The 144,179-nt window shown below is 36.6% G+C and overlaps 4 protein-coding genes and 2 long non-coding RNA genes across 12 annotated transcripts in view; 4 read left to right on the top strand and 2 right to left on the bottom strand.

The window, feature by feature from the left end:
* The first annotated feature begins 15,901 nt into the window (after positions 1–15,901).
* ASMTL (acetylserotonin O-methyltransferase like) lies at positions 15,902–34,221 on the top strand. Of its 2 annotated transcripts, none has more exons than XM_060686659.2 (13): positions 15,902–16,230; positions 19,329–19,460; positions 21,207–21,254; positions 22,892–22,956; positions 24,275–24,336; positions 25,159–25,267; positions 25,839–26,253; positions 26,370–26,532; positions 27,272–27,456; positions 28,818–28,950; positions 29,651–29,794; positions 31,222–31,347; positions 33,781–34,221. In XM_060686659.2, exons 1-13 carry the CDS (start codon positions 16,138–16,140, stop codon positions 34,002–34,004), a joined length of 1,899 nt encoding a protein of 632 aa, XP_060542642.1. In that variant the 5' UTR covers positions 15,902–16,137; the 3' UTR covers positions 34,005–34,221. The 2 variants fall into 2 exon arrangements, with proteins under 2 accessions (XP_060542642.1, XP_034287312.1); XM_034431421.3 differs by having other exon boundaries at positions 31,225–31,347.
* On the bottom strand, positions 32,900–41,229 carry LOC117673794 (uncharacterized). Of its 2 annotated transcripts, none has more exons than XR_015734520.1 (2): positions 41,095–41,229; positions 32,900–33,300 (listed from the first exon to the last, which is right to left on the bottom strand). It is a non-coding gene; the product is annotated as an uncharacterized LOC117673794 (long non-coding RNA). The 2 variants fall into 2 exon arrangements; XR_015734521.1 differs by having other exon boundaries at positions 41,064–41,187.
* On the top strand, positions 37,023–46,640 carry SLC25A6 (solute carrier family 25 member 6). Of its 4 annotated transcripts, none has more exons than XM_087895305.1 (5): positions 37,023–37,143; positions 40,357–41,636; positions 43,384–43,870; positions 44,892–45,032; positions 46,010–46,640. In XM_087895305.1, the coding sequence occupies exons 2-5, from the start codon at positions 41,013–41,015 to the stop codon at positions 46,165–46,167; spliced, it is 1,410 nt and encodes a 469-aa protein (XP_087751431.1). In that variant the 5' UTR covers positions 37,023–37,143; positions 40,357–41,012; the 3' UTR covers positions 46,168–46,640. The 4 variants fall into 4 exon arrangements, with proteins under 4 accessions (XP_087751431.1, XP_087751432.1, XP_087751430.1 ...); XM_087895306.1 differs by having other exon boundaries at positions 37,042–37,133; XM_087895304.1 differs by lacking the exon at positions 37,023–37,143 and adding an exon at positions 39,001–39,960 and having other exon boundaries at positions 40,015–41,636.
* Positions 46,641–49,940: 3,300 nt separating this feature from the next.
* LOC117673789 (granulocyte-macrophage colony-stimulating factor receptor subunit alpha-like) lies at positions 49,941–64,716 on the bottom strand. Of its 2 annotated transcripts, none has more exons than XM_034431420.3 (10): positions 64,628–64,716; positions 62,757–62,849; positions 60,691–60,832; positions 60,423–60,595; positions 59,793–59,917; positions 58,175–58,201; positions 56,565–56,691; positions 51,701–51,794; positions 50,770–50,845; positions 49,941–50,071 (listed from the first exon to the last, which is right to left on the bottom strand). In XM_034431420.3, the coding sequence occupies exons 2-10, from the start codon at positions 62,839–62,841 to the stop codon at positions 49,991–49,993; spliced, it is 930 nt and encodes a 309-aa protein (XP_034287311.2). In that variant the 5' UTR covers positions 62,842–62,849; positions 64,628–64,716; the 3' UTR covers positions 49,941–49,990. The 2 variants fall into 2 exon arrangements, with proteins under 2 accessions (XP_034287311.2, XP_034287310.2); XM_034431419.3 differs by having other exon boundaries at positions 60,423–60,598.
* Positions 64,717–71,102: 6,386 nt separating this feature from the next.
* On the top strand, positions 71,103–114,769 carry CRLF2 (cytokine receptor like factor 2). Its single transcript, XM_034431418.3, has 11 exons — positions 71,103–71,203; positions 86,927–87,016; positions 88,151–88,204; positions 91,902–92,028; positions 95,318–95,484; positions 96,969–97,102; positions 97,925–98,078; positions 99,086–99,203; positions 100,510–100,594; positions 103,398–103,515; positions 113,975–114,769. Exons 2-10 carry the CDS (start codon positions 86,941–86,943, stop codon positions 103,491–103,493), a joined length of 1,011 nt encoding a protein of 336 aa, XP_034287309.2. The 5' UTR covers positions 71,103–71,203; positions 86,927–86,940; the 3' UTR covers positions 103,494–103,515; positions 113,975–114,769.
* Positions 114,770–138,342: 23,573 nt separating this feature from the next.
* LOC117673717 (uncharacterized) overlaps positions 138,343–144,179 on the top strand; it is a 14,933-nt gene continuing 9,096 nt past the window's right edge. The window contains exon 1 of the long non-coding RNA XR_004593551.3: positions 138,343–138,683. This is a non-coding gene — a long non-coding RNA (uncharacterized LOC117673717). The remainder of the gene's footprint in view (positions 138,684–144,179) is intronic.

The following is a 144,179-nucleotide window of genomic DNA, read 5'->3' on the forward strand; positions in this document are numbered from 1 at the left end:
GGCATTTTGCAGAACAAACACGTTTTGCAATGTAAACACTGCAAGGAGATTTCTCTCCATATTCAGAATAATGAAGGGGAATGTTAGGTCGTAATAATGAGATATGCTGTGGCTATGCAGATATTTCTAAACATTATCAACTTTAGAGAAGAAGGAAAAACAGTCAAAGAGAATACATAAATTTGTTGCTTTTATTTCTATAACTGTAGAAACTGTTGTGCTGCTCTTTGCCCGATGGCTTTCGGTGTTTCCAGAAATGTCCCTGATATCCCTCCAGCATCTTTGGAAATCCTGTCAAAGTGAAGAACTATACTAGAGATAATGCACAGAGACATAAGTACAGAGACATACATTCAGCACACTTTCTGCATTATAACACAAGCAACATATAGAATAGTCTGATTTCATCATATTTCATCAGCAGAGCCTGATTTCATCAGCAGAGCCTGATTTCATCAGCTGAATTTGCAAAATTTCCACTGCCGCTAGCTTCACAGAAACAAGAAAGGAACTCACATTCATATATGGCACCCATAACATCATTTAAGCTTCCAACACATAATGGAATGGAAGGACAATCATACATACTGCATTCCCACAGCTCTCCAACAAGCTTGCCTATGGAAAATATACACATAACCCTTTTCTGGTGATTAATTGCTGCTACTCTTGCTCCTTGGGTTGACAGATAACTAGTTCTAGGTTGCTTCTCTCCTTGATTACTTTCCATCCATTGCTTCTTGTCTTGCCTTCAGGTGCTTTGGAGAATAGCTTGACTCCCTCTTTGTGGCAACCCTTCAGATATTGGAACCCTGCTATCATGTCACTAGGTCTTTTGGACAAGAATGCTTTTAATATTTCTGCCTTCTTTTCCTTTTCTTACGCAATGATTATTAACTTCCAAATTTCAAATTTCTCTGTAAGATCTCAAATTTCCTGGCAGAATTACTGAAATCTTGCATAATCTGACAAACTTGTGAAATTCTGGGTGAAAGTGTTCACAGTACTACACTAAATTGTGCAATGGCATCTGGGACCAGAAAATATTGCAAACCTATACACAAAGAAAAACGTGATTCTATACATTTTAGTGACTGACTGCTGTATCATTAAATCATACAATTCAATCATTGTCCTACAATTGTTGTTTTTAACTGTTTGAGTTGAAGTTTCCTCTTCTGTAAAAACTGATGTTTTGAAACGTGGAACATAAATTTTAAAAAGCCCTAAAATATCTGAAGGGCAGCTTTACAGAAGGAGTTTCTGACTTAGACATATTAGAAGGGTACTCTTCCTTGAGTAACCAACCTTTATATAGAAAACTTTAATCAAATCAAAAGGGTTTATGCCTGCATCGCAATACTATTGTTATTAGTAAGAAATTCTGAATAGGTGAAACTACACAATTACAAGGGTCTATATGTGAAGGGAGGGGATGGAAAGAAACAAGAAATACACTAAAACCACCAGTTAACCCGTGATTCAAATTAGGCCAACTCTTCCAAGAGCCAGGCAATAATATATTAATAACAGTGCAGAAATCCAGAGAATGATCCAAATATGGGAAATTCCCTCTTTCTCATCCTGCCTTGTACCTCCGCTAAGGAACACCAAAATATGCCATTGCAAAAATGTAGGTTACAAGGCCATAGGGAAACATTGTACAAAACACAACTCCTTGTTCCCTACTTCCATTAACACATTCGACCCATTGTGCATGATGGGTCCTCATGAATAGTCTTTATTGTTTTCTGGATTTCAAAAAGCAATTAAGTTAAAAAGCACTTAAAATAATGTAACTGTCTGTTAGAAGTTTAACTTTGAATTGTATTGAATTCCCAAATTAGATTGACTTATTTTTTTAAAAAAAAGTTTTTTATTTTTTAAACAAAAACCACATAAAAATATCATCCTTCCAAACAATTACAGTGTTTCGATTGGTTAAAATCATTTTGTGTTCTCAAAATTTTCAAAATCTAAATATATGACAAATGTTCTTTCCCCTAACAAAAAACAAGTGTTTACATATTTTATCCAAATTTCATTTCATATATAATATGTCATCTCCACGCTTTATTATCTATCCATTGATAAAATAGCTCCCATGTCCCATATTGTTTATCTTCCTGTTCTCTTATTTCAAATGTCCATATTAGATTGACTTCTTGTGGGCACTTCAGTTTGAACTTCAAAATTTGATATTTTAAAACAAGAAGCACTGATCAATTTTAGATCTGAGATGTGAAATCACTGAACATCTCTGAAGTCAGTTTGAGATAGGTCATTTGAAATCTATGTTTCTCTCAGGCTGTTTTGATATTGCCTTTGGTTTAGTGTGAACCTGGGAAGTACTCAAGATAGGCAGATGTGCATCTCAATCTGATCAATATTTACTTAGTAGAAATTAATCTGAGATTTAAAATAAAAAAATGTTTTATACATCAAACATACTGTCAAATTATTAAATTATGGTAGAAATAAAGATAGTCCTCAACTTACAACCACAATTGAACCCCATTTTTCTGCTGCTAAGTGAGACATTTATTAAGTGAATTTTGCCCCATTTTATGACCTTTTTTGTCACATTTGTTAAGTGAATAATTGAAGTCGGTAAATTGGTAACAGGGTTGCTAAGGCTTCCCCATTGACTTGCTTGTAAGAAGGTCACCAAAAGTGATCATCTGACCCCGGGACACTGCAACCATCATAAATTGCCAGGCGTCAGTTGCCAAGTGTCTGAATTTTATCATGTGACTATGGGATACCTCAATGGTCATAAGCAGTGGTAGGATTCAAATAATTTAACAACCGGTTCTCTGCCCTAATGACCAGATGGGTAGTTGTGGCTCAGTGGTCATGTGACCGTGTGGGCGTGGCCAATTCAACATTACTCACGTCTATGGGCGAAGCGCCTTAGCTGTTACAATGTAATAAGGGTTAACCAGAGAGGCAGTTTCTGTAAGCAGGGCAATAAAGATCAGGCTAGAAACACTGCCTGAATGTTTCCTTCCTGCCTTCCTTACAGGATTAGCTCTGTTAAGTGGGGAAAAAACCAAAATAAGATTTCTTCTAACAACCGGTTCTCTCGAATAGGTGCGAACTGGCTGAATCCCACCACTGGTCATAAGTGTGAAAAATGGTCATGTCACTTTTTTTCAGTGCCATTGTAACTTTAAACTGTCACTAAATGAACTGTTGTAAGTCAAGGACTACCTGTATTTTTATATAAACTTGAACAAAAGGGATATAGTATGCTTATTATTAGAAATGTTATGAGAAGGTTGACTCCATTAATTAGTAAAATTATCTATATATGGGTAACCTGTAATATGGTTATGCTTATTCATTACTGCATGATGTCTTTTTGACGTGGCAAGCAGTAAATAAGTGGATTAAATAATTATAAATATATTCTGTAATGACATTGGGAATGGCATCTATAATTCTCAGATTACTACAGAATGGAAATGACCAGAAAAGCACAATGGGCAATTATAAGGGCCAATAAATTCAGTCAGATGATATGACTGAAAAATACTTTAACGCCAATTGGTGAAATTGACTTACAATAAATTTAATACAAACTAATAATATGTCTTCATTGTATAAAATTTGTTATAAAAATGACAGTCTTTTTAAAAATTAAGACAAAGTGGAAACATTTCCCCAATGCTATTTTTTTTTCATATTAGAGGAATTTGAAGCTCAATCATCTTTAATCCATCAACAGAAGCAGAACACCACAGGGTGGTCATTGCTCCCTCTAGTGGACCAATAGAAAAATGCAAAATATCACATAATCAATGTGATCAACATAATCACTGAATTGCTGCTGCTGCTGCTCTTGATATATTAAAACTCTCCTGATCTACAGTTAAAGCATAAGAGAATGAAAATAAGTTGCTAGAAACAATCTCTATCCAGTGTTTTGTCCTTCTATATTTTTGTCAATTTGGAAAAAAATGCATAGAAATCTGCAGGGGAACAGGTAGGAAGCCAAGGAAATTACACATCATAAGTTACAATTATATACAGACAGTCCCCTGACTTACAACTATAGTTGGGACCAAAATTACTAAGCAAGGTGGCCATTAAATGAGTCACATCCAATTTTACAAGGTGTTGTTTTGTTTTGTTTTTTTGCCATGATTGTTAAATGAATCACAAAGTCTTTAGGCAAATCCAGCTTCCCCCATTGGCTTGTTGGGATTTGGCTGGAAAGCTCACAAATGGTGATCAGATTATTCTGGGATGCTGCCACAGTGATAAATGTATGTTGGTTGCCAAGTATCTGAATTTTGATTATGTGACTGTGGGGATGGCTACAACAGTTGTAAATTGTGAGGGCTGATTGTAAATCACTTTTTTCATTGCCATTATAACTTTTAACAGTTGCTTAACAAATGGTTATAAGTTGAAGACTACCTGTATTGCACATCATTTGCACAATTGACTTGTACTGGTCAGCTTTGTTTGAACAGTTGTCATATTACAAACCTTCTCAACTGCAAAGCACAGTTCTCTCTTTCTCTGTTTAAAAGCCAACCTAACCTGCAAGAGGCTGTCACATTGTTGCAATGACATGCCTTTTACAATAGCTCTAAGTGTATGTTGTTGTGTGTAAAATGTAGACAGAATTGTTCAGGACTGTTTTGGTTGCTTATAGATTCTTGCAAGTTATGGGCATTCATGGGGGAATGTGATGTAAATTCCTTCCCTTCTGTATGCATAACATGGACAATGCATGCAAGTTTGCAGGGATTGGTGATTGCTTTGTAATGACAGGACATATATTTTCTGATGCCTCTGTTGCAACTCCTCCTGGGTCACAATAACCCAGACTAAGCTATCAGGAGTAGCTGATTGAAAAGCCTATTGTAAATACCAAGCAGCTGCCCAGGTTTTTTTTTTTTTTTTGTCATTTGTTTTGTCAAATGACTCCTTTTGAAATACAACTTCTTCAGAAATATGTTTCAAACCACGGGTGTCAAACTCGCCGCGTCATGTTGCTGTTAGGTGATATTTTGAGGTGTTTTTCCCATTTGTGGAGCTGGGGCAGGGGTGAAATGCTCCCGGTTCGGACCAAATCGCCCAATCCGGTAGCAATGGCGGCGGGTGGTTCGGAGAACCAGTAGCAAAAATCCCTGTGCCCCCTCCCCTCACCATGTCCAGCTGAGTCACATGATCATCAGAGGCTTATTTTTTTTTTACTTTTAAAAGCATTTTTTCTACAACCTCTCCTGGCAAAAAAATACTTTTAAAAGAAAAAAAAAAGCCTCTGATGATCGCGCGGCTCAGCTGGGATCATCAGAGGCTTCTCAAAGCATTTTTCTCTGCAACCTCTTGGCAGAAGAGGTGGTAAAAAAATGCTTTGAAAAGTCTCTGACGATCCCGGCTGAGTTGCCTGATCGGCAGAGGTTTTTTAAAGCATTAGAAAAAAAATGCTTTGAAAAGTTAAAAAAAAAAAAGTTGGCCACGCCCACCCAGTCACATTACCCCCAAGCCACGCCCACAGAAGTGGTAGTAACAAATTTTACATTTCACTCCTGAGCTGGGGTGGGCGTGGCCTGCACATGACACATCTGGCCTGAGGGCCGCCAGTTTGACACCCCTGTTTTAAACTATAGCTTTGGAATGGAGATAGGATTAATAGTTGCTTTTTGTTCAGGAATTGCTAAAAGAGGAAGCCAGGAGTTCATACCAAACAGGAGGGAAAAACAGACCATTTCTGAGCTTATGTTTAAAAGTATTGCCAAAGAAAACACTAGCTTTACTGCAATTTCAAACACATGAGGTTAAAAACAAATACAGACAGTTCTTGAACATTATTGACACTGTAGAAGATCTGCAGCCACATTCAAATCATTATGATGGTTAATAGAAAACTAGGAGGGTCAATAGGAGCTTTCCTCTAATAATTAATGCAGAGCAAATAGCACAATGTAACTCATGTACTTCCTCAAAGCTTCTTACTGACCACTATTGGAAATAAAAACTGAATTAGATGGATCCTGGGTCTGATGTGCTCCATGTGAATACTGGAAAATACGTGGAAAATCAAGTTCCGCTTACCAAGTTTGTACTGAGGTGTCCTTTGTGAAAAAGCAACCAAAGATATCAATCACTCTAGGCCCAAATGATGGAAAGTTCTGTTATTGTCTGGACACAATATTTTCATATTTCGGTGTTCCTTGAACCTTTAGCTCAAATGCAATTTCTAGAAGAATGGACAACTTTCTTCTGCTTTATAGCCTAAAGTTCTGATTTAAAGGATTCAAGATTTTATTGGAAAGCTGCCTCTTCCTTATTCCAAGAATTTTGATTTGGCCATAGGATTTCTGAAACTTCTGAAAATTACTTTAATGGACACAGGACATTCTAAGTTTCCCATAGAATGCTGACTGTGGAATTCTGAGAGTTGAAGTCTACATACCTTAAGGTTGGCAGGTTTGAAAAACACTTCCCTAAAAAATATAACGGAAACAGGAAGTTGTTAGTATTAATGTTGGTAATTTCATTTTACATTCTATTTTTTGTAGAAACTAACTTAAATAATGCTGGAAAACTTGAAACATCTTATTGTCTAGAAGTAACTAAACTAAGTGTCATGCTGGCTGAAAGTTGCAAAGTTGCAGTTCCAACATATTGGAGATCACCAAGCTGGGGAAAGCCAGCATAGTATTTCAAAGACATTTATTATCACATGTACATGATCACATTATTTGGGCTTCACCCTTATTGCACTGTATAACAAATGTATAGGCTTCACCTGTTTGATACATGACTGTAATACAATGGGTTACAAGATTTTATAAACCTGAAAAAATACATAGTGCTTGTAGTTGAAGATCTGTGAGATTAATTTGCTGTTTAATTGTGCCAGAGTTCATTTTAAGTCTTTTTCATGAAATAATACAATGTGGGTATTTCCCCTAATCTACAATGTAGAAAAAAGTACACAGTACACTTGTAAAAGTCAATAACTGAACTCTGAACATAGTGATCTTTAACCTTTATTTCTTGATATCTCCTAAACAGAGATTTTCCTGATATCATCTGGTGTCATTGTTCTCCATCTCAACTATTCCTTTAGTTTCTCAAAATTTGTCATTGAGTGAGTTTTAATGATTACTTATTAAACATTGGAAGGTTTTTCTAGCTTACTTGGTATAGCTTGGCCTGTTCCTGCAGGGATAGTTGAACTTTTCCATTGATAACCTAACAAGGAAAGATCTAATACTAATAAAAGGTTTCAAACTTTTATTTTGCCTTGGAAAGTAGGGATTTGATCTGCAAACATGAGAGACACAAAAAGGGAAACACCTCTGCTTCTTTAGTACCATATTCCCATTATCAGATCTTCATATTAAATTGGAAAATTGGCAACTGTTCACCCACATTCCCCCTCCCCGATATGCTCTCCTGCTGCTTCTCCTGCCACTGGAGTGGGGGGAAGAGGGGAAAAAGAGCCATTCCAGGTACTTGTAATTGAATTACAATTGCAATTGGAATCAGAATTTCCATTATAATCAAAATGGTTGTTAAGTGAGTAATGTGCAATTTTACCTTTTTTGCCATAGGTAAGAAAATCACTGTAATAGTTAAGTGGATCATGTGGTCATGAAGTGAATCTGGCTCCCCCATTGACTTGCTTGATAGAAACTGGCTGGGAAGGCCATAAATAGTGAATAAATGACCCTGGGCTGTTGCAATAATTATAAATGTATGCCAGTTGCCAAGCGTGGGGATGCTGCAACAGTTTTAAATGCAAGGATCAGTTGCACTTTTTTCATTGCCACTAGAACGTTGAACAATTGATAAATGAAAGGTTGCCTGTTAAGGACTACCTATACTTACATTCTCTTGCCATGGTACACTAGAAAGTGGATACAATTAGAGAAAATAGGTCTTCACTCTCCTTCCAGTGTGGTGTTGGCTGAAGAATTATTTCCATCACTTCTATTCCTCCATTTGTATATGCAAGAGCTGTTACACATGTGTATAATTATCCAAGTACTAATTCGCCAAAGTTTCTGGAAGGGTTTGATTCTATATGGTAAATGATGTAAAATCCCATACATGGCAGCATGACATAATGATGCAGCCATAACTGCTGTGACGGCTTAAGGGAAGGCAGATAATATATTTCATTCTGATAAATTCAAATAATTCATGTTCTTTCCTTTCCGTCTTTTCCAATGTCTAACAAAGTACATTGTGAATTACAAAACTCATGCTGTTAAAGTAAGTCAGACTTTCCCCCAATTTTATTCAACGTCACCCTTAGAACTCCATAGCTTTGGTCTGCAGTTTAGATCTGACAGGGAAATATTAATTAATTAATTTATTTATTTAAAAAAATTATATAGCTGCTCAACTCACCTGTAGGTGACTCCAGGCAGCTTACAAAATGTAATGTTGCAAGACAATCTGTTTCATGCCACTTCCAATGGAAGGTAATTTAAATCAGAATTTCCTGAAATTACTGTTCATTCTATTACCTTTTAGAGCACGATACTCAGTGATGGGATTCAGCCAGTTCGGACTACTTCGGGAGAACTGGTTGTTAAGTTTCTGAGCAATTTGGCAAACTGGTTGTTGGAAGAAATCATTAGGGCAGAGAACCGGTTGTTAAATTACTTGAATCCCACCACTGATGGTACTGCAAAAGTACATCCTATCTCACAATTACAGATTCACATTGGTTTGAGACTTTGTTTCCTTGCAATATGGCCATTCATACATTCTACATCAGTGGTTCCCAAACTTTTTTTGGCCATGTCCCACCTAAGCATCTCGAAAATCCTGATGCCCCCCCTCCCCGTGACATATAATTCTTACTGTTGAAAAAGTGAACGCCTACTCATAGGAGGAAGCCTAAAAGGCCATTAACTTGGTTTAAACAAGGTTCCAATTGCCCCCATTAAAAATCAAATTGCCCCCCTGTGGGGCATGGGCCCCACGCTGGGAACCACTGTTCTACACCATGAACTGTGGTTAAACCTCCAAAATGCCATGTTCATCCATGCTACGCCAAAATAAGCAAATATGGTTCAAGGGGCCAAGATATAATACTAGTATGTCTAAAAAACATACCTAGCCAGGCTGGTTACAAGCTCTGCAAGTGCTAATCTTAGAGAACAATGGTGGTTGTATTTTTTTAGCTTAGCTAAAAAAAATGTACCCATTTGGATAGTTTATGGTTCAAGAAAACCAGAACATAAGTCAGTTGTGAGGTTTCAGATCTCTGCTGCAAAAATCCAGATGCCCACTTCCCAGTTATAGATCATGGGGATTTTGAAGCCAGGTTAAACAGTAGCTTGAGCCTTCTAATGAGACATCTAAGAGGTTTAGTTTTGTAACCTTGCACATTTGTAAGCCGCCTGCCGCATCCCATACTTCAGCCCACTATATCACCAAGAAGCAGAATATAATGTAGTCCAGTTCTACAAAATTGTCAAGTCCGGTTCTACAAAACTGCCAAAGTATCCTGTTGCAATATTTTCAGGATCAGACTCAATAAGATCAACAAGAGTTAAAAATTTAACTATATATTCTTTTATTTACATTAGGCATTCTATATTCACTGAATATTCACAGATAGAAGCAAGGGAAATGGTGTAGGTAGCTCCTTATATATACAATGGGTGGAGCTATATGTGGGAGTGGTGAATTATGAATACATTAAGAAGTGAAGAATAAGTTAACCCCTGATACCCTGTCTGTACACTATTTACACATTGGAGAATAAGGCATTTACATCTGACAAATCCCCCTCTAAATGCCGATTCGTTATACAACACCAGTTACATTCAGATTCAGGACAATACAAAACATACAACTTAGAGGTTAAGTATTTATGCTGTTTAGAAGGTAAAGGCTTCGTTAATATATCAGCTAATTGTTCTGAAGTGTCGCAATGCACTGCTTTAATAAATCCATCCTGAGATAATTGTCTCACATGTTTAAATTTTATATCTATATGTCTGGACCTTTGTCCAATGGCATCAGATCTAGATATTTCAATGGCTGCTTTATTGTCTTCATGCATAACAAAAGGCAGAGCAGGTTTTTTCCAGACATCTGAAATTAAATCATTAAACCATACAAGATTATTTGCGGCCTTGGATAAACAAACATATTCCGCTTCTGTTGTTGAAGTAGCCACTAGTTCTTGTTTACCAGTGTACCAGTAAACTGGACAGTCATTTAAGAGAAATACATAACCAGATGTGCTTTTTCTGCATGAGGTGTCTCCAGCCCAATCTGCATCTGCATAACACGTAAGCTTTGGTTCTTTAATATCATTAGGTTCTAACATTAAACAAAAGTCTAGTGTACTTTTTAAATATCTTAAAATTCTTTTAACAGCTTCCCAGTGGTACATTGTTGGTTTGCTGACATGCCTAGATAATAAATTGAGTGGTAAAGCGATGTCCGGTCTAGTCCAATTAGATATGTAAAGGAGTGAACCTATGATTGATCTATAGAATGTATTGTCCTTGAACTCGGGAGAAGATTCATCAGAATTCCTTAGAAAGTCAGTTTGCATAGGGGTATCACAAGGTTTGGCATTGTTTAAGTTGCATTTATTTAAAAGATCTATGATCTTATCTCTCTGGGTAAGTTTGAATCCCCTTTTTGTCTTATTAATTTGGACACCAAGGTATTTGTTTACCTTGCCTAAAGATTTCAATGAGAAATGTTCATTTAGTTTAGTTACAAAAGTTTCTCTTCTTTCTTTATGTTTTCCTATGTATAAAATGTCATCCACATAAATCAATACAAATTCAATGTAATCATCACCCCTCTTGACAAAGAAACAATTATCAGCAGTGGTAGCGTTGAAGTCCATGGTCTTAAGTACTTTTACTAAACAATCATACCACCGTTTACCAGATTGTTTTAGCCCGTATAAACTCTTGTTTAACAACCAAGTCTCATTTCTGTTTGTGTATGGACTATGAGGTGCTCTCACGTATATTTCTTTATCTAATTTTGCGTGTAGGTACGCAGTCTGTATGTCATATTGGAATACATCTAGATTGAGTGCTGAAGCTACCACTAGAGCTGTTTTGACACTCTCTGTTCTTACAGTGGGGGAATACGTGTCAGTATAGTCCTCTGGATATTTCTGTGCATAACCCTGTGCAACCAATCTAGCTTTGTATAGAGTATTTCCTCCCTCTAAATTCTTAATTTTATATATCCATCTGGTACCAATAATTGTCTTATCTTCAGGTGCAGATGCAGGTGTAAATACATTTAGTCCTTGTAAACTTTCCATCTCTTTCTTCATTGCTAATTCCCATTTTTCTTTTTCTTCGTGAGGAAGTTTTAACACTTCCTCGTATGTATTGGGTGTTGTTGGTTCACCATTCATGTGCATTACATAATCCTTGTATTTATTTGGCATTTGATTTCTGGTGTTTCTAATGATTTTCTCGGGTTTACTATCGTTATCATGCAAATATCTTGCTTCCTTTTTTGTTAGTGTGTCTGTCTTTATTTTGAGTTGGCTATTTGTCCAAGTTTTGGTTTTGTTTTTATATTTGTTGGTATTTTGTTTTTCTATAGTCCCTTTCTCATGAGATTTTGTATCTTCATGTTTATTTGGGAATATCTCATTAAGATGTAATTTAGACCAGTTAGCTTGTTCATGGAACACAGCTGTTCTGGAGACTATAAATTTGTTGTTACTATCAATGAATCTGTATCCTTTAGTGCCAGTCTCATATCCCATAAATCTGAGTCTCCTGGACACATTTTCTCCCTTTCTTCTTAATTGTTTAGGTATGTGTACGTCTGCTGTGACTCCAAATATATGCATGTGTGCTAATTTTGGTTTTCTATTATACATCACTTCATATGGTGTCTTATTTATAATGCTGGACCATGTTCTATTTTGTGTGTAATTTGAATAATGTAAGGCTTCTGACCAGAATTGTTTGCTTAAGCCAGCATCTTCCAATGTGCATCTAATCATGGTTTGTAATGTGGAATTTTTTCTCTCTGCAATCCCGTTTTGGAACGGAGAAAATGGACTAGATGTGTAATGTAACATTCCTTTGTCTTTTAACCATTGTGAGAATTCTTTAGACATGAATTCGCATCCTCTGTCTGTCATAATTTGTTTTATTTTGATGTTGTGTTGTGTTTCTATGCGTTTGTAAAATTCTTTAAATTTTTGAAATGTTTCATCTTTGTGTTTTAATGTGTAAACAAATCCATAGCGGCTATAATCGTCCACTATTGTCAGGAAGTAACGTTTCCTATAAGTGATTGATGGAGTTAATGGACCAACTAAGTCCATGTGTACTAAATCAAAAATTTTGTTAGTTGATCTGGTAGATTTTCTTGGCCTGGGACTAGTTTTTAGTTTTGTAGATTTACATACTGAGCATTCCAGATAATTTTCACAATTCTTTATTTTAACACCTTCTGCGTGTTCAGTCATTTTTTGCACTACAGGAAAACTGGCATGTCCTAACTTCCTATGCAATATGTGAGCACACTCATCATGAATTGGTTTACCTATCTTTGGCTTCTTATCGTTGTGTGCATCTGTGTGATCATGAGATATTTTACATTCATCATTGTCACTGTTGCTAACATTCTCATCATCTATTTCAATACAATCTTCCATATTTGAATCAATGTTATGTAACCATTTTTCTTTTGTTATTAGGTAAGGTAGTCCTCCTTTAGTCACCACAGTGCCTACATTTATTTTATTCTTTTCCAAAGTTGCCTTTCCTTTTGAAAAGACAATGTTAATGTCAGAATCTCTGCTTAGTTTTATGGCACTTAATATGTTATGAGGTATTTCAGGTATTAGTAATACCCCCTCTATTTTTCCTAAACCAGGCAAGGTTACATTTCCTCTACCTAATACTTGAACCTTTTCTTGGTTAGCTACCTTAATTACAAATTTATCTTCTGCAAATGAAGACAATATACTTTTGTTATTAGTGGTGTGATTAGTTGCTCCAGAATCAATAAGCCAATTATTGTTCTCACTTTGTTGTGTGTTAGTGTTGTCTTGTTTATTTAATCCATTCAGTGAACCAGACTTTCTATCCTTTGAATTGTCTCTGCCCCCTCTATTCTCTCTGTGATTTGGTGGGCTCCTATATCTATGCCTTTCTATGGAAGGCTGTCTATAATCGTATTTGTTTCTGTATTCTGATCTATATCTTTCTTTTAAGAATTTTGGGCAATCTCTTCTATTGTGTTCCCTGGATCCACAATTATGACATTTAAATGTTCCACTATATTTTTCTTGGAAAGCTACTTTCCTATATGGTTTATGTTCTGTGTGATTGTTAGAACGATTCCTTCTAGAATTATCTTCTGTTATCAATTTGTTAGATAGACTTTCTATGGATAAATACCCTAGATTGATTGTGTCTAAATGTGACATAAAATTGTCCCATGATGGGTCAAGTGAGTTGATAATGACACTTTTCATTGTTTGGTCTGAAATCACCTCCCCCCTCAAATGCAGTTCAGCTCTTATTTTGTTCAAAGATATTAAATGTTCACTTATGGAAACCCCTGGTTTTATCCTAGATGAAAAGAAGTCTTTAGATATCCTTGTGGTGGTGGCTACACTGTCACTGTGAAACAAATTAAACATGCATTGAATAATTTCTGAAACAGTCAAATTTGGCTTAATGCTGTGATACATTGCAGGAGACACACTAGATATTATTAAGAAAAAAGCTCTATGGTGTAAACAATCTATTTTTAGTGTCCAAGGTCTTTTTGGGGGACTAGTGATAAAAAACAGTAAGTTTTCCTTCATAAAGACAACCTGGAGCTGTTGATACCATTCTTGTAAATTAATGCCATCAACCCTTAGTTTTGGGAAGTCACTGGGTAAATTTCCGACATTATTGGGTCCATTACTTACAACCTGAGGTAGTCCGTGGTCTCGTAAATGCAGAAAATTGCAAAACGGCGTGGGGATGCTCGCTACGAGTCTGCATGATCTTCTCTCCTGTTCATGTCTTCCCGGATCGTCAGCGTAGTTTCGCGCATGCGCGTTGCTCATTTCTTCTTCGGCGTCGTCGTGGAAGGTTCTCCTCATTGCGGCTTGCTCGCTCTGCTCTTCTTCAGATGAGTCGGTCTCTGGTTCGACTTTGGGGATTCTGGCGACGGTGGCTGTTCTTCCTCTTCTATTGAGAGCGTTGGTGCTTGCTTCGGTCTGCGGCGTAGGGCGGTATCGGCAGGGCTCTCTGGGTTCCGGCGTCAGCGCTCTAGTAGTCAGGATGGGAGCGGGCAGGTCTTGAGGCATTGGCTTGCTCGTTCGCTTTTTTGGTGTCTTTTTAGTAATTTTCAGTTTTGGCCCAAATGCAGCAAAGAGCGTTTTCATCGCTGATTTTATTTGGTGTTTTGTTGGATCTTCCTCGCTTTCTGGTTCTGATTCTTCTGAGGTGTTTGAATCTTCCTTTTCGTTTTCGTTGTCCGATAATATTTTTCGCGCCAGAAATTTTGAATTGAGCTTGCTGATTGGCTCTGCTTCGTTCATCTTGGAGGCCGGTTGAAACCAAGATGGCCACCATTCAAATTTTTGCGCGGGATCATCGTTTTTCTTCTTTGTAATGATTTTCTCCGCAGTCATATTACTCACTATTTTTGGATCTTTGGGTTTTTCATTGGTGATGTTTTTCTCTCTCGCTGCTCCGCTGTTCTTTAGCATATCTTGGAGGTTCGCGATGAGGCTTTCATCATTCTTCTGGCTTTTTAATAGTTTTAATATCTCTGACCTGAGTTCGTTATTTTCTATTTCGATTTCCTCCTGGTCATCAATTATTTCTTCGTCTTCAGTGGTGTATTCTTCGGATTCTCTCGAAATTGCATTCGTGGATTCGTTGATTATTTCTTGTTCCGTTTCCATTTCTTTGCTGTAGGCCCTGGTGTTGGGCCTATCTTTCTTAGACATTTTAAAGCTTTTTTATTGAGTCAATTAACCATCCTCTGCTACCAGTTTGTTGCAATATTTTCAGGATCAGACTCAATAAGATCAACAAGAGTTAAAAATTTAACTATATATTCTTTTATTTACATTAGGCATTCTATATTCACTGAATATTCACAGATAGAAGCAAGGGAAATGGTGTAGGTAGCTCCTTATATATACAATGGGTGGAGCTATATGTGGGAGTGGTGAATTATGAATACATTAAGAAGTGAAGAATAAGTTAACCCCTGATACCCTGTCTGTACACTATTTACACATTGGAGAATAAGGCATTTACATCTGACATATCCTTTCAACGCTTGGCTTGGTGGCTCAGTAGCTAAAACACTGAGCTTGTCGATCAGAAAGATCGGCAGTTCGAATCCCTAGTACAGGTCTCCTACGTGAGTAGGGGGTTGGACTAGATGACCTCCAAGATCCCTTCCAACTCTGTTACTGTAAAAAAACCAAAACCCTTTGGTTGCAGTCTTTGGATTCTTTTTGAGGAGAGACTTGCATAGGCACGTAAAGTTTGCTTGGGCAAGGATTTCAAGAGCATTTTCTTCAGCATTTCTCAACTAATGTCCTTCTTCCTCGGGACAAAAAACGGGAGCGACGGAGCCAAGAAAGGGAAAAGCCCTTCCACCACCTTTCCTATAGGATGGAGGTGAGGAACTATAGCCCCTTTATGATTTGAGTCAGGGGTCTCCAACCTTGGTAACTTTAAGACTTGTGGACTTCAAAGCTGGCTGAGGAACTCTGGGAGTTGAAGTCCACAAGTCTTAAAGTTGCCAAGGTTGGAGACTCCTGACTTGGGGACTTCAACTTCCACAAAGGCCGTAGCTCCTCCAGCCCTGCTTATAAGGCAGAGGTCTTCAAACTTGGCAGCTTTAAGACTTGGGGACTTCAACTCCCAGAATTCTCCAGCCAGCTCTTCTGGGAGTTGAAGTCCACAAGTCTTAAAGCTGCCAAGTTTGAAGACCTCTGTTATAAGGGCTGCTCACGTAGGCGAATCGGAGCGCAGAAGGCGGGAGGGAGGAGCCACGTCTTCTTTGGACTCCGCCCTCCCCTCCGCGGGCCTAGTGGGTTGTCCTCTGGCGTTCTGGCTTTATTGGGTTTTTTTCCTCGCACCTGGGCTTTTATGCGACGTCGCCTTCACGACATCTGCAGCCATGGTGCTCAAAGCGGTCCTTAAAAAGCTGGTCGACAAACGGGTGGTGCTGGCAAGCGGCTCCCCGCGCAGGCAGGAGATCCTAAATAACATGGTGAGTGCGCTGATTCGTTTAAACGGCGGGTTGGTGGGCTTGGAAGAATTCCTTGCATTTCCAAAAAAATTAAAGATTAAAAATAAAACAAAAAAAATCAGATCTAGGCAGAGCTGCTGGATTTTTAACAATTACATATAAAGGGGCCATTGCACCTGTCCTATAGGAAAGGTGGTGGAAGGGTTTTTCCCTTTCGCGGCTCCGTCGGTCCCGTTTTTCGTACCGAGGAAGAAGGATATTAGTTGAGAAATGCCGAAGAAAATGCCCTTGAAATCCTCGCTCAAGCAAACTTAGGCGCCTATTCAGGTCTCTCCTCAAAAAGAATTCAAAGATTGCAACACAGTTGAAAGGACACTTGGCAGTTTTGTAGAACGGGACTACGGTTTAACAGTAAAAGAGTTGAAAGGGACCTTGGAGGTCATCTAGTCCAACCCCCTGTTCACTCAGGAGACTTGTACTAGGGATTCGAACGGCCGAACTGCCGACCTTTCGGATCGACAAGCTCAGTGGGCTGAAGTATGGGATGGGGCTTACAAACCTGCAATTACAAAACTAAACTGGTGCAGGGAGGGGGGAAAAGAAGACTATAAGGATAAATGTACAATTATGAAGATAACAGCGATAGATTGAGTAAAACTGAAAAGAAAGCGAAAAGAAAGTATATATTATTAGAATACTGGAATTGCTTGGATACAAACAAGGAAAATATTCCACAACAAAGGAGAAAGAAAGGAGAGAGGAGGAGAGGGTTAGAAGAGGAGAGGGAGAGAGAGGAAAGGAAGAAAGGGGAAAGGAGAGGAAGAAAAGGCAGCAGACTAGTAGGAGAGAAGGTGAGAAAGGAAAAAGAGGCAAAGAGTGAGGGAAAGGAAGGGGATTTAGGGAGAGGAGGAGGGAGAAAGTAGGAGAGGAGAGGAGGGAGGGAAGGGAAAGAAGAAGGAGAAGGTTTGTTGTGAAACGAGGGAAAAGAAAGGGTAGAAGAGCAACCCCGAATGTAATTAAAATGCCTTATTTTTATACTTTCTTTAAGAAAAATATATATATGTATGACCAATTATATATAAGAGAATGTACATTTATATTATGTGTATGAGAAATAAAAATGAAAAACTTTTTTCAAAAAAACCCCATTAAACCGGTGCAAAAAGTTGAAAAAGCTTGTCATACAACGGTAGAGATTTTGTACATACTACCCTCCCCCTCCCACCCCAGTATAAATTTTCTTTTTTCCTAAAGGAGCTAATGGAAGATCAGAATAAGGAACACTTTAGTCTAAGTAATTGTATCCATGGACAGCACATCTGTGAAAGGAAAAGCATACACATTGACACGACGGCATTGTATGGAATTTATCAGATGTAGCCGTAGACATCAATATAACGATGTAAAATATTAATGCAGAATAGTGCTCCCACCTGCTGTCCCCATAAGTATGGGACACCTCTGAGATCGGAGGGACCCTCCTCTTTGGCATACAGTAAATCAGAAGTGTACTGTATTACATTTATCTCTGGTTGTAGAATTCCCAAAAAGATTTGGAAACGGGACACTGCAATAGATAGACTTTTGATCTCATTTCGAGAATGTGCATGTTGTAATGCCTTAATGCATGATTTGCAATACAGGTAGTCCTCGACTAATGACCCCAATTAAGCCCAAAATTTCTGCTGCTAAGTGAGACATTTGTTAAGTGAGTTTTGTCCCATATTACAACCTTTAATGTCACACTGGTTAAGTGAATCATTACAGTTGTTAAGTTAGTAATATGGTTGTTAAGCGAATCTGCTTTTCCCATTGAGTTTGCTTGTCAGAAGGTTGTAAAAGGTGATCACATAACCCTGGGACACCACAATCGTCATAAATATGAATCAGTTGCTGAGCATCTGAATTTTGATCATGTGACCATGGGGATGCTACAACAGTCATAAGCGTAAAAAATGGTCATAAGTCACTTTTTTCAGTGCCATTGTAACTTTGATCTGTAATTAAACAAATGTAAATTGAGGACTACCTGTACCTTTGTGACATGTATAAAGAATATACCCCATCAAGAAGTCTAGTAGTAGCACTTATTCTGATTAACAAAAACACATAAGCTTTTGTGAGCCACAGCTTATATATTGTAATACAATTTGTTAGCTGAAGAGGTGCTATCAGACTCCTCCTCAGTTTTTTTGCCACTGTAAGCTAACATAGCTCTCCTTTATATAAGGTGAATTTATAAAGATTTCATGTTTAGATATGGTCCATCTTTATAAAATGAATTTATAAAGATTACATGGTTTAGATTATGGTCCATCTTTATAGGATGAATTTATAAAGATTACATGGTTTAGAAACAGCCCATCTTTTCTTCCCACTCTCTTTGCTTTGGTTATCTTGCTGATGAAGAATTGTAGCCTAATCATATTAGTGTTGTATATTCTTTTTCCTTAAAGCAAACACCACACAGCTACCTTTGCTGCTTATATTTCACTCAGTATGCTGAGTTCACCAAGTAGTTAAGAAATCATCATTGTGAATTCATAAGGTGGATAAGAATACTCATGTTTGTAACTGAAGGGCATCTAAATTCAAAAGGGACAAGTAACTTAACTAATAGTTCAGGTTTCTAGCTAGTCAGTTGTTCATTTCTCCAATATCTTCTATATGTAATTTGTGGGAATCAGTGAAATGGTTTCCTCCTAAAACCTTAAACTCTTACTTTATTAATAATGTATTTAAGCATGATTAAGATATGATTCAGGTTTAACAAGAAGGCGGCTTTATCAAAATATTCTTTTGTTTTTGAAGACCAACCAGAACATTTGTTAACTGCTGTACCTCACTCAGTCTTTCAATTTAGGCAGCCCTTACTTTCTGAGAGATAATATTAAGTTCTGCCAGCAGAGTAGAAAGATGAAATAAGAAAAGTTACTGTACTATATTCTCCTGTTGCATCTGTGATGCTAGATATTCCAGATTGTAGTCTGCAGTTCTGAAGAGGATAGTGTTAAGTAGTCTTTAATCACCAAGGCCTTGGTGATTGCAGTCTATAAAATACAAATCTTGCATGATTCCACCCCCACCCCCTCCATTCATGTATTCTTTCTGTTTAATAGGGTCTCCAGTTTGAAGTTGTTCCATCATGGTTCAAAGAAACACTTGAGAAGTCAACTTTTTCAGCCCCGTATCAATATGCTGTAGAAACTGCAAAACAGAAGGCACTTGAAGTAGCAAATAGAATGCATGTGGTGAGCCTATTTCCATATTAAGGCTATTTTTATTTTATTTTATTGATAGGTTTGTTGATGGTTATTTTATTGATGGTTTGTTTCTTGCATTGACTTATTGATATATTTTTTTTTCTTATATCCCTCTGTTGGCATCAAATAACAGGAATTATGCTGCCCCCTTTAGTAGAAAGCGAATGGTTGATAATAAGGATGGGTGGAATAATGGGTCTATCATCCACTTAACACAGGGGTGTCAAACTCGATTTTATTGAGGGCCTCATCAGGGTTGTGTTTGACCTCGGGGCTGGGGAGGCGTGGAAATGGTGGGTGTGACACAGGACTCGTGTCGGGACACCTGTGATGGTCAAGTGGTAAGGCAGGACTTCCCTGAGACCGTCCCTCAATCTTATTATTTCCTTCCTTCCTTCCTTCCTTCCTTCCTTTCTTTCTTCCTTCCTTCCTTCCTTCCTTCCTTCCTTCCTTCCTTCCTTCCTTCTCCTTTCTTCTTCCTTCCTCTCTTTCCTTATTTTTTCTTCCTTGTTCTCTTCCCGTCTTTCTTTCTTTTTCTTTTTCTTTTCTATTTCCCTTTCCCCTTTCCTGTCCTTTCTTGCATGCTCAAATGCAAAAGAGGAAACATTTCTCCTTTTGTTTTGTTTTTAGTTTGTTTTGATAGCCCTATGCCATAGAAAATGGGGCATGCGCAGCCTGAACTCCGTTTTCCCTGGCAGAGGGCTTCAGGAGGCCATCATGGGGTGCAAGGGGGCCATGTGTGGTCCCCCCCCCCGAGCTCTGGTTTTGCTGGCAGAGGCACTGCGGATCAGTCCTTTGCTGTTTCCAGGCTGGCCCCATGGGCCAGATCTAAGCATCCCTGACTTAACATGTGCTTGATTTTGCCCATAGGAAAATTGAATGTTTATAGCCAAGGAGACTATTGTTCACCATCACTATTTGTTATTAGTGCAAAATGTATATTTGGCAGCCTGTTAAACGTAAAACATGGAACCTGTGGATAAAACATTCAACTTGGAACAGAAAAAATGAGCTCAAATACATGGAAGAGTTTAAGATATTGAGCCAGGATGAGGCCAAACCAACATTCAATACCCAATGTTCTTTGTCACAGAGTGGCTCACCAGATTCAGAAATACCTGAATTATGATAAGAGGATGATAGCCCTCTTCCTTTGGAGCTTTTTAATGATTAAAACCTTCTTTATCTTTGTTTCTGGGATTAATGTTTAGTCTTTGACCTATCATCCATGAATTAATGTAATACCCTTTTAAAACATTCAAGTAGTAGTCACCACCATATCAGATGGCAGAAAATTGCATAAGGATGTCCTCCTTATTCACTACATGAATCTCCCCATCTAGTGTTTCAGTGGATGACCTTCAATAGTGTGAGACAAAGATTTCTGTATGCCCATATTTCTTCTGAAAAGACTTCAGAAGAAAATATATGCCATCCAGACTTCTAAAATTACAGAAAATCAGCTAGTTTATTCTCTCCCCCTTGCTTCCCACCATCCACCAAACACCAATCAAATGCCTGGCCAGGTTACAAGTATCCACCTTTCACATTTGATCTTCTATTAATGACTGCACTTGGATGAAATCAAGATTGCTTCTATTGAATTAAAGTTGCTTTTTCTGCTTAATTTGTTATCTGTTAACATTCAAGTTTATAGGAGCATTGATATGTTGTCATGGAGAAAATTTAATAAAATACACAGACCTTTTATGTTTTATTTTTCTTTTCTTTCAGAAACATCTTCAAACACCAGATATTGTTATTGGAGCAGACACTATAGTGGTGAGTATATGTATGCTGACAACTTTTAGGTTAGTAGTAGTTGTGTAGTTCTATTGTATTCCTGGATCCATACACATAATAGAAATTTAAAATATCAGTTTTGTCTATCCAATATTGGTATTTTTAATTCTATTATAAGGGAGTTAGTTTAGTATGGAAAATGGGTAACCATTTTACATAAATACAGTCTGAGGATGAAAGATGCTGGAAGTGTGGTAAGGCAGCTTTTTCTGAAAATCGATTTAGACAAATTTGTAAAGAACGCTTCTCAGCAGCTTTTCATTCTCCTGAATGAAAAACGCATGAGCAAAATGGAAGAAAGCCCAAAAAGTTGCAGTTTCTTGTTTTGTGAAATAAATGTTTTGTAAACAATTAAACTTAACAGTCTTTTTCCTGTGTGGTTACTCACTTTCCTTGGAAACAGTTTTTATACTATACTATACTTGTGAGAAAAAGCATATTTACACTTCCCTTATTATCTTTTATGTCATTCATTTGCATTGAAATGTACCGTTGTTGAGAACGAGGGGCATATATACAATATATATTAGAAGAAATATTATCAGTGGTGGGTTGCTACCAGTTCACCCCGGTTCACACGAATCGGTAGTGGCGGCGGGAGGCTGCGTCCACCCACCCGGATGTCATCAAATACAATCTGCACATGTGCAGAAGCTTCTGCGGATGTGCAGAAGTGGTGCGCGCGCAAGCGAACCAGTAGCAAAGGTAAGTGAAACCCACCCCTGGATATTATGATAGCTATCAAAAATGTGATGAAACCAACGTGTCTTTGATTTCTTCATTATGTTTTCATTCAGAAAATTCCAGCACCACAAGCTTTTTTAAAAGTTGTGCTGTGTGGCACTTTGTCCTAAAGAGAGCCACTTTATCTAAAAGAAAAAAAACATGTGTTTGCAAAAGGCCAAGTCAGAATGGGGTAAAACCCCTTTTTTGCTGCTGCTGCTGCTAATGAATGTCAATAATATATGGACCAGTAGTCCAACTTGGTGTCAGGTTAATTCCTATATCCTTAATAGTATTTCTATGGCTTTTCTTAACATGCTTCATTTTATTCACTTTTATATGATTTGGTTGAGTATTTGGGTTATGACTATTTTAGTTTTAGTGCTCATATCTTTGTAGAAAGGCAAATGTCTCTGAGTATTTGTTCTGCTTGCAAAATACATGCAGAGAGTGGATTTTTAATTAATAGATAATTTCTGTCAAGTATGAGATAAAGCATTCAGTTGTATAGATAAATACAGTTGTAAGAAGAACTATAAATCAGCATACATGTTAAGGATACCATAAAACTAAAGGAAAAATGTTTTAATATATAAATTATGTTTTATTTGAGCCACAGCTACAAAGGAAATTATTTTGATACACCAATTTTAGATATTCAATGTATTATTGACAGAACTTACTTACCCACAATTAACTACTCAAAATGCACATTGTTTGTATCTTCTTTGTAACAAGGATACATAATTTATTTCTACATAAAAAGTATAGGCACACTATTCCAAATTTTATTTAGAACCTAATGGCTGCAAGTTTTGAAACTCTTATTCCCGGATAATTTCATAATATGTTTAGCCGAATGAGATATACATATGTATACTTTTCCATTTCAGACTATAGGAGGACAAATTTTGGAAAAACCAGTGGACAAACAGGATGCCTATAAGATGCTTTCCAGGTATATGCTTTAAAATTAAATTTCAATGCAAATAATGCTTTTATCTAGGCCTGGCCATTTGCAGTGCATTATTTTTACACCAGCCTTTTACAGGTAGAAAAAAATCCCAAAATGTTTGTTAAAATATTATTAGTATGAGAGAAATCTAAACAGTGTAGGATAGTACACTAGGCTTTGATTTCCAATCTCCTATGGGGCATATTTTTACTAATGTGTTTCTATTTGTTTTTACACTATTATATCTTTTATATCTTCTCATTGTTCCTATCACCCATATCCTCCCACTAATGACTGTATGACTGTAACTTTGTTGCTTGTATCCTGACAATTTATATTGACTATTTCCTAACATGATTTGATTGCTTATTTGTACCCTATGACTATCATTAAGTGTTGTACCTTATGATTCTTGATAAACGTGTCTTTTCTTTTATGTAGACTGAGAGCATATGCACCAAGACAAATTCCTTGTGTGTCCAATCACACTTGGCTAATAAAATTCTATTCTGTTCTATTCTATTCTATTCTATTCTATTTTTTAATTTTAATTTTAGATATTCAATGTATTATTGACAGAACTGTGTTGGATTGGAAAGACTTTATGCTATTTTACCAATGTGCTACATCATTTCCAAGAGTTGAATACTTTTTTTTGTTGTTGTAACTGTTACATTAGCCTGAAAAAAACTACCATTACTTAGACCAGCATTTCTCAATTTCAGCAATATTAATGTGTGGAATTCAAGTCCTAAAATTCCCCAGCTGGCATGCTTGGGAGTTGGAAGTCCACACATTTTAAATTGCAAATTGAAAACACTGATTTAGACTATAATTTAGCTAAATGGATGGATGATAGATGATAGTATTCTTCATTGGCCAAATGTGATTGGACACAAAAGGAATTTATCTCCCGTGTGTAGCCTCTCAGTGTACATAGAGACAATAAATGATAGGTCATAGATAATAAATCACAGCTACAATCATGAATCATTAATCATAAGAAATAAACAACAAATGACAAAACAAGGTAGCAATAGGAGAAGGTAATAGGAAAGATGAGAAGATGAGAAAAGATAAGAAATGAGAAGATGAGAAAGTGAGAAGGATAATAGCAATACAGCCCTACTACATGGGTACATATCTTTAGGCCTATATGCAAATATTGTGTTGTCCCATGTGCTACACAATGATATAAATACATATGTATGTATATATACAGAGAGAGAAAGAGAGACAAGTCTTATACCATAATATGTGAGAATACATTACCAAATTTTATCAAAATGATGGCAGACTAATTTTCTATTTTTTTTAATAGGTTAAGTGGTAAAGAACATAGTGTTGTCACAGGTGTTGCAATTGTTCACTGCAGTAGTAAAGGTAATATAAGATATCTGTGTCAGATCAATTTTCATTATTTGTACAGTTGTCCACTCTTTAGCAGTGCACTCCTGAGTCTGGCGATTTCAGGAATTAAGCTTATCTCTATTCAATTGAAGTTCTGAAACTTTAATCCTTGTTTGGTGGACATATATTCTACCTTTCTTTCAGGAATTCAAGGTGGTTTAGAACAGCTTTAATTCACATTTTTAATTTTTTTTTAAAAAAAATGATACATTGCAAGCATCCAAAACCAACAGATACATGAACAAATAAATGAACAGGTGCCTTTGAAAAACTTAATTTGCATTTTCTATTCAAAAAAATTCTATTTTGAAGATGAATATTGGTTAACTATTAAATGATACTATTACCTCACTAAAGATATAATTTTTTTGCAACGTTTCTGTATTATAGCAATTTAGTTTACTATGCTTCCTTATAATGATGTTGATAATGATAGGACATTATTGACTAGAAAAGCCAGATAAATTATGAAACTATTTCCAACAAATTGGATCCACTCTGGAAAGACAAAGTCATTGTGAACTAGGGAATCCAGCATTTGTACTCAAGTACAAACATATTTCTAGATAAGGTTGGTGGAAACACGTTTTGAAACATTTTGAATGTAAAATTTGACAAAATGTCCATTTTTAGTGCAGATATACTGCTTTAAGCTTGAAAGCTTTTTCAAAATGCTCACAACAACTTGCTTTATGGACTACAGATTGTGAAGATCAGGAATAAGTCTTCTGAAGGTAGCTCATCTTGATGTTATTATCCAATATATTGGTTTTATCCATACTTCTGCATTTTTAGATGATTATCTAGACACTGGAGTCACTGAGTTCTTTGAAGAAACAAAAGTCAAATTTGCCGAACTCTCTGAGGAACTTCTGTGGGAGTATATCCACAGCGGTGAGCCAATGTAAGTGCACTGCTTCACTGCATTGGTCTAAAAACTTATAGCATTGGGAAGTTCAACTTCACAATGTAAATAAATATCAATGGCACTGAAATATTGTATGAACTTGAGAATATAGCACAATAGAATTTCTATTCTGTTAATTTCTGTTCCCATGAAAATGAAATTATCAGTGGTATCATTTTCGGAAACCGTATTAACTAGCATACATAGTGAAATTTATTAGCTGTAAATGACAAAAAAGTGAGCATGAAGTTCATTTGATTATTATGTTTCAAAATTGCTACAATAGTATTAGCACTTAAAATCACTTTTTATTTCTGTTCTGAGGAAAAATAATGTTTTGAGGTATGGTGTTATGCCATTAATTCCAGGTCTTAAAAAAGAGTCTAAGGAGGACTTTAACTGAGTCTCTTAAGCTTTAATATCCTGGTTATTTTGTTTTTGACATCATACATTTTATTAATTTACTAACTAGTTGTTTTTTTAAGAATTTTTTTTTTAAAGTTAAATACTAACATTTTAAATTCATGCTTGAATGTTGTGTGTTCATGTACATGCATTTTTTCTTCAGGGACAAAGCTGGTGGATATGGGATCCAAGCACTTGGGGGAATGTTGGTGGAATATATTCATGGAGATTTCTTGAATGTGGTCGGGTTTCCTTTGAATCATTTCTGCAAAAAGTTAGGTGAACTGTATTATCCGCCCCCAAAGCATACCATACAGCATATAAAATATGACTCTATCCCTTCAGTGGAGACTTTTGAGATTCTAAGTGATGGAGACTGTGATTCTTCAGATATGGATTCTTCAAAAATGGAAGATGCCAAAAGGCTAACAAATGGTGGACTTGTGGAATTGGGAAAATGCAAAGAGAGCAATTGCAATTATAAGATACCTATGGAAATTCAAAATGGAGTACCAAGAAATGTAACACAATGCCTCTCTAAACTTACACATCTTTTGGATGGATTTAAAGGCTCAAAGGTAATACATTTGTTATTTGGCCATATGTATTTAATTTTTATTATGCAGCATGGATTATAGCATTTCTAGCTGTCGAATTCAAAATTTCCCTTTAAATATTTTTCCTATATCTGCAGGTTTTGTTTGTGGCATGTAAGCTGAAAATATTTGATCTTCTTAAAGATAGGGGCACTGTGACCACAGAAGATGCGGCAAATCAACTTAATACTTCCCTACGTGGAACAGAAAGATTACTTGATGCCTGTGCTTCTCTTGGTCTGTTGGAAAAGAATCATCAAGGTCATATTTTATTCTAAAATTACTCTGGAAGGAAAGTGTAGAATAAGTTGAGTATACAATATCCTAATGTCATACAAGTGCAATTAGAATACTAAGTAGAGTAAAGCTATACATAGTTTAGCAAAAAAAGGTGCATGTGGAGAAAAATGAACTTGGAATGGCCTTAGAAAAAGCCCACCCAAGTACATAACCAGCTGTGATGTTGAATTGATTGTCTGGTCTCTAGCTTCCCTTAAAATTGCAACCATGCTAGGAGGGAGGCAGCCTTAATTTTGAGGCATAAAAAGAGTTTTTTGTTTTAAAATGGTTTCTCTCAAATGTTACTTGTTTTCAAATTTCAGATTATCCATTTTCAGGGTATTAGCATGTTTATAAGTGATACTTAGCTTTTTGGGATTGTGCAGTAGGAAGACTATTATGGATCGCTTTGTCCTTTGGGGAAAAATCATTGCCACTTCCTGAATATTTTCTTGTTGGTATCTGCAGTCTACTGCACTCAAAACTGTTTATAATATCTCCATTTTAAAGAACCATGCATTTTAGATTTTTTTTAAAAAAATTATGTTTTCATGGCAAGGAGATGTGCAAAATTTAATAAGCAAAGATAATTGGTTAATTACATGCAGTCATAGTATTTGATCTGTGAAGAAACAATGATAATTTTCTGGAATTTGGTACACCAATTTTCTTTAAAAATATGTTGTGTTTGTAATTTGTAATTTTTAAAATGTCTTTAAAGGTTACAGTAATGCAGAACTAACAAATCTATGCCTGGTATCTGATAGTGAATATTCACTTCATGACTACATTCTTCATTGTAATGACCACCTATGGTCTTTGTTTACTCATTTGGAGCTAGCAGTTAAAGAAGGAACTTCACAGATACATCATACATCTGAGAAGAAAGTGAATGATTTGTTTCAGGTAGGGAAGAATCTAGTTTTTTTTAATGAAAGCGAATACGTTAAAAAAAATCTTAAAAATAAATATAAAGCTTACTAGGCATATTTTGCCATATTTTTGTTTTTCTTTCAGTAAAATTCTTTAATATCTTTAGACATAATCTTTTCAGAGAAGCAATCATCATTGAAGCTGCTATTTTTTGACCCCATTCTTTAAAAATCTTTTAAAGTATTTCAAATATCAAGCATTTTCTTTTATTTTGCAAGTTTCAGTGCTGACTAAAGATAGTAAGTTTTTCACTCTTTTCTCTTTCTGCCTGGAATCCATAGCCCCCTCTAGTGTTCTGTTTCTGAAATCATAATGTCTCAAGTTGCTATTTTAACTTAAGATAGACTAAACAAATTGGTTCCCCTGAATGTATCTATATAATTATTTCCAAACGTATAATAAAAGTCCTAATGCTCCATTATTTCAATTTTTGTCTGATTCCTTAATTCATTTATAACTTTCTTAAATCACTTTCTTATTTAGCTCTTTGCTGTTTATTTCTAATTCTTTAAGTTCTTAATCTTATAGTCAATTTTTCTTTAAGAACAAAAGTAAACTCACCAAGGACTTTTCAAACTTGCCATTTTGAAGATTTCTACCAGTAATATTCTTAAGGTAGTAGTTGAATAGGTAATTTCCAAAAGTAAATTTGAAAGTGAGTGAGCAAATTCAGTGTCCTTAAAAGACTCTATCACGTCTGAGAGCATAATGGTTTTCTTCATCTCTTGGCATTGAAACTTTCAAGATACCGATCATGCGGTTTCCTCATGAATAGCATTCAGCAGCTGTACCAGTGGATGTCCCATCTTCTCCTTAGCCAGAGTGGTTCTGTGGGATTGGTCCATAAGATTAGCCTCTATAATGGAGACTTATCTCCTCAAGAAGGACATTCCACAATTATGAGAGTCCTGCTGGAAAATATGTACATTTGCCTAATTCATATCTCCTATTGGCTGGATATTAATCACAAGATATTAAAATATTTATTCTGATATAAGATCTTAAAATAGTTATTGTGCCCTGTATGCCATTAAAAATAGTGTATTGTATCTCTATTTTACTTATTCCTGATATTTTTCATGCCAAATTCCCTAACTTTCCCTACCATGATTCAGAGAACAGAATTTTTTTTCTGTATGTAGGACATTCTAAAATGCTTTAATTAAATGTTCTGTAATGTTAAGCAATGTAATTTATTTGGGTTGTATAATTCTGTCATTGCTTTACAAGTTAGGCAGGGAGGAGAAACCAAACTGTTTTAGGTCTTTTTTCAAGATCTACATTTTAACATATCTTTTATCTACTTGTTTTGTGATCTCGCTTTCTTTTTTAAGGATTTCCACTGTCAGTCTGCAGAGGCAAAGCAACGTTTTGTGAGAGCCATGGACAGCAGTTCCAAAGTGACAGCAAGGGACATCAGCACAGCTTTTGATCTTTCCCAGTTCAAAGTTGTATGTGATTTGGGAGGTATATATTATAGCATTACTACCCCTACATATTGACATAAAATGTTCTAATGTATAGTTGTGATTAAATGGATAGTTTTGTAAAGATTATATAAGATATCTTAAGTACAGGATTTTTTTTTTACTACTTCAGAGAGATAATGTACAGTAAAAAAAACTTTTAGATTAATGTCTTTGTGTCCCTGCCTTCAAACTTAAATATTCAAAATTACATAAGAGAGATGGAGGTAACTTTTAGTTCAGCAAATGCTATTGTATCTGGTCATGGTGTATCATGCCCCAGTAAGATTTTTTCCTTCATGTTTCTATAACATTTTCTTCAGTCCCCAGAGAGAAAGTTTAAGTTATTCTTAACTACTAATATTAAAATAGTGTCCTATCAAGGTATATAAAATCTGTCACCCATTAACTAGGAGAGAAATCAAATGATTGAGAAAAGAAACAGACAGATTAGGACCAGTATAGGGACAACAGATATAATACCAGCATAATTTTATGCCAAATGAAGAATTTGACTAGTTCCCGAAAAGCTTAACAGTTTGTTTTTCTTGCATCCAACCAGTAAAAATGGGGTGAGTATAAATTCTATGGGAGATCTTGCAAACACAACATGCATTTTATCTGAACTTCTTCCTTCCCATCTTTTATACGCAACACAATAACACAGAGTGCTAAAATAAATTTCTGTATTCTCTCTGCAGGTTGCACTGGAGCTTTAGCTTATGATTTAGTCCAGATCTACCCAGAAATGCAAGTCATTGTCCTTGATCTTCCTGAAGTTATTACAGATGTCACCAGCTGTCAACTTTCAAGACAAAATGCTTGTGAAGTATCCTTTGTATCAGGTAAAGGTGTTTCTACCATTTGTAGACCAAATCAAGGCACTTGTAATCCAAAGATTGCATGAGTTTTATGTGGATTAGTGACCTGTTCTGCAAACCTTTGATAGACTTGGCCCATTGCAGGAGTAAATAAGATCTCAATAAAATTCCAATTATCTCTGCAATAAAATGTTAATGTATATGACTGCAAATTAAGCTAACTGAATTTATTTTAACAACTTGGTTCTAATGAAAATATTGACCCTTTTTTATGTTAGTGGATTGCTTAGCCTGATTTTTTACATCCAGGAATTCATTTTTATTTATTTTATTTTATTTTTGAATTTGTATACCGCCCTTCTCTCTGAGGACTCAGGGCGGTGAACAGCCAAATAAAAACATCAAATACAAATATTAAAACACATTTAAAAAATATATATAGATTTGGCCCCATTAATTAAAACGATAAACAAAACAAAACAATTAAAAAACCCTTAAAAAGAAATTAAGCCAGCCCGGCTTGTTGAAAAAAGAAAGTTTTAAGGGCACGGCGGAAGGCACTGAGGTCATGGATTCTCCTTATCTCAGGGGGCAACTGATTCCAGAGAGTGGGTGCCCCCACAGAGAAGGCCTTCCCCCTGGGGGTCACCAGCCTGCATTGTTTGGCTGATGGCACCCCGAGGAGGCCCTCTCTGTGGGAGCGCACGGGTCGGTGGGAGGTCGTTGGTGGCAGTAGGCGGTCTCGAAGATAGCTAGGCCCTATGCCATGGAGCGCTTTAAAGGTGATAACCAACACCTTGAAGCGCACCCGGAAGACCACCGGGAGCCAGTGCAGTTCACGCAGGAGCGGTGTTACATGGGAGCGCCACGCTGCTCCCGTCACTACCCGCGCTGCTGCGTTCTGGACCAGTTGGAGCCTCCGGGTGCTCTTCAAGGGGAGCCCCATATAGAGAGCATTGCAGTAATCAAGGCGAGAGGTTACGAGGGCATGAGTGACTGTGCACAAGGAATCCCGATCAAGAAAGGGCCGCAACTGGCGGATCAGGCGAACCTGATAAAAGGTCCCCCTGGTTACAGCCGTCAGATGTTCCTCCAAGGACAGCTGCGTATCCAGGAGGACTCCCAGATTGCGAGCCCTCTCTGTGGGGGCCAAAGACTCGCCCCCAATAGTCAGTGATGGAAATCATGGGAAAATGTTACGACTTGATCACTATATTTGAATCTATGTGCATTATGTTAAATATAGCCCTGAGCTTTTTTAGAATATTATAAGAATAAAATCTCATTCTTCCCTCCAAAAAAATTTGGGTCTGTTCTGCATACATTTGAAATGTGCTTATTTATTTTAGTTTACTTAAATGTTATTTCATGTTTCATTTTGTTTATGAAGCTATTCATCTGAAAATGTAATCACTTTCTGCGGGAACTAATGAAAATATGTTTTCATTAAGTAGGTGATATTTTCAAAGATAATCTTCCAGAAGCAGATCTTTATATTCTTTCAAGGGTTTTACATCATTATTCTGAGGAAAAGATTTCTCTACTGTTAAACAAACTCTCTGCTCTTTCCAAGCAAGGTAAGAGTTTAAATCCCCCTCCCCCCTTATTAATTGATTTATTGGTTTTACATTTACATAACTCTATGGATGATGTTTTTCATTCAATTAAACAAGGGATTTGAAAGCTAATGATGTTAAGACAAACTGAATTGTAGCTAATTTTTAACTCCAAAGTATTTTATTTAAAACACTGCACAAACATCTGTCTCTAAGGATTCAGAGTACAACTAATTATTATATCTCTAAAACCCATAATTCAGCAGATAAAGCTTTAACATTTTTTTAAAAAGTAAAAAGAGTAATTCTTGCTGAAAAATAACATTCTTGCCTGAAACTGAAAAGAAAATCAACTTGGGCTAAAGGAGGGTTCAGGTTTTGAAGAAGGAATCCCATAGCAGCAATTCCTGTGCTTAGAATATACTTCTGTCTGTTGTCTAGCCTGCCTTCGATAATACAGGCACTAGAAGAAAAGCATCTGTAGAAAACCATAAAAGCGTGAAGAGGCATTCCTTCAAGTATTTGAGTTCCAAGCCATTTAGTACTTTTAAAAAGTCTTGGATTGAAACCAGAGCTTGCAGTCCCTGGATTTATCAGCTGATCACTGATAGCCATGATCTGCATCAGCTGAATCTTCAGAATGTAGTTCCAGAATAGTCTCATATATAATATCTGGTTAGGGCAATTTACCCTGTTTGGCTCCTCCACACTAGCCCTTAAAGGATGAAAAAGAAAACCAGTTTCCTGGATCTGAGAACTATTTGCCTGTAGTAATTGTCTAGTGAATTTTTAATTTTTTGGTTTTTATGCCATCCATTACAGTGTTCAGACAGATTCAGTACTTTTTCAATCTCACTGACAAAGATGCTATAGCAGAATCAGCATACCAGTGGTTTTCCCAGAATCCCAATACCTCATCTAATAACTTTGTGTATTTATTTCATATAAAATTGTCTTTAGAGCATTATGCTATGGATGCCGATGCCTCAAATGTGCCTTCATGTGCTACAGAGCACTTTTTTGGAAGGATTTGCACAGCCTTAAAACTTACAGAATCTTTACCAAAGTGTTGCTTGCCAAAGGATAATATATAGAATTGATGTGGCCATGAAGATTGAAAAATTGTATGGGTGGGTTCTGATTCTATGCACATTTAATTGGAGCAAATCTACTGACTACTGACTGGAGTTAAGCTTTCTTCCATTTAATAAGATTTCTGACAAAAAAGCACTGGAAAGATTGGATCTGCTTGATAACCACAGTGACTCACTTTATGATAATCATAAAAACGGTCATAAAATGAAATCACATGGTGATCTACTTAAGGATCACAACAACCAAAAATTATGTAAAATTCTGCCTATCTGTAGTTTGATCTGTGCCTCCACAGTACTTGTAAAATTAAAAGCAATGTATGATTGTTGTAAATATTGTTGAACATGTCTGCTTTGCATATTTTGAAAAGTAGCTGTTTAAATGCTAAGCATTGAAATTCCTAGCCTCATCACATTAAATATGTGCAATCTAATCCTGTAATTATTCAGTCAGAAATAAATTCTACTGTTCCAGTGACTCTCAGAAATTCTCAAAGTACTTTAATTTTGAGTTCATGGAGTTGAATTCAGACAAAGTTGGAGAGCAAGCTAACCACTGTATAAAATATAAAAATACAATTCACTGTAGCTGGGTTTGTTTTCCAGTTTAAATAGTGGTTGCAGGATGGAAGCCAGATCAGGATCATAGCACAAAAGGGGCTTTCGTCTCATATCACTGCCATCTCCTTTTGGATCATATGGCTGCTTCCACTCCCGTTTTAATGAAGATTATACTTGTGGTGGTGGGAAATCAAGTCTTTGCATTATAGTTCTGATTTGGGCTCCTCCCAGGTAGTAGTTCAAGCTAGGCTTCTTGATCTGCCATACTGGATGTCAGCTTCTATAATGTGCACTTGCATATGAATTGAATTTCAAGTTCCTAGAAGGAAGATTGTGAAAATGATTTTTTAAAATATCTCTTCATTAGTCTTGCATGAAAAGAGTCTTAAACTCCATCATGGTTTCAATAAGAGGTCAGAATCAGAACAGCCATCAACCTACAAGAGGCAAATTCCTTTTTCTTAGTTATTCGTGTTCAGAACTGTTTATATTTAAAAGTAGGAGGATATTACTGTCCACATTTCCAGATTGCAGTTACATTGCAAGGGAGAATTTCATCTCTGGGACTGTTGCAGAATTCTGTGATACAATTTGGGGATGATTTGGGAGGCCACAAAATGGGGTTGGAGGGACCTGGAATGCACGTTGTCTATACTCATTTTAAAGTATCAATAATTTGATCTTTAAAAAATATAATCCTGTTTTCCTTTTAACAGGAAAAGTTTCATGTAGGATAAAAAAAACATTAACAAAAGTCTAGGTGTATGTTACTACATTTTTGTTTTTGTTTTAAATATAGGAATTGCGCTGCTAATAGCAGAGATAATACTTGATGAAAAGCGAATAAAACCTGCTAGAGCTGTTTTCCAGTCTCTCAGTATGACAGAAGGCAAGGAAAGAAATACATTGGAATACAAACAGTTATTAGAAGAACATGGATTTAGTAATGTACAGATTAAAATAACAGGAAATCTGCTAGATGTAATTTTGTGCTCTAAGAAACCATCTTCCTACACTAAATAGTTCTGGATTTATTATTTCAGTTTTCTGAATACTGTGTTTCTATTTCTGATTATGGTGTCTCTGAATTGTTATGGTGGTGAATTGTATGTAAAAGCTATTCCACTTTTTATTATTTGTTAAAAACTGAACTAAATGTAATTTCCTTCTGAAAAGTCCTGGCTGCTTTTGTAACTAATAGTAATTGATAGCATTAAATCATTTCTCCCTTTTTCCCCTATTACATGTTCTTTCTAATTTATGGTCTAATGTAATCCAACAACTTTTCTGTGCATCATGAGCTATAGAGATTCTCAGTCATCCAGGTCATGGTTGTCCCAGAGGTGCTTTTTCAGGAGGGAACTGGACTTTCATTTGAAGATGTTTTGCTTCTCATCCAAAAAGCTTCTTCAGCTCTGATAGGATAGTGGGGAATGAGAGGATTTTATGACAAGCAAAATATCTTCAAAAGAAAAAACGAAGTCCAGTTGCCTCCTGAAAAAGCACCTTTGGGACATCAGGAGCTGTACAGATTTTAGTAGGGCAGGCATCAATTCTATAGTCCAATGGCCCTATTTTGTAATAGCAAAATCCAAGAAATATAAGAAAACATTAAAGGAATCCACTCCCCCACCATCTCCCAACACATACATACAGATTTGGTGATAGTGATTACACTTATTCAATGTGTGGTCAGGTTTAATGAATAAGCCACATGGTAAACCACTGATGATGTGATAGAATATGCATCTGCAGAAGCAGTGGGGGAGAATTTTGGCAACAGAGCTTTCCCAGAAAGAGGCTTGGATTAAGAGACTGCAGACCTCAGCTGCTGGAGGGAGAGGGAGGATCAAGTGAGCCGTGGTAGTGCAATGGTTAGAATGTAGTATTGCAAGCTAACTCTGCCGACTGCCAGCAGTTCGACTCTCACCAGCTCAAGGTTGACTCAGCCTCAGACTGAAGCTAGTAAAATGAGGACCCAGATTGTTGGGGGCAATATGCTGACTCTGTAAACTGCTTAGAGGGGGCTGTAAAGCACTGAAGTGGTAAATAAGTCTAAATGCTATCAGGATAGCCACATCCTAGAATCTCTAAGCAAATAAAGGATTGGAATTGATTTGATCTTGTTATCTCTGGGTTTGTGCCTGATACACGTTATGACTGAGCCACTGGAAAAATGTAATTTCTATTTACAGATAAGGAGCGCTAAGACTATAGTGGTTACTGTGGTTCCTTATCCATAATGACTTCTAAATTAAATACAGATGTGTACAACTCCAGGAACAAATGATTGACTCCAAGCTTGCTTAAACATGCTAACATTCTGAACGTATTTTCAAATGAAGAGAGATTAAACATTCATATTCTCAGTCTATATTACTAGTTGTCTCTTCAGAATAAAAAACAACTAATTCAGAGGCTACAAAATTAAATGCGTTACAATGCCAGCACATTTGTTGTTCTTATGCACAATAGAGCTCTATTCTGAATTCATATTTCTTTGCAAACAAATGCCCTTCCATTTGTACAAAATTCAATAGGCAAAAACATGCAAACAAGAGACAGTGCCAAACTAGTGCCATATTGTTTTGTGTTAACCTAACCCATGGGTGTCAAACTCACGTCACGGTGGCATCACATATCAGGAATTTTTTCCCCTTAATGGTGTGGGCATGGCCAGCGCATGACACATCTGGCCCATGGGCCGGAGGTTTGACAGTCCTGACCTAACCTGTCAAATTTCACTATTAATCCACTTTGCCCTGAACCTCTGTCTGAAGGGAGATGCATTTTTTGCTACATCACCAAGAACAGCCAGAGAAGGAAGGAAGAAACTTGCAAGAAGTGCCCACTTTTAACTGGTAACAGTTGTGGTGGAGATAGCCTCTGGAGTCTGATTGCTAAGGAGTGCTGTTGAGGGTCTCTCCTCTTCATCTCTGGTCAGATAATAAAAGAAAAGCTGGGAAAGAGTCTGGCCATTAGTTCTATACAACATGTGTATTTAAAGATTAGGAAACAAGAATCTCCAAACAGTGTGCTCTCTCTCTTCAACAATTCTTCCTTGTTCCAATATTTTCAACAATCTTCCCGTGCTCTCCAATCCCCCTCTTTGGGGAAGCTATCAAGGCAATTTGAAAAAGGAACATACATTAGATTATCTTGGTCCCTATTTGCAATAATTAAGGCCAGATTATAAAATGTAAATGCTCTAGTTAATGATCATTATTGGGTCCTTTATGGGAAAACACCTGTTTTAGCTCAAATGCAGAAGTTGAAAAACACATTTAATTTAGGCAAACTAAACTTTCATATTTCAGTCAATAATTATTTACATGGGCTTATCCATAAAGTCAGCAAGAGGTCAAATTTGAGGAAGGCTACATTTCTTTCTTTGAACATGCTTAATTTACACATTTTCCTGAGGGTGTGAAAAGACTTCCTAGCCTATTTTAATACTGGATCCAAAATTCAATTTGGAACTGCTCTGGAAGGCCAGTTTGAGTTGATCCAGCATCAGAGTGAGATAACTTAGTAATGGAGAAAACACAAATAACTGAAATGTGTAGGACAGCCAGGTGATTAGAAAGACATAAAATAAAGTAAATTAAATTGGATTAAGTGCGAGGTTTTCAGTTTCACTATAAAAAATCAATTTTTTAAAAATGCAGTGAACATAGTAGCCTATATTGGGGTGTCAAACTTGATTTCATTGAGGGCCAGATCAGCATTGTGGTTGTCCTGGGGGGGGGTGGAGGAGGGGAAGGGGCATGGCTGGGGTGGTCACAGCAGACTGGGCATGGCCCAGGGGCCTTGAGTTTGACACCCCTGATCTATAGCAAGAGGCGATCCACATCCAAAATGCTATGGCTACCTTGCAAAAAATGACAATTTTTTTAGCTTTAGTGATTGGTTTGGTAGCTTCATAGACACCTTTGTGTGACACAGGTGTAGGTCACAAAGGTGGAGGAGCAGGTGTCCTTTGATAGGAGGAGAAGAGAGGCCTTCATCCCTGCAGGCTAAAGGGTCAGTTACTCTCATAACTACTGTTAGTTATCAGAGGGAAGATAGCTTCCTAGAGATAAGCTGCCAATCAGTGGGGCTCCTGGACTCTGGGGAAGCTTCCTTCCTTTTGTAATCTCTCCTCTCAGAGGGGTGAGTGAGGGTGAGTTTGGGTTAGATTTAGGTTGGGGGTGAGGGCGAGAGGGTGAGGGACAGGCTGAAGGGGAGGGTGAGAGGGTCAGGATCAGGGGAGGGGGATGGGAGAAAGAGATGGTAAAAAAAGAATGGGGAGGGGAGGGGAGGGGGAAAGGAAGATGGGGAAAGGGAGGGGAGGGGCAAAGAGAAAGACATTACAAAAATGTCTTTCTGGAAAAGATCACGTTAGGCTTTCTATTTGCCTCCCCCATTTTAGCGGCCTGAATGTGAATGGCTGATCTCCAAATGGCATGAACTTGCTGTGCCCCACAAACCAGCCTCCCCCTTGGGGCTTCTGGGTGGCTCTCTCTCTGCCTCCCCCACCTATCATGGACGTTGCAGAGAAAAACCGGGGGTTGGAGGGGGCTGGAGCCCAAGGTTAAACAAGCGAAGTGCCCATCAGTCTGTCCCCCTGCCATGTGCAAAGCCCCTTCGTCTGCCGCCCCTCCTCGCCCCCCACCCACCTGGGCAGCTCCTTCACTAGCCCCTGCAGCTTTGAGAGCAGCTAGAGGTGCCATGCCTGCTGCTGCGCCAGATGGTCTCTGCCCAAGCCTCCTCCTCTGGCAGAGTTCCAGTCCGCTTCACCCTTTGTGAAGGCAAAGGCAGCCCCAAAGCACACCATGGATGGCAGGGCTCCGGAGGGGGGTGCGGAGTGCATGGTGGCTTCTCATGTGATCCTGTGGATGCCCCTCCCCTTACACCGGAGCCAAGATGGAAGGGGGGATTCCTCCGCCTTGTGGGGCTCACTGAGCAGGAGCCACCCAGTCCTTTCTCCTCTTAGCTGCTGTCCCTCCAGTGCCCAGCCAGGGGGTGGCCAGGGTCTCCTCCGGTGATTTCCAGCTTGCATTTCGATTGATGCGACCTAAACCTTCATTTCACAGCCATGTCCTGTTTGTTGCTGGCTCGGATTTCATTATGATTGCTTACAAGCATGCAAAATCACATCCCCCTCTTCCCCTCCCTCCACCCCCACCCCAGTCCGGACAGCCCCTCCTTTTCAATGAGCACTCGGAAGAGTTGCATCTGAACCTCCATTCTCATGCTCCCCAACCTGCTCCAGCCATAGCCTCAGGGTTCCCCAGCAGCCACCCCCTCCTCGCCAGCTCTCCATCTGGGTGGCCAGCCTACCCCTCCAGCCGCTACCCCGTGATTCTCATGCTCCCCTGCCTGCTCCACGCCTGGCAGCAGCAGCCACTCCAGCCACTGCCTTGGGGCTGCCCAGTAGCCACAGCACGCCCCACTTCACCCTCTCCTCGAGCAGGGGGATGCCACCACTGCCAGACGCATAGCAGGCAGGGGAGCACGAGAATCATGGGGCAGCGGCCAGAGAGGCGGGCCAGCCACCCAGGTGGAGGGCTGGCGCGGTGGGGGCAGAGAGGAGGGGGAAGCCGCGGGTCTACCATCTCTTGGGGGGAGCAGGCTGCTGACATCAGCAGCAGTGGCGGCTGCATTCCTGATCTACGAAGAAGGGGAAGCGGTGTGGGCTGAGGGGCAAGTGATGGATGAGGCAATGCTGGCCCGTTTCCTACATGCCTTCTGGAATAGCATGGGCCAGGCCAAAGCGACACGGGCCGGCCGCTTACAATTTCCAGGACGGCCGTGCGGGCTGAATCTGATGTCGTGGGCTGTAGCTAGCCTGCGGGCTTTGAGTTTAACACCCCTGGCTTATATGATGTATAATCTAGAAAAAGCATATAGTTTGTCTATATCTATATCTATATATATATGTATAAATATATATATCTATATATCTATATATATCTATACACACACACACACACACACACACACACACATATTTTCTGAGGTTTTTGCGGGTGTTTGTATGTAGGTCTTTGGTTATTCGGGTTTTCTCCCGCGTAAAATTGGAAGTGTCTTGGCGACGTTTCGACGAAGTCTCATTTGTCATCTTCAGGCTGGTGTTTTTGGCTTGGTGCTTCTAGGAGCAATGTGTGATCGCTGTTTCTTCCTTTTAACTGCTAGTGGGGGTTTGAACCCCCACTAGCAGTTAAACATAGAAAAGCGACAGCTCCGACCTCGCAACACACCCATAGCTTCTAAACTAAACAAGAGCCTGAAGATGACAGGGTTGTAAGCCTGTCAAAACTTTGCTAGAAAGAAAAACTTTTAAGATACTGGTAGGATTTTAGCTAAGGTTTTAAAGGACCTTGCAAAGTGCTCTGTAAGGATTTTTGGAAGATTTTAAGCTAGGATTTTAACCAGAATTTTAAACATTTTAACTAACTTATTTAACATGACGCAGGAAAACCCCCGAGATTTTAATTTTTTGCATATACACACCAGCAAAAACTTAAGAAGACACACACACACACATATATATAGTTACAAAACAATTAGATCAAGAATCAAACTTATTAGAAGAAAGAAGTCTTCTCAGATGTTTCCAATGTTTAATTTTTCAGCATGTATGTAACTCAAATAAAAGGAAATAAAAATTAACACTTAGTCAATAACACATGAAAATGTGTGTCCCTTAACAACCCTATTCTGTAATCTAGCCACTTGGTAAGATCAGTTACAACACCAAGCATCACAATATTAAGTACCAATGAGCCAAATTTCAGTTAGAAAAATTATACTCAGTGACTAAAGGCTTGGTTGTGATTAGTGCAAAGAATAATAAAATCAAGAAATCATTGTGATTGAGTATAGGTAGTCATTGACTTACAACAATTTGTTTAGTGATTATTTGAACTTACAAAGGCACTGAAAAAGATGACTTACAACCATTTTTTACACTTGCAACTGTTGAAGTATCCCCATGGTGATATCATCAAAATTCAACTGGCTTATATTTATGATGGTTGAAGTGTCCCAGGGTCATATGTTCTCTTTTTGCAACCTGACAAGCCAAGTCAATGGGGAAGCCAGATTCACTTAACTGTGTTACCAACAACAACAGCAGTGATTTACTTAACAACTGTAGCAAGAAAGGTCATAAAATGGGGCAAAACTCACTTAACAACTGTTTCACTTAGCACTAGAAACTGGTTGAAAGTCAAGGACTACCTGTAGATCATTTACAGTTAATTCTATCAAGAATTTTACCTTGGTAGACAATTTTCAGCAAATTTCAATATGTGGTCTTACAAAAAGAAAGCAGTGGGTTGCAAAAAGTTATTACCATTTGTCTTAATTACCTATTTCTTTTTATTTTCAGGCCTTGACATCTGTTTTCAACGGGTGAATACTTATTTTAAATTCAGGGTATACTATCATTCCTCTTTCAAGGCAAAGTTAAAGATGAAACTATGTTATGGTTTCAATAAATGTAAGACTTTATTAAACATTGGGACTGGGACTCCCTTCTATTTCTTTAGCAAAACTTTGGTGTTCCTCCAGCTCCAAAATTCTTTTAGAAGAAATTCCGGATTAATTTTATTCACCCAAGGCTACCTCTTGGTAGGGGGACATAGTACTATATTAATTCAACCTATGGCTCTTCTGAACTCTGCATTAATAAGATAGCACGGGAGAAAGAGAAGGAAAATAAGATAAATAAGTATGAGGTCTGTAAATATTCCTGAATGTTTTAACTGTCCCAGTTGATGGAGGAAACCCAATTCACTATCAGAGTAGAAACATATCTATGTAGCAACTAATAGCTACAAGGTAAAAAGAAAATATCCTAATATTTGCAAGTTTATAATGGACTGCAGTGGCTCACAAGCAGTACTGTAACATTGTAATACTCCGTTCCTTTATTATTTGAAAGTCTTTTTTTAGGTATAAACGTGGGCACTAAATGGTAACAGCAGCAACCTAAGGATCAACTCAGTAACCGATCGAACGGATCATAGTGAAACGGTTAGCGGGATGATCTTTCGAATCTGTTTCGATCATAGTCACGGGATATCAAAGGCTGACCTGGAAGCAAACCCGAATGCATCCAATGTACCTTTAAATATAAAGGTTAGCCGCCGCCACCCGAACTGCCGCAGCAGAAGGCAACCTTCTGGAGCCGCTTCCCCCGAGGGCCGCAATCTTAGCTGGGGGGAAAGACGTCTTGACTTGCCTTCCACGTGGCTCCACATCCTCGGCTTCCTCCCATTCAAAGGCACTTTAGCGGGAAGGGAGAGAGCGAGGAAGGCCTCGTGGGGAGCAGGAGGGACCGAAGGGAAACGCAGCCGTCCGGCACAGCCCGCCTCTCTTCGTCGGGCCTGCCAATGGCGCCCAGCGGGCGGAGCTTCCCGAGCCGGCCATTTAGCTCCCGAGCAGAGGCAGCCCTTCCCTTTCGGTGTCTTGCGCTGCGGCCGCAACGACAGAGCGCCCCGTTCCCCAGCCCCTCCCTTCGGTACCACCCGGCGGCTCCCATCTACTCCTGCAGCCATGACAGAGCAGGCCATCTCCTTCGCCAAGGACTTCCTCGCGGGCGGCATCGCGGCGGCCATCAGCAAAACGGCGGTGGCTCCCATTGAGCGAGTCAAGCTCTTGCTTCAGGTCAGGCCCGCCGAGCACGTGGCGGGGGGGGAGGACGGGAGAAGCTCTAGGGAGGGGGGAACCTCCGTCCCTCCACCGCCCTCGGCTATGGAGATGAGGGGGACGGAGCGGCTCTGCTGTAGGGACAACAGAGGCACCGCTCGCTCCGCGTGGCGGCCGCTCCAGGGCGCTGTCAAACCGGCTCCCTTCCTGGAGACTTTGAATCGCGTGACCGGAGGAGATAGCCGGGACGGGTGGAAGGCGGGTAGCGGGATCCAGGGGATGGGGTGGGGGAGGGCGTCGACTCGCATCCGTATCCGTCCCCTGCTCGTTTTCCCGCTGGGTTTCCTTTGAGTCGGAAGAAAGGGCGGGAACAAGAGAGAGAGAGAGGTCGAGCGAAATAGGAACCGGCCGCCATTTTTCTTCCGGCGACGTGTCTTTGATTGACAGGACGGCGGACGTATAGGTCCCTAGTAGACGAGGAGAGGATGCGGTGGGGCTTTCGCCTCTTCCCGCTTATTTCTCGCGTGACTTGGCAGAAGCGAAAGGCTCTGCGGAGTCGGCGAGAGGAGTGACGTTTCTAATACGGCGGTTGGATTAGCCCCGCCCCTTCGCTACTTAGACGCTGGTTTCGTTGTCTGCTGGACTCCGCCTTGTATTTTTAAATGCTGTTTCTTCCCGGTTAGGAGAGCAGAGTACGTCTCTGAGCCATAGAGACGAAGTTACTACTATCCCCTTTTGCAGGCCGTTCTTTTTTCTTATTTACCAAACCCACATATCGTTCCATGCAGTTTATCACTTACTCTGAATTTATTGAGTCAATTTATATGGCTGCATATTCACCAGGCGAATATGAACTGCTTCCAAGGGATTAAAACCAAATACGAATGAAAAAGGATAAAATAATAATAAAAATATTCTCGAGTGTTTTTGCAACCTGCATTAACAGGAGAGTCATAAATTCCTAGACTTTAGAAAGGTATATGAGTTTTGTTCAAAATTGCGTAGGTTTTGAAGTCAGGTAAATTTATATAGATGGCTTTTTAAAACTCATACGGAGGAATGTGTAGATGAATTTTAAGGTGGTTGAACTTTTGTATGCAAAAACTGTCCAGATATGTCTAATTTATGTCCTGTCTTGAAAAACACTGACAGTATCAATAACAATGGACTAAGTAGATCAATGGTTTCAAGGCAGCTTACTATGTGTTACTACAAAGTTACTGTTGCAAAATTTATGGTTACTACGAAGACAATAAAATGTAATAATGATAGTTTTCCCAAGCAGCAGTACTTCCCTACACTCATATAATGCTCCTACCCTGACCTTTTAGATTCTTGTTTTTATGTACGCCTTCTGTCTTAATATTGTCAGTCTTTTCTCATACATACACACACACTTAAAGCTTTTTAATTGACTGTACCCCATCCTTATTGTCTATGTTTGTGATAAAGTTTGGTTTGATTAAATGTTAGGTGGGAATAACTTTCCATCTTTGTTCATAGTTGACCATTATAGATTTGAGGAAAGCTTGTCTGTTCCCATTATTTTCCAAGGGAGTGTCTTTAAAAATCTTACTTTTGATATAAAGTTCAAATTCTGCATTTTTATATTGTGAACACAGTAGATGTTCATTTAAGGTTGTATATAGTCCTTTTAATATTATTTATAATGTGTATACAGATCACACTATCATAAATGTAATTTCATGTGATGCTTCAGAAAAAAAAATACATCTAATTTAGAGTTATAAAACTTTTCTTACAGGTGCAACATGCAAGTAAGCAGATTGCTGCTGATAAACATTACAAAGGAATCATTGATTGTGTAGTCCGCATTCCCAAAGAGCAAGGAATGTTGTCCTTCTGGCGTGGAAATTTTGCCAATGTTATTAGATACTTCCCAACTCAGGCACTCAACTTTGCCTTCAAGGATAAGTATAAGCAAGTGTTTTTAGGAGGAGTAGACAAACATACACAGTTCTGGAGATATTTTGCTGGTAACCTGGCCTCAGGTGGTGCAGCTGGAGCTACCTCCCTCTGCTTTGTCTATCCTTTGGATTTTGCGAGAACTCGGCTGGCAGCTGATGTTGGAAAAGCTGGTGCTGACAGAGAATTCACAGGTCTCGGAGATTGTCTCGTCAAAATCTTCAGGTCTGATGGCCTGCGTGGCTTATATCAAGGCTTCAATGTCTCTGTTCAGGGCATAATCATCTATAGAGCTGCTTATTTTGGAATCTATGATACAGCAAAAGGTAAGTAAAATATTCAGGCTGATCTTGACAAATAACCTAGCATACCCTTTTGAAATGTTGTTTCTGATTGGTAAAGGTTATAGTTGTTGGATTCAATTGCTAAAATATGGTCAATTCTGTGGTATAATGTTTGGAAAGACATTTTAAATTTCAGTGGGCTAAAATATAGAAATGAAGGAAAGGTGACTTGATATCTAATCTCAAAAACAATTTTCAAAATCTTGAGGGTGGCATCCACTCAAAATAGTTTATTATTTTGATACTGATTCTATGACACACACACACCCGACATACAATTCAAAGATAAGATAAATAAAAACAGTTAAAATATTCTGTTGAACTGAAGAAACCCTGGGGTTCTCTGAATTTGGTTGTTTGCAGACATTTCATTACTCGACTATGTAACATAATCAGTACTTATTAATGGTATTGACAATGTTACCGAGTTGAATAATGAAGCATCTGCAAACAAACAAGTTTAGGGGGCACCAAGGACTCCACAGTTTAACTATATTCTCTTCTATATTTTATTAAGGCTAAAAAATGTCTTGTTATCTTTCCTTAAAGTGGAAAGAATAAGACTAAACATAGTTTTACTATTACCACTAGCTGTAATTGATGTAGGATGATCACCTGCTTATTAAACACTCATCCTGTTGTAAATAAGATAATTGATATTATTATTATTATTATTATTTTAATTTGATTTATATGCCGCCCTTCTCCGGAGACTCAGGGCGGCTTACAATGCGTTAAGCAATAGCCTTCATACTTTTGTATATTTATACAAAGTCAGCTTATTGCCTCCACAATCTGGGTCCTCAATTTACCTACCTTAGAAAGGATGGAAGGCTGAGTCAACCTTGAGCCTGGCAAGATTCAAACTTATTTTAATTGCAGACAGCTGGTGTTAAATTACAGTGCCTTGTAATATTATTATTGATTTTATTTTACATACCTTTGGACACTTTTAAATGATGCTTCCAAATCTTATTTTCATGAGAGTTTTGTTATATTATAGGTATGTTGCCAGATCCTAAGAATACTCATATTGTGATAAGCTGGATGATTGCACAAACAGTGACTGCAGTAGCTGGCGTGGTCTCCTATCCCTTTGACACAGTGCGACGTCGAATGATGATGCAGTCTGGGCGTAAAGCAGGTAAATAGAACCTTGCTTATAAACTTTGAAGCAGGGTGGGGTGCTTTTTTTTCACATCGATGCATTGTGTGATCTGTTTAAATATAAAGCCTTGCAACCTCATTCACAGTTAATGTTACTGATAAAGACTTAAGTATGTATTAAGTCATTCAGTGCTACCAGCTTGACAGAATCGTGTCTTCAGTTGAATTGCACTACAGATGTGCTGCATTCTGGTAAATGGAATTGTATTTCTGGTCCACAGTTTACCTGTATCCCTTAAATAAATATTGCCTAACTGAGAGATTTCTCTCCCACAACCTCCTTGTTCTGACCCAGCTCCCCAAACACAACACATCCTCTGATGTGAACTCAAAAGGTTCTTTTATTAGGAATGCCGACAGCCCTGGCAAAAAGTTTCTCTTGCAGGCTAACAAGTCCGGTCGGCCAGATGATGAATAGTTGTCTGCCACACCCTTTCATCTCTGCCCCCTGCCTTTTATCCCCAGTGCTAGGTGGGGCCTCACCAGCAGCGGTGGCTGTTCCTTGCCCAGGATCGGCCCACGGCTTTCCACTGCTCTCCTCTTCTCTGCCTCCTGTGCAGCAATGTGTCAGGCACTGGATACAGCTGTTCCTCCTCTTCCTCGTCAGTCACCACCAGACCTGTGGGCTGTTGACTCCCCATCTGAGGGCTGACGGATGGCCTATGCTCTGCCTCTGTCTCTCTCTCTCTGCCAGCTCCATTCCCTCTTCCCCCTTGGAGCTCCCAGGTTGCCCTGATGCTGACCCTGACTCCCATGCCACTGCCTTCTCTGATTCGGCTCCGGGAGGGGCCTGCGGCCAACAGGCTACAACACTTTTATAATAAATGAATGTAACAGAACTATTTGGTGGGTGTATTATTGAAACTATGAATTCTGGATAGCTTCCTTAATTCTTGTGATCTTGCTATGTTTGTACCTAAGTAATTCAAAAGAATCAATTTATTTTCCCCACAGCTGATATTATGTACTCTGGAACAATTGACTGTTGGAAGAAGATTGCAAAAGATGAAGGTGGAAAGGCTTTCTTCAAAGGCGCATGGTCTAATGTTCTTCGAGGCATGGGTGGTGCATTTGTGCTTGTGTTGTATGATGAGTTCAAGAAAGTCATTTAAACAAAATTTTATTAGAAATGTAACTTAAATTGACAGATCATGTAGAATAACTTGCCATTATGGACCACTGACTTAAAAAAAATTCCTACTCAGTCTTATTTATCGGGGCCAGATCATGTTTAAGTAGGACTAGAAACTGCCTTCAGTGAACTGATGTACATTATACAGGCATCAGAACAGACAGTCCAATTCATTGGATTTGTCTTGTATTTGGTGTTGGTTATAGTAGCTACAGTTCAGGGTCCAAGGAAGCTGATCTGCTTTTGTCTGAAGATCAGCTAAAAGTTTCAAGTCCTGTCTTAAAAGGACCATAAAAATCATGTTTTGAAAAATGAAAAATATTCATTTAGCCAATCTTGTTTTTCCACTTGTACTTAAGCACTATGTACTGTTTTTGCACAGCTGAACATCTAGCATTTGTGTTCTCCAATTTGGGGCATTCTGTGAAAAAATAAACATAATTATGTGTCGAATTTATGACTACTACATCTTGAGTTTTAGGGCCAGCCTCACTATGCAATAAAATGTGGTTTACTGATCTCAGATAGCATTTATGCATGTGCATATCCACCTGCACAAAAAGGGGGAGTGGGATAAAGTAAGGAAAGAACAAGTACAGGGAGACATTTTAAAATGCTGTCCTGTGGTCTGTGTTGGGGGAGAGTACTGTAGTTGGATTCTTGGACATAATCACTAGATTTAAAGGCTCTTTAAATAAGATATGCTTGTATAGGCCTTCAGAAGTTTTCATCATGCTTTTATAAAAATGGTAAAATGGTTTGAAATAGGAACACATTGTGAATATGGAGAAAACAGCTTGAAAACAGTAATGCAGTGGTTACGCAGTGTGCATATAGGGATGCTAATGATTATAGATCACCTCTAAGAATAAGTAGAAAGCTATGGGGAAAATATCATGTACATGCTTTGTAAAGTAGCACATGAATGTGGCATTAGATGAAACAGTTGTATGGGTCTTTAATTATTTGAAGAAAGATATCTTACTCATGTTCCCACATGGCATTTGTATGCTTTTACACTGTACTATTAAAAACAAGTAGCTAATAGAAGTGTTCATATTGGTATTGATGTTTAGAGTATTGAATAATATGACATCAGAGAAAATTAGAATTTTCTACTAATTTAGATTAGGTTTAAAGGATGATGGGACAATGAGCGAATTTGACTTTCCAGCTCCAGAATTTGCAAAAAAAAAAAAAAATGAAGAGAGACATATTGCATCAGATTATCTAGTATTATCTAGTATTATTTTGAATGAAGGCCAAATGTTCTTTTGTTTTGTTTTGTGTATTTAGCCTATATACTTGTGGATAAGTCCATCTACGAATAAGCCAAACCCAATTTTGAGGTGTGTTTTGGGACCCAAAATAATTACTGTATACAATATTTAATTGGTAATTATCAGAAAAAAGTTATATGGCCATTAAACTGTGATATGTAACAAAAGTGAAAATGGACCTGGAAAATTGTATTAAAAACTGGCCAAAAGTCATCTGCGGACATTGACAGATAAACACACTGACAATCTGTTGTTGCAACTACAGTAGTTTTCATTCCAGAATTATATAATGATGCCTTGCAATGCCTTCATAATGTATCCTTTGTGTCCAATTGGTAAGTAATGTCATAAACAGTTTTGAGTTTCAGTCAAAAATGTGATAGTAAACTTTGTTGGGCAATATATTGAAATGTATCTCCATTAACAAGGCAAATTGGCAGCTGATTTTTACTAAATATTTTAAATATTAAGTACTTTTTTTGCTATTGAAAAGTAAAAAGTCATATCTTAAACTGGTCTTTGTTGATTTACAAAAACAAGATATATAACTTCATCTCAAAAGTTATTAAATATATCTAGTTCATCAACTCCATCATATAAAAGTGTAGTCAAGGGGCTCTGAAAAGTTCAATAAAACCAAGAAAAGAGCAGCCAAAAATGTTAATTTGAAAAGGGTGCAGGAGGAATCCCAGATTGTCAGTCTATCACACATGCATATAGAAACAGACCTGGGTTGTATCTTCCTAATTTTCTGCAATAAAATTATTTACCTAATTATGTGTTCGTTTGGGATTGTGATGGTAGCAGGAAGCTCTCATAGTCATGGTTTTGGAGTCTCAACTGATCTTTCAAATATTTCACGTGGAGCTTGAAAGTTGCAATAGTATCAGTATTAAATAACACATTTTTAAATAAATTGTCAATAATAGGCTAGAATATAAATAAATTCAATAGGTCAATTTATTGCTTAAACAAGTTAACCCATTATGTGAGCCTTTGATGTCTAAATGGATCAACATCTCGCATGATAATTTCAAGATGTGAGGGGTCTTTGGTCCTCTCTGAGTTAAGATTTCTTGCAGACTTTACTCACTAGGTAATATCAGTGCTATTAAGAGAGGTTTTTGCTTTAACTCCTCACTGAGGAGTTACTACTACTACTACTACTACTACTACTACTACTACTAACTAGCACTGATGATGTTACCTAGTTTGGGTAATGAAACGTTTGCAAGAAAACAACTAAGCTCAGAGAATACCTAGGACCCCTCATTTCAACCTTGAGCTACAAATATTCTTTATTGGTTTTCAAGATTTATCTTGTAGTATTAAATGAAGAAACAGAAAACAGTGATAAACAATCATTTATCAAAAGTTCAAACATCCCAAGCATTCTACAATTCATAAGGCTGTGTCTTGAAATGAGCATACATGTTTTCTGTCTTCAGCATAATTTTCAATGTTAAAACATTGAAAATGTTAAAGCATACAAAAATATGAGTTTTGAGGTAGTGCTGTGGATGCCTTCACAAAATGCTTAGCATGAGCTTCTGACTCAGAACTGTAGAGATATTGCCACTTTAAAAACAACCCCTTTTTGTGAAACATCTATTCATAATGTTGCTATTTTAAACACATACATGAATGCTGTTGTATAAATTGAAAATTTTAGGAACCAAAATACACACACAAGCAAGCAACCAAAATACTGGTACCATGAAAAATGTGCCACCCTTGGATAAGCCGAGTAGTACACAAATTGTATTTATTGAAGTATGAAAACGGACAAGTTGAAAAAAATGAGAGCTTATCCATGAATGGACTTATCTGTGAGTATATATGGTACCTTCCCTTAATGATTTATCTGTTCAAAATACTAACAATTTTATTTGTGCAAATTCTCCCACATTCAAGCACCCACAGGGAAAATTAAAAAAAAAAACCAAGTTGGTTCCCTTTGCACAGATAAATCTAGCCAGACCTCGGCATTTTATGGCTCCCGGGCTACATCCAACTCTTTGGCTGCCCTTGACTTTTATTTTGAAAGTGACTTTTTAAGTTCAATTTATATATATGTGTGTCTGTGCATGCTTATGTACCTTCACATCAGGGGTGGGTTCTACTTATCTTTACTACCCATTTGCAATGGGAGCGCACATGCGTGTGCTTCTGCGCATATACGGATTGTCAGTTACGACATCCAGGTGGGTGGGCGGGCGGAGCCTCCCGCCGCTTTTACTACCGGTTCTAAAGAACCGGACAGAACCGGGAGCAACCCATCACATCCCTCTTCATTCTGCTCTCCACAACAGTCCCAGTTTCTCATATGACACCTTGGAAAAATCAATTGCTTTAGCTCTTGCTTGACAGCTTCTAATAGCAAATTGTTATCTTAAATCCCACTGTTTGAAAGAAACAAATAAGCCACACACACACACACACACACACACACACACACACACACACACACACAGGTTTTCTTCTACTATTTTATTAGGGTAGGGCATTGTAGTGGACAATGCCTCATACTTTTGGGGAGTCGGCAGTCATTTCTTCAACCACTGTTACTGATTCACCTGCTATTGGTACTGGGGCCACCCACTTCTAAGAAAAGAAAAGAAAAGATCCTTGCATTAATTCCTAACGGTCATGATTGTTTAATTTTCATTTCTACATCACAGCTCATTGCAAATACACATAACAAAACCCTTATTTTTCACTGCATATCAATTAGTCTTTCAACAGAGAACCAAGATGGTGAAGTGGTGGTGAAGCTTTGGATTGGCACAGTGGAGGCTCAGGTTCTAGTCCACCATCGTCATGAAAACATAATTTGGTTAGTCACTGCTACACAACGTATCTCATAGTACAGATGTTGTATCTGTGCCCCCCCTTTGAAGTTTTTGTCATTTGCCAAAAACCTGGGAGATTGAGGACAAAACACTCCTCTTAGGGAGAGGAATTCCATGGCTTTGGGCTATACAGGAAAACTCCTCTCCTGTGTACTAGATAACTGAGTTTCTGGAACTAATATATCTGAAACTAAACAGAAACTAACTTTTCTGTTAAGCTAGATTCATAATGGAAAAGGTCATTCTTAGATTTTGGTCCTTAGATTTGATCCTGAGTCTGCTAAAAGTTCATAGCTAAAAGTACATGCCTATTCTTAATTTAGATTGACACAAATAAAAGAATGACAGAACCAATTATTAAGCAGCATTAAAATTATAAAGTAGGTATGAAAGAGTTATTCATGTATACATAAAATACTTTATAGATTATTTAGCATATTTCGAACCCACCTCCTCATTCTTCTCATGTTGCCACATAACTTTTGGTCCGGGAACTGGATCAGTAAGTTTTTCCCATATGTGGTTCCTGTACAAAGAAAAATTTGGAGCATTATTCCAGATTCTTTTCTTGAAATAACTTGTTATAGGTGCCTGAAAATGTGCAACACCATTGACACAACATACTTTTAAAATATAAGACTAGTAATTCTGTGTATTTAATTCTATTAATCCTACAGGGTCTGAGAGCAGAACAAAAAACTCAAGAAAAACCAGTAAGTACATCGAGCCATCTTTTACAAAACTAGATGCAGAAATAAGCATAGGGTTTAGATAGATTCTGCCCCATAAAGTACAAAAAGCATTCTTTTGAACCTTTATTAACCCAATTGCACCAAAGGAAAAAAAACAAAAAAGAGGCAGTATATTAATTTAAAAAAGGTATCTGAGGACAACAGCCAAGACGAAAAAAAGGAACAAGATGAGAAGAAAAAGTAGAGAGAAATCAATGAAATAAAAATAAATAAAAAGACAAAGATTAAATATCTGTTACAAAAACAGGCCTAAAGCAGAAGATAGGTTTTTGTTAGAGTTATATCCATAGCAATCAGCAAAATGTACCTTGCCATTTTTTAAAGATACTTATTGGTTTTGTTCTGCTCTTCTTAGAAGTAAATTTAACCTAATAATTGTATGACAATGCTTGTATTCAACCTATTTTTATCATTATATTATATAAACAAGTTTTCTTTATTACAGAAAGATACAAACTTAGTAAAGTTTGCATAGGTAAAAACATCTATTCTTTATACCTTTCTCAATATTTGCCTCTTGTCTAGTTGAATGTTATGCTTAAAAAGTGCTAATTAGCACTTGAATTTTTTTAAGAACTAAATTTATCAACTGCTAGGACAAAGAGATGTTAAAAATAATTAAAATTTACCTGTTACAAATCAAGATCAAAAGCACAATTATTACTATGGTTCCAAGTGCAACAAGGACTAAAGGCAGTGTAGGGAATCTATCAGGATCAGTACCTGAAACAATAGTAGGCTTTAGTAGTCTTATACCGATTTATTTAAAGAGAGATTCAGACCCACATGATTATAAAGAGCAATGAAGAAGCAGCCTTCAGAGCTCTTTTTTTGGTGGGAAAAAATAGAAAAAGCCAAAAGATACCCTTGACCCTCTATCTGTGATGGTGAACCTATGGCACACATGCCAGAGGTGTCACCAGAGCCCTCTCTGTGGGCACGCACGCCAGCCATCTGGTCTTCGGGTTTCCAGCACTCTGGCGTGTGAAGACCAGCTGGCCGGCGTGCATGCGCGTGCCGGAAACCCAAAGACCAGGTGGCCGGCACGTACATGTGCACCGGCCAGCTGGTCTTTGGGTTTCCAGCACTCCAGCACGCATGTACGTTTGGTTTGGGCACTCAGTGCCGAAGAGGTTCACCATCACTGCCCTATTAAATATGGATATTTAATGAAATAATTTTTAATATAGCTGTATATAAATATAATACTATTGGTAGCAGGAAAATAAAACAAATTGAACAAATACTATTTGTACATTTCTATTTAGGAAATAATGTACATATTGGCTGCTACTTCTTTGTAGAAGTGCAAAATTAGGTGCTCATCTAAGAAAGACAAGTGAACCCTAAACAGAATTACAAATGTGTTCATTATCATGTTTTCAGACAACCTGCATCAGGTATTTTATAGGAAATTTCTCATTAAAATTATCCTGCAGTGGAGAAAATAAATTTAGCCCTTCAAATCTGCTGTGAATTTGGGAGATGGCAGCAGATTTTGGAGAAGGGAATGCTTCAAACTTTGCTTTGAAACTGCCTTTAGCAAGTAATATAGATTGGGTTTTCTCCCTCCATTTTTAGCAGTCCAATCACCTTGTCTCAAACGCAAAGCGTCATTAAAACTCGAGAGAAAAATTTATAATCCAAAAGGTGAATGTTAAATTTAGAGCTTCCTTATAGCTAATCAATGGCTTCAGAATGGCAGATATGACCAAGTGATCAAAATCCAGTTTTTGTGTGTGCATTAAATAGAAATACAATGGCTAACTCAGGAATTTGGGGAGTTGGAAGTCCACAAGTCATAAAGGGGCCATAGTTCATCACCCCTGGCTAGTCGGTGACTATCAATGTGGATGTCATTTTGGATCTAAGAAAATGACACAACAAATCTTGTTGTTGTTCTGCTACCATCAAAGAATGTAAAAAGTATTTTTTAAAATGAATCTTTGACTCTCGTATCCATTATCTGAGGACAATATGGGGGCAATATGCTATTTAGTATACTGTCTTTGGTGTAAGCCGCCCAGAGTCCTCGGAGAGTGGGCAGCATAGAAATAAATAATAATAATAATAATAATAATAATAATAATAATAATAATAATAATAATAATAATAATAATAATATCTTCAGAATAAAGTTGATACGGAATTAGGAATATTTATGGAGGGAGGAAGAGTAATTTGATTTGATTGTGATAATTTGTATTTAAAAATAAAATTATGTTTATTGTTTACTATGATGGGTTACAGCAAATACCTCTTTAGCATTACAAGTGGTTATCATATCAATGAATAAAAAAATATTACATTGCAAACAAATGCTAGAAACAAATGGAATATCACGTTTTTCATACTTTTTCGTCATTTTTGATGTATATATATCAGTGGTGAAATGTAAAATTTGTTACTACCAGTTCTGTGGGCATGGCGTGGTGGTGGTGGTGGGTAATATGACTGAGTGGGCTTGGCCAACTTTTTTTTTTTTTTACTGTTAAAATCCTTTTTTCTACAACTTCTTCAGCTGAAGAGGTTGTAAAAAAATGCTTTTAAAAGCCTCTGATGATCCCAGCTGAGTTGTCTGATCGGCAGAAGCTTTTTTTTTTAAAGCCTCTGATTATCCCAGCTGACTTGCCTGATCGGCAGAGGCTTTTTTTCCTTTTAAAAACATTTTTTCTATAACCTCTTCAGCCGAAGAGGTTGTAGAAGAAATGCTTTTAAAAGCCTCTGACGATCCCAGCTGAGCCACACGATCATCAGAGGCTTTTTTTTTTTTTCTTGAAAAAGCATTTTTTCGGCCAAAGAGGTTGTAGAAAAAATGCTTTTAAAAATAAAAAGCCTCTGATGATTGCGCAGCTCAGCTGGGCAATGCAGGGGGGAGGTGCACAGGGATTTTTGCTACTGGTTCTCCGAACCACCCACCTCCATCGCTACTGGATTGGGCGATCCGGTCCAAATCGGGAGTGTTTCACCCCTGATATATATGTATATTCTTGTAATCTATAAAGGTATCCAAACCCATGTTACATTGGTAATTAGATTTATGCAGTGGTGAAATTCAATTTTTTTTTTACTACCGGTTCTGTGCCCGTGGCTTGGTGGGCGTGGTGTGGCTGGGTGGGTGTGGCTTAGTTGGCATGGCAGGGGAAGGATACTGCAAATCCCCATTCCCACCCCACTCCAGGGAAAGGATACCAGGGGTGGGTTCTAAATTTTTTTAATACCAGTTCTGTGGGTGTGGCTTATTTTGTGGGCATGGCTTGATGGTCATGTGACAATTCTTTAGGATTTAGCAGAGGTACTGGTCTATCAGGCTTTTAACTGCTTGCAGAGCTGTACCAGTCTACTCATTTGTTTTTGCAGGCACTGGTCTACTCATTTGTTTTTTCAGGCACTGGTCTACCCATTTATTTTTGCAGGCACAGGTCTACCCATTTGTTTTTGTAGGCACTGGTCTACCCATTTATTATTTTTATCATATCGTCACCGCTACCAGCTCGGCGGAACCGGGAGGAACCCACCACTGAAGGATACTGAAAAATCCCCATTCCCACCCCACTCTGGGACCAGCCAGAAGAGGTATTTGCCGGTTCTCCAAACAACTCAAAATTTCTCTACTGGTTCTCCAAACTACTCAAAATTTCCGCTTCCAGAACCTGTCAGAACCTACTGGATTTCACCCCTGGATTTATGTCTATAGACATATCTCATTTCATTTTTAAAGTTAATTTTAAATTTTTCAAGTTAGGTGTCCAGATTTTATTACACCATGTTTCAAATGATAACACTTCTAAATCTTTATCAGAATCTGCCAATCACTATTTTAACTATATAATATATCTATATATATTTGGTGCCTTTGAGTCAATCTTAACTCCAGGGAACTACCTGAACACATCCCTGCAGGTTCCTTGACAAGATTTTGGAAGTCATTTGCTGTTACAATTTTTTGGTTCCTAGCCTGGTGCCTTAACCAGTTTACCAATTTGGGTCTCTATAAGGTAAAGGTAAAGGTTCCCCTCAAACATATGTGCTAGTCATTCCTGACTCTAGGGGGCAGTGCTTATCTCAGTTTCAAAGCCAAAGAGCCAGCACTGTCCAAAGACGTCTCTGTGGTCATGTGGCCAACATGACTAAACGCCAAAGGCGCATGGAATGCTGTTACCTTCCCAGCAAAGGTGGTCCCTATTTTTCTATTTGCATTTTTATGTGCTTTTGAACTGCTAGGTGGCAGAAGCTGGGACAAGTAACGGGAGCTCACCCAGTTATGCGGCACTAGAGATTCGAACCGCTGAACTGCCGACCTTTCGATTGACAAGCTCAGTGTCTTAGCCACTGAGCTACCGCGTCCCTTGTTGGGTCTCTATACATGCTGATAATAAGAGTGTAAGAATAGTTCCAACATGTTACAGTGGTACATTCAAGAAATAAACTTAACCATGCTAATTGTGCATTTATGACAATCTTTGGTTTTGTGATGTCACTGGCTCTTAAAAATATATTGCTTTACAATTATCTTGCCAGGGCAGATTCTATAGGTACCATTCACCTATTCTTGCTCCAATATTTTGGTGAAAATTATTTCACAGGTGTGCCAGTTTTACTATGAATGAGCATCTATGAAATATCTGTTATGAATTAATTTCAAATTAAGCTCTCCCAATGGTTTATGCCAGTATGGATTTATTTGCTGCCAGTTCTATTCAAATATCAGTATCAGGAGCAAATAACCAGGAGGGTTTGTTAGGTTCAAAGCGATAGTCATTGACAACTAATGTTCAGTGCTAAATTGACACTAGATAAGGGTCAACAGAAGTCATGGGGGAATGGACTTGCTTCTCTTGTGGCAACACAGGGACCACAAACTGATTATGTGTTTTAGTCTGCCTTCCAGCTGTGCCTTCTTTTCTCTTACAATCACATTCTGTGACCCAGTTAAAATATAATGATCTGGATCTAAATTTAATAAACTATTATACATTTTAGTTATCATATAGTTTTTTGAGTCTCTCAAATCAAGTATTAATGTTCACATTCCATTAATAATTTGTGCATTTTAACATCTTAGTAAAAACAATGATTGCTACCAAATGACCCATGGTAGTCGAATAGGTTGTTATCATGTTCTATTTTTTTTTTAACTTTAAATTGGAATTTTATTCACATAAACAAATTTAAACTGTAATAACTTATTTATTACAAATCTTCAATATAGTAGCAGAAAGGGGGGTTATGTTTAGAGAATTTAGATTTATTATCTCTAAGATTGTTTGTGTTCAAAGCAGAACTCACAGTCTTGAGTCTCTAAAAACTGTGAGTTAAGTCCCATAATTTTTTTAAAACTTGCTACCAAAGTATCTTGGGAAATTACCTAAATATATAAATATTATCTTATTTTTCAGTGATCATTTTGATATTAGGACGCTATTAACCATCAGCTGATTATTAGAATGTTAGCATCAAGAAGGAAAAATAATTAAAGAAAAAATAAATTACCAAACTCAATAGGTTCACTCCATTCTCCATTCATTTTTTTTGAAATTGGACACGTAATGTGTCCAACTGCGCGAATTCTCAAGATATATTTTGCAGGCTTTGGGAAATTGTATGTTTTTTCTTGTACCTGGAAGCAAAATATTTATCTACTGGTACTTAAATTTTTGCTTGATGAAATAACAATGCTCAGTATAAAAATACAATTTATCTTGAATCAATCACATTATATCGCTAAATGTCTGTGGAGATTCTCAGTCATCCAGGTCATAGTTATCCCAAATATACTTTTCAAGAGGCAACTGGTCTTTCTGGTTTTTCACTGAAGATGTTTCGTTTCTCATCCAAGAAGCTTCTTCAGCTCTTCATTTTTTTTCAGATACTTTTAATTTACTCTACAGATTTGCTCTATAGGAATTTGATGCTAACCAGAATGGTATTCTAGTACCTTTGTGAGAAGCAAAATGTCTTCAAAGAAAAACCAGAAAGGCCAGTTGCCTCTTGAAAAGCACGTCTGGGACAATCACATTATAGTTATTATTTTGCTTATTAATGGAAAGAAATATTGTAAAAACTTTTTTTTTAAATTTCAAACTTTGCTTCCATTCCCTTGTGACTATGAAATGTTTTTTTTAAAATTGAATTACGCAAAGAAAACAAGCTGTTCTTTTACTTCTGCTATTGAATATGAGGTTAAAAAGTTGATATTACAATAAAAAAATTAATAACTGCCCTATTTTTGCCCTTTATGCAAGAAAAGATGAGGGAATAGCATTATTACTTTGATTTATCAGAGTTGTTCTGAACTCTGATAAGTGCTATGATCTAAGATGAGTGCTTTCTGGAGAATTTGTTAAAAATTGTCGCAATTCCCACTGGGACCAAATGCAAGGGTTTTCTGTTTTGTTCCCAATAGATTGGACAAAAAGTAAATTCAGTATTCATCTCTAAAAACAATCAATAAACCAATAATTAAAGTGTAGATTTAGAATATCTTCCATCTTCCAAGTTTAAACTGCAATTTTTTCTAATTTAACAGCACACATTCATACAGTATATTCCCAAAAATGCCATACAAACAAGGCATTTTACTGCTGTGCCTGTGGAGAACAATTTTTTTAAAAAAAAAAAAACTGAGGGTAGAAGACTCTAGATTATTTCCAAAATTTAGAAGTCTGACACCTAAGGGGCTTGATGGTTACTTTTTATACTGTATATGATTTTCTTGGATTAAACTTGGCTTGTTCTGTATGAAGAGCATAATACCTGCTTTTCTATATGAAGAAAATAACTGATCTTGAACTATATATCATCCTGACCACCTAATTTTAAGACCTGTATGTCCACTTCTCCCTTCCTTAGCAGCAGTTTCCAATGGAATTTCTTGTGGTGTGATCTTTTATATTAGTGTTAGTCTTTTTATTTATAAAAAAATCTTTCTGATGAAAAATGAAATTCTGCCCAACTCGCAATTTTGTTTCTGTATCTCTTCATATTTAGAGTTCCAGGAAAATTTTCAACAGTATTTTCCATATTGGATCAAATCTGAATAGCAAATCTAGACAGAATGAGCTGATGAAACAAATGGCAATTTATTAGATGACGACACTTACAGTCATGGCTGTATTCCTGCGTTCATCCTTGAAAATAAAGGGGAAAAATAATATAGTTACTAGTATTGATAATTTTGTCCTTTTCTAAACTGGAATACATTTCCCACAGTCAGTTGTTTATAATAATTATAATAATGGTCAAACAGTGTGGTGAGAAGAACGTGTTGGGAAGGAAGAGTATTTATTTACTTTCCCTTTACACACTTTTATTTATGTTATATTACAGGCAACATTTCTTTGGAGACATTCCTACATTTAATTTCTGAACCAATTATCATCTCTTCCTGCAGCCCATCTGGTGCTATGCTTGCTGAATAAATTACCGTATTTTTCGGACTATAAGACGTACCTAAACTTAGAAGAGGAAAGCAACAACAAAAAAAGTTTTTGGCCTCCACGTGCCCCATTTTTGGCCCTTTTCCCGACCCTTTTCCAGCCCTTTTCCAGCCCATTTTCAAGGGTTTTTTTGGGCCCATTTTCCGAAAAAATGGGCCAAAAAAAGCCTCAAGAATGGGCCGAAAAAAGGCCCCAAAATGGGGTGTGCAGAGGCAAAGAAACGGCTGGGGGTGGGCAGGGCTTCGGCAATATTCGGTCTTTAAGATGCATAGACATTTTCACCCCCTTTTGGGAGACAAAAAAGTACATCTTATAGTCCGAAAAATACGGTATGTCCTCATTTCTTACAAATAATGTACAGATAATCTTTGACTTACAACAGTTCATTTAGTGGTCATTCAAAATTGCAGCACCACTGAAAAAAGTGACTTCTGACTACTTTTAACATTTATGACCATTACAGTATCCCCATGGTCACATGATCAAAATGCAACCAACTCATATGGTGGTTGAAGTGTTCCAGGCTCATGTAATAACCTTTTGCAACCTTCTGACAAGCAAAATCAATGAATCAACCCAAATAAAAGAGATACACTCTGACAGAGTTTCTATGCATCCATAGAAAACTCTTCAACACACAAAACATTTCCGTCAGAACCACACATTGTGAAGCATTGCTTCCAGTTGCTTTGCATAGCCTAGCTGGCAATCAATGTAGTTCTAGTACAAGCCTCCTTGTAATAATTAGTACAAGAGAGTGATTAATATTCCCAATTTACCTTGGCAATAGATTTAGTCTATTGTATAGCTGAGAGTGCCTGGTGGGTAGAAAAGCCCACCTATTGTCTAGGGCTGTGGTTCTCAACCTTTTCTTCACCATGGACCCTCTTTAAATACCTTTTGTGGCCAAGAACTATGACCATAGACTCCCCCAAGACTTAACTAAAGATTTAAATATAACATTTCTTCAAGCCTTCCTGGACTCCCTGTGACAACATCAGGGACCCCCAAGGATCCGCCGACCACAGGTTGAGAACCACTGGCCTAGGTTATTTGGGACAATAAGAGTCCCTTCATCCAAGTATTTCTGGGATTTTTACCCTGTCTTATTCCTGTACAGGTATGTATGAAACCATGAAATAGCACTCCTATATTTTTTAAATCAATGACAACCTGGCAATCTTTTCAAAATTTGAAATATTTATTTTCCTATAGATATCATTTTCAAGTCCAAAAATTTACATTAGGTTGGAAAGCAAATTTTTGACTTGTTGGTTCTTACCTTTATTTGGAACTCAAAGCATTCACTTCCAACTTTACGAGAGTTTGGAGGAGGTTCCCACTGGACTTTATAATATAATGGTGATCTATAATCCACAGTAATATTTTGGGGAGGTCGAAACTGTTCTGGAATGAAATAACCAACATTATAAGTAACAGTTGAAGACCTAGGAAATCATATACATATGGACAAATATAAGCAATGAAATACTTGAAGAAAAGAGATCAACAAAATGAGTACAATTTCTTTAGCTCAAATTTGGTAGATATATTTGGTTTTCTTTCTTTTTTTTTTTAGTTCTTTCAGCCTCTAGATCATGGGTGTCATACTCGCGGCCTCAAGTTACCGTCACTTGACATATCACGATCTTTTTTTTCCCTTCATGGAACTGGGGTGGGCATGGCCTACACGTGATGCATCCGGTCCATGGGCTGCCAGTTTGACACCCCTGCTCTAGATCAATTTTGTTCTTCTCACTTATTGTAAATCAAAAGATGAATTACCACATATGTTTTCTTCATAAAAAGATGCAAGACTATTTTTTAAAAATGAAATGTTAGACCTTTACAAAAGGAAAGTAACATGTTTCTATTATTATTAATTGTAAACAGATTCTCCCTTTTTTCTCACCTTTGTCATAAATTCGGAAATCATCAACATACGACTGAATCGGAGATTCTATGCTTGATCCATTTACTGTAATATTCACGCGATATGGACTTGCTATCACATCAGGGAAGTAGCAACCAATGTGTCTTCCAAGCGTGTTACTTATGTAATGTGGACACTCATTATCTCTAGCCCTGCTTATACCAAAATAATTTTATTTAAAAGCCAATCAAACACAATATATTTTCAAAAAGATTTTTTTTTAGTTTATTAAATGAAAATGCATTACTTGTGATATGCTAAGTACATAAAATACTGGGTGTCTGGAGGAACATTTTTGCCAGCATTCCAAGTACAATTCATAGTAGGATTCTTAAATGTGTATGAGTGAACAACACAGTCAAAGTTTTCAACAGATGTTCCATTCATACCTAGAAATAGGTAAAAATTGAGAAGTTAAATATTCAAGGCAATGCGTTATTTATATAAGGATCAATATAAGCTTTCAGTGAACTCCATAAAAAATCTGTCATTTTTTTATTTGTCTCTTTCTTGATTGATTGAAGCTGAAATTTCAAAACTATGCAATATTATGATTTCTTACAAATATTTTATGCTATCTGATCATATGACTCAGGGTAATAGAATATCTGCATTTTGATGATTTTTTAAAGAAAGAATGGGAGTAATTAGAACAAGAAAATCAACTTGATATCAAACACATTCTATTCCTAGGCAACTTTTGTCAAGACTTTATCCATCTTCTGGGCAATGACTAAGTCATGGCAGAAATTATGCCATGTCAATAAGCCAACAATTGAGTTATATATATTTAAACAATAAACAACAATGCATGGGGTCTAGTTTATGTGAAGAAATCCTGGAATTAAGGATATTGCAAGAGATAGCAAATGCATGCAAAGATAGTTCCCAAAAGACAGGATGCAGTTTAGGTGGGTACTCCCTTGAGCAGGTTAAGATCTTTAAATATCTACGGATAGTTTTCAAGCTTCAGGAAGTAGATATGCCCACCTGGATTAGGTATCCTACAATGCACAGAGACTTGCAACAACTATTCAAACTTTTTTCCCCTAGAGGAGCTCTATTTATCTGCAATTAAGTTGTTTGCTGTTAAAGCCCAAACACAACTGTTATACAGAGCCCAACTAAGGCTATATAACAGAATGATAAACTTAGAAAGAATTCAAACCAATTGTTTAGGAAGAAACTTAAATCACAGCGGTTTCACTGGAAGCAGGAGTCGGTAAAGTTGAACCCAGTCTCTGAATCTTTACCCACTGGCTAAAAGCTTTACCTACTGACTGCCCCAGGAACCGTTGATACAGTTCTACAATTCTACAATTATTGAGTCTGTCATTTGTATTTCTATAACTGTCTGGTTTAATACAGCAACCAAAGAGGACAGCTACAGACTTCAATAGATAGTTAGGACTGCAGAAAAAACAATTTCAACCAGGCTGCCTTCCATTGAGAACTTGTATACTGCACAGGTCAGAAAGAGGGCTGAGAAAATATCTATAGACCCCTCACATCCTGGACATAAACTGTTTCAACTTCTCCCCTCAGGAGAATTGTATCTCATAACAATTGAATACAAAAACAGTTTCTTCCTCTCATGCCACCACTCTGCTGAACACCTAATGATCACAGTACTATCTTATGTCAAAAGATATTTACTTAGACAGTATGGCAGTATTACTACCGTATTATCCTTCTCATCTTTTCTATTACCTTATCCTATGGGTATTTTATGATTATATTACTTTGTTGTTTGTATGTACACTGAGAGCTTATGCACCAGAGACAAATTCTTCGTATGTCCAATCACACTTGGCCAATAAAATATTCTATTCTGTTCTGTTCTAAAACTACATCAGAGTTCTAGTGAATTGATCCATCTAATATTGGCAGACAACTTCAAACCTTGAGAAATAGCTATTTAAAAGAAACTGGGACAATACAACTTTTTCACGGATGCCATCTTAACTTTAGGGCCAGATCTGTTCTACTAACTAAAATTTGTACATATATAAGGGGAAGAAAATCTACAGCTTTTTCACCCAGGTGGATCCTACATGTGAAATGTTAAATTTATTTGATCAAATTTTCCAATTTTTTTGTACACTATTTTTTTCTTTTTTGTTGTTGGTAGTGTTGAATGTTTGCTTTTATTTTGTTTTGTTCATTTTTCTGTTTTATATTTTACTTTTTATGATAAAACAATAATATTTTTTTTTTAAAAAAGAAAAATGGTTAGCAGTTCTGTCCCCTCTTTTTTAGAATAAAATTGCAATGTAAAATAACTTGAAAATCATTTTGAAGGAACATATTTACCTTTCTCCTTTGGAAAAGCGACATGTAATGTAGCACAGAACACAATGAGCCAGCTCATGTGACTAAATCCCAGAATGGTTACCATTTTAGTTTCTGTAGATGCAGGAAAGAATTTTAGAATGGAAGAAATTAGCTGTTTATTTGTAAAAAGTTTCAAAGTCTATGCATTGTTTAATTACTTTGTTAAATATTGCCTAAAACATACAATGTTTTAATCAGTCCAAATGGAGATTTCTATGGTGGACAACAGATCATAATACTTTTCAAGGCATTAGATAATGAAACATAGTTTTAATTATACCAGCAGCTCAAAAATTATATGACCCCACTATTTTATAATGTGACAAAATGTGATGTAACTACCAAATGATTTGTTTTCCCAAAAAAGAACAAAATAAAGCTTTGTTAATAGCTGACTTGAAGAAATGCTTTTTTTTAATTTCTGGACTTTTAATGTTGCATGCCTTTAAAAAAAATAAAATGGGGAGAAAGAAGGAATTGGAAAAGGTTATCAAGAGATTGAATTCAGCAATAGAAGCTGACCCACAATATTTTGTGTTTACTTACAAAGCTTCCAGTTTGGTTAAAAGTCTGTTATCCTATTTAATTTTTCTTTTTACTTTCAGTTGTTTTTTTATACTTTCTGGATCATCTAGTTTTAAAATCTGCTGTCTTTTTTAAATAAGATTTATTAGAAGCTAAATAAAGCTGAGGATCCTTCAGATAGTTGTCATTTAGTTACCTTCTATATTTCTAAAAGTACAATTCCCAGATCTATGCAGGATAGTCAGATAAATGCTAGCCTGATTTACGTTCTGAGACTGAAACCCCAAATTACAGAAATTCTGTTTGGAACTTTTTTATATCCCTACCTCCTGTTTCTATAAGAAAATAGAGGGCATCCTTAGCTGCATAATTCTTCTAATAGGCATGGTGTCTTACAATCATATCCAGTACATATTTGAATCAGTCAAGGACTGAATAAGTCTTTACATTCACTATGAGCTATTCACAAGTATATGACTATAGGATTGCAAAATTAAACCATAGTTTGTTCTGAGTTTACTTCCAAGCAAAAATGCATGGGATTTTACATTAACAGTGACAGCAAAGGGTATCTTAATAGAATACATACTTTAAACCCTCTTACATTACCAAAAATATTTTGCAATTTATATACAATATAAACATATTCTTAAATAACACAATTGCAGAAAATTCAGGAACTCTTTAGTGTTATTCCATTTCTTAATTCTGACGAATAAAGCAAATAATAATTATAATATGTCTAAAAAGTGGAAAAATGTTCTATTTACCATCTAATATTTAAAAATAACTACACTAAGGCAACAGTCAAATGATACACATAATTTACTGTTATGGTTTCTTTTGAATAAAGTATATATAAATAATAAAGTATAGATCCAGTCACATATATGCAGTCATGGAGTCATGCAGTCATTTATAATAGGATAGCCTTTGAAGTAAAGAGGAAAGTTAGGGGAGTCTGTCTGTTAAAGGGAGAACAGTTTTTCAACTGATGGAGAAAAGAATATCAGGGCCATTTAAGACTGACAGAAAGATAGAAGAATGTGTATATTATAATGAGAGGAATTTGGGAGGTCTAGAAATCCCAGGTTACTTTAGATGATAAGGGAATGAGAAATATAGTTGGTTGAGGTACATAGCTAGCTGTCCATTGTCATGTTAGTGAAAGGGCAAGAAGGTGTAGTAGATAAACCATGAAGACAGTCCAACCATTAGGCTTACAGTTAAGCAATAGGTTTTGGTGTAAACTTACACCAAATCTACTCTAATATCTACTTATGTGTTGTCATCTAATTATCTTCTGGATGAAGAGTTTTACTTACCTTATTATCTTATCTGGCCTCAAGGAAAATGTTGTTTGAGGGAAATTGTAACAGCACAACTGTAGAGAATACGGATTCTTGTTCTCAGAATCAATCTTACATCAGTAAGTTCCTGTTTAGAAAAAAAGGGAAGTTGATTAAAGTTAGGGTTGAATTCTTTTGTTTGGCTTTTGTGGGAAATGGAGATGTATATATAAATGACCCAAGACTGAGGAGGACCCATAGGGTGGTATATGTATATGTATATTCCATGTATATGTATGTACGGTGTGTATGTTTTTTCGTAGGTGCATGCAGCTATTAAAAATGTCATGACAATGGGCTAAAAATTGCCTGGATCTTTTCATAGGCCATTGTAATTATTCATAGTACATCAAATAGCAATTTACTGATGTCGTCCAGGCCTGCACTGGAACATTGGGCTTCTTAACTGACAATATGGCAACCCACTCCTTCTGGAGTAGGAGAACCATACTGAAAGCTGATTTAGAGTTGCCATTCTCTTATATTTAATTTATAAGCAAGAGAGGAACACTCTAATGACAAAATGTGGAGGTCACAAAAGTTTCAATGCTTTTAGTGACCCATTCAATTAAACCAACAAATGTACTATATTACCCACATTAAACTGACCATTACAACATTATTTACTTTTTAAAAATCTCTATCAGGGAAGGTCTTACTGCGCAAGAAGAAAACGAAAGATTCAGAATGTGACAGTCCAAAAAACATTTTAGGGAATTGTGATATCTATAATTGCTTCATCAAGAATACACATTTCCTCTTTTCAGAGTTCCTATTTTCACTTCAGCTAAGAAAGAAAAAAAGATTGTGTTCAGCAAAGGTCTATTGTTACAATTATGATCAAAATTTGGAATGAAAACTGACTTCAATTTATTAACTTTCTTTAGCCTAAAAAGAAAAAAAGAATAAAAGGAGAAGCATAATAACTACTGTATAGCATATTGTTGTCATCTCCAACATTTCTACTTGAAACTATTCAAGAATTATATAGCTCAACCAGATAGTTACATAAGTACTCCCTATTGAATCATGTCTACATGAATACTAATTTTGGTTTCAGGGGAATGCAAATTTCACATCCTTATTTGGAAGTAAGTATTGTTCCACATTGATATTTATCTAATTATTGTAAAGAACCTTATGTCAGGCCTGAACAATTTGTAAAATTCACAAATTCATCTGCAACAGATTGTGGATTCTTAGCACAAGAGACAAGACTTTACCGATTCAAGCATTACAATAATACAGGTAATTAGACCTAAAAATGTCACCAGTGGGTACAGTGTCCCCAGTTGGGAAGAAAGCTGAACACAAGAGGAAATCATCACTGTTTTGAGAAGGAGCGCCGCTCTTAAACTTTGGGTGGATAAACCCAGGGCAAAGAGATTAATATGATATATATGAAATTAGACTAATTCAATACCCAACAAGTTTATCATAAAATTAAAATTAGAGGGAGATCATGGGGCCAACCCTCAACCCAGTCAGGAATCTATTACTACAGTCTTTCTGACAAATGGCTCTTCAGCCTCTCTATTTTTTAAAATATAATTTTTATTGAAGAAATTTTAACTAAATAAAACAATACAAATATAAAAAAAAAACTAAGGAAAACTAAGGACGAATATAAAATAAGAAAAATAGAAAAAGAAAAGGCTTCAATCTTGTTGACCATGGTTATAAATGCACTTATGTTTTACTGTCTCTAAAGCTACGTGATAATTCCAGCCACTCTTTAAACATATCAAGAGAAGGACTTTACTACTCTACAGCAATCTGTTTCTCTTACTGTTATGATTTTTTACCCATGATGTCAATTGATCTCTATTTTCTTGTAGTTTAAACCAATTTTTCATGTCCTTTCTGGAAGAACTCTGAAAGATGCTGCCCCATCTGCTACGAGATGCCCCTGCAGATACTTGAAGAAAGGGATCATGTGTCCCCATAGTCTATTTTCTTTAGGTAAAGCATACCATGCCTGTAATCATTCCACCTAGGCTTTTCATTCAGGCCCCTCAAAACTCAAAACTTTTTTTTGGGACACACTTCTGTTTATTCATGTCCTTTTTCAAATACAATGCCTAAAACTGGTTCCAAATAGGCCATTCTGCGTTCTGACTCAATGAGTAAATAAAAATGCCAAATCCAGTCTGAATATCTAAGTGATTGTGCAACCAGTCATAACATTGGAATTGGAGTGAGGACAAGAGATAGCTGCACTGAGAAGAAAGAAGATACAACTGGATAGAGATGAAATGAGACAAAGAGAAGGAAGGGAAAGTAAGGAGAAGGCAAGAAAGAGAAGCTGCAATTTTTGCTACTTGCTCAAAATACAAAAGAAACCCTGAAGCATGTCCTAAAATCACAAACATTTATTATCAGCAGCATCTGGGGAAAACAAGCAGACAAACAACCTAGTTACAGAGAAGGTATGTGAAAAGAAGTCAGGAAGTTCATTTATGCTCTTATGTTTGCTGAGTCAAGGTGATTCATAATTCTATAAAATTGTATTCTTTGAATTCATTGAAATCATGACAGAAGCACTGTTTAGAACAGGGATGTCAAACTCGCAGCCCGTGGGCCAGATGCGTCATGTGTTGGCCCCACCTATTCCCATTTAACGAAGGGAAAAAGTCGTGATATGTCACATGATAACGTGACGACCAGTAGTGGGTTTCAAATCCCATCGCTACCGGTTTGTTCGTGGACGTGCATGCGACGCTTCTGCGCATGTGCAGAGAGGTCCGGGCAGGTGGGCGGAGCCTCCCACCGCTGCTGCTACGGGTTCGCCCAATCCACCACTGGTGACGACATGAGTTTGACACTGCTGGTTTAGACATTACACAGGGTTAAATTCACCAGATAAGCAATCTTTAACAGATGCATTGTTCTTAAAAGTTATCTATGCTTTTTAACGTTTTAGCAAGTATTGGCATCACCTGCCCACTCCTTTGTGTTTGAGAGCTTTATTTTGTTTGTTTGTTTGTTTAATTTGTGGGCTGTTCATCTCTTCTAGAGTTCTTATCCAGTTCTTATCACAAAATGTGAGACTAACATTTCACCTCCCCACCCCCACCCCCCATGCCAAACAACTCACTTATTTGGGGAGAAAATCCTTTTTCTATTGGGTTAGAACGGTAGTTAACATAACTTTTCAGTGATGTTCATGATGAACTAACAAGACCAGTGGTCCTCTTAACTGTGTAACAAATTCTACCTTCATGCAAGTGACTTGGCTTAGTAGTAGAACTATCCCAACTCAGCCACATAAATTAATTCTGAGTCATTTCTCAAACTCTTTCTGTAAAGGACTGGGGGACAAATCTTGAGGAACAGAAAGAGCTGTAATTAAGGCAATGATCAGATAACAGAAATCTGAATCCAAAGCAGTAATGCAATTTTAAAAATATCTTTGGTTTGGCACTTGGTTCTCTTGCCTATAAAAAGTCAGTGAGACACATTCAGATTTGTAAGATTGATGTCAGCCCTTCAAGGTAATCCAGGCCTGGAAACTAAAGTTATGAATGCTGGTACTGCTTTTATTATAAGATTACAGTAATAAAATCTTTCTTTTCCTTTCTAAGAAGAGGGAGAGTTGAGGGAAAGAGCAAGGGATTCAGACAGCACAAAAGATCTGGTTAGGATTGTTCTATCTGCATAATCCATTTTAAATTCTGTCCCACTGTATATTGGAACGATTTCAATAAATGTACCCATTTATATCGATCAATGAAATCATCCAGAAAAATCAGTCTATCTCTCAGGCCACCTCCTACCAAAATTATCTGAAGACTTTTATATTTTGTCCCTCTAAAAATCTAGGGAGATAGACATGTTTTTCTCAAGATCATGTGAAGTGTTAATACCACTTTATAATGCCTCACTTGGAATATTTGGTCACCACAATCTAAAAAAAGATGTTGAGACTCTAGAAAGAGTGCAGAGAAGAGCAACAAAGATGATTAGGGGACTGGAAACTAAAACATATAAAGAACAGTTGCAGCAGTGGTGAATTCCTCCCGGTTCGATCGGTCCGGCCGAGCCGGTAGCGGTGACGATACGATGTCACCGAACCGGTTCTCCCCCCCCGCCCTCCCACGTTATTCTTACCTTTTATTTGGTTCCACCCCCAATCTATTGCTGCCTCCTGAGTCCCAGCTGATGACTAGAGGGAAAAAAAACTGTTTAAACTCTTGCCGCGGGGCTTCAAAGGGCCGTCCTACAGCTGATCAGTGTTAAAAGCAAACAAATGAGTCGAGTCGTAAGTGCGAGGACTGGTCATAAGTGCGAGGACCTTCCAGAAATGACTCTGACCAGCTAGCCACGCCCACCTAGTCACATGACCTCCAAGCCACACCCACAAAATAAGCCACGCCCACAGAACCGGTAGTAAAAAAAAATTAGAAGCCACCGCTGAGTTGCAGGAACAGGGTATGTCTAGTTTAATGAAAAGAAGGACTAGGGCAGTGTTTCAATATCTCAGGGGTTGCCACAAAGAAGAGGAAATCAAACTATTCTCCAAAGCACTTGAGGGTTGAACAAGAAGCAATGGGTGGAAACTAATCAAGGAGAGAAGCAACTTAGAACTAAGGAGAAATTTAGTTAGTTAGAGACAGTTAGAGCAATTAATCAGTGGAACAACTTGCCTTCCAAGGTCCCTTCCAACTCTGTTTATTCTATTCTATTCTATTCTGTTCTGTTCTGTTCTGTTCTGTTCTGTTCTGTTCTGTTCTATTCTATTCTATTCTATTCTATTCTATTCTATTCTATTCTATTCTATTCTATTCTTAACGTAACCATATAGTTTTAAAGAGATTTGTCTCTTGCTACAGTATTGTCCCATGCAGAATCAGAGCAGGGAATTTATCACAGCATCTTCATTTATTTATTTATATTGTTTACAGAATTTAAATAGTCACCAATCTGAGTAATGCAATGCCAGGCAGCTGATATTACAAAGTTCATTTTAAATAATCTATAGAAGGGCACACGTGAAAAGGCAACTTCCTGGACTGCATTAAGAGCGTACAGTTTTGTTTTTCATGCCAAACCTGAATTTCCATTTAATCATGTGTTTTTTTACATTTCCGATTGTATTTCTACAGTTTTTAGTTTTGTTTTCCCTTTACATATGATTGACTGCTGAAGTCTCTCTTTCTATAATAAACAAATTTACAGAGAAGTGTATTTCTTTATCTTCGTGATTATAAATCGCTTTATTATATCACTACATTAAGTGATTGGCATTTTGTTTTCCACAAAAATGCTTTTGGGTTGTTCAATTTGGTAAAGAACAGGGAAGTAGAATGAGAGATCAAGCTCAAGCTATCTCTTATTTGATCTAAAGCAGTGGTGTCTAACCTTGGCAACTTTAACATTTAAGGACTTCAAATCCCAGAATCCCATGCTGGCCGGGGAATTCTGGAATTTGAAGTTCACAGGTCTTAAAGTTGCCAAGGTTGGGCACTCCTGATTTTAAGTCTTCTCCTCCTCTCACTGGGTTTCTTTTCATGGAAGAGTTGGAAAATATCATCTTAGAGGCCATCTAGTCCAACCTCCTCCTTGCTGCCACTTCTTCTACAGCATCTTTGACAAATGACTCTACTTTAAGCTCTCTAATGAAGAAGACTTCATCACTTCAAAAGACCATCTGTTCCACCAGGTGTTGGCTTATACTTCAGGAAGTTCCTCTTGCTGATCTCTAGCTTGAACCTACTTACTTGCAATTAATGGGAAAGTATAGTTGCAAATCCATATTTTTTTTCAGAAACGTATTCAGTATCTTCTTGTTCTCTTACTTCTCCCAGTGTCTGCCACAATGGTTCTTCTTTACCCAGTATTTTAAAATTAATATAGCCAGTTTCATAGCTAGTTCCTAGTTTGTGGTTAAGTTCACAGTGTTCGCTTTGTTTGTTGGCTTTGACTTGTTAAAGTAATGGGGTCGGTAAACATTGATTTCTGGCTTAGTGTTCCATGTGAATGTCATTATGGCTTTTTCTACAAACCATGGTTTTAAAAGGCTTAGTTCACCGGTGTCAAACTCAATCGCATCATGTGACATCACGTGATGTCTTGTGACTTTTTTGCCTTTGTGGAGCCAGAGTAGGCATGGCCTGAGCATGATGCATCCAGCCCTCGGGCTGCCAGTTTGACACCCCTATCAGTATGATACATGAACCCAGTGTATACATATATTTGATCCACGTTTTTCTCATTTGATTTGATATTGTATAGAATTGGATGAAAGCTAAAAAAGTAGTTTCAGGAAATTGATAATATTAAATTGTTATTTCCATATAAAGCCATAATAAAGAGAAGTATCAAACATTATGCTAACACTTGCAACATTCACCACTGGGTGGCATAGGTACTCAGTCAATAGCGTTTCTCTTGTCTTTTCTCCTTTTCTCTTTTCCCCCTTTCCCCCTTTCCCCCGTCCCCTTTCCCCTTCCTGTCGTTTGCTTTCTGCTGCAACTGAAGAAGCAAAAAATGAAAATGTGGAAACAGAATAAAAGTATCAGCCATCATTAACAGCTAATAGGAACATAAAAGGTCTGAAAACACACTCCAATTTTAACTAGTTTAAAATATGTATCTAATTCCCATTTTGTCATCTGCTGGGAAACATTATAGTTAATCGTTCACTATAATACCTTCATTATAAGAAATTAAGGTTTAATATTAACAGATTTAATTTTGGAGACTGATCATGCTAAATGTTGCTAATCATACATGTTTGAAATGTACTTTGGTATACCAAAACAAGGGTTAACTGAATCAGAGAGAATTCTTGTTTAAGGAGAATGTGACTTCTTTGCTTGCTGGCCCAACAAATCACCTCTTTTAATGATCAGGTTGGATAATGAGCTTAATGAACTATGTGATATGTATTCAGCCTAAAGGAGAATATAACTGAATGCATAGTGGAAATAAGTATAGGGCGTTAGGCTAGGCTAAAATTCGGGAGAAGGTCAAAATATGATTGATGTATATATAAGTATAAAAAAGTAAGACACAAACTTCCAAAAACAGGAATAGCCAGGGCCCTCCCCAAACTACCTTTTAAAAAGTTTCATGAAAACCAGGTGGTCAAAATCCAACGCATGTTATAAAATAGGAGGCAAATATGAGTTTGGTATGAGCTGTGTAAGGTGTGTGTTTGTGCACTTAATATGAAGATGCTTCTTCACAATGAAATTTATTATTTTGTTTGCTACTTTTTCTTTGCTCCTCTTGTTACCTTTTCCAAATAGGAAAACTTTTTTGGAGTAAAGGAACTACAACTTTTGTTAACAATCTGATTACTGTTTGGACAACAGCTCTACCTACTTCAGTTGGGAAATCTTGCTGATCAGAGTTGAAGCTATGCCCTCTTTATTATTTTTACAAATAACTCAAGGTGGCAAACATATTCAATGCATTTTCCTCCTATTTTTCCCACAACACCACCCTGTGAGGTGGGTTGGATTGGTGACCCAAAGTCACCAAGGAGGCTTTCATGGCTAAGTTAGTTGTACTGGAACTGAGAAATGTATTAAAGGGACAATTACTTTATTTAATTCAATAAAGTTGCATCATTATTGTACTGTGTTAGACTGTATTGCCTTCTGTGATGATTATGACCATGGGCAAAGATCTTAAAATAGAGGAAGTAAGATCTTTGAATTTTCCTTCTTCCAAAAGTGGTGGAGAATAGAGGAAGTCACCAGCAGGGAACACAGTGGACAGGCAAACATTGGCTGAGATTAACTTATTTATTTATACTTATACTTACATAAATGTTTCAAGAATGTTCCAGCACCTTAGGCAGGATGGTATATCAGTGGATCCAGAGAAGATGCTTTGATTCCATCTTAAACACACTCCTAACCCTTGTTATATCTGATTTGTGAAACTGTGGACCTAGTTCTTTGCCTGATGAAATAAGTTAGCTAAACTCTAAAGAACACTATGAAAAAATTTATTATGAAGTCATTTTTATGATGTGATGACTATAACATACTCAGTTGAATTAGCTGCATGAATAGAGAATTGAACTCAACACTTTTGTTGGACTTTTTCCTACTTATTTTTAAATATCAAGTTTTAGTGGTGTGATTGTTTTACCCATTTCATCCATAACTTCCTATAACGTTTGCTTCTCCAGAAGCCAGCTTCCTAAATTGTACAAAACAATGAAGAGACAATGTTTCAGATTTTTAAAGATTGATTTTAATATATTCAGAATATAATTGCTAAAATCATTTTGTTTTGTAAAAAGAGCTTTTTATTTTGTATCTCAGAATAATGAAATTGGGCAGAGCAAATTATAAAACAATACAAAAGTTATGACAATAGGGTTTATATCATAAAGTTCAATTCTACAAAGGTATCCCTATTGCTTACATAGAATTAAAACTTGGGCTCAGAACAGTAACTGTTCTAATGATTTGCCATGTAGTCTTTCAAATACCTCCACATATTACCCCTTAAGTAACAGAAAACCCCAGAAGCAGAAACACTAAAAAAGGAGAAAGTGGGAGAATAGCACCATTACTGTAGGAAAACTCCCAAGAAGTTCGACAAGCTATTTAATTTGAAGTGTGTTGCTACCATTAATAGATTACAGAATTCAATTTGAGGAACTGTTGAATTGGTTAGTAATATACAGGTGCTGTTGAGTAATAAACCAATATGGTCTGTGGTACATTTTTGCCCTCTTGTGGATCCTGCTGGAAAAAACACATTTGCTTTCTGTTCCCTTTTCTTCTACCTTATTCGGAAGCAGCTCTCTAGTTTTGGGGGCATCAAAGGAAAAACAAGAACAATGAGCAGAATAATTTTCCTGTTTACATCTATTAGAGACATATAGTGTGTCAGTTTTGATTTCTCCTATGTTTGGTTTCTTTTTTGGAAAAAAAAAATCCACCCTATTTATGAAACAGATGCAATAAACTAGCCAAACAAGGTTCTTGTACATCAGCACCAGCAAAAATTAAAAGTTTTGCCTATTCTCAACATGGAGATATCGTGGAGTACATGTTTACTATGCAGCTGTGGAAGATGAGCTTTTCAGAGGAAAAGAACTAGTAACTATAAGTCACCATTACAAATATGGTTGAATCAGGGATGGGTTCTACTTACCTTTACCACCGGTTCGCAATGGGATCGCGCATGCTTCTGCGCATGCGCAGATCACTGATGACGGCATCCGGGGCAGTGGGCGGGGCCTTCCGCTGGTTTTACTACCGGTTCTTGCGAACCAGTCTGAACCGGGGGCAACCCACCACTGGGTTGAATGTATAGGATTATCTCAACAGCCTCCTCAGTTGCTGGGAGATATGCTGTTGGTCTACTCTAAGGTGACCAGACATCCCGCTTTTGGTGGGACAGTCCCGATTTTTAGCAATTTGTCCCGCATCCCGCGGCGTTTTAAAAAAGTCCCGATTTTTCATTCTGCCTCCTGAGTCCCGGCTGCCTCCTGAGTCCCAGCTGATGGCTAGAGGGAAAAAAAACTGTTTAAACTCTTGCCGCGGGGCTTCAAAGGGCCGCCCTACAGGTGATCAGTGTTAAAAGCAAACAAATGAGTAGACCGATGTCTGCAAAAATAGAAAAAACAGCCCCTTACAGCTTCCGCATAGGTTAATTAGCATGTTGATTAGCTCGGCTTCCCCACTCTCAGCTGATTTGCTCTCAGCTGTTTTGCGCAAGGCTCTGCTACTTGCTAAATTGCTCGAGCAGATTTTTTTTTCTCCTTGTGCAAACCAAGCTCAAAACGAAACTGAAAGTAAAACAGGCTGTTGGCTTTGCTGTTTGCTGCAACGTTGGAGAATTAGGCAGCAGATTTCTTTTCTTTTTCCTCACCAAAAAAGGTAGGTGCAAACAATGGGAAATTAAGGGCAAAAGAGGAGAGTTCAAGATTTTAAAACACAAAAGAAAAAAAGCTCTATTTAACTAGGGAATTGTAATAATTGAGATACTATTAATTGTATATTGTGTTGAAAGCAGAAATGGTTAAGTTGTGGTTTGGAGGAATATATGGGGGAAATTATTTGGTTTATTATTATTGGTAAATATAATTAATTGATTTGTAAGAAATTGGATTGCATGGAAATAATTGGAATATTCATGTTCATATTGATTAATATACAAAAAAGATAGTTATATAACTAATTGATTTATATTAAAATGTTGAATTTGTATTAAACAACTGTATTACATAATTACATAATTAACCAATGTAAGGATGGATATAAAAATAGATGACAATGGGAAGGGGTATAATATAGAATAGAAGGGAAAAATTGAATTTGATTAAGATTAGAGATGAGGATGAAGGGTAATATTGTTTTTTTAAAAAAATAGATGAGGAATAAATATGGCAAAAAGGAAATATAGAAATTGTAAATTTAATTGAAATGACTAAACACTGTTTAAATTTGTGAACCAGCCAAATATTCTGTTCAAAGAAAATACATTGCATGTTTGTATGTGTGTTTCTAATTATTGCTATTTATTCATATTTGTTCTCTTTTATTCTTTAAAGTTTAACAATTCATTCTTTATCTTAATATCTTTATATTTGTTTGGGGTTGGCTTTCTTCCCTTTCATCTTTTTTATTGTACAGCAATCTTTCTCCTCAAACCTACCACCTCTCTTTTCTTTCCTTCTTACTTTCTCTTCCCCCCACCCTCTTCTTCTCCTCCCTATTTCCTCTTCCTTTCTCCTTCTCCTCCTCTCTTCCTCCCTCTCTTACCGTCACTCCTACTCTAATTTCCCTTCCCTTCCTTCATCCCTCTCTATTGCTGTATCCTTTTGTGCATATGGACTACTCGGAGGACTGAAAAAGTTATTTTTGACTGGCCCTCGCACTTTTGACCAGTCCTCGAACTTACGACTGTCCTCACATTTTACGTTTTTGCCCTATCTTGTCACCATGGTGAAGAGAAGCAGTTGTGAAATGAGTGACATGGTTGTTAAGAATGCTGCACGGGCATAAATGTGAGGATGGTCATAAGTGTGAGGACCAGTCAAAAGTGCGAGGACCTGTCAGAAATGACTTTTTTCAGCCCTCTGGTTAGTCCTTTTGTGCATATGGACTACTCAGAGGGCTGAAAAAGTTATTTCTGACTGGTCCTCGCACTTTTGACCAGTCCTCGAACTTACGACTGTCCTCACATTTTACGTTTTTTGCCCTATCTTATCACCATGGTGAAGAGAAGCAGTTGTGAAATGAGTGACATGGTTGTTAAGAATGCTGCATGGGCATAAATGTGAGGATGGTCATAAGTGTGAGGGCCAGTCAAAAGTGCGAGGACCTGTCAGAAATGACTTTTTTCAGCCCTCTGAGTAGTCCCTATACACATAGCCATGGCCACCCGGTCACATGACCAGCTAGCCACGCCCACCCAGTCACATGACCTCCAAGCCATGCCCACAAAATAAGCCACGCCCACAATGGTATCCCTATTTACCAATGTTAAAATCTGGTCACCTTAGTCTACTCTAACCTAAAAATTGGGGTGAGAGAGAAGGAGAAGAGATAAGGAAATCTGTGCACAGAATGAACACAGTGGCTGGAGTGAAAGGTTGGAGAGAGAAGTTAAGTGCATATAGAAGCTGGTTCCTGTTTGGGAAGAAGTAGGGTCTGGGGTGGTTTTCCTGAAAAATGAGAAGTGAAGACACCATGGGATAAGAGCTCCGCTTCTCCTTTGAGAATGGGAAGAAGGGACATGGCTGGCTGCAGATAGTAGCTTTACCCAAGACCACAGAGGGAAGGAGGATATTGGCTTTTGGTAGAGAAGCCCTGATCTCTGGGGATAGACTGGCCAGAAGATCCTGAGAGACATTCTTCTACCAATGATGAAGCAGTAGATGTTTAATTCAGTGGTTCTAGGAGGAAGTTAAGTCATGCAGAGCGTGTCATAGAAAATTCCAGCAGTAACACAGTAAATTCCTTTATTTTTACTCTGTCATGTCAAGCCAGAAATGGGGAAGGGAGATTTTTTTTTTTTTTTTTTTTTTGAGAGAAAGGGCAAGGAAGCAGGAGAACTAGAAGTGATAGTCTCTGGGAGGGGAGAAAAAGAGCAGAGAGAGTTAAAAGTAATAAAAATCAAAAAATTAAATTTGCAAAGCAATCTGAATCAGGAAACAGATAATCAAGAAGTGAGAAGGGATAAAAATAAAGTCTTTAGATGAGTAGATATGTTAAGAACAGAGAAGATTTCAGGGTTACAAGCTGAAATCTCTCCATTCAAAATTATGTTTAAATATTACAGAAAAATAACAGAGCCTTGGAAATGTACAAGAAATTTTAAAAGGGACATAAATAGGATACCACCATCTTTAGTGGGTGAGAGTCCAGTATATTTTTATATAGAACTGTACAATATTTATTACCATTTTAGTAATTAATTTAGTAATTAAGTTTACATGACTTCCCTAATTGCCAGTAGCCTTAAACATACAAGAACAGATGAATGCATAGGGGCCTTTCCAGTTGATGTGATTTCTCATTCAATTATAATCTCTTTATAGCAGATTTGGGTCAAATCTAAAGTTAGGGCAGGAAGCAGGGGTGAGTTCCATTTACCTTTACTACCGATTCACAGCGGGAGCGCACGCTTCTGCGCATGTGCAGATCACCCATGATGACATCATGGCAGGTGGGCGGAGCCTCCTGCTGGTTTTACTACTGGTTCTATAGAATCGGACAGAACCAGGAGCAACCCACCACTGCCAGGAAGGGTGTGTGTGTGTGTGTGTGTGTGTGTGTGTGTGTGTGTGTGTGTGTGTGTGTGTTTTGAAGGTCACTTTCTCTTATTAATAATCTATTCAGAAGTAGCATCAACTTCCTACCATCTAAACTCCATCCTTGCTTTAACTCTCATAGAGATATGTGATTTGCAAATAAAAGTAAGAAATAGGAAGAACATAGCTAATATCTTCTTTACTCAATGATTACATAGTACAGCTTTCTACTGTCTGCTGTATTTTCCTTGGTTAAAATTATTCTTTTCAGTGGAAATATAAATTTTAATATCCCCAAATGTACTTGGAGTGAAGTTTTAAGTGGAAATTACTAGACAGAAGAAGTGTCCTTCTGCTCTTTTGAACAAGTAAACATGAGGCACAAATCATATACTTGGTAAATATGAACCACGAAGGCTACATAGAAATAAACTGTGCTCTTGAGTTAGATCTCCCCATTTTTCAAACATCAGTTTAGAGTTTTGGTTATGAGAATATGTGAATTTCCATCGCTTATTCCATTAATAATTCAGTGCACTCAGACAAAAGAATTGTCTGCCTTCACTAGCTACTCACACTCCTAATTTTCTGAATTGTGAAATATTAGTTCAATTTTTAGGGTATTTCTCCTGATGCATACATAGCTCAGAGATAAGTACTTGATCATCAGAACAATCTGAAAACAGGAAAGTACAGTATGTATCACTTCCTCATGTGTTATCCTTCTATGCTATCATTAAAAATTAAACTTACTAATTGATAACTTAGAGTAAACAAAAAATATTAACTGCTTTTTCAAAAGGTACATAAACAATGTACTCTAAAATAATTAAGGTACTTCATCACAATCTAGAAACCCACTCCTTTATTACCTTTTTTATATATTTAATATTTTAATACATTAGAAACAGCACAATGTTTCTTCAAAGTTTTTTCCTGAGTCTTCAAATTCAATTATTTGATTAACACAGTTTATTATCTCAGTCAATAAAGTACATTTAATTATATGCATTATGGATGAGGTTTTATGGGCTATATTAATCTTTTTCCCCTTTTGGTTTAATTCTGTTAGACACATGATTTCCTTTTTTCATCTTTAAAAAACCATCAACATTTCAAAGACAGACAGACAGACAGACAGATCCAGCTACATATTTTGTTCAGTTTTTCTATTGAAGTGGAAACAGATTTTTCAGAATCTTCCAGTATCTTTTGCTATTGTTTTAATTAAATGGAGAATAAGGTATTTTTGAAGGGATATGAGTTTAATGACAATTGTTAATTTGTGTTTGACAGTTTGCTAGGAAGCATTTTAATGTCATATTTGTAAGTTGTTCCATATGAAGTAGGACAGATATCTACAAAAATGTTTTCCCTATGCTCATAAAAATAATAATAAAGCAAAAAAGCTACATACAGTCATTTTTCAAATTAAATGGTATTATTAAGATCTATATAAATCATACTGATCACTCATTTCAATTGGGCTTCCAGCAGATATATCTGCAATAGTGGGCACTGGCTTCAAAATTTCCCAGTTATCAGAAAAAAATATAGAAGTGGTTTTACTTCTACTTTAGATATATTTCTACTAAACCTGAATGGAATTATTTTAATTCCACTCTGAAGTACGTGAGATAATATCATGGTTTAATTCAGGCTTTATTGATAATTAATCAGAAGCAATTGTAATAATACTGATTTTGAGAACTGTTCAGATAGGATTGTTGAGAGGTGTCTTGGTATGGGAATGTATAAATTTCAGCTCTGATAATTTTCTTTCTTTTTTTTTTAAACAAGTTTTATTGGTTTTTTTCTCCTCTCCCACATTCACCCACATCTTTTTTCTTTGAACAGAGTGTTGACCATTTCTTATCTTATACAATTAATCAAATTCAAATACATTTTACTCAGTTACAATTCTTGCCAAAATCATCTTCCCCTCTTTTCTTTTTTTAAACATATCTCAATATTTCTATACTTGCATACATAAACACCATCTTCATTTGTCCCTAAATTCTAATTTTACTGTTTATTCATATTTATTCTCTTTTATTCTTAAACAGTTAATTCTTTATCTTAATATATTTATATTTGTTCGGCGCTGCCTTTCTTCCACTTCATCTTTTTTATTGTACAGCAATCAAAGATAGCTCTGATAATTTTCAACAGTGGGCATGATGGCTGAAGAATATTGAGGACAGAAATCCATATACCAGGAAACTGCTTCATTGAGCACTATTGAGATCAATAGTCTATGGAATGCATTTTCCATTCATTATAAAAAAACCCATTCAGATAAACTACATTGTTATATGGTTTTTACTATAGGACAGCCAAGTATACAGTATAGGTAATGAATTTTTTAACAATTTGAAAGACTTGCAGACTATATTAGAACCCTTCTATTTTAATGTATTCCTTTATTGAACAGAGTTCCACAATTGGTAGCACCACAAGCATAACTTCATTTGAATCTGAAAATTGAATATATAATGGCAAAAGAAAAATGTGAGAAGTAAATCATGATTGTAAATTAAATGAGAGATCCATAATTTTTAAAATAGTGTTGTGTTCAAGTCCTTTAGCAGGTGAGTCTTAGTGCTTAAAAATAAAAAATGAATACAGTAAATATTCATTGTATGACAGAAAAAATATATGCATACATTCACTAATGTTAAAAGCAGGTATCCTCAACATTATTCATTATGATGATAATAAAGATAATGATTATGATAAAAATGGAAGGGAAAAACATCTGAAAAATTCTATTATATCTAGAAAAACTCAACAAGATAATACTACTTACAGATTTTGCTTTCTTTCCTTTCTTTAAACAATTCAAGATTAACCACCACCATATATCAAGAATCCACTGTTGCAAATCAGGTGTAGATTTTATTTGTTTGTGCCATATACGTGTTTATAGACATTTCCCATGTAGCAAAAGTCAAAAATTCTTGAGGTTGACAGTTTTCAAATACTAGGGATGTTCTAAGAACTACATACATACATTTGGCTTCAGTCCAAAATATAGGCAATAAGTCCATGCAGTTATGTGTTATTATTCCAACACCTGAACTGAATGTCCAATAAAAGCGAATTGGAATTAAAACTTATTATTCATGTTTTGAAGTATCTATTCTCTAACCTATTTTGCTATGCTCTGATTATATGTCCCAAGAGATTCCTGCAAAATTAGAGAGAAGGAGTTTAGGCATTATTTTTCTGTTACTACACTTATATTCTAAAATTAGAGTCAAATTCTCAGAAATTTGATCTGCGTCTCTGTTGTTGACATTTTGCAAGCTACTAAAATAACATATTTTTGGGGAAGCATTTTAAGCATAAAGTATCACCGCTAATTTTATTGGTTTTGCAACTGGATTGCTGACCTGTTTATTTCTTTGATTTATTTTTTGGCATTATAAGATTTTCTTTCCTACATTTTGTTTTATTCATTGCACCATTAGCATTTTATTGTACTGTTCTGTAAATGTATTGCAAACAGCGAAGAGTCTTTGTGATTACAGAGAATAAATATTCACAAATCATTTTTGTTATATTAACCTGTTTTAAGATCATAGGAAAATTATTTCATGCTATTTAAAGCAACTCTCCATAGGGTATGAAAGCTCATTATTCCAGAGGCCTTGCAAATAATTAATATAAAATTCATCCTTCAATATCCCATAAAAAGAGGTCACTGGATTACTGAAAGAACAGTTAATTTTTCCCCAGTCTTCAACCACTGTTGAACTTTATAAGCAGTATCTGGACCAAGTAGAGTGAATAACAAAACATTGCTAAATAAACATTAAGAGATAAAGAACTGAAGCAAGGCAGTTCCTTTTTAAATTTTATAGAATATATTTATATAGCAAAATATGGTATAGTCATTGAAATGGGACTTGTACAAAGAATGTCTTAATTACTTGCCAGGATTTGAATGGTCAGATAATATGTCTGACCATCTCTGAGCTTTTACTACAGTGATGAATTAGGAAGAATGCTCAATGAAAATCTAGAAAATTAAATACACTTTTTTTGACAGTTAACTGATTTGCATATATTAATCATTCCTGTTTGGATTACTGTAATGTGCTTTACAGGGGCTGTCCTTGAAGATCACTCAAAAACTAGAACATAGTGGCATGCACAGTATTGAATGCTTTTAGGTTTGCTCCAGTTATACTACTGTTCTGTGAGCTGTACTGCATCCCAGTTTCCTTCCAGGTGCAATTCAAGTTGTTGGTTATTATTTTTAAAACCCTGCTTGGCATGGGACCAGTTCACTAGTTGGACCTCTTCTCTCCAAGAGTATCTGCCCTCCTACTGGATAGAATGGAGTAAGGATGCACTAGAGCCTTTCCCTGAAATCTTGCCAAGTAGTACTACCTTGGAAGCATGCCTTTTCCATGGAACTCTCTCCTCCAGTGATTTGGCCAAAAGATTCAGCCTTTTAACCTTTTGGAAGGTGATCAAAATCTGGCTTTTTACCTAGATGTTGGGATAGAGTGAGGATGTCTGGAGTTGGTCATGGGGTATCCCAAGGTGATGCTTGAGGCATGGATTTTGTTTTGGTTTATGGTTTTATGTTTTATAGTTTTTATATTTCTGGGTTTTATTGTTGTTGTGAGCTACACAGAGTTATGCTTTTAGATGAGGTTGTACAAACCTTTTACATCTCTGTCTGTCTCTCATGTGTCATGTGAAGATGTAAACACAGGAAGGACTCTCAAAATATAAATCAGCCTTGGAGTTAGCTTTATCTTCATCACATTGATCCAATTCTGGACCAACTGATTAGATCTCCTCTCATTTATATTAAATACAGACAATGGTTTCAAATTTACCAACAGACATTAATTTTATCAAGCAGACATTAAGCAGACCATTAGTAAGAGCTAAATTCGTAGTACAATATTTGTTCTTCAGAATCAGCACTGTTTTGCCTTACCTCCAACTGCTCAAAATATGATAGATTTTATCTAGGACTTCAGTCTCCAAGATAGGGGTGGATATTGTCACCACAAATAATAAATCTTTGAATTCAATAGTAAGTGGAACCTTTTTTTTCTGATAATTCCCCATGGAGATTTCTTCCTTAGAACTTTTTCTTAACTCACATGTCACCCCTGCTTCAGAGATGATGTAAAGTAGCTGGGAGAGACCTCCATGCCCTTATATTTTGGCAATTGTTTAAGATGGCTCATCTTGGCTTCAATCCCCATTTTCATAGTGGCCTAGTTATAGGTCCCTGAGGGATGGTATTGTTTCTCCTAAACTCCAAAAATTGCCAAGTAACCTTTTTGCCATTTCCTTCTCAGCTTTTTCTCCTGTTTCTTTTTCTTCATTTTCATTTCTGCTGTTCCTCCTTTGTTTCTTGTCACTTTGGGATATTTATATGTTGGTAAAAATCTTCTTACTCATATCATGACCAGCAACATTAGCCAGCTCTCAAAATGCCCAATTGGGTCTGCATTCATCATCATTTATTAGAGTTTGTGCCTATTCTAATCTGTAATTTGAATTGAAAGCTACTGTCAAGACTGATTCGTGAAAGACAACACTTTCACCTACAGTTCTTCACTCTCAGCTTGACAATAACAGGGAGGGAGGGTGGTTGGAATGCAGGAGAAAAAGAATGGTATTCAAGCATCCGTTGGCACCATGGAACATTGCTGGCACCCAAAGGATTATCAACCAGATGCCCTGACATTGCAGACTGTTTCCCATAAAAAAATGAACATGTGTGATTGGTGGATGTTTTGGAATGTGGGTGGCCCATAGGAAAAAGGGGAAATTAACTACACTTGCTTTTCCGTAGGGAAACCCCAGAACTGGTTTTGCTTCTTTTGTGCCAATGTGGTCTATTCAGTAAAATTAATGCTCTTGGGAAAAATAATGTCACAGGAGTTTCTTTTTCTGGATTTGCCAACTGGACAATTGACAGCTATATTTACAGAGACTCATCCATTTCAGCATATCAATCTTACTGAGAGTATCCATATCTTTTTGAGCTTCTATCTCAAGGATTCTTGTGCAATAATTTTCTTAACTTGTTGTTCAGGTGCTGCTCAACAAGATGAGGAAGCTCACAACTCCTAATGTAGTTTGCATGTTATATTATTTGGGAAAAGTCTAACTGAAGCTTAGACTGTTGTAGCTAACAAAGATTTTGAAGTTTTCATAGAAAAAAATCTACATAGCTAAGGATTGAACTGTAGAGCTTGGTTATTTGCTTGCAAATAACATCATCACTGCCATACAAGTAACTCTTCACCAATAATTATATACTCCAGTTTCTGACTGCATATATAGTGTTTATATTCTCAATTTATCTCAGATTTTGGCTGCTGGAGTTGTTTCATCCACAGCCAATTTGATTGTGTTTTAGGAATAATGCATTTAGATCTCAGACTTCAGTCACATATATACATATAGGAGTATGAGTATAACTTTAGCTTTACTCTTCGGTAATTGGAGCTAAAGACCCCAAATATCAGTGATTTACTAATTACAGGAAACTATATTACTTTTAGTATAGTTTAATAATAATTTAATATTGTAATATATTATATTTAATATAATATCTATTAGACTAATTGGTCTGAACTATCTCAAGGAAGTGTTTATACTTTCTAAGTCTTAAGAAATTCCATTGAGGCTAATGGAATCTATGTTTTAATAATAGATACTTCGTTATGCTGTTTTCCATAATTAACAGGTGTCTTCTGTATGGTCAACATTACATGATTTACTTCAATATTCTATTTTTTAAAAAAGTCTACAGCATTTTCTTAATTTACATGGTTTTTGTATGTTTGCATATCTCTTCCTTATCCTTCTTTTTTTTAAATGCTATCCAGAAATACAATTAAGATTCTTTTGATCAAAAAGAAGCATTCTCTGAAAGTCTCTTAATTGACCTTTTTGTCACTTCTTCACTGGGAAGTAGTCACAAGTGATGAAAACAGACTTGCAGAGACTGAGAGACTTGATAGCATCACAGGAATGGTGCAGAGATGAAGACAAATGAATGCAGAGTGCCTGTGGAAAAGATGAAAAGAATGTGGAGTTCAGCAAAACAGTACTTTTCTGTGTTGGTTTTTCTCTTGAAGTACGGAAAAAGTGGCAAGCAATTTCTCATCTCTGGGGATTTCAGGGAGGGAATAATTATGATAAGTATTGCTACAGTCACTTTGTTTGCTCTTGTTCATAGCTGTTGAGTGAGCCAGTAGAAATCACAAAACACAAAAATTGATCAAAGAGTTAATCTATAATGTGGTTGCCATATTTATTTTAGAAATAACAAAGCTAAACTATTATAAGAAACCTTATTTCTAATATGTATTGAAGAGGGAGTAGTAATACCTTTTTCTCATTTTTATAGATATGAGACTACTGTGTTTTAACAAATTTGACTAATAGGCAAATAACCATATAACGTTAAAGTTATCTGATGAATGATAAGCATAGAGAGTTTGAGATAAATTTGCATCAGATTTTTCATCCAGAGCATACCTACCTATACTTATAATTACACATTGTGAAAGGTTTCTTTTCAATTTGCTGCACATAATAGCCTGTTTTGCATTGATTTCTGGGGAAGATATGGTATGATATAAGAAACAGAAGTGCTTGCTGGTGTTTTTTAAGTTGAACCACAAAAACAGATTAGTTTATTATAGGGTTAAACATTTTTTTTTTGCTTATACAGTAAAAGAGATATTGACTTAGCTATTAGGCTTGAAACTTGGCATTTGTAATCTAACTGATGAAATCTATGATTATGTTAAATCTAAAAACAGCTTGATAAAAGTGGCCAACAAGTTTAAAAGTTCAAGAATTGTCTCAGAATAAGCACAAGGCAACGTTTATCATTAACTAAAGTAGATGTTCTTCAAGGATGATTTGAGCTTAGTGTAAACCAATAGTGAAATGTAAAATTTGTTACTACCAGTTCTGTGGCTTGGTGATGGTGGGGGTAATGTGACTGGGTGGGCTTGGCCAACTTTTTTTTTTTTTACTTTTAAAACCATTTTTTTCTACAACCTCTTCGGCCAAAGAGGTTGTAAACAAATGCTTTTAAAAGCCTCTGCCAATCAGGCAACTCAGCTGAGATCGTCAGAGCCTTTTAAAAGCATTTTTCTACAACCTCTTTGAGGTTGTAAAAAAAAATGCTTTTAAAAGCTTCTGACGATCCCAGCTGAGTTGCCTGATCGTCAGAGGCTTTTTTTTCTTTTAAAAACATTTTTTCTACAACCTCTTCGGTCAAAGAGGTTGTAGAAAAAATGCTTTTAAGAGCCTCTGATGATCCCAGTTGAGTCACACGATCATCAGAGGCTTTTTTTTTTTACTTTTAAAAGCATTTTTTCGGCCGAAGAGATTGTAGAAAAAATGCTTTTAAAAATTAAAAAAAGAGCCTCTGATGATTGTGCAGCTCAGCTGGGCATGGGGGGGGGGGGAGCAGGGATTTTTGCTACTGGTTCTCCGAATCACTCGCCAGCATCGCTACCGGATCGGGTGATCCAGTCCGAACCAGGAGCATTTCACCCCTGGTGTAAACTCCATTACAGACCTCCATTCCCATAACATTTAAAATGTAATAGAACTCTTAAGCTTGTACAATCTTAGTTTTAAATGCGAAATGCTGCCAAAGAACAGCAAAAGTGAGGCAAGAAATTACAAGTTGTCAAACAACAGTAGCTGAACGAAGCCTTTTAGATGTCAGTTCAGATAGACATCTTAGTGCTGTAGGAAGTTAGTACCCATCCCTTTCCTAGAAGAATGAAATATTTTAGGAAATATTAAAAAGGCAGAATATTATGTTTCCCTGTTTGAGAAATGGAGAAACATATTTTAAAGACAAAGCAACTCCCACCTTCCTGCCTCCCCACCCCCCTTTGTTAATGGGCCAGAGGCAGAAACTCAATCTTTGACAATAGTACCCATCTGCAACACAATAGCAACAGAAACTAACCCAATGGGACCCATCTAGGACAGAAACTCGCCACATGGCACCTGGGAAGATTACATCAGCCAGCAAGGCTAGCTAAGACCCCCACCCCCTGGGAGTCTGACAACCAATCAGGATACTCTTTCGGGGCCCCAGGAAGTTCAAAGCCAGAGAAAGCATAAACCCTTGGACTCGCTGTATCTCGCCCCTCTTTTCTGTTCAGGAATTCAAGCCATGTGATCCTGTCCACCATTAAACCATCTTTTCAAGCATTCTCCATGTTTCCAGTGACTTTTTCCCCACTTGGAGTTGAACCCAGAAGGATATTTCTTCCAACAGTGCCAACCAACTAAGTTGACAAAGGTTGGGATTCTGGTTCTGAAAAATGATGTTTGAAGCCTTTTGTCACGTTCTATAACATAAGGTGAAGTACACAATTCTTTTAAGAACTTCACACCAGAACTATTATAATGATTTCCTATAGTCATTTCCTCCACTTTGATTGATTGATATAAAGATATCTAGCAAAAAATAGTTGTAGAGAAGTATTGCTGCAATTTACACTGATGAAATTTTATTATAGATTCAATCAACGTTATGGGATGGACTATTCAAAACTATGTTGCTGTGCTTCTTTGGATCTACTTGCTAATTTCCAAGTTATGGGCACAAGGTAAGTTGCAATTTAAACACATACATTTATAACACAAATGATGTATTTTTCTTTTTAATCTGTATACAAGAACTGGGATAAAAGTCAGAGCTAAATCAGTTTTCAATATTACACTGTTTTCCAGGCTACTTTAATATTGATGTACAATGATTTTAGATTGTTTATGTACAAAAAAAAAAAAAAGAGATTTAATGAAACTTCATTTAGGTTTCAAGGTAAATAATACATATAAATATTCTAATGTTTAGCATAAGCTAGAGAAAACAAACAACAATAATAATATAGACTATACTGTACTACAACTTTTTGGACAGTATCCAATCTGGGTCGGTTACCGGGATCAGAGGTTTTGTCTTCTGAACTTTTGGATTCGTGCTGGAGCCCATTTTCACAAAACTTCTCTCTTCTTTTTGGACAGTGATAATACATAAAGAAGATATAATTTAAAAAAGGTTTTGTATAAGAATTAATGAATTTAATTCCAATATAATTTATTTATTTTGTCATTTGATTTATTCATTTTGTCATTTTTAATAATGTTTTGTTTTTTCCCAGCAGGTTTTGTGGCAGGATAATTTATTATTCATATTATATATTGATTTGAAATTTGGCTGACTTATCTTTCATAGATTGCATAAACTTGTCTGTTATCTCTCCAACATGGATTATTAATATTTTAGTGTTATTGCCCAGTGTTAGTGTTAATTTGTAGCTATTATATTGTTATACACTTAATAATTATGACAGGCTATAAGTTAATTAAAAATAAATACATAAAACATTTTTTGTCTTTATAAAGAATAAATCTGCTAAAACCAATGGGATTGAAATTAGTACATTAATTCAATCAATCTACTGTACGATGATTACATTTGGATTAATGCATTGCTTATAATTAAAAGACAGATATAAAATTGTAGTGACTGGTATCATTGATTTCCTGAAATACCTTAAGATATTTAAAGTTATATCAACATTTTCTTGTTACCTTATTATAAAATCCATTTTACAAAGCAAGAATTATTATAAACAGGAAGAACAATCTATTAGCAGATGTTAAGAATAGTGAACTATTTATATGGCAATTGCACGGGGTTTTTCTTTTTCAATCACTCTTACTTATTTCTTTTGAAGATTTATGTCCCCCCCATGAAAATTCTGATGAGGAAGACTTTCCAGAACAAACAGGTACCATTTTAAAGATTGGTTGATTCATTATCTGCCATCAAATTTTCTTTGACTCCTAGGGACCACATGGATAGATTTTCTTCCTGACAGTCTCTCTCTAATCTATTCTTCCAAGTCTTCCAACTGTGCATTATCTCTATTGTAACTGAGTCCATTCATCTTGCTGTTTGTTGCCTTCTTCTTTTCTTTCTTTCCCTGTTCCTAGCATTAGAAATGTTTTTAGAGAGCTGGGTTTTTACATAATGTGTCCAGAATAGGATAATTGTATATTGGTTAGTTGTACCTCAAGTAAGAACTCTGGTTTATTTGTTGGATGATCTATTGGTTTATTTTCTTGGTCATCCACAATATTCTCAGGACTCTTCTCCAACACCAAAATTTATCCACAAATGTGTACTCACAGTCTCTTCAGTTCTGCCCTATGCTGCCTGAAAATCATTTTCCGGCTTCCCAAATGTTTTGTCCCAAGGAAGAGGATGTTTTATCTTAATTTCAGGTTGATTTAGAATGTATTTTGCAGCCTTCTTCTGATTGTATTTGAATGGTGGAAAGTGGTGGAGACTGACAGAAAGCACTCTGAAGGACACTTACAATTGTCTTCAAACTATTTGATCTCCGAAAACTGTAAATAAGGACTAAGTCACTCAAGCCATGTGATATGGTTTGATCAAATGCAGAACGATTCTGATCAGTAGGTATGAAATGGACCTGAAACATGTCAAGGTACTTTTCTCCTTCAAAGAAACTGAAATTGAGGAATCCTAGACAAGGTTCTTCCATCTGCACTAGTTACTGGATGTTTCTAGGTCCAATTCAAGGTACTGGTAGTTACCTATAAAACTCTATACAAAACCCCTGTATTGCTTGGAACCCGATACCTGAGTGATTGCCTTTTCCATGAGCCTCTACCCATCCAGCTAGGTCAAGCAGAAAGGGCATGCTGCAGATCCCATCAGCCAAAGACTGCCAGCTGCTGGAAGCCAGAAGTCAGATTTTCCTGCAGTGGCCACTATTTTAAGGACCATCTTCCTTTCTGCCCCCAACCTGTTAGCCTTAAGAGCCTGCCTATGTTTTCAAGCCTGGGGCACGGATATGGCAATGGACCTATTCCCTAGCTATATTGTTAATAGGCAAATATCGTGCTGTTATGTGTTTTTAATGTTTTAAAACGTTTTTTTAAATTTTGAATTGTAATATATTTTATGAACTATAAGCTGCCTAGAGTCATTGACTGAGATGGGTGGCCATAGAAACTGAACAAATAAATAAATAAGGAGGCATAGGAAAACAAATGGAAAATATAGATATCCAAAAGTTCCACAGATACAAAGACTTTACTGTGTTCTCAACTATGTCTTCAGTGAGTCAGGAATGAATCAACTCCACTCACAAACATGGTCAGTTTGAAGGGTAACAAAGGTCTATAAAAAATAAATGCATTGATAACTGCTATATAGAAGATTTGAATCTGCTTTTTAATATCTTTTCCTTTCCTTTTTTTCTTTTCTTTCTTTCTTTTTTATCTTATTACTTTTTATATTGTTTTTCCTCTTTTAAAATCATTAATCAGTAAGAATTACTTTTCAAGCAGTACTTGGTAGGATAGCCAGGTTCGGAGAGCATCAAGGATTCCATGGTGGAATTTATGGGAATCATTTATACATGATTACACATCATAATTTAGGATAAATTAAATATATAAATTAGCACAAATGGAAATGATAATAATCTTGCCTTGAATTCTAGAAATACAGAGTTACCCAACTATCTTCCAGTGAGAACTAAATAATGTAGAATGATGTTGGAAATGAATTCAACCAACAAGCATGGGTCGATGAAAACAAAGAGACTTTATTAAAAGAAAATAATAAAAACAACTTTGCAAAATAGGGTGGTATCCCAGCAGACTTCAACAAGGAGTTTGAGCCAGGAAGCCACACCTGAAATTTCAAAAGCATTACATTTTATAGTTCCCTATCCCGACGCTCCCCCCCCCATGCCCCTCTTACATCGCATCCAGTGACCGATCACGGCTAATCCAAAGTGCCTTTTAGAGAGAACATCATCTCTTTCTCTAATTACATGTTCATCAACACCTCCCTATACCCACACAATATTTTGCAAGCATAGCTCTTTCTTATCTCTATTGCCTTGGCATTAAAGAGTGGCCTCTTTCTAATGGTCCTAAAACAAAAGAAGATTTATTCTAACACAACATTGTTACATATTGGTATGCTTTCAACATGTCTTTTCTCCAACTATCTTAAAGCAAAATAATATCTAACAAATTTACCAGAGTAGCAGAGCTGGAAGGGATCCTGCAGATCATCCAGTCCAATCCCCCGCCTAAGCAAAATTGAATCTTCACTTATATGCATTTCTAACCTATATACCTACATACTATTTTATTTTTGAATTTTCTCATATCCTGCAATTAGAAGTGAAGTTGATCGAGAACAGGTAAACTGTCTGAGACAAATAAATGCATAATTAAAGTCAGTTTAAACAATAATACTTTTGTACTCCATCTCTTTTTAACTCTTGAATGAAAATTTTGGGTAGCACTAGTGGCTACAGGAGGAGAGAAACTTTGGTGAATGACTTTTTGTGAATTATATATATTCATTTACTGCAAACAAACGGTCAGTGTAAATCAGTGTTTCTTAACCCCAGCCATTTTAAGATGTATGGACTTCAACTCCCAGAATTCCCCAGCCACCAACGTATTCACTCCTTATTTGTTAACTATTTTCCACTCATGATCTTTTTCGTGCTGTATTATAGTCCTTGCCCAAAGTTGCTTGGTTATACTATTGTTATATGACATAAGGCCTGTGATTTGGAAGATGATTTGCAAATTTGATTGAATCCATAAACAACTTTTTGGATCCTGACCCTACATTTTGACTTTTCATGATTGTAAATGTTAAGTTCTAAAAATACACAAATGTTTTGTTGGAAGAAATATCCATCTGGTTCAGTTCCATGTGGGGAGAAAGACACTGGAAATATGGAGACTGATTGGAAAGATGGTTTATTGATGGATAGGACCACATGGGTTTGAAGTCCTGGGCAGCTGACCACATGGAGTTGAGAGAGAGTGGTATTTATACCCTCTCTTGGGCCTTGCTCTTGAGCTTCCTGTTCCTGTGCAAGAAATGTATTCTATTGGGTGTCAGACTCCCAGGGGCTTATGCAGGGGTCACAGCTAACTTTTTAGGTTGTCTGAATTAAGTTTGAAGCCTGCTGGGTGATGCAATGACGAGACTTGTGTTCTGAAAGGGTGTTGGGCCATTCCTATTGTGTCTTAATGGCTTTCCTGGTTTGGATCTTGAGTGACGGCTGATCCTACCATTCTACCTAATTCTGCCTTTGTTCAAAATATCCTGTCTTGAATGGATTACTAAATCTGCATGTCTAAAAGCTGGCCTCAGTTTAGTATCTGCTTGGGGGCAGGGAACTGTGGCTCTGAGTTTCTGTCTCCCTTAAGATTTCTATTTCTCTTTTAGGGGAACTATAATATCCTGCCTTTTTAAATATTTCTCAAAGTATTTCATTCTTCTAGGAGAGGGGTGGGTGTTAACTTTCTACAGTTTCACTATTGAAGCAGGTCAGGCAAGAGAATCTCTAAAAAAAAATCTGCAGACAGTTTTTATTACACAAATGTCATGTTTTATTTTTCATTATGATCAACCAGATTTGTCATACAATGAAGACAAATTATGTATAAATTATATAATACAAAATATCCATAATGAGCAGATGAAGATCTTGTGGGATCCTATAGAAAGGTTTACTGTCGGGAACTTTACACTGTTTTATAGGTGAGTATTATTGAAAGACTGTACTCAGTGAGATGAGAGGCATACAAATTTAATAATAAATAAATAAATTTGACTTTCTTTGAACTATTAAGTTTTAACGTTAGAGATTTCTTTGAATAAAGATTTTACAAACAAAACATATAGTGGTATTCTTCATCATTTTTCATCATTTTATTCCTCATTCTTTTGTTCTGTCTAGAAGAAAATTTTTATTACTACTGTAGATCTCCCTTTTTCATTCTTTTAAATCCTTGTGAGCTTTTAAACAATGACATTGATATGACTATCAGAGATTTACTGTATATTTTATTTAAAAAAAAAACGGAGCAGCAGATACATCATTAATTGAATTTCAATGGCATAATTTTGGGCTAGGACCACAGAAGGCTGATCTTGATATAAGTGGAACTGAATAGAATAAATAAAGAAATAAATGTGTCTTTTTCTAAAAAAAAAAATCTCTCTGAATTGTGGCACTAATTGGTGAATACTAATCTGACTTCCACAAATATCCATGTTAATTCTAGTCTGAAAAAAGTCCAGATACAATTTTTATCTCGTTGGTTAAACATTCTGTATTTTTGACCCTTCCACTAATCTAAAACCTAAGTATAAGGAGACCAATACTATTGATCTCACTGGATCTTCTTTAATGCACAGTTCTACCAGTCTGTTCAGAACTATCTAAAAATATATTTTTGTAAAACTAACCTACAATCTAGCAAGAGTGCAATATTTTGTACCAATGGTGGGCAAATAGATGCTGCAAAAAAAAAAAAAAGAAGAAGAAGAAGAAGAAGCTACAAATGGGGCACCTGAAGTTGCAGCTTGCAAACACCCATCCTGTGGGGGGAAAATGAAGACTTGCATACAGGTAGTTCCTAACTTACAACTACTCATTTAGTGATAATTCAAGTTCACAACAGCAGTGGAAAAAGTGGCTTATAACTGGTCTTCATATTTACAACTGTCACAACATCCCCACGGTTATCTCATTAAAACTTGAGCACTTGCCAACCAGCTTGTATTTATGACTGTTGCCATATTGCGAGATCATGTGATTGCCATTTGAGACCTTCTCAGTTGGCTTCTAATAAGCAAAATCAATGTGAAAAACTCAATTCACTTAACAATCCCATGGTTCACTTAACAATTGCATTGATTTGCTCAATACCCTTGGCAAAAAAAGATCATAAAATAAGGTGCAACTTAACAACCACTTTGCTTAGCAACAGAAAGTCTGGTCTCAATTGTGGTTGTAAGTTGAGGAGTACCTATATAGCATTCTATAGGAGGAATAAAAGTACAGAGTTATTTAGATTAATTTAAGGAAACTGTAAATGCTGCTGAGAGAGGCAGTGGAAAAAATAATCAAGTTTATCCACTGTGGCCATTATTATATCTTTAACATAATCTAGTGATTGTGTTGGTTTTGCACAAGGTATCCAGAGAAATGCAAGTCAAAATATATTGAGATGGCTTGAGGACAGGGCTTCATATAGAGAGTCAAAGCCAGTGGTGGGTTCCTCCCGGTTCGGCCTGGTTCTCCCGAGCTGGTAGCGGTGATGATATGATGTCACCGAACCAGTTCTGCCGCCCCGCAACCCCCCTGCATTATTCTTACCTTTTATTTGGCCCCACCCCCAATCTATTGCTGCCTCCTGAGTCCCAGCTGATAGCTAGAGGGAAAAAACTGTTTAAACTCTTGCCATGGGGCTTCAAAGGGCCGCCCTACAGCTGATCAGTGTTAAAAGAAAACAAATGAGTAGACCAGTGCCTGCAAAAATACATGAGTAGATCAGTGCCTGCAAAAATAAATGGGTAGACCAGTGCCTGCAAAAAATAAATGGGTAGATCGGTACAGCTCTGCAAGCAGTTAAAAGCCTGGTAGACCAGTACCTCTGCTAAATCCTAAATAATTGTCACATGACCATCAAGCCACGGCCACAAAATAAACCACACCCACAGAACCGGTAGTAAAAAATTTTAGAACCCACCCCTGGTCAAAGCCATCACCATTTTGACAACTTTGGTCTCCCTGTGGAAATCCCTAGTAATTGAACTTTATATACTGTTTTTGCACTTAAATTGAAAAGCTCGTTACCGCTGAATTCTTGTTGCCTTAGAAAACAGATGAAGTAACTGTTATCCCCACTGATTTTGCCTTCACATGTATATTGTAATACAGATATGTAAACTGCCCTGACAGTTGGAAACACAATATTGGATTTTTGTTTTCCTTTTCTACTCCTCTTTGCAGGATCTTATTCTATGGATAAATGTTAGCAATTTTGATGTAAGAATGGTGTGTAGTAAAAGGAATCTGTGGTGATTGCAGTCCTGTGGTTGTGTGGATTTTCCCCACTACACATTATATGTCATGCAGAATGTGGTTCAAAAGGTTACCAAATTCAAACTTAACTTCTGAAACATGCTTATATGGTGCTGTTGAGCAGTAAGGATTTCATTGGCAGAGAAAATTAACAGTACCAGTTGTAACAATAAGAATATCTGCAAAACACTTGAATATCATTGTGCCTCCCTGGCATTTATGTTTTGCTACTATTGCCATTTTTTAAAGGATAAAACAAATGGAGATTTTTGTGAATCTAAGAAGTCCATCCTTCTCAAATATTTAAGTCAGTCTGCATTGACTTTTCATATTGCAAAAGAGCTGACAATAGCACTAGGAGTTGGCTTTATTTTTTTCCTGTCTTTTTTTTCTTTTATGCAAATTAACATTGTTGAATCTATATTATTTCACTGTAGAAACTGAATTTATATTGATTAAATTGCTGGTTTTTATATGATTTGAGCATGCTGAACTGCACGAAGATTTTAATATTAAGAGAGAGAGACATAGACATAAATATAGACATAAACACATCTGTGCAAATTCTCAGTGAATTGCTTAGTATTCTTTACTTGGCCTATAAAACCTAAAAAAACTACTTGCCCTACAAAATCTTGGCCTACAAAAACAGAGAACTTTTATTAGAAAATCATAATTTTTTCAGAGTGGGAAAAAACTAATCCTTTCAGATGGCATGGAATTTCTTAAGTTTATTCCTAGGGCAATAAGGCAATCAACATTTGCTGCAAAATAATAGGAATATTTTATAGGATGGGAAATAGAGTATTTTCAAAATAGGAGAATTCTAAAAATATTCTTTTCTGTGATTCTCAAAAGATAATTGTGTATGATACCAGAGGCCAGTCAGGACCTCTTTCTTGTGGTCACACTTAAACTGCAGTCATATCACATTTAATATTGTTACTTCAACTTTAGATTTGACAAACAGAATTGGAAGCAGTGTGTCCAGTATGTCCATGATCATGAATACATAATCGGTTGTATTTTTAAAATTGAAGGACGTGAATTTGACATTTCTGTCAGAGATACAAATGGGACAAAGGAATTTTACCAGGATTTTAAACTAGAGAGCATGAAATTCTGTAAGTCTATATTTTTATCTATTAGAAATCTATTCAAGTGTCCTTAAATATAATTTTGGGGTACTTGGTATTTGATATAATTGTAATTTGATATCATATTTCATAGGAAAAACATGATAAGCAGTCATAAGAATGTGACGTAATTGCTGCATTAATTCCAGACTTTTTGTTTTAAAAATTTCTCAAAAACAACTTCTTTGCTGAGCTGGAAATTTCAGTTGACTCAAGAAAGTTTGAGGAAGTGTAAGAAAATTCATTAAAATCCCCTTTTTCTCCCTCTAAAGCAGTGGTCCCCAACCTTTATGACTGGCAGGGGCAGTGGTGGGCAGTGGTGGCAGTATGTGTTGGGGGGGAAGCAATGATTTTGTGTGTGTAACCTAATCCATCACATGCACAAATTGTGTGCTTGCCCGCCAATGGGTTGGGGCCCCCTGCTCTAAAGAATTAAGTATTTAATATCCAGACCGACTATTTTATAACAACCTTTGCCATAAATGTGCTGATTTGGCATTTTTGTTGGGAAAATATCCCCCTATTCTACAATGGAGCCATGGGAAGCTGTCTTATTCCAAGTTAGACATTGTTCCATCTCACTATTAGCAGCTTTATAGGATTTCAGCTAGGTTTTCTCTCAAGTCTACCTGGAATCAGCCTAGAATATTTTGCTTTTAGACTACAGGAAGATCGGAGATTCTATCATTAGTGTTGTTTCAGTTCTTTCCTTCATCTTGAAAAGAGTGCTGAATTTTCTACCGCAAGATGCAGATTACATATTGAATACAGACAGAATAAATCTATTTTTTTGACTGAGCTATCTTGCAGAAGTACAGCCAAAAATGATAAACCTGACCTGAGAAATTGCTAGATCTGTCCTTTTACAATAAGTAAAACTGAAATCTGAATAATATATTTTCCCAGTGGCTAAAATTTGGGCTGAAACCCAAAGAAGCAGCTCACTCAATTTAACCTGCTGCCTACCCATGCCCTACAAACAAGAAATTGTGGTTTCTTCATTATATATTTCCTTGCAATACCTGAGAAAATACTATTTTTTCAGCAGCTTTATAACATCCTGCTTCAGCATCAGGGGTTCCTTTTTTTTAAAAAAAAGAATTTTTAAACATAACCAAGAGCACATAACTACATAGAAGTCAATTTTAAAAAGTTAATGAACTGCAAATATTATTAGCCTACTTTTGCTCCTACCTTTTATTCCCAGTAGATATAGTACTGCCCTATCAGATCACCTGCAACACAACATTCTGGATTTTTAAATTTCATAGTAAAACCTGGTGCCTTACATATTTAAAAGATTATTATAATTTCTGTACATAAAAATATCAATGTATAAGCAAAAGGGGCTTTTATAAAAATTATCCAACATTTGGATTCTTGCAATGTAATATGCATTAAAAAATGAAAAGCAAATTTGTGTGTATCTAGAAAAATTGCAATCTGTACTAATTTATTTTCATCTTTCCCAGTGAAGCCCAAATCTCCTCAAAACGTAACCTTCCTCTGGAAACATAACAAAGTGATCATAGAACATAAGCCACCTTTCCGTCAACATTGTTTTAAATTGGAATATCAGTACAAAAGTGAATTTGATGAAGATTGGGTATGTGCCAAATAGAATTTTTTGTAATGTAGATTCAAAGGTAAAGGGGATGGGGATGTTGAAAAGCAGTTAACCTATATATAAAAGTCATACGCAACAGATATAGAACTGTTCTCTGTTAAAATGGACAGCGGGATGTGGAATGACAGATTGAAATGAAATGGAAAGATGCATTAAGGGTGAACATTAGGAGGAATTTTGGATGTTAAAGTTATGTAGAAGCGGAATAGTTTGCCTAGGACACTGGTGGACACTCACTTTTACGAAGAATTTCAGAAGGATTGGAATTCAAATGGTTGGATGACATCTGTCAGGGATGGTTTAGTAGATTGCTACATTGATTAGATGTGAGTAGAAGATTACCTGGTGTCTTCCAGCTTATATGTTCCAAGATTCTATGAGGTTTCATACTAATGTGATGAATCTCATAATGATTTTTTTGGATTATTACAGTGATCATAAAAACAACAACCATAGGATTGCAAATTATCACCCAGATATTTCTTCTTAATTGCTAATGTAAAAATACAAAGATGGAAACTTAAAAAAAAAAAGATTAGTGCTTAATTGTTTTATGGTCTATGATTCCCATTAGGTTTTGAATTGTGGTGCAAGTGATTGAATTATAAATGAGACTGATGAAGAATTTAATTTTTTACATTATTGGCATCTGACACAAACAGTGGATCTTTCTAATAGATCTGTGTATTTCAAAAGCTTTTGCTATATAATCTTGGTTTTCCTATATCTACTAGGATAAACTGGAAGAGGAAATGTATACAGTGAACAAAATTAATAATGACTGCCACTCTTGCCATTCAGTTTAGGAAAAATGAAAGCTGCAAGTTTGAAATACAAGGTTTGGATCCAGAGAAGTGCTATTCCTTCCAGTTTAGGGCAAGATTCTGCTGCAGTATTTCTTCTTATCCAAGTGAATGGGGACCAAAAATACATTGGAAAAATGGCAGTTCTATAGGTAAAAATGGATAAATATTATTTCCATTATCATCATCATAATTCTCTGACGTTTAATATTTATTTATGTATACAAATGTGTAATTACCAGGGTCATAGTCTCAGCCTTGTGAGGTACTCCAGACCTGGGGTTTCCAACCTTGGCAACTTTAAGACGTGTGGACTTCAACTCCCAGAATTCCTCAGCCAGCTTCGCTGAGGAATTCTGGGAGTTGAAGTCCACACGTCTTAAAGTTGCCAAGGTTGCAGACCCCTGCTCCAGACAACAAGCACACAAAGAAATACTCTTCCAATGTAATACCTTTACAATACTAAAATAGACTTAAGGGTAGGGATGTATTGCAAATTCTGTGGATAGGCTGCGAATCTGCTGCTCCTTAGTCTCCTTACTTGTTCCATCTAAACTGGCTTTTCTGAATGGCAGAGGGCCTTACTCCAGAGAGAAAGAGGGTGGATCTCTCTTTTTTTACAAAATTAATTACAGAAACACATGTAAGATTTACTCTGACCCATATTCTATAATGAGCTGCCTTCAGTTCTCAGTTTGGAAAATCATTTTGCAAGTCTCGATACCCAACTGCAAGCTAGTAATAAAACACAGTTGAATATATACTCATGTTATTTGGGGGGAAAACCAACCCAAACATGAACTGAGACCAAATACTTTTAGGTTGAGGCTTTATTTTTGCCTATTCTAAACGTAGCAACAGCAACAGCTGTGACGAGGCATCATTAAGGTCACCTCAGGTGGCTTTTCTATCAGGTATCTTTACCAGAATATTTCTAGTGAAATACAAAATGTATTACCATGTAAGTTTAACATGGCAATATTAAGACTGGTGTATATTGAAGATCCTCCATAAAGCCTTTTCAGGCTTTATTCCTTTTTAGAAGACAATACTTGCAAAAATATACCTAAGCAAAACTTATGTTTCTTCTTCTTTTGTTAATCCCTTAAAAATACTTTCAACATTTTGTCTGTGTGTGCCTGTGTGTGATTTCTCTAAGATTCCTGTGAAGCTGATGACTTCAATCCAGATTTAAATATTGTCCTCCAGTCAAGTTTGGTGATGGCTGGCCTCCTAATCATGACAGCCATTCTGCTTTATATCTGCAGGCTGAAGAAGTATGTGATGCTTATTTTTATAACTCTTTGTCAATTACTGTAACAATGCCTTTTATTATTATAAAACCTAAGTAATTATAGAGATCAATTGGGAGCAAAATTCTTAATGATTCTGGTATGTTTCACTGTCTTGAATCTCCTTTTCCATGAAATGTCACTTTTAAACTGAATGCATTATTCCACTAAGATACCCATTGTGTTATGCATGTTTTGGGTTGAGAAACCCAAAGAAGGAGAAGGATAACCGTGGCCCAAGATCCATATCAGGCTAGGAACTGTGAATTAGGCCAGTTTGTTCAAAAACAGATGAAATAAAGTGATTATTGAAAGAGGAATTATTTTCAACACAGTGCAAAAAGAGGAAGTTAGTTGGAAAAGTGCCATCAGCAAGAAATTGCAGAGGGGGAGGAAAGGAGACTTCTACAGAAAGTTCAAAGAAATAATATTTGCAAATCAAGCAGACAGATTTGTTCACAATTATTGTACTGACAAAAGCAGGGAATTTATACAAATCCTTGTAGCTAATCAGTACCTGCTGTGACTTTAGTTCATTCTCACTGGATACAATTAAAATACTGTATTTCCCTTCATTATAAACCCCCACTACCTCAGCTTCCAGTGATAGTTGGAAGTTTAAAGTTCCAAAGAACTAAAACAGAAGTGAAAGATAAGTTTGTTTTAAACAAGAATAGCATATAGAGAAGTTCTATTGTCATACTTTTAAATTCAGATTAAACTTTTTCCTTGAAGGTAAACTGAAGAATTGAAAATGATCTATCTAATCTCTGTTTAGATTATCAGTGGGATACTGTCTCTTTTATTGGTAATACAGTACTTTATCATAATAAACATGTTGCAATTTTCTAGAGTAGCATGCTTACTATGATGAAGTATTTGTAAAGAGATTAATTCATTTATAGAAATTCATTTATGTCCTTTTCAGTTTCAGATATGATTACACAACTAGGCTAGCAACATCAATTCTGAATTTATCAGCCAACTCTATCCCAAATCTTTAAATTATTCAGCGAATGGTTAGATATTCCAAATCTTATTAAAATTATTAGCTTTAGACTTTTTCATATTTTCACTTTTTGAGCTGAAAGTTGTACTTCCTTTTCTTCTTACTGTAAAACTGTAGAAATACATGTAGATTTTTTAAAAATTAAAAAAAAATATGCAGGAAAGAGTAAAAGAAATGTTAATGGTTGGAAATTTATCAGAAGAAGTCTATTTTTGGAATATATTACTCACATTTTCTCTAATCATTTTTCTTAATCAATCTTTATCTGTTAAATGGTTACAGAATTAGGAAAACTTTAATGCCAGCTATACCAGATCCTAAAAATATATATTCTGATTTATTCAGGGATCATAATGGAAACTTCCAGGTGAGTTATTATGAAACGTTGAAGTCCTCTTCCTAATTTTTGATTCCCCTGACAACTAACGTTTCACAAGTCTGTTTGAATTTGTTGATTCATTAGATATCTCCAAGCTATTTTGCACATATCTTGCAATGGCCAGAGATTATTTATTTATTTGCACAACTATTTCTGGATTGTTCCTTTCTTGAAGCATTCTAGGTAGTTCATAATTCCAAGCAAAGCAATTAAAACCATGACCTAAGCAAAACAAATATCACCAATTTATGACAAGTAGAACAGAGGTGGGTTTCAGTAGGTTCTGACCAGTTCTGGAGAACCAGTAGCGGAAATTTTGAGTAGTTCGGAGAACCAGTAGTAAAAATTCTGACTAGCCCTACCCCCATCTAATCTCTGCCTCCCAAATCCCAGCTGATCGGGAAGAAATGGGGATTTTGCAGTAACCTTCCCCTGGATTGGGGAGGGAATGGAGATTTTACAGTATCCTTCCCCTGCCATGCCCACCAAGCCACGCCCACCAAGCCATGACACACCCACCAAGCCACACCCACAGAACCATAGTAAAAAATTTTGAAACCCACCACTGAAGTAGAATTAAAATATGTAAAATAGATAAAACTAAATTGATTGATTATGTGCCATCAAATTGTTTTCTAGCCCTCGTGACCTCATAACAAAAGTATTAATTATTAAGCTATATCATATTCTTAATAAGATGCGCCAATTACTGGGCCAAATGATATATCTCAATAGATAAAAAATAGAGAATATGCATCAGAGTAGTTTCAGATATCATAAGGCAGAGCAAGTTAATTCAGAACAGATTTTTGTTTATTTTGTTTGGATAGCTTTATCTGAATTCATTCCACTTCAGTTACTAGATTGCATGCAGCTGTTGCTCCAAACTGATTCATAACAATTGTACCAGCATGGGCAGACAAAGGTGAAATTTTTGATAATTTTTAAGACAAAGTAGAAATACAAAGAATATTAGTTTCAATGAAAAGGAATCAAGATGTCCTTTAAAACCTTGAAAGTGGGGGAAAGGTTCAGAGTTAAAGAGATCCTTAATTTTATTAGTCATTTTACCTAATGGTAATCCAACTTCTCATCCTGAAAAGTAACTGATGGCAGTATTAGCAAATTGTTGTGAACAAGAAATTAACTTTTATTTTTATTTAACATTTATTAGATTTATATGGCCATCCAGTTTACCTAATGGGTAGCATATGATAATCCAATAAAACAATGCATATATAAAAACAATCATGTGTGTGTGTGTGTATACATACATACATACATGTGTGTGTGTGTGTGTGTTAAAAATTAAATATACCATATATTTTATGGTAGTGAATTAATTCATTACTTTTCCTATTCAGTCGTTGACAGCAAGAATCACTATGTTCAGGAAAGGGCATTATCAATATGAAATAACACTCCATCCCTTTGAATAAACCCATGAATTCACGTATTAACAATTAGTGTTGATGTTGCTCATCACAGGGGTAACTATCATTGTTACATAAAATATGTAAAAAAAATCTGGGATTAAATGCATGGAAAAGTCAGGGAAATTTGGTATATTTTTTCATGTAAATGTCTTAATCTGATAAAAAGCGTTTATAAGTACCTATATTTGGTCATATACACAAAAAAATAAGAAATTGAAAGAAACCAAAATTTACCCATCCCTGATTTGTGTTTCAGTGCTATCAGTCAGAATAAATGTCTCTATGTTCTGAAAGTTTATTTCTAACAGTGATGAATGTTTTTCTTTTTGTTACGTTTTTAACTGTGCCATAAATGAAACAGTTCTTTTTATTTAATATAATTATATAAAATATTAATATTTTATTTAATATAAATATGACTTTTTTTTTTAAATTTATATGCCGCCCTTCTCCGGAGACTCAGGGCGGCTTACAATGCGTTAAGCAATAGCCTTCATACTATTGTATATTTTATACAAAGTCAGCTTATTGCCCCCACAAACCAGATCCTCATTTTACCTACCTTAGAAAGGATGGAAGGCTGAGTCAACCTTGAGCCTGGTGAGAATTGAACTCGCAGTAATTGCAGGCAGCTGGAAGCTAAATACCACCTTTAACAGTAGCATTAGTCTGCTGCGCCACTCAGGCTCCTAATATTTAATATTTAACTGTTGCTATTTCCTCTGACCAAGGAGATCTCATTAGTTTTACCATACCTAGAAGACGTGATTATTCTAAACATTTTAGACTATAATTCACATAACCTGCCCTTAGGTCCAATGATCACAATTGTTAAGAATTTTAGTCAAATGTTAAAGGCAACTAGGTGATTTGGGGCAAGTGCCTGTCTCTCAGCCCAGCTCACCTCACAGGATTATTGTTGTGAGGAAAATAGGAGGAGGAAGGAGCACGTTTGTCACAAGTTATTTATAAAAACAATAAAGGTAGGATAAAAATACATACATACATACAAAAATGATCAAAGATTCCGGAAGGCTATGCTATCTGAATATTCCATGTAGCAATAGCACCTTGTTGATCTTGACTTGTCGAAAAAGCTAAACTGAATCAAATCTGATTAGACCTCGAGTAATAGACTGGGCATACAAAGGATGTAAGTTCAATCAAGGTCAGAAATACATCTTGGAAGAAGACAAAGAAAGACAAATCACTTCCATCTACATAGACATGAGCATGACATCATTAGAAATCAAATACTAGTTCCAAAGAGGACTTTACTTTTTATTACCAGTTAACATGCCTGGAAGATACCATTTAAGAAATCATGGTAATCAGTTGGTTATTTTTTTTTCAAGGAGTGGATTAATAAAACTGAGAATGTGCTGCCTGAAACACAGTTAGAATGTATAGAAAAAGAATGTATAATTGAAGAGGAAAAAGAGGAAGATTAACAAGCTAAAATGGAAGCCAAAGGTATGTTTTTGAAATCCAGTTTATGAATATGGAGGCTGTATTGCCCTTTTCCAACTTAAATTACAGCTTTTGTTTGAAATTAAATTTATGAACTGAACGTAGCAATTTATAATGCCAAATTGCACCAACTATTAGTGAAGCAATGCTAGTGTTTCAAAAATGGGAAAGTTTCAGAAGAGAACAACTCGCATAAACAATAACTGTAACAAATTCCTTATCTAGGCTTTTTAAAAGGAATAGAAATGCAGACATGATACAGGTATATAAAAGTATCCATGTACCAATAGAAAAGAATATTTGTAGTTCAGGGATGAACTGTGGGCCCTTGCTGCTCTTAGAGCTTGGTTATTTTCTTGCAGACATTTCATTACACAATTACGTAAGATCATAAGTGCTAGAAGAGAGTGGGGTTTGCTCTGTTTATATACAAGTGGTCTGCCAAGTCAGTGTTAGAATAAAAGGCCAACATCCAATGAGGGAGCAAAGAATTTTAGAAACAAACCACTGTCTTAAAAACTGGTGTCATCAACAGAATTTTGGCTTCCTAGACTTGCAAGAAAAGACAAGGCTAATAATAAAAAAGTTTCTTTCAACATATAAATAAATATTTACGGGACCGCCTACTACCACCAATAGCCTCCCACTGGCCAGTACGCTCTCATAGAGAGGGACTCCTCCGGGTGCCGTCAGCCAAACAGTGTCGACTGGTGGCCCCTAGGGGGAGAGCCTTCTCTGTGGGGACACCTACCATCTGGAATGAGCTCCCCCTGGAGATATGGAGGATCCCGGATCTGCGCTCCTTCCGCCGTGCTGTGAAGACCTTTTTATTCCATCAGGCGGGCTTGGCCTAATTTCTTCCCTTTTTAAATATGTAAATTTTAATCTGTTTTTAAATTATTGGGGTGTTTTAATCTGTCTGGGCCAAAATGATTTAATTTGATTTTATCTGGTTTTTAAATTTTTTGTATTTATGTATTTTATTGTTGGCTGTTCACCGCCCTGAGTCCTTCGGGAGTAGGGCGGTATACAAATCAAATAAACCTAAACCTAAACCTAAACCTAAACCTAAACCTATTAGATTTATGTACCGCCCTACTCCCGAAGGACTCAGGGCGGTGAACAGCCAGAAAGATAAAACACACAGACTACAAAATTTAAAAGACAATATAAAAACCCATTAAATAATTTGGCCCAAAACAATTTAAAACACCCCTAATGTTTTAAAACCAATTTTAAAAGTTACAATTTTACAAAAGTTACAAAAGGGAAGTTAGGCCAGGCCAGCCTGTTGAAATAAATAGGTCTTGAGGGCACAGCGGAAGGTGCATAAATCCGGGATCCTCCATATCTCCGGGGGGAGCTCATTCCAGATAGCAGGTGCCCCCACAGAGAAGGCTGTCCCCCTGGGGGCCGCCAGTCAACAATGTTTGGCCAATGGCACCCTGAGGAGCCCCTCTCTATGTGAGTGTACTGGCTGGTGAGAGGCCACTGGTGGCAGAAAGGTCCCGTAAGTATCCAGGTCCTAAGCCATGGAGGTGGTGACCAAAACCTTGAAGCGCACCCGGAAGACCATCGGGAGCCAGTGCAGCTCGCGCAGGAGAGGTGTCACATGGGAACGCCATGTTGCTCCCATAACCACCCGCGCGGCCGCACTCTGAACCAGCTGGAGTCTCCGGGTGCTCCTCAAGGGGAGCCCCATGTAGAGAGCATTACAGTAGTCCAGGCGGGAAGTGACGAGGGCATGACTGACCGTGCGTAAGGCGTCCCAATCCAGAAAGGGACGCAACTGGCATATCAGGCGGACCTGATAGAAAGTCCTCCTGGCCACAGCCATCAAGTGCTCTTCTAAAGACAGCCATGAATCCAGGAGGATGCCCAAGTTGCGAGCCCTCTCCGTGGGGGCCAATGACTCGCCCCCAATAGTCAGTGATGGCACCAACTGAGTATATTGGGACGCCGGAAACCACAGCCATTCGGTCTTGGATGGATTGAGCCTGAGTCTGTTTCTCCCCATCCAGATCCGCACGGCCTCCAGGCACCGGGACATCACTTCAAGGGCATCATTGGGGTGGTCTGGGGTGGACATGTACAGCTGAGTATCATCAGCGTACTGATGGTACTTCACCCCGAAACCACGGATGATCTCGCCCAGTGAGATCCAGTTGGCAGGAACAGCCAACACCCCACTAGACAAGCTCAGGATCCAAAAAGATCTTGACAGACTTGAACTATAGACCCTATTCAACAACATGAAATTTAATGTGAAGAAAAACCAAATGTACAAGTACAGATTAGGTGCAACCTGGCTCAAAAACAGTAATTTTGAGAGAGACCTTGGAGTCCTAGATCACTTAAATATGAACCAATAGTGTGCAGAAAAACAGTGAACATCAGGAAAAGGAAACAGATCGTCTATACCAGGGGTGTCAAGCTTTCATTGAGGGCTGCATCAGGGTTGTATCTGACTTTGGGGGACTGGGATGGGTGTGGCCAGGGTGGGCATGGCCAGATCGACATCATTTGTGTCGGGGGCACCTGTGGTGGCCCGAACACTCGGTCAGCAAAAATGGGCACCCAAGGTCCGTTTTCTGCTGTGACGGCCTCCTGCAACCCTCTGCCAGCGAAAATGGATCTCTGCTTTTGCTGGCAGAGGCACTGTGGGCCAGTCCTTCACTGTTTCTAGCGTGGCCCTGCAGGCAAGATCTAAGCACCCCATGGGCCAGATCCAGCCTCTGGGCCTTGAGTTTGACACCCCTGGTCTATACCACATCTTCCAACAAAATGGATATCCACACAACTTTATCGAAAGGTGCTTGACCACTCAACCCACTACAGTACACTCATGCTATGAAAAGTATAACCCTGCCATACATTAAAAACATATCACAAACAACCAACAGACTAATGCAACCACATGGCATCACTATACCATGCAAACTAGCTAAAGCCCTCCCAAACATCTTAAATAAACCAAAAGATTCAGTACCTCAGATAGCTGCCGCCTATCCCCACTGCCTGGAACGGGCCAAAAATGGGGCGTGCAGAGGCCGAAAATGGGGCACATGGAGGTGGTGACAGGTGGCAGTGGTGATGGGCAGCGATGGCGGCGATGGGTGTCGGCGATCCCCACAGTCTGGAACAGCTGATAGGTGGTATTTTGGGAGGCAGATCCAACCACCAATCAGCTGCTCATGTTAAATCAGGCTGTGCTGAAGCTGATCAGGCTGTTTGCTGTTTGCTGCAAGGAGGCAAATTGGTGGAAGGCAGAGGCAGATTTTTTTTTTCTTGTTTTCCTCCCCAAAAGCTAGGTGCATTTTATAGTCCGAAGTGCCTTATAGTCCGAAAAATATTGTAGTTACAGTATAATGTTCAAATTATCAGAACTATCAGAACTATCTAGGTGAGATACTTGAAACAAACAGTAAAGGTTTATAGATTAAGAAAATATGTGCTCTATTGCCATTATCTCAGGCTTTGCATCAGCACCTTGCATATTTGTGCAACTGCTGGGTCCTATATTCTGCAGCAGAGCACACAGGCTGCCCCATTTATTGTCTTTGCTACCAATGGGCTTCTACCTTGCATTGTCACCATTACACATGCATTCCCTCCTTTCTAGAGACATTTCTTGATGGTGAATGCTTGCAGCACCTTTAGCTGAAAGTCATAGAGGTGCTCAGCTTCAGTAAGCATTGGCACCCCTGTATTGCTCAGTGTCAACATATTTTCTGGGAAATGTAAATTTCTGGGAAGCCCCCTATTATGGATTGGAACTATGAGGCTACAATTAGTTCTCATTTAGTGACCCTAATTGGGATGGTAACTTAGTTGTTAAATGAAGCGGATCCTGACTACGATTTCGGCCTTCCATGTCCTCTTTTTAGGAGACAACTATTATAGCTCTTGGTACTTACTTGCGCACACACAGAGTCGGCCATACATGTACTGTAATATCCTTTATTCTGAATCTGTAATATGCTGGTTTGGAGACATAGCCATTGTTACTATATTAAACCAGCATAATATGTTAATGGAACAGAATGAATCCTGCTTCTCTGCTACACAGGAGATTACTACTATGAACAATGGAATCCCAATTTGTATAATTCATTCAATAAAAAAGGGGAGTTAGGGGAATTTTATAATGTAGATTTCCCAGATACAAAGGACAATTAAATAAATATTGAAAAAGAATCCCTACCAGGTCTAGCCTACAGGGATAAATGAACACAAATAACCACAGAACTTGTTAAACCTTCCTTCCAAAAATGTAGGCGGCATCAATTAGTTTAGTTTAATTTAGCTTAGTTTTATTAGTTTAAAGATAAGTACTCTTCACAAACTGAACTTTTTAATTCTGACGAGATAATCCTATGGGTTCAGAATATATTTAAGTAAGTTATACCAAGAGACTAACTTTATGGCCCTAAGCAAAACAAAATCATTCTGCAGAGATGCATCTATAATGTGAATTTTAAGCTCCTTTTTAACCATAATGATGTCTCTGGTAAAAATAGATCTCTGAAGACCCCATTTCTGGAGTAAACAAAGTATTATTTGAACTAATATATCTCACCATATACAGTATACTAAATTCCTGTTTCAATTGCCCTGAGACATTTTAGCCAATAAGTAAAATTATGCTGGCAAATTTTGAGAAGTGAACTGTCTGTCTGTCTGAACTGTCTTCAAAAGTAAGAACAGAGTTGAAGTTTTTATAGAAACCCTGAATACAGCCTTTAGCACATTCTTTGGTATATAATCAAATTAGTGAGTGACATCAAAATACTAAATCACTAATCAAACAGTACCTGGGCCTTACGCATAGGCTACCAGATGTTCAATTTCTGAAGAAAAAAAAGAGTGTATTGTGTGAAAGAGAAGAATCTCCCAACGAAGACAAATGTTGGAATTGAAAAGGGAGGCTTGATGTGAAGTGAGAGCCACTTTGTGGTGAAGTTGCTGGCTTAAAAACCAAGAGAAAGTGGATGACTTTGAACCAATTATTCTTTCTCAGCCCAATTCATCCGACATGGAAAATGGGAGGAGGAAGCAGTTTTATGTATGTTTATTGTCTTGAGTTAGTTATAAAGTAATAAAGCCAGGATAAAAACAATCTAATAAAATGCTTACGTCTGTTTTGTCCCATGTAGTGAAGAGCCCTCTGCAGTTTCTTCACTATGCAAAATAACATGTGAAAGTTTATGTTGCTTCAGAAGAAGTTGGACCTATATACCGTGTTTTACCAAAAACAAGACCTCCCCAGATAAAAGCCCAATCGGGCTTTTGAGTGCATGTGCTAAAATAAGCCCTCACTGAAAATAAACCCACCCCAAAAATATTTAAACTGCATGCGCAGCCAGTCCCCGCCATTTCCTCTGGTTAGGATTAGGGAGACACAGCTGGAAATCAGGTAAGACGGCAAGAGGAGCCCTGTCTTGCTCCATGAGCCCCAGAATAATAAGACGTCGCCAAAAATAAGGCCAAGCGCTTATTTCGGGGTTCAACAAAATATAAGACAAGGTCTTAATTTCAGGGAAACACAGTAGTCCTTTAATGTCTATATAGTCACTAGTTCTACTCCAGTTTATTTAAACTGGGAGGAAAGTTGCTTTCCTATGTAGTGTGTGTCTCTGTAAAAAGTGTAGGGAGTGATGTGACAGCATCTGGTATCTCACTTTATCTCTTGGCTTTGGAAGAGAAGGCATCTTTCCCTATCCACAGCCTTTGTACTCAATTATTGAAAATGTATCCTTTCACCATTTTAACTCACAGGAGTTCTTGAATGCTATTGATAAAAGATGGCTTGGTGGCTTTGGAGCTGTTTTACAATTGCTCAAAAAAAAATTCTTGGAGTTTCCGGTTGAACTTCTGGTGCCTTTGGTGCAAGATCTGCAGCCTCTGTGGGTCCGTTTTGAGCTCTCCCTGTCAGGGGCTTCACTGGAAGCCATAGCCACCATGGAGGGGTGGTAAAGCAAAGGGAGACTGCCTTGCAGGTCGAGGGGAGTCGCATCTCCCCTCCCTGACTTGGAAAACCCCCTCATCCGAAGACTAGGAGCAGTGGCAGTCAAAATGGCTGCCATGAAGCCAAGGAACAGCCAGAACCATAAGTTTGTGCAGGAGTAGAGAAATGCTGAATGGTGTGTCATCTGGGTAAGAAAAGATTTATAGCTGAAGTTGGACCCCACAAAAAATTTAATGGGAATACCTTTTAGAACAATTTGCTACAGCGGCGTGCAACTATTGTGTGGAAAAAAAGCATATTGGAAATTTAAAGAAGTAACTATCTATTTAAAAAGAAAATTAAGTGGGAAATGGAATCCCCAAAATAAAAGGCATGATATTAAGAAGGCATATTAAGATGCTTAAAAAAACTTACCTTTTCTTCAAATAACAGAGCTATAAAATAAACTAAGCAAGAGAAATAAACTGGGTGTGTCAAAATAAAAGTAAAACAGGAGCAATAAAAGCAGAGGAAGCAAAGTGAAGGAAAGAGCACCATCTGCTGATGATAGTAAATTTTTGTGACTCGGGAGCAAATATTGAAATGAAGGGAAATAACTGTTGAATGATGTATATTTTTTTCTAACCACTGGAAACTGGAATATCAAAAAAAAAGAAAAGAATTGGTGACTGGACCCCTAAATACTATTGAATATACAAAAACAACTTGAGGAGTGGAGATCCCTGAAGTAACTAACTGATTTGATTGGACATTGATAAGACATTGAAACTTGATTAGGAGGTCTGGTTTCTGAACAGATGATTGAGAAGTCCTAAACGAAATGGAGTTAATAACTCAAAATAACAAAAACATTAAAGACCTTATCCTGGAACTGCACAAAGACATGGTGGAAATATTGGGCCATATAGATAGAAAACTGGAAAATTGTATACAAGAGATGAAGAGTAAAGATCAGGACAAGAAGGAAAAAATTGAATTATCAACTGGAATAGAAGGAGAAGGAGAACTGAGAAACCAGCAAACAGAAGATAACAAGGAGGAGACACTATTAAAATTAATAAGAATTGAGGAAGTAAAACAGGGGGAAAACACTTTAAAAGATTTAAAAAAGAAATGGGAGGAACAAGAAGAGACTTGGGGGAAATGATAGGATTTAGAATAGAAAGCTCTCAAATTAAACAGTGGGGAAAAACAGGGCAAAGAGGAAAAATTAAATTAGAATATAATTTAGATTCAGAATATAAACCTCAAAGTAGATGGAATGAAAGACTTAAGAGGAAAACAGGGGAAACAAGTTAAAAAAAACAGATAGAATTAAAGGAAGGGATTTAGAGAAGAGATAATGGTTAAGGAGAGAAAAAGAGTTAAAAGATATGTCATGATTATATGGTAAAAATTGTATTAATATTAGAATGATATGGTTGAATGATGGTATTATTAAAAGTGTATAAAATATGACTATCGTGTAGGTAAAGTGAAAATAGATATATCTATGTGTATTAAATAAATTTTAAAATATATAGAAAGGAAGTTAGAGAATGGGAATATGAATGATAAAACAGAGTATCATGTCTTTGAATATAATAATATGGAGGGGGAAAAAGAAAAACATTAGTGGAAGTTTAGAATTGAAAGGTGTAAAGCAATATATCACAAAGTTAAATAAGTTAGGAAAAGAAATATGAAAAATAGACACAAAGGATGAAAATAGTGATAAGCTTGAAATGTGAGGATGTAAGAAACTGATATTTAGACGGTATGCTGTTTGATTAATGAAGTGATGTTAGTATTAAAAGAATAAGATTGCAGTTGCATATATATATTTGACTAGAATGATGATGTGTATAAAATTATTAACATGAAGATTAATTAATATTAATTATTAATCCTGAAGAAAGCCACTACTACAGATATTATATGGATTACAATTATAAAGTCACTCGGGTGGTTGTTTTTTTTTTATATATATATACGAAGATATTCATTATTGATGGGGGCAGATGATAATTGAGGATTTTGAATATTCTGTTGCAACTGGGATGTTATGTTACCCTAATCCGGATGATGGAGTCAGCAATCCAGTGGAAAGACATCAAAGAAGATATTATATGGATTATAAGTTTAAAGTCATTGATTTTGTTTATATAAGGGAATACTTTTTAGTAGGATGGGCAGAAGAACAAAGATATTAAGAATTGTTGTGTATGGTAATTTTGTAGGAAAGTGGGTGGTGACAGGCTAGTGTATTGATTGTATAGATTAAGAAAAGGGATGCTTAAGAGATATATTTATGGGAGTGGAGGAAATGGATAGAGTAGAACAAATGTAAAACTAGAATTCATGGGGAAGGCTGCTTTGAAATGTCATGTTAATATACACAAAAGATTAAATGTTAAAGTAGGATTTATTATATAGTTCTAAAGTGGAAGGTTGTTTTTATATATTAATACACAGACATAAGTAAGGGGGAGGAGAAAAAAGGGCAGATTATCGATAAATTGGGAGTTATAATAATATTACTGTGTTAAATCAGAAGTTATTATATAGTGTTATAATGGAATGTTATTTTGAAGTGTATGGTAAGAGGGGGAAGTAATAATATTAATAATATCACTAGAAGTAAGGGTCAGTATTTGGAGGAGGGAGTAAGGGGATGTTAAAATTTTATATAATCTGTTATGTATGTATTAGGTTTTTATTTTGAAGAAGTCACAGGGGTGGTGGGGTGGTGGTGGGGGTTAGAGAGGAGGGGGGGAAAGGGGGGGAAAATTTGTAATTGAAAACTTTTTCAATAAAAAAAGATTAATTAATATTATGATGATAGTATAATTATGATGATGATGATTAACAATATATGTGTAAGTGATTAAGTCTGTTTCTTTGATTTTTGAATGGAATTTAAAGAAGCTGTATGTTATAGTTGAAAGATATTAATTGGAAAATACACCATATTCTATAGGTATTGGGAATATTATATGCAACAACGAAAAAAGAGAGGGAAATGGAGGGGAGTGGAAAGGAGTAGGAGAGTAGGAGGAGGAGAGGGGAGAAAGAGTAAGGATAGAGAGGAAAAAGGAGAGAGGGGAGGAGAAGAGTAGAAAGGGAAGGAGATAGAAGTGGAGAAGAAGAGAGAGGAAATAGAGAGGGGACAGGAGAAGGAGACAAGGAGAAAGGAAGTAGAGGAAAGGAGAGGAGAAGGAAGGAGGGAAGTAGAGAGAAGGAGAGGGGAGTAGAGAAGAGAGGGAGGAGAAAGAAGAGGAAAGGAGAGGGATATTGTAAAAATGGGTGAAATATGATATACAAGAGAAAAGAAAACAGACGGACAATTTTGTTTTGTTTTTTTCTTGAGGGTTATATTATTGAAACTATAATGGAAGATAATACAGATGCTAAAGCACATCAGTTTAGATGTTATTGCATACAGTTAATATTTATATGAAAATTAAAATTTTATGTAAAGGGTAAGGGTAAATAATATGAAATAAGGAAAATGGAATGTAATAATTAGGAATATGTTTATATGTATTGAAATGTATGATACTCAAACATTGCGCCATTCACACAATGATATGTATAAATTTTAAAAAATAATAAAAACTTGATTAAAAAAATTCTTGAAAAATATGCATGGGGCAAATGTACACAAAATGTATATTGAAAATATAAATGGGTAAGCAACTGGGTCAACAGCTCCTTTTGGCTTTTTATGCAGTGAAAGAGTGAAGGACTTCATATAACTTCAGACAGTGTGGCCACTCAGGAAATGGAGAGCTGTCTGAATGACCTTCTTGGTCACCTGGACAGACTACTGGTAGTTTGTAAGGGATGTATGTATGCCTGTTTTTCTCCAACGTCATCCACGAAAATATTTGTGTAGTGATTTTAAATAGCTTTGGAGAAATTGGAGACTGGAATTGGTGTCAGTAAGAAGTGCTGTGTGATCAGATTTCAAATCAGGTTTGGGTTAAATCTTGATTCTCCCAGAAGTAAGACTGCATTCAGGAACCAGTTAACAGAGAAGCTTCATAGTCTTTATTGCAGCTAGATAAGTTGGTTTAGTACATGTAAGAAAGAAGTTATATATATCATAAACTGCTGCGGCTGCATATTCTTAATATACAACGTGTTTTCAGTAGTCTTCGGCATTCATGATTCAGTGGTTTGTCAGCTTGAGGAAGGACAATGCTATTTGCCATTTTTAGTAATGGCAATAAAATGGCAGTCCATTTGTAAGTACAAGTTCTGACTGACATACACATTTGAGTTAAAGATAGAATTGGGAGTGTTCTTGACCTGGGGACTGCCTGTAATTCTAATCTTGAGGTTTCGATAGGGGCCACTCAGTGGTTTTGCCTAGCCTGAGCAATGCCGGTTCTTGCTTCTCAAGGCTTTATCCTAAATTTGAGCACATGCTTTGAAAAACATCTTGAACTGAAGTTATGATTAACTCAGACAATTAATTACTCATTTTTTGTTGATTTTTTTTCTCCACAGCATTCTGGTGTTAAGAATCAAGAAGTATAATTTGTCTCACGGTGCTTAATACATGATAGAATGCATCTCACAATCTCTGCCTCAAGCAACAACAAATGACTCAACTGCAATAATTTCAGTTTTGTTCCTAAAGTTTGTTCTCTGTAGACTGTTTACCATTCCATTTTGTGAATTTTATGCCTGGAAGTTTCAGCATGTTAAATAACATTTGCCAAATAGCCATAAGGATTACAACTGTAATAAGCACAACAATTATTATTGCAGTTGTTCTAAATTATAGTTTTCTAGTCATTTTATATTTTCACCTGAACTGCTTTAGATATTCATATGCTACATTTAATTTTATAAGTAAGATTCACCAACCAGGTGCATTTAGGGGATTTCCTACTTTCTCCAGTTTGCAGTTCCCCAGAAGTGCTATTATTTGTAAAATTAAAAAAAAAATGCTCGCTATGACTCACCTAGATGATTATACAATTTGCTTTGGAAGTTTTGCAAATATTTTTTGGCTCTGGAAATGCAAATATTATTTAGTTAGGTGACTTTAAACTAGTACAATTTGATGGTGTATATTTTTAATGATTTGTTCTTTTTATCAGTTCAGAACACAGAAAAGTATTCTAACAGAAAAATACATTTTTTTCTTAAAGAATGTATGATATTCTAATCAACTGTGTCTTTGTAATTATAACTTTCTGCTGTAATTTTGAAATTGAATACTCTGTCAATTCATGTGTACCTCAACTGCTTGGTTCTTAATATTATTGATATTCAAAAGAGATTAAAGTGAAAGTTTGCTGGTCTTCTCCATCTGCTTTTGGGATTCTTCTTCATTGACATGGGATCCATATTTCAGTAATTAAGCACATACTTTTCATCTGGAATGCTGACAAAAATCTCATCACTATTCCAGAATAAATCTCAGCTGGGTAGATGCAATACTTGCAGGGTAAATTTGTTTATTTGATGTCCTGTTCCTAACCAACATATACTATATGGTATAATTTGTGGAAGATCAATAAATCCTTGGTCTATTTCTTGAAAAGAATGAGTTAATATAAATCCTACTTCTAACTGATACCTTCATAGAAAAAAAGCATTATTTTTCCCCACCTTAGTGATCCTCCAATCCACATTAGTATTATCAAACATCCAATGATATTTAGGAAAGGAGTGATATTAAAGTATTTTAGTGATGTATTTAAAGTGAGATTCATGAATAAAAAAAAACCCCACTCCTAGATACCACTGAATTTTAGGAATCTTCTCTCTAGTGAATATGTTTTGGGGTATTTGCTCTTTGATTAGAATATTTTAGTCTCATTTGACATAATGAAATACGAATGCATTTTATTTCCTTCTGGTTGCAATCCCACAATGGCTCATTAGCTAGTTTGAATTACTATTTTTTCTGTTTCTTGCTAATATAAAAGTGCTTTGTCTTGCAATGAGCTCCTTCATTCTAAGGATATTGGACTGCTTTATACCTCCCCTGTTTTACTGACTTTGGGAAGCTTCAATATTTTTGAAAATCAACAATGAACGTTGGATCCTTCTTCATTTTGTTCTTTTAGAAATTAGTAATGATGTCCAAACTTTCTTTCTTATTACTTGGGTTCAATGGGTCAGGTTTGAAGTTTTTAAAGCATGTTCTCTGCATTCTCCTAGAATTTGGATGACAACAATGAATCAATTACAAACTCCCATTTATCAGAAGGCAAAGTAGTGAGTTATCTCTGCTGAGTTTTCTAAAGTCACCTTTTGCTACAACTTACCCTTTGCCCTTTGTGTGTCTATATAGGGAAGCAAGTGGACCAAACAAAGCACTGGAGTGCATCCAATATTTTTTTTTAAAAAAAAACTTTTTTCTAAAGTTGTCTTTGGTGCTTATAGCTTGCAAAAACTTTCCCCATAACTTTCATAGAGAAAATGCTGCCATTTTGCAGAATGGCAATTTTCTAAAATTAAAATATTTTTTAAAGTGATGGCCCTGGCAGCTTCTGTGACAGTAATGAAGCATCCATGGACACATTGGATCCAGTGGTGGGCTGCTGCCGGTTCGAATCGGTTCAGGTGAACCAGTAGTTCCGCTGATAAGCTGGCCCCGCCCACTCGCACCTGCCCTATCCTGTCCTATATTTCCTTCTTTCTGGCTCAGCTGATTTGTGCGGCACAGCTGATTTCCGTGCCTCCACTGTTCTACTTACTGGGGCTGCCTTAGAAGGTAAGCAGCTGAGCTTCAAATTGCTGTATTTTGAAGTGCGCACTCACAGAACCAGTAGTTAAACCAGTTGCAGCCCACCACTGATTGGATCTTATAAGCACTAGGATAAGAAGCTAAATTCCTGGCTCTGCAACAATGAAGGTCTATCAACATGTCTGAAAACCCAATGATAAAGGAAGGTTGGCATTCTCCAGTTTCAACTCACAGACTATCAGATTTGATGCAATTCAAATGTATGTAAGATGCTTCAGTCAGTCTGTGCTGTGTTGCAATAAGGCCAATTTGACTGGAGAAATTTCTGTGTAAGAAATCCCAGGATAGCATTCCAAATCAGAAATAGGAAGTTAGCAATTGGTGCTGTTACCACTTTAAGTCTCTTAGGAAATTTATTATATAAAATTATATTTTTGTTGAGGTCATAACCAGTACAATCTGTTCAATATTTTCATAGTAATTCATAGAAAATGATAAACCATTCTTTTCTTTGGAAAAGGAAGCATTGGTTTTTCTCTGTGGTTAAATTATCAGAGACATCAATGCATGTCTCTAGACATTATACAATCATGCTATTTCATTAACCTGTTAATGTCATTACATATGTTATTATAGATCAGAAAGTCTTCTTCTCTTCAAAACTGCACTGGTTCTTTTAAAATCTGCCATGATTAAGAAGTTAGACCCACTGATGGGCCAAGAAAAAGGCATGATTTCGAAAACTTATAAATTGTTGATGAGAATAGAGATAGGTGACGAGATAATTAAGGATACAATGATTGCCTGGGGGAAAAATTTTGGGTATTCAATCCATTTAGAAAAATGGCAAGAGATTTGGTGGGGGAATATGAAATTAGTAGTTTCTACGGCATACAAATAAAACATCTACAAGATGATATACAGGTGGCATCTCCCCCCCGATAGACTAGCTGAAATATTCACTGGACAGTCTGCTAAATGCTGGAAGTGTGGGTTTGAGTGTGGCACCTACTACCATCAGTGGTGGACGTGCCCGAAAGCAGTAAAATTCTGGAGAAAAATTAAAAAATGGCTTAATGAGATTTTAAATCAAAGGATTGAATGGCGACCAGAGACATGCCTGTTCGGCTCCAAACCGGAAAATATTAAAAAAGACTCATGGTATCTTGCATTACACATTATCACAGTGGCGAGATTGACGTACGCTCAATTTTGGAAAAATCAAAATATCCCATCAGAGGAGGCAATTATAAAGAAGTTTTTAGAATGTGCGGAAGCAGATAAATTGACTAAAAAACTAAAAGATAGAGACCAAACACAAACATGTTTATCCTGGGAAAAATTGTATGTTTGGCTAGAGAAGAGGAAATTATAACCCAAACTAGATGAGGAATTGTATCTATTGAGAAACTTATACTATACAAGTAAAGTGAGGTCAGACAGACCTAATTGATTTATAAAGGTATACAAGTTGTTCTGTCTTCTCCGGAATATAATATAGATATACTGTACCGAATACTAGGTTATTAAGGTACTACTTATAGGTATGCTTGTTTTTTGTTGTGTTGTCCTGTATGTTATTTATATGGTGTGTTATCTTCTGTTTTTAATGAAAAATGTAAATAAAGATTATTAAAAAAATAAATAAATAAGAAGTTAGACCCCCATTTCTGCAGAGTGAAGCAAGGGCACAGAAATGGCTGGTCAGTTAGGGTTAATTCTGGATGTGCTGCAACATAGCTAAATATTTTTTCTCTCTAAGGTTTTTTTTTTTTTTAATTTCTTGTGGCGTCCTAAAGGAGCATATGGCACTCAGTGTTAAATCATATAAAACAGCCCAACAAATATGACTTCTGAAAACTGAATGTTAATAGGCAACTTTAAACAAGAATTATTAACCCAGGGATTTAATCTCAGGGTAAGGATAAATTGATCTGTTTTAGTTTCTAATTTCTCAAGCATAAATTATTTGAACCCTGTTTAAAAAACATTTTTTTAAAGAATGAAAAGTATATATTTTTGTACCTATGAAAATTCATATACATTTTTGTTGGCTTTTTCTTTTTGCAAAATACATGCATTTAAGAATTTTTTAAAAAATAAACTGATGTCTTTCTGTATGCTGTTTCCATTGTGTGTGTGTCTGGGGTTTTCTTGTATAGGTAGAAAATTTAGAAATCCTGTTTTGTAATCTTAGACATTTTTAGGTCAGTATGTTTTATCAGTTAGATTTAGCTCTAACTAAAGCTCTAACATTTTCAGGAAGAAATCTTAACCACATCCATGATCTAATGATTACTTATAGTCTTTTTATATATGTAAGGGCTCATATCATTTTTTGAGGAAAAAGTTTTATAACTACTACAACGATATAATTGAAAAAATATGTGGGAGATCCATAACTACATGTGGAATGGATTGTCAGAAAAGAAGTACTGAAATTGAAGCAGATTGGTTCCATAGATTATAATAGTTACACTTCACATGAAGTTTATTAAAATATTTGCTTAGTGAATGTTTACATCTAGTAAGAAAGCAGATGATTAATATTCAATAACAAAATTCACAGTGGTTAAATTTATAGAACACATTTATCAAGCAAATTAATTTCAGCCTCATTTGCCAGTAATACAAAGTCAGTTTAAGATCTTAAATTATTCCTCTTAGTAGAAGACTATGTAATCTCTTGGCCTTTTTTCTTCATCACTTTTGACAGCAGCCAGTTTTAGTAAAGAAATAATAATATACATAAAAGTCAGTCTAAGACGTAGCAATAGCTTTCACTTAATCATAGATTTTGTCCATAGATAGCACTGGAGGAAAGAAACTCTCATGTTCTAAAGATGGAATGTTAAGCTACATGCAATATTAGCCTGCAAAATATTAAATGCAGACTTTTTAAATTGCATAATATTATGTAAGGTTATAGTTCCTGAATACATTTGGGAATATTGCAGAAATTAGAATAATCTGAATCAGACAGCCTTTCTAGAAATGATGTTAGTAATACAGACAATGTTCAGATATGTGTTGTGATTCTTATTATTTGGAAAACTGTTCATACAATCCAATGGGATTTAAACCTCCTTTACTATATAGGGTCAGATATTTACATATAGAAATACCATTCAAAAATCTAATGTAAAAAATATGTTATTTAGGAAAGTCACACTATCAGTGGCAACATGAGCCATAATGGGGCCACATCTAACAGAGTTTGTTTACCAGTAAACAGATACCCTGGTAGAATGGATTCACTCTCAAATTTATCAGTGATGTTGTAGATTTGGGAGCTCACGGCAATGCTAGGGGAAGAGAAGAAAGTGAAGCATGATGGTTTAAGGAGATTTATCTAACTATATGAATTCTTACACCATCTGCCATCTATTCAGACCCCTAAGTCTGAATATCTGTGGACTTTCTCTCTAACGTTATGGTCAGGATAAGATTCAACAAGGTGCTCTTGCCAAGTGAAGAACAGAAAAATGGCACTCTTTTATGTGCTATAAAAGTGATGGGTGAGAAATGTACATTCAGATTTGCAAGTGTGATGGCAGTCTAACAATGTAGCCCAGACAGGAAGCATGACTAATTTATTGTACAGCTAACATAACAGTCTTGCAAGTCTGAAAGTACATTTCCTCCCCATCACATTTAGAGCCCAAGAAACTAGGGAGAGTCCCTCTTGATATATTTGCCATGTTCACATTCCTTTTGCAAGCTTAGCTGCCTCTTGTCTGAACATTCTCCTGGTTGTGACTCTTCTCTCTGTTTCCCAAGGTGCCATTCTGCTTTCTGTTCTTTTTTCATTTTATTGAATCTATCAGTTGTGTAGAAGAAGCAACATCTGCTTGAAAAAATGCAATTGAACTGAAGGAGAGGCATGGCAGTGAGATCTTTCAAGCTTTATAAGAAGAGAACCTTGTTTGTTTACGGTAGCAAAAAATCAGAGGGATTATCTTTTCAAACTAATAATGTTATTAAAAGACTTACGGTTTTTTGAGCTGCAACTTAGAAAACATAAATAAAATATGTTAGTCAGAAGAGGTACTGTAGAATCCTAGTTTCAAGAGTGTAATCCAAGGTCATTAACAAAATGTTTGAGATGCTATAAATCTGAGGTTAATGTAAGACTGGATCACAGAAAATATCATTGCAAAGAACCTTCTGCTAAGTTTCCTATATAGTTGTTTTTAGTTGATAGCACTCAGAGATTCATATCTAATGGTAAAGCATTGTAAAATAAACACAAGAATTTTGGAGTACAGTAAGTACAAACTTTCCTAAAACCTTTATGTTTTATTTAACTTAATGTAATCCCAGTAGCGATACATTGATGCTTCCTTCTATGTATGCTGTGATAGGAAAACAGAAACATTATTTCATGCACATTTTAGAATAGAATAGAATAGAATAGAATAGAATAGAATAGAATTCTTTATTGGCCAAGTGTGATCTGACACACAAGGAATTTATCTTTGGTGCATATGCTCTCAGTGTACATAAGAAGACAAGATACAGTCGTCAAGAATCACAAGGCACAACACCCAGTGACAGTCATAGGGTACAATAAGCAATCAAATCATACTAGAAAACAATAAATATCAATATAAATCACAAGGATGCAAGCAACAAGTTACAGTTATGCAGTCTCAAGTGGGAGGAGATGGGTGACAGGAACAATGAGAAGACCAATAGCAATAGTAATGCAGCCTAATGTGAATAGTTTGACAGTGTTGAGAGAATTATTTGTTTAGCAGAGTGATGACATTTGAGAAAAAGCTGTTCTTGTATCTAACTGTCTTGGTGTTCAGCGCTCTATAGCGTTGTTTTGAGGGTAGGAGTTGAAACAGTTTATATCCAGGATGCGAGGGGTCTGTAAATATTTTAATGCAAATGTCACACTTTTGAAATAATTGTGTGAATTTAAATGCAATTTAAATAAATGCAATTACCTTTTGCAAGTCTTGGAATGTTGTGATGTAGATTTTGAAGAAAATGTTCTCATGCTATAATGGGTGTATTTGTGAAAACATATAAAAGACAATAATATTAGGAAAAATGCTTCTCAAAATATGTATGTTTGTTTGCATGTGAATATACACTAAAATCTTCACAATTTTCTATGCAAACTTCTTTTTAAAATCACAGATTTTTAACCTGAGAAAATAAGAAACAAAAAGACATTGGAACTGACCATTAAAATTGACTATCAAAATTGTGCAGCTTCCATGAAACAAACAAAGCTGGACATTTGTAATATAGCTGTCACTCAAACTTAGTAAACAGTTTCCTGTAAGGCTCAAAAGCCCTATTTTTAAGAGCTCGTAATAAGCTACCTAAGTTTTCCATTTTATTCTAGATTTTGTCAAAAGAGATTCAAGACTATAAGGCTTGATAAAGATCAGAATTACATAAAATGCAATATAAGGTTTGCACTAGCAAGCAGAAAGCTTTTTTCTCTCTTTGAACTTGTACAAGTACTTCTCAACTTACGACAGTTCATTTAGTGACCATTCAAAGTTACAACAGCACTGAAAAAAAGTGACATGACCATTTTTCACACTTATAACTATTACAGCATCACCATGGTCACCTGATCAAAATTTAAACAATTGGCAACAACATGTATTGATGACGGTAACAGTGTCTTGGAGTTTTGTGATCATCTCTGGTAACCTTCTGACAAGCAAAGTCACTGGGGAAGCCAGATTCACTTAACAAACATGCTACAAGCTTAACAGTTGCAGTGATTCACTTAACAAGTGAAACTGTGGCAAGAAAAGTGTAAAATGGGGCAAAACTCACTTAACAATTGTCTTGCTTAGCAACAAAAATCTTGGGCTCAATTGTGGTCATAAGTCGAGAGCTACCTGTACTTTTTGCTTGTGAAGTTGTCAAGTTTTTTGTTGAAGTGCTGGGATCAGCTGTACTGCTAAGTAAAAGGCAGCATCTATCTTGGGAAATAAAGGTTGATGTGTCTAGATCAGTGGTGGTTCCTCCCGGTTCCGGCCAGTTCTGCCGAGCTGGTAGCGGTGACGATATGATGTCACCGAACTGGTTCTGACCCCCTGCCCCCCCGCCCCCCACCCCCGCCTTATTCTTACCTTTTATTTGGCCCCACCCCCAATCTATTGCTGCCTCCTGAGTCCCAGCTGATCGGCTAGAGGGGAAAAAAAACTGTTTAAATTCTTGCCGCGGGGCTTCAAAGGGCCGCCCTACAGCTGATCAGTGTTAAAAGAAAACAAATGAGTAGATTGGTGCCTGCAAAAATAAATGGGTAGACTAGTGCCTGCAAAAATACATGAGTAGACCGGTGCCTGCAAAAATAAATGGGTAGACCAGTGCCTGCAAAAATAAATGGGTAGACCAGTGCCTGCAAAAATACATGAGTAGACCAGTGCCTGCAAAAATAAATGGGTAGATCAGTGCCTGCAAAAATAAATGGGTAGATCGGTACAGCTCTGCAAGCAGTTAAAAGCCTGGTAGACCAGTACCTCTGCTAAATCCTAAATAATTGTCACATGACCATCAAGCCACGCCCACAGAACTGGTAGTAAAAAAATTTAGAACCCACCCCTGTCTAGGATGAAGTGGGAGCAGCCATTCCCAGGTATTTCTCCAGAAGTGCCTGACTGTTCTCCTATTAGAGGAAAATGTCACAAACAAATCAGCTCTGCATGATTATGCACAGTTTGACCACCCTCCCCCTTAAAAGTGACGAGTTTGATGTAAATGTGTAGTAGACATAGAATAAAGTCTTACGTGGAATCATTTTTGTAAACAACCATGTAATTAGTCTATGGAGATTCTCAATCATCCAGGCCATAGTTGTTCCAAAGGTGTTTTTTCTAAAAGATAACTGAACTTTCTTGGTTTTGTCCTTTGAAAACATTTCCCTTCTCAGTTCTGAAGAATTGAAGTCCAGTTGCCTTTTGGAAAAAAAACACCTGTGGAACAATTATCTAATTTGTCTCTGTGTATTTTTTAAAATGTCTTATCATGTCAACAGTTTACAAAGAGCAAATATCAAAGTAGCAGAACAGCAGTGACAGATTCTTCCTCATTGATGGTGGAAGTGGTGCACTTGAATTCTTGGGCTTACGAAGTGATTCCTGGAATTGAACTATTGATAGAAATAAATATTTCTTCTGTCTAAAGAGTTACTCCTGCAACAACAACAAAATAGACTGTCTTTATAACGTTTACCAGACAGCCCCATCTGAAGACAGAAACAGTCTTTACAAAAAATTTCTTTGAATTGCCTTTGACAAAATTCTGAATCACACCACACTTTTCTTCAGAATGCTGAGCTGTGAAATATTATCATCATGTGAATCTGATGCCTTCAAAAGAAAGGGGGAAATGAAAGCATTTCAGGTTTAACAGTCTGTAAGGAAAAAAAAAAAAAGAAAGTCTGCAAGTTATTTAACAATTACTTAAGGGGTTAGGTCCTGACACGCCTTTTCAATCTGTCTTGATATCTGTCAAGTAAAGACACTGAGAAAATAGTGAGGCTTTTAACATGTGTTAGTATGTTAACTTCCTTACATTTAAATATTTGTCATTCAACGCTTTAAACCAGTTTGCACTTCCCCCTTTTCTTTTCTTGCTAAAAATTAGTTCCATTTTTTTAAAAAAAATATTCATGTAGATAGAAAAAGCAGTAATTTTCTTTTTAAAAAACAAACCCTGAAAGCATTGTCAACTTTTCATATTTGTACTTGTTGCTAGTAGAAATTCATTTTGTAATGTTTAAGAAATAGCAGCAATTGGACCATCCTCTACAAGCTTGCAAAACAACAATGTAGGGGACAAATTTCTGCTTTTACACTATCAGACAGCCCAGGGTCATACTTTCAGAGATAGTTCCTTGCCTAAACAGAGAAACAGAAAAACCCTGGGCAAAAAACCCCCAGTGGGAATATGAATGACTTCCAAATTCTTGAAGACTTTCCCATTGACATGGCTTGTAGGAAGCTCTCAGGGTGTCTCAGAAATCAGTCCTCCACTGCCTTGGTTGCCCGATGGAACTGTCTGCCATTGTGCCGAGCAGAGCGGGAAAAACGGGAGTCGTGGTTATGAGGAAAAAACTGGTAGTTTTTTTGATCATGCCACTAGGCAGAGAGTTTTTAAAAAGGAATAGGCAGAAAAAAATGTTCAGCAATGTCTGTTATTGTAGAGATTCTGTGATATAGGTAGTCCTCGACTTACAACAGTTCATTTAGTGACCATTCGAAATTACAACGGCACTGAAAAACTGACTTATGACCATTTTTCACACTTGCAACCATTGCAGTATCCCCATAGTCACATGATCAAAATTCAGATGTTCAAAATTCAGATGTCTCATATTTATGACAGTTGCAATGTCCTGGGGTCATGTGACCACTTTTTGTGACTTTCTGATAAGCAAAGTCAATGGGGTGGCCAGATTCACTTAACAACCATGTTACTAACTTAACAACTACAGTGATTCACTTAACAACCGTGGCAAGGTCGTAAAATGGGGCAAAATTCACATAACAACTGTCTCGCTTAGAATAGAAGTGCTCATAAGTTGAGAACTACTTGTACAAAATATTGTACTGTTCATAATACAATTGTGAATTCATTGATAAACCAGTGACTATTGATAAGTATAAAACATAGATTTTTTTCCTTTTCCTGCCTCTTCTTCTTAGTTTCTATTTTTAGTCTGTACTTTTCTTTTTTTAATATTTTTTTCTATGAGTGTTCTTTTAAAAATAAAGCTTATATTAAAAATAAAAAGGCAAGTTTTAAAACAACTTGTAGAAAATTTAATGATAGATTTTATCCTTTTTAATAGTGTAATAAATTTATTTTGAATAATAAATACAAATTCATTTTCCACAACTCTTCCCATTAATCCATTATGATTACTTCTTGAAATTTTGCATTCATGCAATTTTTATTTGTTCTCTCTCCATATTGTATTTCAATGTTTGTAGATGCCACCTAATAAATGATCTTGTTTTTGTATAAGTATTTCAGATTCTGTCATTTTTTTCCAGGTCTTTTTTTTTTAAATCACTTTTAATCTTCTCAATTATTTGGAGTTATATATTAATCCTGGTAGTAGATTCCTTCCTTCGTGAAACAATACTTATTGTGTCTTGAATCTGTTTCCTGAATCTGAAGATATCACTGGCATTTCGTTAAAACTTCCTTACTGTATTATTGTGCATAGAGCAAAAAAAACATGGGATAATGATGCTAATGGTGAGATTGCTGGGTTTATCCTTGCCTTTAAAAGAATTTAGATTTTTAACACACTTTTTTTGTTATATGTCCATATGTTTTTCTTTGTTTGTTTCTTTACACCATAGATATCTATGAAGTCCATTAGCTGGGCCTTTACATACAGATATTATCACCAAACTGTTTCTTCTTTGGACTGTGGAAAGAGGAGGTGATACATTACAGCCTAATTCAGCAAACAGGGATTGCTTTCATTGTCTCTTACTACAATAGTGATAGATTTTCCAAAAGTCTCTCTTCGAGTCTTGGGAACTGTTTACATTACTTTTTCCAGAATTCTCTAGTTTTGGGAGTGAAATTAAACCCATAATAGTAAATCCTATCACTAAAACAAGTTTAAAAATTTGCCCAGTGTAAGTGAGGACTCTAAGATATAATGTGATCGGAATCAAGGTTCTTTATTATTTTATTATTATTTCCTTCCACTTCAAATTTTCTGGTTTGCAATAAAAATGTTGCAATTAAGATGGAAAGAATTCGAGCTGAAAACATTTCCAAACGATTTAAAGCATCAGGAAATTTACATGTTCAACTCAATATAGTTGCAAACCTTGCGTGATTCAAAAAAAATGGGGATGAAGAGGTGGGGTGGAATGTCTATCCCCACCTCCTCTCCAGATGTTTATTTCAGGAACGTCCAAGGGATTCCCTAAGTGAGCTATGGTATTAAACAATGAAGAAAAAGAAAGGAACCTGCAAAGCAGTGGTGGGTTGCTCCCGGGTCGGCTCAGTTCTACCGAATAGGTAGTAACTTTAGGAAGTAGTTCTCCGAACCGGTAGTAACGGCAGCCAGGCCACACACCTGAACTGGTTCCCTGGTCGCTGCTTGCTCACCCACCCGAAGCTGACCGGAGCAAAGAAGTTTCTCAGCTGCCTGAGTGCTGAAAAGTCCTTCAGCCGGTGAGAAGAAAGCTGTGCATGCGCGAAGATGGCGGCAGTGACAGGAAGTCTTTCTGGCGCTGTGCGCCAGTGGCTGAGTGGAAAAGAAGCCTCTCAGCTTCCAAGTTCAGCAGCAGGCTCAGTCCCTTCACACAGGGTTTGCTTTTCTCTGCACCTGAGAAAGATCAAAAGACGCGGAGCAGCCTTGAATGACAAAGTCGCCTAGACGAAGTAAAAGAAAACAAACCACTGAGGGAAGGAGCCCACCGAAGCTGCCGGAGTTGCAGCCACCGCCCCCTCCCCGTAGCTTGGAGCTCCAAGCGGAAGAAGTCCTCGGCTGTTGCGAAGAAGCGGTAGCTCTGGGTGCACCACGCCCGCTTCTTTCTCTTTGAGAGCCACTTTGCAAACAAGGTTTGCCGCTTCTTCACAACAGCCGAGGACAGAAGAGTTTGCTCAGGAGCGACGCCAGCAAGGAAGGCGGCCCAAGCTCTCTGGGATGGGTAAACAAGTGTGGGGAGGCGAAGGGGAGATGACTTGGCCCTCTGCATGTTGCACCCCCTCCCAGCCTTCTCCCACACCTCTGTGCCACCAGCATCTCCTGAAGCTGCCGCCGTTGGAGCCGTGACAGGGACTGGGGCAGCCCGGTAGCAGCCATGAGCTGTGCTTTCCTCTAAGCACTGTGGGCAGCAGAGGGAAACAGGTGCTTCTCTCTGTGAGACTTGGAGGAAAGCGCACCTCATGGCTGCTAAAGCACCTCAATCAGCTACAGCCCAGACGAGCTGAGGACCTGTGGGGAGCCTCCCATGTGTTGCATCCCCCTCTCAGCCTTCACCTGCACCTCCGTGCCGCCAGCATCTCCCAAAGCCGCCACCGTTGGAGCTGCGACAGGGATGGGGGCACCCAGTAAGCTGGGTGCCCGAAAATGGTGCGAAGGCACGGGGGGGAAGGCTGGGGGGGTGCAACACATGGGAAGCTCCCTGCAGTTCCTTGGCTCGTCTGGGCTGCAGCTGAGTCCACTGCCCTGAACTGGTGGAGTGGGTTGCTCCGGCTGCAACCACGAGGAAGCTGGTTGCAGTGTTTATTTCGGGATTCAAAAAAATATAAGACAGGGTCTTATTTTTGGGGAAACACGGTATATGATAAAGTTATATAAAAGTTCCTTTCTTGGAACTTATCTTTCTATGATTTTACTACAACAACTACACAGGGGAACCTGGGTAACTATGATGATACGGTAGTCAGTTAAAGTCTTCTGTAGTGTGTGCAGTCTAACCTACATGAGACAGTGAATTCTAATCTGGTCAGTTTTTGATGACAAGAAACATGGTTAATTATTGAAATCTGGATTTAAAAAAGCTTGAACCAATTTCAAATTTAATGATACTTTCAACAAGAGAGAATGTATAATAAACCCAATCCAATGAACCCCGAATCAAACTAAGTCTGAAGTGGAAAAGACTGCATGGAATTATGGATTCACCAGGGTTCATTGAAAAAGATCTGAAAGTCTTTCTGTGGTGACACTGATAGGGTGCCCATGACATGATACTGGGCTTCTCTTTTTATTAAATGGAGACATTCAAAACCACTAGAATAAAAGTGGTATCCAGTTCACAAAAACAATGGAAAATAAATCACAGAAATATTCTATATTACGAAAGAAATTTGAAATATAAAGCTGTGAAGATAAGCAATTTATAATTACCATAATTAAAAAGAGCAATTAACATTATTAACTTAACTCCTAATAAAGAACCCTTATTTGTCCATATAGAACATACTAAAAATTGTAAAACTAAGACTCAAAAATAACATTAGAATTTGTATTTCTTCTACTTAAATATTCTTAATTTTGTGTAATTGTGACTTTATGACTTTTGTCAAATAACTGATACAGAAAAATAAAATTTACTTTTACAGAATGTAAAAAATATAAGTAACTTTGCAAGATATTGATTAATTTTGCTTTATAACAATGAATTTGTCTAAACTGGCAGTAATTTTTTACTTACATTGTTTTAATTATAGAAGCATTTAATGCCATATTATAGAAGCATTTTTATTTATTTCTAACGATTCCAGAGATTCAGCTGAAAAGTATGATTAAATCTAGTGATGAAGAGAAATAGTATTAAGCACCAGAAGAGAATGGGAGAGACAATTTTTTTCTTTATATTAGTGAAAGGCAGTCCAGATGTGAGAAAACCAATTAAGAAGCACTAGTTTAAAGGAATTAGTAAAGGTTTGGTCCAAGAACCCATGCTAGTGTCCACTTTAATCAATGTACCCTAAAATTTAATCAATAAGGAATGATAATCCAAAGAAATTGTAGTGTCAATTGAATATGAAGTTTAAAGATGACATCACAAATATAGTGTTCATCAGGTAATAGGTTGCTATGGATATTGCACAGATATGTAGATATGCCTATATAAATGTGGTTACAGAAAAAGGGAGCCCCCCCTTTAACAGAGAGCAATAGATTGCAGAATTCCTTTGAATTTGATTATTTCTGCTTCCCCCAGGTGAGAAAACAAATTATTCTTCTCTTTGAATTACTTTAGCAGATAGAAACTTCATAGCACTTTTCCTTTTTTTAAAAAAAAAACCTCTCTAACTTTTATCAGCATTCTTGGCAGTTCCATTTGAATTATTTAAGCTTTTCTATTGTAATAGGAGATGCAATTTGCTTTTAAAATTATGTTTAAATTCTTAGAATGCTTAGCATCTTACTCTAGAAATACGGATAGCAAGTTGGTTGTTTTTCCTGAACTGAAGTACCTTTTGCCCTTGATTATGCTTTGACTTGCCATATTATAGTTTTAGTCAATTATATTGAAATTACTTTCTTTTATTATCAATTTACTAGCCTTTATTCACTATGAAATATGAATTTCATATTATATTTTCACCGTCTTGTTATGATGTATCAACATTTTCTTATTTTCTCAATACATTTTCCAAAAAATATCATTTTTGTATTGATTCCCTTTACAACATTTAATCATACCCAGGATGAAGTGTAATCCCCTTTCAACAAGCAGTCCCTATCTCTCCTAGTCTTCCTGGTAGTGTAAACACTGACCTCAGCATTCATAGTGTAATGGCTTATACATCTGAAAAAAAAGTCTTCTACTCATGTAGAGCATTTGGGTGTACAAAAAAGCCATCTGCTGTACACTATGCTGTACCCAGAGTGACAGGTTATTTACATTTTCATCATAGCTATGACAAAAATATAGTTTTCAGTTGAAAGCATGAAAGCCTCATTTGAGTAGATCATTAAGGAAGAAGGTGCCTTATCTTGGAACAGGCCATTTTATTTAGTCAGGGAACTGAACTTTACCTACCCTGATTCCCAGCACTTATCCAGCAGAGTTATTTTTTGAGATATGAGAGATTCAAAGAACTGTATGTCTGGAAATGTATGTAGCTCATGTGTAAATCCATTGACTTATGATCCCTTTTCATGGCTACCGAAAAGATTTTTTTGAAATCTATCATTTCAACGTATTGCTCTGAAATGATTTCCAGAAACCTGAGATCCTACAATCTGAATCATTTTGACTCCGTATACCTGCAATTCTGTAAACATAGACAGCATTGAAGCAGTATTGTAAAAGAAACTTAAGATCCATGCATAAATTCACTCTTCAAACTCAAGAATCAGATTGCACTGTTAGCTAATAGACAGAAGGTGGCAGCAAAGCTCTTTCTCGTGTCTTTCCTTTAAATTGAAGTCCAAATGTGGAAGTTTTATTATTCATAGAGGAAAAATAAAAGAAAAAGAAAGTAAGAGTTGATGATCTTGTCAGCTTTTGGCACATATTAAATAGACAACATATACACAGAAGACTTTACTGTTTCAGGTTTCAAAGATAAACATCCTCCTCCATCTTTGACTCACAATACTTTTTGTGTCACCTTCTGAGACTTCTGGGCTACCCTTTCAGAAAACATTTGTCTCTACAGCTTGCTCCTTCAGCAACAGTATTGCCCCTAAACATGGATAGTTACTTGTAGTTTCCAGTTGATTTTTCTATCCTAGGAAATATAAATTATTCAAGGCATCTCCTGCAGAATTTACAAATTAACTCCAAGAGTTGTACATGTCTCCAGTAGGATTGGATACCTCTTGAAAGTTTTAGATTTAGATTAACAGAGTTGGAAGGGACCTTGTAGGTCATCTAATCCAACCCCCTGCCCAAGCAGGAGACCCTACAACATTTCTGACAAATGGCAGTCCAATTTCTTCTTTTTGTAAAAATTGTTTTTATTATGCATTTTCCTTTGTTAAACATTACATTTCCATTTCTGCAATGGCAGTGTACTGTCTGTATCAAATCTCCTTTAAATACACATAGTTTTATACACACCATAATTATAACCGTTTTTCTCATAATACATACAATGTAATCTTCCCTTCTAATCACCATATACAATTTAATCTATAATCAAGTATAATCCAGTGGTAATATTGCTTATGGTATTATTACTTATATATATATATTTACTTTTATTTTATTAATCATCCTTAATTATAAATTACTAACTTCTGCTTCTATTTTCTAACCATTTATAAAATAAATCCCAAGTTAAATAGTACTCTGTTTCCTCTTTATCCTTAATTTTCATCGTTAACCTGTCCATTTCAGCACAGTCTAATGTTTTCTTTATTACATTTTCATCTATAGGTATATTTTCATTTTTCCAATTTTGTGTGTACATAATTCTCGCTGCCATTATCACATGTAATATTAACTATGTAATTCTTTTATTTTATTTTCCTGGTAATATACCTAGCAAGAACAATTCTGGTTTTAAATCTATTTGTTGTGTTGTAATTTCTTCTCTTCTTGAAAGCCTCCAGTGATGAAGCTCCCACAACTTCCGAAGGCAAGCTGTTCCATTGGTTCATTGTTCTCTCTGTCAGGAAATTTCTCTTTATTTCTAGATTGAATCTCTCCTTGATCAGTTTCCGTCCATTATTCCTTGTATGGCTTTCAGGTGCCTAGGAAAATAGCTTGACCCCCTCCTTTCTGTTTTATTGGATACTTGAAGGAAAAACGAAACCCACAATATGTTAATGGATATATTAACAAAACATACATCAAAGCATGGATTTTCAATCTTTTCTAAGCTGTGTTAGGTTTTTTAAAAAGATTACTGGAACTTCTGATTCAAAGGCAAAATTTGACTGATTGAAAATTACCTGTGATTTTTCATTACAGAATCAATAAAAATAATGAGAGTGGGGAAAAAAAGTTCAGATAACATATAGCATCCTTATAAAAAAACACATGTAATGCATAAGACCACAGCTACACAAAACACACACAGAGCTTCCAAATATTAGTTTGGATTAATATTAAACATAAGTAATGAACTGCTGCAAATATTATACCCCCAATATTTATCCTAAAGGAAGAGCCTTAACTTAAAATGCTCTAGTGTTCCTCAGCCTTGGCAACTTAAGATGTGTGAACTTTAACTCCCAGAATCCATCAGCCAGCCATGATTATGCACTTAATGCACTCCTTACTAATGGAAGCATAGGTAGAAAAATAAATAAAAATGTCCTACCAAATCCCGCATCTTGCCAACATAGTATTGCTAGCTGACACTGAAATCAATCCTGCCAAAATGAATGTGTCCATTTTTATGCATGTGTCTATAACCACCAGATCAAAGAGAAAAGGTCAGGACAGACAAAAGGAAGAAAGAAAAGAAAAACAGTTTAGTAACTTAAAAAAAAAGTTTGTAGTATAAAATACTCCATTTACAGAATTAATTGATTACACTCCATTGGCCAACACATATTAGATGCAAGTAGAGATGGTCACATAGACTCCTTTCCCTCCTTCCAGTAGAAACAGCAAAAAGAAAAGTGGGAAAACAGACAGGATAGATACAAAGGGTATGTGAGGAAAGGATAGAAATTTTGGGTACGGAAATAAAAAGGCTTCATGAATAAGAAGCACAACTGGATATAGAGGATGCAAGCAGAATGAAAAGGGTGCCCATGTTTTGTAGCAATTCTGATCTTTTGTGAGATCAGAATTCTGATCTTTTGTGAGATCAGAATTCTGATCTTTTTGTGAGATAACTCTTCTTCAACCCAAGATAATGGAAAGAGGGAGATTTTTTTCCTCTGACGTAAATATGGTCAACTAAATAGATCACAGATGTAAACTCATTCAGAAAGAATCACTCCAGCCCTAAACTTGTATTTTGTAATCTGAACATTTTTCTGTTGAAATGCACTAATTTGTATTCACCCTAAAAGGATTACACAAGCTAGTGATGACATAAGCCCCATTAATTTTATTGGTGGCAAAATTCAATTGCTTAACGCATTGTAAGCCACCCTGAGTCTCCGGAGAAGGGTGGCATATAAATCAAATTAAAAAAAAAAACTTAATCTGGATGCAGCCCACAGAATCCTGAGGAAATTGTGCAGGTCTAAAACCAGCTCTGATTCAAGCCCTTATGTAGAGGTACCTTTAATAAGAGGCGCTGATTTCTAAATGTCCTTCTAATGCAATGTTTGCCCTCAGGACCTAATTCATATCTCATTATCTTGATTTGGGGTAAATTGTCAGCTGTGCTCCTGGCAGAGCAAATAAACAGTTTATCAATAGTTCTGAGCACATCAACTTCACGTGATTCACACATTAAAATTAAGTAAACCTTTTAAATATTTTGCAGGCAAAGTATATTGGAATGCTGTGCAGCTAGGAAGATAACCCTTTACACACACATACAGAGTTTATAAGATTACTCCCCATTAAAATATACATACATTATTGACAATATGTGTGTGTGTGTGTGTATGTGTATAGATATATTGTGTCATTAGTACTGAAAGAAAAATAAAAGGAAGAAAAAGCCATTCCTTTCTCCCATAATTTCCTATTATGCCCCTACTCATTTCCCCCCTCATTTATCCTTTTGATCTATATGTGCCATAATGCTATTTTAGGTTCTCTAGTTCTAAAGAAGCTATATTGCCTATAATTCCAAATATATAAGATTGCTATAAAGAATGACTAAGAGACAATAGTCCAGAAGGACTATTGTTGAGGTGGGGGAGGGATTTGTTAAGATATAGAAGTGGAGTTAATAATCATGCTAAAAATTTCAAATTAATCATTTAGCTGTCAAGGCTGAAAAAGAAAATAAAATCAAAGCAAGATTAAACAAGGAAGCCTGCTTACATGCTAGTTATTTGAAAACATGACACTTTAATCCAACATCTATAGTATTTTAGAAAAAAACATTGAAGGAAAGGTTTGTTGTACAAGAATTCAAACAATGATAAAATCAGATATTAAAGGAGGCATGTAAACAAGTTTCAGAATAATACATTGTTAAAATAGATAAACTGGTTTGTTAGGTTTTCATAAGATGGCTGAAGTTCTTGAGCCTGATTGTTTTTAAAAGAAAGGAAATTAATATTAATTGAAGAATTATCTACAGTAGATTACTCAAGATGCTTGTACAAAGTTAGGTTGTGATTAATGATTAGGTTGAGGATTACTCTCTGGCTGCTGTGAATGAAATACGGGGGCAGAATAACCATCTAATATGAAAAGAAAACTGGAATTTGAGCAAAGTACTCTTTTGTCAAAAAAGTTACAGTGATACCATATGGAATAAAATGCATAGCACATGCTAATATCTTTAAAATGATAATATGTGAAATGTTCTCTATAACAAGAAGAGTTACGCTATTTCATTTCAGATATCAGTGAACCCAAAACATGCCTTGGACACATTGCAAATAATGATGGATACTGGGAGTTATAGTTTAGCAAAATCTGGAGTGCATGCACAATTTTAACAATAAACTTCATGGAGATAGATCACCAGATCTAATGAAAACCTGCACGATAAATTTTGATATTTATATTGTGATTCAAGATACAATATAAAAATATAATAAAATTATATTTAAAAATAAATATAAAAATATATTAAAATTCTACTTATGGCTGAACATTTTGAACATGGTTAGTTTAGTTCATTGATTAGCCCATAGGCCACATCAAAATACAGAGTTCCAAGCTCAAATTATTAATAAAATCATATAAAAACAATTTAAAATGAAATTAAATACAATAATTTAATATATAGATATGTAAAATAAGATAAAATTATATTTCAGTATTACCCCTACAATCTACCCCTATCAGTCCCACATATGCAGATCTCACCAAAACATTTTACTCATGTATTGTACCGTATTAAATATTGTTTTCAAATTCTGGCTACATACAATGTACTGTATTTTTCGGAGTATAAAATGCACTGGAGTATAAGTTGCAGCTTAGTTTTGGGGAGGAAAATAGGGGGGAAAAAAATCTGCCTACCAGGTATTCATCTGGCTAGCGACCTTAGTTTGGTCAGCTTCAGCATATTAGTTTGCTGATTTTGAGCACGCGCGCACACTTTTTATCCCTTGCTTGGGGATAAAAAACAACTTCTAAAGCACAGCTGAGAGGGAGCAGCAATGAGAAAAGCAGGCAAAGCTCAGAAGATTGCTTCACTCACTAGCGCCTCATTAGGGCTGAAAAAAAGCTTCTGAAGCACAGCTGGGAGGGAGCAGGCAAAGAGCAGAAGATTGCTTTACTCGCTAGTGCCTTGTTAGGGCTGAAAAAAAAAGCTTCAAAAAAGCTACATTCGGTGTATAAGACACACCCAAATTTTCAGCCTCTTTTAGGGGGGAAAAGTGCGTCTTATACTCCGAAAATATGGTATGTTGTTTTAACATGGGGTTCCCAATGGATCATTTGTTTAATGTATGAACCAACTTATATAAACCACAATCAAATAGTATGTGAACCAAGTCTTCTACCTCTGCTGCTCCGCAAATGCAGATACATCCATTATGTAGTAGAGAATGGAATCTCCCATATCTGACCATTGTATCAAGCTGTTCGAATCTCGCTCACGTAAATATCTCCCTAAGATGTTTTGGCGATTGTAATTTTAAATTGCTGTCTATTTGAAAAGTATGTTTATGTTTACTCATCCATTTCAAGTTACCAGCCTTACTAAGAGTAGCTATATTATTTTGTGGTTCTAGGTCCATGATTCTTTGAGCAACTGTTTTTTTTAACTTGTTCTCCTGTTACACAATAGACAGGAAGGCAAACATGATAATATTCCTGTAACTGTTCAACACAATTTCCATGTTTGCAAATTACAAGATCAAATTTAGTTTTCTATAATTAAAGCATTTACCGTATTTTCCGGCATATAAGACGACTGGGCGTATAAGACGACCCCCAACTTTTCCTGTTAAAATATAGGGTTTGGGCTATACTCGCCATATAAGACTGCCCCTCTTCCAATGCACACCAAATAAAAATTAAAAAACATCAACTGGCTCGCCTACAATGTAAAAGCAGCTGTGCTAGACCCAAAATGGCCCCTGTAACAAGCAGGAACCTCACACAGCCACAAAAAGCCCCCCCAAAAAACTTTCACACTCTAAACACACACAACACAACACAACTGGCTCACCCACAATGTAAAAGCAGCTGTGCTAGACCCAAAATGGCCCCTGCAACAAGCAGGAACCTCACACAGCCACAAAAAGTCCAAAAAACCAACTTTCACACTTTACACACACAAAATTCCACATACAGCTTTGTGAGATTTTGTGTGTTTGTGTAGTTGGAGTGAAACACTACAGAAACACACTAAATCTCAGAAAGCTGCACAAATATTGTTTTATTTTATTTTATTTTTATTTTTATATGAAAGCTAAATTTAAAACTTCCTGAACTTTAAATGGCTAGGTCTAAAAAAGAACAACTAAAAAAACCTCAATTGACTATTTTTTTAAAGCTCCCAAAGGGGAAAAAAACTTACCCAATAGAACAGGGGTCTCCAACCTTGGCAACTTTAAGACTTGTAGACTTCAACTCCCAGAATTCCTCAGCCAGCTTTGCTTTGCTGGCTGAGGAATTCTGGGAGTTGAAGTCCACAACTAACTCCTTGCTTGATTGCAGGCAGGGAGTTGCTTGCGTTGCCTGAATAGATTCAGGCAAGCAATGCAAGGCAAGCGTTGCGACTAGCAGCTGAGGTAAGCAAGCTGGAGGGGGAAAACTTTTTCCCTTTTACATGGCTCTGGCCATCCCAGCTGAGTTGCAGGGAACTCAGCTGGGATGGGATCGACCGTCAGAACTGGGACCGTCAGAGCCATGGTTCTGGCGATCCCAGCTGAGTTGCAGGGAACTCAGCTGGGATCGTCAGAGCTGGGATCCTCAGAGTAAAAGGTAAAAAACCTTTTTCCTTTTACGTGGTTTCTGGCGATCCCAGCTGAGTTGCAGGGAACTCAGCTGGGATCGTCAGAGCTGGGATCCTCAGAGTAAAAGGTAAAAAACCTTTTTCCTTTTACGTGGTTTCTGGCAATCCCAGCTGAGTTGCAGGGAACTCAGCTGGGATTGTCAGAGCTGGGATCGCCAGAGTAAAAGGGAAAAAACTTTTTTCCTTTTACGTGGTTTCTGGCGATCCCAGCTGAGTTGCAGGGAACTCAGCTGGGATTGTCAGAGCTGGGATCGCCAGAGCTGGGATCGCCAGAGCCATTTAAGGCTCGTCAGAGCCTTTCGGGCTGGTCTGCCTGATTACAGGAGAACTACACCCGGCGTATAAGACGACCCCCGACTTTTGAGAAGATTTTCATGTGTTAAAAAGTCGTCTTATACGCTGGAAAATACGGTAGGTAAAGGTAAAGGTTCCCCCACACATGCATGCTAGTCATTTCCAGCTATAAGGGGCGGTGCTCATCTCCGTTTCTAAGCCGAAGACCCAGCGCTGCCCGAAGACGTCTCTGTGGTCCTGTGGCCAGCAGGACTATATGCCAAAGGCGCACGGAACGCTGTTATCTTCCCACCAAAGGTGGTCCCTATTTTTCTACTTGTATTTTTTAATGTGCTTTCGAACTGCTAGATTGGCAGAAGCTGGGACAAATGATGGGAGCTCACTCCGTTACGCGGCGCTAGGGATTCAAACCACTGAACTGCTGACCTTCTAATTGACAAGCTCACGGTCTTAGCCACTGAGCCACCAGATCCCTTTAAAGCATTTAGAAAGAACAATTCAGTAAGTATGTTCTGGTTTTTTTTCTTTTCCGTTCTTCACAGTTAATGCCCACTGAATTCTATTTATGTGTTTATTTTCAAATAGTGCACGCTTTAGGATAAAACATACCCCAGGGATAAAACAAATAGAAGATATTTGGACTATCTGAGAAACAAAATTGGTAATTCTGGTGATCACTTGCCAAGATGAACAGGCACCAACTTGCTTTGTATTGCACTAGATCTTTTCAGAATTCCCATTTCAGCACTCAAGTTCTACATTAACTGAAAACTTGCAGGCCAAAAATGGACTTGCCATAATGCAAAATCAGGAAAAACTATAAAAAGCAGGAAATCAGGCAACATCAGCAGGGCACGTTTCCAAAAGACTTAATTGCAGACTGGAAAAGTATTCTGGTTGCTATGCTCATTTAAATTAAGAAAAAAAAAGGAATGAAAAGATCTTACAGATGTTTCTGCAAAAAGTGAGGATTCAGTTGCATTCATGGTATATAAACTATGAATCAAACATCACACATAAGTCACAAAGACTTTTAGCTCCATATGGATGGCAGGAGGATCATAGTAAATGCTCAAATCCTCAGTGTAAATGTATGTCAAAATCAGAGGAAGTCAAATTTTCAATAAGTAACTGATCTGATCCTTCAGGCAAACTTAAAGATGATATTGAATGGGCATGTCTTTTTAAGAGTAATAAATGATGTCCCCATCCTTTTGGCTACTAGAGTGGACTAAAGCGTCTAACCAGAAGAAAAAAAAATAGAAGTCTGTTCTTGATGTCAGTTAATACTGGAACTTATAGAAATGACAAAAAACGTTACAACATTAGAAATATTAAAACATACCTTTGAAGAATGGAATCAGAAATCAATAACTACATTATCAACACCGTCATTAATAATGTTTGCTTCTATGGACAGACTGTCACAAATATGTTAATGAAGGAATGACAGATGTGGAACCAATTTTATCTGATAAGCCAGAGAAAGTCCAGAAGTGGAATTACAAATGACAGGCCAAGAGAATGATTTGGGAAACGAAATTTGAGAAAGGATTTTTTTTCCTCTTCTCTTCTCTTCTCTTCTCTTCTCTTCTCTTCTCTTCTCTTCTCTTCTCTTCTCTTCTCTTCTCTTCTCTTCTCTTCTCTTCTCTTCTCTTCTCTTCTCTTCTCTTGAAGATGCTGAGCTTGTCAACTGGAAAGCTGGCAGCCCAGGTTCAAGACCCGAATGCTGTGCAACAGGTGAGCTCCTCTTCTTGCCCCAGCTCCTGTCCACCTAGTAGTTTGAAAGCATGCAAATGCAAGTAGATTAATAGGTACCACTTCAGTGGGAAGGTAACAGCATTCCATGCACTTTGGCAAATGCTGGCCACATGACCACAGAAAATGTCTTTGGACAAGAATGGCTCCCTTGTCTGAGAAATGGAGATGAGTACCATACACTAGAGTTAGACTCAACTACACAGAGAAAGTTTTACCTTTAACTTTATTTATATCCTATGAGTGATATTTAGTAAATCGTATAAACAGTAAATTATGAAACTTTTCAACATCTCCCAACCTCAAAAAGAAATGCAAACTGAATTAATTGAAAATGGAGTTTCAGGACTGATTAGCTTAGTCTGAATATATTACATCCATCTTTCTCATTTATTTTCTAATACTATGTCTCCCCAAAAACATTTATATTAATTTGTATTAAAGACTATGGACATACATACGTATTTGTGAATAAAATGGTTTGACATTTACTTTTGACTATGTCCAACCATTTTTAAATGTCTCTTTCTTTAATTAGATAGTAAATAAGTTCCTTTAGAATGGATGGAATTTATTTCTAAGCAAACAGGATTAAGTTCCCATTGTAAACACAAATAATCTCAAATCAAAGAAGGCTAGAGGGATTCATATTCAAAGATCTAGTGAAATAAGTGGATTTAAGTTAGTTATCGATTACTTACTCCTGTAGATTTCATTGAAACTATGAAACTATGTTTTCATTCTCAATCTCTTGTTAAGATGGTGGTTCAGATTCCTTGTTAAAATGATGTCTCCAAAGTGCAGATAAGAATAAAAGCCTTTTCTAGGCAGAACTGTATCTTTGTAGAGCAGTGGTCTCCACCTTTCTGGCTTTGCAGACTGGTGGGGGGAGAAAAGGAGATGGTTCCATGTGAGTGGTGGGTTAGTCACAAATGGAGCTGCACCTGCTTGCCTGCTCACTGCATGTGCAAGTGGAGGCACACACACATGCTTGCCCACTGCTTCCGTGGCCCAATTCTGAATGACCAAGCTACACATGATAGAGTGAGCTCCTCTCCTTGCCCCAGCTCCTACACACTACAAGTAGTTTGAAAGCATACAAATGCAAGTAGATAAATAGGTACCACTACAGTGGGAAGGTAACATAACTCTGTGACATCATGTTGGCCACATAGCTGAGGAAATGTCTTTGGACAGCACTTGCTCAATGCCTCTGTTTCAATGCCTTGAAACAGAGATGAGCACCATCCCCTATAGTCAGCAACTTGATATTTATTAATATATTGTTCTAATATTTTAAATAGTTTTTGTAATGTGATCAGAGAACACTGGTTATTGAACAGATTACAAATAGGCAGTATATTATAAATACATATTTCCCTCTCAAATGGTATCTTCTCCACATATATGTCTTTACACTCTTCCATACCCATGATGCTACAGCACGGATAATGCTATGGTTTAGATAATTTCTTGCTTCCTTCAATGTTATAAAAAAAGTGTGCCTGACTCTAAAATAAATGTTAGAATGCTAAAAATCCTGCTTTGTGATCCAATCAAGAAAAAAAAAAGAATATTTTAAAATGGATTATTTTCCCACTCATATGTTGAGATGTTTGTTTATCAACATAGTACATCCAGGGGGCACATTATTTCTTCTGTACCATCAAGGCGATGGTGATCTATACTGTATATAAAGGCTTTTCAACATCTGAAGCACATTAAAGGCTGTATTGTTCATCTTTTCAACCAAAAGCAACTTTTTACTGCTCAATGTGGATATTGTGATACAAGTTATTTGTTTATAGATATTTATGAGGAAAATAAATGATCCAGAATTGTTTTTAAAAAGAAAACTTTGAAAGGTATTGACAGAGGGACTAACTGCAAAGAGAAGAATATTATCAACTAGTTTGCCGATGACTTTGTTCCCAGCCTCTGCCATCTCTTCTTTAAAAAAAAAAAAAAAAAAAAGCAGCAAAGACCACATTATCCTTGTTCTCCAGCAGTGGATTTGACACCTCCTGCACCAGGGCTGACTGATGATGATCCATGTCGTTAACACAGTGCCTTTTGTTGCAATAAATGACTCATGGCAGGGATGCTTGCTAAGGGTGACAGATTCCTTTGCAGCCTGTACAGTAAGAAGGCTGGAGCTTTGCTTTTGAAGTTGCTGTCAATGAAATAATTAGGAAAGCAAAGAAAATGTTTATAAATGTGCAGTGGAAAGAAAAACGAAATTATGATAACAGTTGTGCAGATCGAGATTCCCACTGTTACATCTTAAAACAAAACAAAACCCACAAGTGATTACCACAACAAGAATAAAGGATACACCAGACTTACAATAAGGTTTAGCTCCTTTAAAGTACAAAGAGGAATGCAGTGGGTAGACTGATCTATAATCCTGGAAGACCTGATATACATTTTTTCATCCAGTGTGGTTATTTTTATATAAATGGTTTAATTTAACTTGGGAAGATCTTATGGATATGCAGTGATCATACTGTAGTAGCGCTACATTGTGTATACAAGTACTGTATTGTGAGAATGATAATGTCAATTTAGCTGAGTCCATTGTTGGCTAAATCTATTGGTCTATTGTTCCAAATAAATTTCCTAAATAATTTATTAATTTAAAAAAAGAATATTTATTTAATAGTAACATAGGAGTACTTCTAAGAACATAAATCAAACAAGGGGCAATATTCATTTTTTGTAAAGGAGTAAAGCTTAAAGGAATTTTAACTCATTTATTAACAATTCAGCCCTTTCTAAACACTTTAAACATATTTATTTCCACATGTTTAGAAATATTTTGAGGTATATAAAGCTCCAGATATTTACTATAATCAGCAGAAATCACAAAACCTAACCTAGCTGCATTGATATTAGGGCCAAAGGGAAAAATACAAGATTTATCCTAGTTTATCTTATAAGCCTTCCATCCTTTCTAAGGTAGGACCCAATTGAGGACCCAGTTTGTGGGGGCAATAAGCTGACTTTGTATAAATATACAAAAGTATGAAGGCTATTGCTTAATGCATTGTAAGCTGCCCTGAGTCTCCGGAGAAGGGAGGCATATAAATCAAATTAAAAAAAAAAATAAGCAGAATATTTTTCCAAAATTCTGTATAGTCTTCATATAATTAGGCAATTTCATTTTATCAATATTCTAAGCTGGCCTTCATAGATGCAACAGCAGTAGAATCCCTCTGTGCTATGGAGATTAACTATGCTAAAACAAAATTTTTATTTTTCACTAAAAGCACCTAAACCTTTCTTACTGTTGACAAATCAGTGATAAACAAATTGAGCAAGTCAAGAATTTCAAAGATCTAGGTATTAACTTCTAGCTATCTACCTCATTGAGTCACCAAATAAGTGAGCTCTCATTAAGAGCACAGAGAGCCTTCAGGTAGAATATTAAATCTGCAAGCCACAAGGGCGAAGCTTATGTACTCTCAGCAATCAAATTATTCAAAGCTAAGGTCTTAATTTGGCTGCTACATAGTACTCAACTGTGCATATACAAAGACACTTTCACTAACTTTTAAAAGACTATTCTTTGTATCCCCCAGTCAACTATGAATGTAATTTCTCAATTGGAAGTTTGGTTGTTATTGAGCCCCTTTTGAGATTTTGCTATTTTAATTTCTTACTAAAACAAAAATTCTTGAGTCAGATCTTGATTCAGCTTATACTCATGGAGAAATACACCTCATCCTTGAAAAAGTATATCAAACTTGGCAAGGAGTAAAGTGTTACAAAAGATATTGTGATTATATGCATAGATTAATCTCAATAGGCAACCACAAACAAATGAACAAAAAACCATAAACAAATACCAATTTAAGTGAACCACAGTGGCACACTACACCAAACATTTTATTCACGTATCTCAGACATCTACACCGGGCTCCATTAACACCGTGGCCTCAAACCACCAACCTTGGAGATTTCACATAAAATACATTAGATATTTTAAGAAAATAAAAATGGTGAGTGACTTGCTTGTAATTTTATGAAGTGACCAAGAGGGAAAAGACAAAGATGAAATATGGCTGCAAATAGGGCCTTATAACTTTTCTATAGTCAGAGGATTAATCCATTTTATATGATGCACTTTTCATTGATTTTTGACATAAATGGCATTCCATCAGATTAGAACTGTAACATACACTTGGGTACAAAAGGTCTGAGGTTCAAACCTTAGCTTTTCTACATGGCAAAAAACATCCTGACCTTGTTAAAACTCTAGCTAGCCAAAGGAAACAACAATGTGTTAATAAGGGCTAAGGGCTAAATGTGAACTGAGGGGTCCTTGGTGCTGTCTGAGTTTGCTTGTTGTCTTGCAAATGTTTCATTACCCAAACTAGGTAACATCATCAGGACTAGCATTGATGATGTTATCTAGTTTGGGTAATGAAACATCTGCAAGAAAACAAGCAAGCTCAGAGAGCACCAAGGACCCCTCAGTTCAACCTTAAACTACAAACATTCTCCTTTATCAGTAAATATGAACTAATAGACTCCTTTAATGTAAGGCAGTTTTAACAATTCCTAAAGTACTTAAATGCAATACACATTCCTAGTCATGCCTCTTAACTGTCTAAACTCTGAGATGATGCTTTCCAGTTGAGAACTGTAGAGATCTACCACCCAGAATTTCACAGGCATTTTTTGTTTAATTGTGAGCAGAATATTGTCAACTTCTCACCAGGTAGGTGTGTATTTTCTGATCTCATCATCTTTCCAACAAACCCACTTGGTAAAACTGAAATTAGAATAAATACCATTCAAAGAAAGCAACATTTCCAAGTATTATCCATTTAAAAATAAAAAATAAAAACCAATCTTAAGCTTTATATTTGTTCATAAATAGTTCCGAAGTAAGCAGATTTTGAATTCAGTGGAATGGAGGCTATTTAAACTGGAAGATACAAACTATAGGATAAACAAACCCCTTTTTCTTAAGTGTGAATGGCATAAAATATAGAATATATCTGAGAAACCAAATTATTCATAGAAGTCGAAAGGCACACATGTATCCAGATTACTCTAAGGATGAAGTTCAGCTATAAAATAATTATTATGATGGATTATGTAAGCTTTTAGAATAAAAATATCCTGAACTCTTTTTATTTATCATACGTTATAAGTTCTTTTGATACTAAACAGTTTTCTCAGCTCTAGTAAATAAAGTTGGGAAAAAGCTTTGATCAGAATGACTACAAATTAATTAGAATATAGGTATCCTCACCCATCTACAGCCTTTGCATTAAAATATTTATTCCCATCCTGGCATTCTTACATGTATTGGGATTGTAGTTTCCAGGAAATTGTGGAAAAGCCTTCTAATTGGGGAAGATTGTCTAAAACTCAGATACCCATACATCTGATCTTTTTCTAAGGAAACAGATAAAGTTTTAAATGTATAGGCCTATTTGCTTTTCCATGTCTTCTGGAGTCCTACTA

Source organism: Pantherophis guttatus, chromosome 5, assembly GCF_059756535.1.
Source record: "Pantherophis guttatus breed Tessera chromosome 5, ASM5975653v1, whole genome shotgun sequence".
Classification (NCBI taxonomy): Eukaryota; Metazoa; Chordata; class Lepidosauria; order Squamata; family Colubridae; genus Pantherophis; species Pantherophis guttatus.

What these genes read in the sequence shown, in the direction of transcription:
- SLC25A6 (XM_087895305.1), top strand. Translation starts at nt 41,013, where the DNA reads ATGATCTTTCGAATCTGTTTCGATCATAGTCACGGGATATCAAAGGCT. An exon ending in GAGTCAAGCTCTTGCTTCAG is followed by an intron (nt 41,637 to 43,383) that starts GTCAGGCCCGCC and finishes CTTTTCTTACAG; the next exon opens with GTGCAACATGCAAGTAAGCA. An exon ending in GCAGTCTGGGCGTAAAGCAG is followed by an intron (nt 45,033 to 46,009) that starts GTAAATAGAACC and finishes TTTTCCCCACAG; the next exon opens with CTGATATTATGTACTCTGGA.
- CRLF2 (XM_034431418.3), top strand. Translation starts at nt 86,941, where the DNA reads ATGGGATGGACTATTCAAAACTATGTTGCTGTGCTTCTTTGGATCTAC. An exon ending in AACTTTACACTGTTTTATAG is followed by an intron (nt 92,029 to 95,317) that starts GTGAGTATTATT and finishes CTTCAACTTTAG; the next exon opens with ATTTGACAAACAGAATTGGA. An exon ending in ACTAGAGAGCATGAAATTCT is followed by an intron (nt 95,485 to 96,968) that starts GTAAGTCTATAT and finishes CATCTTTCCCAG; the next exon opens with TGAAGCCCAAATCTCCTCAA.
- ASMTL (XM_060686659.2), top strand. Translation starts at nt 16,138, where the DNA reads ATGGTGCTCAAAGCGGTCCTTAAAAAGCTGGTCGACAAACGGGTGGTG. An exon ending in TAGCAAATAGAATGCATGTG is followed by an intron (nt 19,461 to 21,206) that starts GTGAGCCTATTT and finishes CTTTTCTTTCAG; the next exon opens with AAACATCTTCAAACACCAGA. An exon ending in GTTGGAAAAGAATCATCAAG is followed by an intron (nt 26,533 to 27,271) that starts GTCATATTTTAT and finishes ATGTCTTTAAAG; the next exon opens with GTTACAGTAATGCAGAACTA.
- LOC117673789 (XM_034431419.3), bottom strand. Translation starts at nt 62,841, where the DNA reads ATGGTAACCATTCTGGGATTTAGTCACATGAGCTGGCTCATTGTGTTC. An exon ending in ATGTACTTAGCATATCACAA is followed by an intron (nt 60,599 to 60,690) that starts GTAATGCATTTT and finishes TTTTGGTATAAG; the next exon opens with CAGGGCTAGAGATAATGAGT. An exon ending in GAGTGAACCTATTGAGTTTG is followed by an intron (nt 51,795 to 56,564) that starts GTAATTTATTTT and finishes CTATTGTTTCAG; the next exon opens with GTACTGATCCTGATAGATTC.